A 144,179-nucleotide genomic window follows, 5' to 3' on the forward strand; every position below is an offset into this window, starting at 1 on the left:
CGCCTCAACAAGTGCTAGTATATTATAAAAGAACTTGAATTAGCAATTAAAAATACCTTTACCTTTTACAAACTACACTTACAAAAGCTATTAAAGAAGCTCATTTTTAATACAATTTTTAGCATATAAAATGTACGCCTTAGGTATATAGACTAGCATATTAAAACACTTAATGTAAATACACCTCTCTAAATGCTAACCTTAAAGAGCTAGCAAATGTAATGTATTTTAGTATCTCTCAAAGTAAATAGCATGACCCTATAAAATATAATCGTGTCCTTCTTAATATTTTATATGCTAGCAAAAAATACATTTCAGTACTTCTGTCCAAATACTTACACTAGAATGTCAGAAATACACTCATGTGCTTCTCTTCAAACTCTAGCACATAAAAACGGTACTTGGATTAGCATATCAAAAATACCCTAGTGTGCGCAGTACATCTCTGCAAAAGTACTTACAACTTGCGTATAAAAACACACTAGTTCTTTTTAAGTATTCTTACAAATGCTAGCATCCAAAGAAATATACAGATGACTGTCTTCCTAAGTGCTTAAACTAGCACGTAAAATGCTCTCTGTCTACTTATAAATGCTAGCAATTAAAAAGCAATGCTAGTAAACATGGTAGCATGATTTTAAATGAAATTGTAATCATTTTGGGCTGTTTTAAGAACAACACGAAATTTTATTGAGATCTGACCTTAAAACTCAAGAGGAGCTTGCTGTTTGAGAGATTACTGGTGTGTTTTAGTGAAGAAGAAAATTTTGAGAGTGAAGCGACTTTGAAAAAGAATTTTTTTTTAGGAAAAAATGTCTATTCTAAAAGATCAAAGCCACCTGGTCAGGTTAATTGAAATGATTTGTGACATACAGTAATTTGTTTCTACTGTATTCTACTGTATGCTGAGCTATATATATATATATATATATATATATATATACACACACACACACACACACACACACACACACAATAAGTGCCAGTAAACAGATGGTATCCATTCCACACAACTAGGTGTATCTGGAGGTGCTTGAGCCAACAGAGTAGAAAAGGGAGTGTGTTAATCGGTCTTTATATCCACCTGGAGTCAAGTAAAGAGTTATGGACTGGACCCAGGAGCAAGAGCTCCAGCCTGGATCTCTCTCTTTCTCTCTTCGTTCCACTGTGTGTGCAGGCTAAAAGACGAATGCTGGCTTTTACAGGTCAGAGCTTCAATACATTCTGTCTTAGTAATATAGTCCTGTCTATTTTTTTTGTCATTTATTTGCAACTGGCTCATTTTAGACTTGGGGATTTATTAACTTTCGCAGTTAATCAAGACCTTCAGTAGCATTTGGATATTACAGCCAGGTCTGGTGCACCAAAGCACAGCAAGGTGGGAGATCTCTCGTGTTATGCTGTTTTCACAACTTTATATTTCTATACTTCAACTTTTATACGTTTTCCCCTTAAAACACAGCAAAACAAGCATAAAACGTGGCACTCCATTAAATATTTCCAAATATGAAATTTTAAAGGCTAGATTCCATTTGGGTCAGCAGGTTTTGTGATCTAAAAAAGCGCTTGCAGATGTAACCCATATGGGCCAGGCCTTAGCCTCGAGCTCAAGCCAGTTGCACCATTCACTATTTGAATGACTGGAGCAGACGAGTTCAGAGTTTTTCCACTTCGTATTAGAAAGTTGTTAACTCATTTATGGACGGGTGTTGTGAAATCCCAATTGTAATGAAAGACCACAGACTGTGTAAGAACTGGTCCATTATGTGACATCACTGATAGGTTTTCTGAAGCTCACCTGTGCAAGCTCTGGCCATTATTATCTTGGCAGCATCTGACTCTGCCTAAACTTCCAGTTCATCCATAAATGGGCAAGTCGAACAGAGAACAGTTGTCATGAATGGGAAATATAACGATGGAGACCACATCGGGTTTTTTGTACCAGGCATTAAATATATTTATTTCAGTTATAAAGCTGGACATTGGGGTATGTTGGATCACTTTTGAAGCTCAGTAGCCATTCAAGGAACTGCACATTTTGCACTGAACCAAAGCCGGAGGCTGCCCATTGTGATGGGCAAAGCTTGATAAGAATGATGAGAAACTACACCAGAAACCTACTGTATGTGCTTTTACAATGAGCTGGTGGTGAAAAACCTTCTAAAACATGAACTCATTGAGTAAGAGGGGTCTTTTGCTCGTCCTGTTCTTCACACTTTGTAAATTCTGCATTACTATTAAAATCTTTTGAAACAACTTACATAGAAAATGTAAAGAATATTTAGCAAATAAAGCATAAACAGTGACTATGCAGACAAAATCAGCAATTATATGTGAAGACGTGTAATAGAGTAAATTGTTTAAAAACATTTTAACCTGCAAATTTTGTCAAAGCTAACTTACACCTCCCCCAGTGGTCTCCAGCTTCTGCCATTCACATTTCTCTATGGCAAACAGTTTAAAGTGCAATTAATATCCATGCATGCATTAGTTGATGACTCTGAATGGCCAGAAATTTTCCAATAACTTCTAAACCAACAAGCCTATTGGCACTTTTTTCTTAGAGGGACGGAAAATACATCAAAACAGGTATATTAACTTTCTGCTCATCCTCACCTGAATCCTATTCTCCGAGTTAGCAGCCTGCTTGTCATCATGCTAAATAAGCAACACGGCCATTCATTTGTTATTACCATTTTCTTTGAACTGTTTCCTTGAATTTAATTTTGTATAAAAAATACATACCGGGGCAATTTATAATTAAACGCTCCATTGCTTTTTAATATATACTTAAAAGAATTTTTCCCTTTTTTTCCAGACTCATTCCAGTGGTGCCAAAATGCTTCTCTGGAACGAAGAAGAAAAAGATTACAATGCCTTCCTGTAGGTCTCACATGTATTAGACAAAACGAAAGCACAACAAACTCATGACATGTGGACATCCTCCCTTAAATTTAATATAACGTCTTAACATTTACTCCTCCTCATTACTTTAGACAGGGCCACTTGTAATCTTTTGCCAGAACATTCCCTCCCTTAAAAGTAGTAGCTCCTGGGGAAGCTGTAAACCATCAAGCGTTATGACAAGGATAAAACTTGTCCACCTGATCTTTTGGATGGTAGGAATTTTCTGTTAGCTTGTGTTCCTTAAAAGTCACATATTACAGTAAACACTGTTTAAATAGAAATTGAAATTTTATGTGTCACATACACAGTCATACACAATACGATATGCTGTGAAATGCTTAAACGACCGCCAGTGACCTTAATTTTTTTTTTTAAACTTATACGTAAGAAATATATATGGATGAAGAGAAATACTACAGAAAATAAATTTAACTAGTAAAATAAACTGTACAAATAAGGGCATAATAAAAATATAGAAATATAGAAGAAAAAAAAAGGATATATATAAAATAATATATAAAATGGTTGTGCAAATATGCATAAAAAGTGACTTATTACGAGTGTCTTGTGCAATGGTCCAGAATGAAAATATAAATATCTATTATATAAGTGTCTATGAATGTGTCCATGATTGTCCATGATTGTCCAGTCATGTTGGTAGTTTAAAAAGATGTTATCAGTCCTGTGTGGTAGTGTGATTGAGAGACCTTATCGCCTGCGGGAAGAAGCTCCTCCTGAGTCTCTCTGCGTTGGCCTTCAGGGAGCGGAATTGCGGAGAACAGAGAGAACAGTCCATTGTTGGGATGGCTGAGGTCCTTCACGATCTTCTTGGCTTTGGTCCAGCACCGCTTGCTCTAGATCGAGTGCATGTCAGGGAACTCGGTGCGGATGATGCATTCAGCTGATCGCACCACCCTCTGTAGAGCTCGTCTGTCCTGCATGGTGCTTTTTCACCACGGTGTTGATGTGACAGGATCATGACAGGTCCTACTTGATGAGAACACCGAGGTATCGGAAGCTGTCCACTCTCTCCACTGGGCTCTCGTTGATGATGGGGGTCTGGTAGTTCCTCTCCTGCTTTGTACTAAAGTCCACTATTAGCTCCTTTGTCTTGCTGACGTTGAGGAGGAGATTGTTTCCTCTGGCACCAGTTCTCCAGATTTCCAATCTGCCTCCAGATTTCCAATCTGCCAGATCACTCATCATTGTTGGTGATCAGGCCCACCACGACAGTGTTGTCAGCAAACTTGATGGCGGTGGAGTTAGTAGTGGCCACGCAGTCATGGGTGTACAAAGAGTACAGCAGGGGACTCAGAACACAACCCTGGGGGGCTCCAGTGCTGAGAGTGAGTGAGACTGAGACATGTTCGCCCACCCTTACTGCCTGTGGTCTGCCAGTCAGAAATTTGGAGATCCACTGACACATTGATGAGCTGAGTCCCAGGTGCTCCAGCTTGGTGGTGAGTGTGGAGGGAATTATGGTATTAAATGCAGAGCTGTAGTCGATGAAGAGCATTTTAAAAAATAATTCCCTTTCCTAGGGTCCAGGTAAAGAAGTGATGTGTGGAGGAGATGTGAGATTGCATTGTCTGTGGAACGGTTCGGGCGGTATGCAAACTGTAGTGGGTCCAGTGTGTCCGCTAGTGAAGAAATGATGAAGTCTCTGACCAGGCGTTCAAAGCACTTCATCACTACTGAGGTGAGGGCTCTACAGGGCGATAATCATTGAGAGAAGCAGGATGAGGTTTCTTCAGGACAGGAACAATGATGGACTCATTCTGATGTGATTGTGCATTCTGGCATGTCTGGAAATCCCTTTGTTTTACTCTTGTTCAAGTTGTGCTATTTCAGTGTTTATAGCTGTATACACAAATGTGCTACTGCCCCCTATGTCCCTTTGTGAAAAGTGCATTTTTCTGGCCAGTCAGAACTCAGGAAACAGGACTTGCCTTGGGAACAAAATAAGGGTTTTCAGTAACAACTAATTTAAATGTTAAATTTAAATTTTATCACGTTCTAAACAATAATCTGTTTAGCAATATAAAAGTTAAAACACGACTGATATAGACAAATCTCTCAGCCTATCCTAGCATGCTAGCTTTGCTTAGCCTTTTAATGTTTAACATATAAGGGTGAGGCTACTAATGTACTGTACTATCTTTTAGCAAAGTTTTATTCAGTTTTTTGGTGTTAGATAGGCAATGAGAATAATACACTATAAAAGCTATCACTGTAGACCTTACCTAACTAGCTTGCTAATATGGTCGCCTGATCCTTCTTAAGCTTTTAAGAATCAAGTGAGCCAACAGATTTCCAGTCACATTTAAATTTTATATCAGGCTAATTTAAACTTTATAAATAAGAAGCAAAATAATTTCAAATTAGCAAGACTAATGTAAAAATATTTTTTTATTTTATAATGACTCGATTTATAATGATTATGCAAGTTGGTGATTATGTGAGTTTTTGTGGTGGTTTTATAAGCATGAGGCTGTTCAAAGCCTGAACAATTGCATCACATCTCTGTGACAACCCAGAGGCTATCGTCACCAAACATGAAGAAGGCTCATCACGGTTCTCAATACTTAGCTAGATCAGTAAGTTACTTTAAGTTTGTTTAGATTCAGTGGCAACGGGGTATACCTTGAGTGCAGTTGGCCATTGTACTTTAACACGCCTCCAATCTGACTTCCTGTTTAGAAAGGAAATATGCAAATGTGCACAGTCAGATCATGACTTGTGATCCATTAAATAAAGAGTGTGTTTACTCAAACTGAATTCTACTGTCTGTACAAAGTTCAACTCTGTGTCCCTAAACCCTGTTTATTCTCAATGGCTTTCTAATAAGTTTGTTTCTTTATTGTGTTTGTTAATTTTACACCTAGTTCATATGTAAATGCTTTCATTCTGTATCACGATATATAATTTTGAAGATGTTTAAAGTAACTTTCTTCTTGGAAGTAACTTGACCTTCAATCAAATACAGACTTGCAATAACAAGCCCTTACCAGACATACCATTTTAATGTCCTGTGACAAAATAGGAAAGCCAAGGACACAACAGTCTATCCTATTCTGGTCGCCATATAAACCCACAGTGCGTGTGTCTCTATTGGGAGTCTGTGCGTGTTGTTACGGCAAGATCAATCCTTTCCAACTGTCGCTGGGAAGATATCAAGTTCCTGACTTATAACTGATCTGTACTCCAATGTTTCAATACAAAAAAAAAAATGCTGTTTGATATAAATGATAAAAGTCCCTATAAAAACATTCCTCTATAAATGATCAATAATAATAACAGTACTAATAAAGATTCATATGCAACATTTAGTTTAACTATAGCAAGCTGTGGATTGACTGCCTTTCCAGAGTTAAAATGAAAACAGTCTGTAAACGGGACACCAATAAAAGTCCTGAAACTCCAAAACTACACTCATGCTACTGTATGGCTAACTTGTAGCTCTGAAATGTAGAAGTGTTAATATCAGTACACCATTTAATGACTTAAACTAAATTCTTACGTCATTAATTTTATGTGTATAAACTCACCAAACTCTCTATTTTGTAACCCAGCACATAACCCATGCAATTATCCAATCACCCAATCGTATGAATACCTCTGTAACATTATTTAGCTGTACAAGGCAAAATAAAAAAATATTTAAAAACTATCAAGGTCTGGACTTCTAGGACTAATGTCTTCAAATGTGGCTGTAGTCATGCATGCAGGCAAATGATTTGTGGTTTACTGAAGCCATTTTAAGTGTTTTTGTGTGCCTCTAATAGTTGCACATTAAACTGCATCTATTAGACAAAATTCACTTTTTAGACATGATGGTTCTGCAGTGTGAACAAACCAGGGCTTAAACAGGCCAATTAGATTTTCCACCTTATGTGACCTCATGTAAGAAGAGACACCCCCCCCTTGTTGTTTGACAGTTCTGCTCTCCTCTGAAGCGGTGGTGGTGGCTCAGCAGTAGCTCACTTATATAGGCAATGAAATGGCTCGTTTGGAAAGGGAAGTTTGAGGTATAAAAATGCATTAACTAGCAGTTCTTTCAGTTCAGGAATTAGAATATGGAACGTTTAAAGTTGCTGTTTACCTGGAAAAGCAGGAATACTATAAAGGAGATTAGCCAGAACCCTTCTGTTAAGCCCTATGTTTGGATACACAGGTTTCAGTTTTGGACTTTAGTTATGCATCCTTCATAAGACTTTTAGCATCGTGTAAGATAAATGAATAAAGTCTGGAGAACATATGGTGGGATGAGAGTTGGAGGTGTTGTGTGCCAAATGCCGAACAACCAACATCAGGTTTTTCACAAAACAATCATTTCATGATGTTTCTTTGGCTTGGAGTGAGCAGATATTTGGATCGTAAGCAAAATACACAATTTTTAAAAAGAATGCCAGGGATTAATTAGGCTCTGGTATGGGAAGCCATATTTTTTTATTTGATTTATGTTTGCAGAATCAGGGCAAAGTGGGGAATGAGGCAGGGTTGTAGTGATGCTGATGCACCAACAGGGTCAACATGGTTTCACGCTCGCAAATCCATCAACACTTAATGGAAGGAAAAGGAGTAGAGAAGTCATCATTGGGATTGAAAAGATAAATTACTGATTTCCACTATTTTCCATTTTATGCAGTATTTTTCTTCAATTAAATTCTCTCAAAATCAATTTACATCCAGTTGTAAATATACGTATATTCATGAAGTAGATACACTCACTCTAGAGAGTACAATTAATTTCCTGCATTTTCCATTGCTGGACAAAATATTGGCAACTGCAATGAACTGTTGTGAATTATTGTGAATGAAAGTAAATGAACAAATATTAATAATAATAATAATAATAATAATAGTAATAATAATAATATTATTTTATAAAGTGTTAGCATATTGTATACATAATAGTAAGTGTAAATGTAGATCGTTTAAACCCTTTTATCATTCCTTTACCTTCCTTTTTTTTCTTTCTTTTTTTTTACATAAGCTTCAGTATGCAGCTTCAGCATACATCACGTTCTAACTCGTGGACCTGGGACTAGAGCCAGCAACCTTTTCAGGTTCTGTTACTGATCCTCATCTGCCTGAGCCATAACCCAAAAGCTTGAGCAAAGTCCAAATCAAACACGCCTGTATTGTATCTAATTTAATCCTAAGTTTTATTCCACAGGATGCAACCTCTTCGATGCTGATCCTTGAAAAGCTGCAGGAGAAGTGTGGTGTACATGCTGAAGAAGCTCTCTCAGTGGCCACCAAAGACATGCAGTGGCTTGCAGACTGTAAATGTTCACCTCGTTGAACTTGCTATAACCTAGTGTACTGTATTTATCAGAGGAGTAACCAAGGGAGTAGGGAAAGGGTAAAGGAGCTCGGATGGGAGAAGCTCTGCATACATACACATTATAAAAAAACGGTGAAAATTTTCTATATGAAATCATATTTGCAGCTTGCACGAAAAAGGAAAATATGAGACTAAAATTTAACTTCTTGGCCTTGGTACAAAGACACTGAGATGGACTGAGAAGCACGGTGGTGGAAGCATCATGCTCAGAGTAACCCCTGGCCCCTTCTCCAGGGTTTGCTTTCTTGACTAATACTTTTATTAGACAGCCTCCTCTAGGCAGAGTTGCAGCTGTTTGAATGTAATATGAACACATTCTATATTAATATAACATACATTTTTTGTTGTCCAGATTCATTACATAAAATACAAGTTAAGTCCATTTTAGATTCCAGATATCATTTGAAAGGGTATGGGGCGGAGGTTTACCCAATCAAGCTGCTCTCTCCACAGGGCAGAGTTAACTTAAAAACAGGAAGAACAGATAAACACCACACTTTTTCAAAGAAGGTCTCCTGAGGGCAAAGATTTCTGCAGGTCTGGACTGCTAGACATAACTAAAAAAAAAAAAAAGACAAAGAAAAAGGGACAGATTCTTGTTTCTTTCAAGCTTCCAGTTCCAGACATCTGCTCTTTGACACTAATCCTAAAACTGTGCTCAATGAGGTTTCCTGTCAGCGCTGGGATCTCCTTCACATTACTCATTTTAGATCTGCAGGGAAAAGGCAAGAATCCGTAAGCTTTTGGGAGACGATCACCACACATGCATCAATACCCGTCATCCCCTTTAATGAGCAGATGCTCATTACGAATTTCTTTCTGTGAGGAAGCTGAGAAGAAATGAAACCCCAAAACAATTTAGTCGGTGGAGATGTAGTGTATGAGCCAATTATCACTTCAACAATTCATCAAGAGGTGAATAATGATAATCTAAATAAAAATGCGAAAAAATTATCTGAATAATAATCAAAAACCTGTCAAAAGGTTTTAACAAAAAGCTTCAACAGATATGTTAAGATTTCAAGCTAAAGGATTGGTGGGTAAAAATGGTCTTTAATTGATCACGTCTTCAACCTGCAAAGCTAGCCATCTTAAAGCTTCTTAGGCTTATCGGTGTGTTCTCTGTGTGCCTTTTTTAAACCACAGTTTTATTGGTGTTTGCTTTCTAATAGAAGTGGTCTGTAAGGTTTACACAAGGTAAACTCGTACAGTATTAACACAATGCTGTGGCTGCGTAGCTAGCCTCAAGCCGCTAACCGCTATCATAAAACATGGATTCCAACAAAAACAGGTTGCTGTTGAGGCAAAGATGCAGCATCCAGAGGAGGGATTCCGTATTTTCTCAGCTGTCGTTCTCTGAACCTTCGAGATTTTGGTGGTTTGTTTTTAGAGGGTGATTAATTGTTCTGGTGCTATATTACCTGTGCAAGTGAGCTAGTGCCAGTTCATAAAAGTGTATTACGCATGAATACGAGGGGTGTGTGTGTGTGTGTGTGTGTGTGTGTGTTTAGGGTTTCCAGATATTCGCATGGTGCACTCAGCTTAAAAGCACACACGACATAGTAAGATTCTGAATTATTCGCTTTTTAACAATTATTAAACTTTTGTGTTCTGTGCACTGCACTGTGATGTAAAAGCAAAAATTATACATACGATGTAAATATGGGCATAATAATTTGTCTAATTAAAAATTAACATGCAAAATTGGGTACATTTTTGTTTTTATGCTGAGCTTTTGCAAATCTACAGTATGCATTGTTTCACAACTCTACAAATGTCTAAACTAATACAATGGAGAATTGTCTGGGAACAAGTTTTTTATCTTGTGCAAACAAGTTGTTTATCATGTTTGTTCAAATTATTTTGTTCAAAACATTTTATTTTCTTGTGGCAACAAATTATTGATCTATTTGTCATTTATGGAAACAAGTTATTTATCTTGTGCAAACAATATTATATTGTGTTAACAGATGCTTACGTGTAAAGGCATATTTTTGGCTTTTGCATAAAAACAGCCAGATTATTTGCGTTTACACAGACACTGTTGATTTACACAGTGCACATATGAAACATGAAGGTCTTCATTGCTGTAATTGAACATTTCTGGAAGGAGTCTCCAGTGTCAGGGCTTTAATTTTTATGAGCGCTTCAGAATAAAAACTATCTGTAATGCTACACTTCTTCAAGAGAGAAAAAAAGAGGCTGGTGAAGGAATGACTTTCTCCAGCTGCTAGAACCTACAGTGAGAACCTGTTTCAAGCATGCACATCTCGCTATCATTCATTATTACCGTGTGACAGCACGCACCATTGTATTTTATTTCCTATGTGTTGGCTTAAAAACTGAATTTTTATTTAAAACTGGATTTTTTTTCACAAAAAGTGTGAAAATGCAAAAGGAGAAACATCAGTCCATTCTGTATTTATGGGAGTCTGATCTATACACATCTGTCTCCAAAGTGGATACACAAACAGTCTAGAATTTGGCAGCAATCAGGGCATAATGACCCTAGCAGAAAATCTCAACACCGTCATCCATCTCTCTTTCCCTCCCTGCCTTTTCCTCTCTCTTTCCTTTTTTCTCACTCATCTTTCATTCCTCCCTGACAGTCCAGGGCGCATGCAGCGCAGGCCAGTTTTTACAACCGGTTAAGCCTGTGCCGTTTATAGAGCCATCTGTAGGAACCATTATGGGCACGATAGTGCGTTTTGGTCCTTTATACAAAAAATATGGATTAAATTTTTCTGGTCCTACTGTTCAAACCTTAATTATTGCACATTAAACATTTTTGCTTTCCAATAAAGATCCTGGTTCCAAAGTGTCATAAAGGGACACTCAAGCCCTGGAAAGAAAACATAGAGACCTTGACAACCATGACTGGAGCTGCTTGGGCCTATGGTGAGATCACAGCTGAAGCACGCAGGGATACCGCAAAGAATCCCAGCCTTCCACACACACACACACACACACACACACAGTTTCATATATGATGCCACTTATGGAATCCCACCGAGAAAAAGACTAAAGAGTGAGAGATGATGAAGGAGAAATAGTGAGCAAAAAGCTTTATTCACTTTGGTCCCACCATGAGGTTTAGATTGAGTCAGAGGCGAATAATAATCTAGCACGTTAACTCCAAACAGTCAGAGAAAAAAAAATAAAATAAAAAACGTACAAAGGTCTGCGTTTCAATGGTAACGTTTCTCCAAACAATAGCATCACATTTCATCAGTGGAGAAAAAGAAGGGAAGGAATTTTTCATGATCCACTTATCACTCAGCTGGTCTTACTGTAACACATTTCGTAGAGAATACAGCTGCAGACTGAAGTTTACGTACACTCACAATTGTCAGGGCTACACTGGGCTTGTGATACTTTTTTTGAACTGGTCTTCATTTGAATTCTGGTGAAGAATGATGTTCAATATATATATTTTTTCATGGCATAATGTTTATTCAACATGGTGCTGGAAACATTCCTTAGAGAAATTTTGGTCCATAGTGATGCAGCATTACGCAGTCACTGGTAATTTGTTGCCTACACATCCGAGATCCAAGAATTTTCTTTTTACTGTATACCAAATCCCGTAGATGCTCTATTAGCTTGGGGTTCGGTGACTGTGAAGGCCATTTAAGCACAATGACCTGATTGTCATGTTAAAAAAGATGAGTTTGAGATGAATTTAGGTTTGTGACATGCTATTTTTTTTCACGCCAAAGTCTGACCCTACCATCGGAATGTCACAGCTGAAATCGAGATTTACCAGCCCCTTTCCAAACAGTCCCAAACTCCCCATCTTTACTCCTCCAAACACAGAATGCTACTTCTACGTGCATGTGGTCACCTGAACTTTGTTACACTTTTTTCATGAGGTCAACCTAGTGGTCATGTAGTCAACTTAGATTAGGAAGGGTAAAAGGAAAGATGTTGCAACTTTTCATGTAGGTACATTAAAAGTTCCAATTCCAAAAAAAAAAAGAAAAATTCCAATTTTTCAGCACCTTAAAAAAAAAACATCAGTAGATTTTCATCCGAACAAAATAACTTTTCTTTTACACTGGCACATGGAGTAACTTGTTTTTGAGCGAAAAGCAGCTATTATGTTATTATGAGTTCATCACGTTACAGACTACAGAGCTGGGGAAAGGGTGTGCAAGGGTGGAGATGAAGCAATGGAGATGCTGGGTGGGAAAAAGGGAATTTGTGTGTTTCCCAATTTTTCCCCCAGCAGAAGCTACTTACAAGGATAGCTGGCAAAACACTAAGTTGGAAAAAAGTTGATGTAAATGATGAGGTAGTAGAAAGTGATGATGCACAATGACGTTGTTGAGATGTACTGGAGTCTGGTTTCGATCTATCGCTACTTGTACTTGCGTTGTATGAGCAAAATTGGGAAGAAGAAAAAACTGACAAAACAAAAACAATACAGTGCATGTTGTGCAATGCAGTTGTTAAACTGGAAACTATTGTGGCATTGGTGTATCTGGTGTTTTTATTTATGCTACACTAATGCTTGACGTATTCTGACTTGCTTTTATGTTTTTTTTTCTTGGTTGCTTGGTAAATGTTGCATTAATCTAACACCGGGAACCAAAACAATTGAGATTTAAATAAGCATCTAGAATCATTCTCAAATAAAAATAAAATGTAAAAATTTTTCTCCTTCGACAAAAGTAAAGAATTAATTATTTTTCCAGAGAATTTATTTAAAGTACAGAATTTGCGGACTTTAACACCTCTATTTGAAAGAAACTTTTTTTTAAAAAATTGGACTAGCCTGAGCGAGGTAATTGCGAGTCTGGTTTAGAGCTTTCAACCCTCTGTTACACATGGAAGTGTTTGCTTCTCCATACTTGGCAGCACAATGCGTGGTTATGGTCCTGATCCCAGAAACTTAGTTTGTTAACACAAACACCGCTCCAATAATCTCACTGTCATTATTTGCATTCACAGGAGGCCAAGAATGAATGATCTTTGAGCGAATCGACAAGAGCAGCCAAAAATGGAAGTGGCGGTCGGCGAGTGAGAGAAAAGTGTTAATCTTGTGTTCAGGCTGGAAGGTTTCAGTGAAACCGCTGAAAAAAAAGGCCAAACAGAAATAGACTAAAATCACCAGACTCATGGTGGAAAACTAGCGCACATTGCAGGATGATTTTTTTTTTTTTCACACATTTTGAAACAAACCATTCAAGAAGCAAAAGCTCCAAAAACTTTCCACTGCTGCACAGAACTGCAACTGCCATGGAAATAAACATTAGGTCTGTGTAGGAGAAAAGCTGGCCAAGCTGCTGCCATGTAACAAGATTGGCACTGCCAGCTGCCTGAAGAACTTGCTTGTCCACACCATTTGCTACTGATTAGCTGTGCATTCGTGTACAAACCAACCTGGTATCACAAGCAACGTGCGGAGGGATGAAGGTTTAGATTTCAAATGTCAAACACTGGTGATGGCCCTCTTGAGAGCTCAGCAAAGCAAAATCCCACCTGCACCGGAGAACCGCACAAGGCGATAAAGCACTCTGGCCTCCAGTAATCTGACAGGATCTTATGATTGGGTTGGGAGAACTAACAAAACCAGTTCAGCTTAGAAGGACAAAGATTTATGAGGAAACATAATTACAGAACATTGGTACACTTTTTTTCACATAGAAGAAGTAGAAAAATCAAAACTTCCCATGCTTCTTTCTTCTCTGGCTTTTTTTCCTCAGCACATTCTTTCTCATTTCCAGTCTAGTTCCAGGTCAATTTATTCTTTTTTTCCCGTCAATACCTCAATCTCGGCTTCTTTTCCTAACCTTGTCACCTTAGCAATTTTATTTACCCATAAAAAAAGAGGAAAATTCCATCTTTCATGTCAGTTTACATCAAATTCACCTGCTCAACATTTGATGTTAAGGAGTAAGCGATTATTTTGTAGGAGGAGAGAATTTCACATTTTATGACTACATATGGTATTTAGCTATATATCTAAGTCTCTGATTGACTTCCATACATTGGTCTTAAGGACCTCTCTATGTCGAGCTACACATGTCGTTCCTGAGCTGCCAGTGATCCAGACTCCCTCTGCCCTTCGGACCTGTCTGACCCATCCTGGTGCCCCACTTCTGGTTGGAGATTTCGTCACAAGGACGCCCGGTATGTCTCTTTGGGATGCGTCTGGTGTCTGGGGATGGTTTCACTCCACCATAAAGACAGTTCTGGCCTTGACTGGTGTTGACAGCTGTTTCTCTGAGGACTTGATTTGGCTGCAGTTGCTCGATAGTTCAGGACTGAAATTGCCTACAAGTCTATCTGAGTCTCCAATAACTTCCTGGACTCCATATTAACATCAATTAACATCAACTGTCATAACTGAACTGGCTGCCACCTAACTCAAAGTATGAATGCAGATCAATTTTTGCTTTCTGCTTCACCCAAATGAGGATGGGTTCCCTGTTGAGTCTGGTTTCTCTCAAGGTTTCTTCCTATTACCATCTCAGGGAGATTTTCCTTGCCACTGTCGCCCTTGGCTTGCTTGCCAGAGACTATCTGACCATTTTGATTCATGCACACTCACACTCCATACAAACTTAAATAATTCTTTTGATTGTGTGAAGCTGCTTTGCGACAATGACATTAAAACGCTATACAAATAAAATTGAATTGAATTGAATTGAATTAAAAATATGCCACCTGCATTTCTGCAAGCACTCTTTGAAATGTTTAGGAAAAGTGATGCTCAGATTTACCTCCTGGTCTGTTCTTTATCTGTGCACTGTATCAACACTGCTTTTAAAATGCCCGAGGCCAGTACATGCTTACTTTTAGATTTTAACTGATGGAAAACAGATGGTGTGTAAAACTTCCTGTTTGGATGCCAGTTTCTGTCACTGGCATTTTTCTTTTCTTCTTTTAGCTCATTTATCTTGAATCCATGCTTCATGATATCCATAAATGTATGTTGAAATGATAGCATCTACACACCAGGAGTAGTTTTAGTTTTACTAGTGTTTTTGTTAGTTATAAACTAATGAGCATGTGAATTAGTGGTCTAGAACTTAAGTGGTCATCTGGATAAATTTGGTCTTGAACAACAACAGATTGTTTGTTTTCTGTCTTCTAGAAAGCAGCATAATCACTGGGAAAATGTATAAATAAGGCCAAGTACTGTTGTTAAAGAACTAGTTGAATTTGTTGCCTTTGACCTTGACCTTGATTCTTGCTTTCATTTGACCTTGGACAAATTAAGACTTGGTTCTGACTTGATCTCACTTAGTCCTGTTCTTGGACGTTGACAATGCTGGTCTTAAAAACAACTCTAATTTGAATATTGCATAACAATAAGAGGAGCTCAAGTGGCAGAAATTGTGCAGGTATACTTACATGCTCCCACTGTCCCAGATCAAAGGTGTTTCTTAAGGTGTGTTTTCCTAATACAGGCATTATAGTTCAAAGTATGGTTTCTAGTTTTGATCTTAAAACTCTATTGTAGTTTTTTTTTTTTTTATGTATGCAGGCTCTCTAGTGACCTCTAATGACCAGCAATGTAACAGTCCTCCTCCACTTGTACTCCTGTATACTTCCACAACACAAAAAGCCATTTAGGACATCTTTCTCATCACATGGCTATAGAAGGTTGGTGTCCTAGGGGATCAGGAGGCATTTAAAATTTTTTATTTTTTTTTAATGCTTTGATATGCTTTTACATTCTGATCCACCAGGAGGCATCTTTGTAAGCTTAGAAAATCTTCTAGAAGGCTCATTGATGAACAGAGGACGTTACTGTGGCTTAATGGTTAAGGCTTTGGGTTACTGAGTTATTGTACTTTTATATTTAAATCCTGACACTGGCGAGCTGCCAATGTTCGATCCTTAAGCAAGACTATCAAGGGCATTTTTAGAAGGAGCTAGGCATCCCCATCCTTCAAGCACTCAGAAGTTGTAGATCCTTAATTCCTGCTAAGCTTACCCCACACAAGTCCAGAGTGAGCTAGTGGACATAACCTGGCAGTTATCTGGAGCATTTTTTGTAAAAGGTCAAATCTACATAAATCTCCAAGAATTCAAGTGAGACCAGTGTGCTTTATCAAAAACCGCAACACAGCAGCTTTAAAGGTTTTACACATTGCTGTAATAACTGCAGAAAATGGATCCTGTTGTGAACATGTGTTTTTGTTTTTCAAACTCTGAGTTCTCTGAGTGGGTCTTGTTTGGCATGCACAACCCCCAAAGCATTTTGAAAGATCAGAGTACATATTTCTGAAAGATACTTTCAATTTTTTTTACAGTTTCCCTCAGCAGGAGGCAACCAAGGAAGTCCATCTATCTACGCATGGCGTCTTATGCAATTTCCTCAAACATCCATGCATCTCTGGCTCTCATGATGGAGTAAACTCATAGAGAAACCCTTATATTGGATGAAGAGACTCACGGTCAGTGATGTGGAGAGAAAGAAGACATCGACCACATCACACATCCGCACTCAACCACACATACTTATATACACACACTGGCTTAGTAACTAAATACAGCTTAAACCTAATGCAGATGGAAATTCTTCCAAAACAAAATGTAAAGTATTCTTTAATGCTTCACACACCCACACACATGTAGACCATGCCAGGTGATGTAGAGTGAAGTGGAGAATGTCATTAAAAGATTTGGGTGTCATATTGAGAGGCATGTGAGGGAAAATAGAGCGTTGTCCCAAATATATGTTATTCTTTCTTCGGCCATGAGATGGAATACACCCTGGACAGGGTGCCAATCCATCGTTGGGCGCACACACATACTTAGACGACCATTGACACACTACGAACAATTTGCGAATGCCTATTAACCTAACCTGCATGTCTTTGGACTGTGGGAGAAAACCAGAGTACCCGGAGGAAACCCACCATGCAAGGGCAAGGAAAAACTCTCTGTGATGTCAATAAGAAGAAACCTTGAGAGGAACCAGACTCAACAGGTAACCCACCTTCATTTGGGTGATAACGGATAACAGGAGTTATATAATGACATCATGTGTGTTAGGCTGCTGGAAATTTAGTATAACAGAAGTTGTCCAAGTTATTGTGGAGTCCAGTTTAGCACAGGGATCTCACAGGAGCAGAGGACAGGGGGGGGTCTGGATCACTCAGGAGCAGCATGTGTAGATTCAAACCATCATAAACCAGAATCCAGCTGGAGGTGGCCCTTCTCTGCATGCCTCAAGATCTTTGCAGGGTTGGCCTCTGCCTACTGAAGCTGGCACAATTTCCAGATGCCTCGGGATGGGTAGAGAAGGGAAGAACAGGTGGACAAGGATTAGTGAAGTTGCAGTTCAGGATTTTAGCAGCACTAAATAGGAGTGTGCATTTAGATATACTGCATCAATTGTTTCAATAAGAATCTTCTGGAACTATCCTAAACAAAAAATAAACAGAAACTTTCAGAGAGCAAAAACAACCAGCAAAAAACAGTTCCATGGTGGCACCAACACCTTGTTGAGCTAGAACAGGGGTGGCGAACCTGATTGCCATAATGAGCCAAAAAAAAAAAACTTTATCACTGCAAAGAGCCACACAACAGATGTGCAAACACCAGTATCACAACTTATACACCCAATTACATAACACAATAGTTTTCATGGATTTAAATCAGCCTACATCCTTTTATTTGACTCAGTGAGACACCTGACAGTCCTTGGTTTCCACAGTTGTGGCTACAAAGAAAAGCAACAGCATCACTGCTGAACTTTTTAACAAATTCCCCTTAAAGGTATGGCTTTTTTGCACAAGCAATGTTTCATGCTAGTTGATATGACGCTAATGTGAACCGCGGGTTAGCCACCTCTGACCTAGAACTAAAAAACACTTAAGTAAGGGGCTGGGGGATTGGATTACACTAACTAAAAGTTTTGTGACCGCCTTTTTAAAAACTGGACTCAAAATGCAATAGGCAGCTCAAATGCTTTCTATTAATTATGGTTTGATCTTAAAGTATACCAAGAGGACTGTTTGCAAAGCCATGTTAAAGTTCGGCATTGTTGTGGTTGGGCTTTTCCGCTTACACTGCTGGAAAAAACCCAGCCCATTGAAAAACAAAGTTGGCTCTGAACCAGCACTAGCACCAGACATGAACTAGTGCCTTAATTGTTTACCTTGGTGAAAAGGGTGTATCTGATGACGTCATGAGGTCCAGAATGATCAAAAACTGCACAGTTGCTGTACAGAAAACTAATTATTATGAAACTATTATGAACAACAAATTGGTACTCTATCCTGAAGTCCTCTGGAGAAATCAGGAACTTAAAAGGTTTGGAAATATCCTGAGCAAAGATGACAATTTTTGGGGAGTTTCAAGACCTACTGAAAAAATACAATTTGCTGGAACTGCTCTGACAAAGATTTCCTGTTCCTCAACTGCCTTAAAACATTTTAAGGAATAAAATAATAAAGAGTAAAAATGTGCAGGGCCAAAAAGTACACAGTTTCTGGACAGTCTGATCATTTTCTGAAGAACCAAACAGTTCCAGAACTATCCTAAATTAAACAAAATTACACAGTTCCTGGACAACTTGAAAGTTAAGGTCATGGTGAAAAAGTGTTGTCACCATTCATTCATGTTAGTTTCTTATCAACAAACTCTTGGTTTTCAAGTTTGAGTACAATGTTTTTGAGGCACGTCTCCAGTATCTCCAAAAATGTTGTTAAGGTAAACCATGAAAGGTAAGATAAGTGATTAGGTTCAGTTAGGTTCAGTTCAGTTCAGTAAGGTTCAGTGATAAGTTTTAGATTTAGATTAGGTTCAGTTAGGTTCAGTGATAAGGATCCTGCTGACCTCTGGATAACCTGAACTGGCAACGTTCTTGAAATTACTGCCGATTGCGGCATTGCCGCTTCATGATTCCAGGATCCTGAGTTTGACACTGTGCTTGGGTTTCTGTACGTGTGGGTTTCCTCCAGGTCCTAACCACTATCTGTATTATGTAAGCCCTGCCGTCGGGCTTGAGGGAATGCTCATCTACTCCTGCCAGCAGCTGGAAAGGGACAAAACCATGTGCTAGAAGTGCTGTAGAGTGACTGGAACAAAAAATAATATATATTTTCCAGTCAAAAAGATCATTTTCTACTGCCCGAGGAGAAGAATTATTCGTCATTTGTAATCTGCTTTTGTCATTTGCTTCCTTGTGGTCAGAAGTATGTTCCAGGAAACGTTAGTGTGTATGTGCATGTGTATGTTTTTTAAGGGTTAGACTCATTAAAAATGATGTCACTATCTTTTTACTGGACAGTAATGTTTCCTAATCCAGATCCTGAACAGAGGTCACATAGACAAGCAATCTATTCCATTCATTAATCACAACTGTGTAATGTCAACTAATCCATAGAGAGAGATAGCAAAGAAACGTCGACACCAGAAAATAAGCATTTCATCTGTTTGTGTTTTTATTCACTTTGTGATATCGTCTGACACGACTGTCACTAAAATGATAAACGATTCTACACTCTGGGCTAGATAGAACTCAGCCCCATTCTCACGTCATGTTTCTTCACACCATTCTGTGTTTTTTTTTAATTAACAACCATTGGTGGTGCTGTTGCACTCGCTCGAGAAAAAAAGTATTTTAGTTGATATACTGTAGAAATCCAGGAAGCATAATGTTTACCTAGTCACCTAAAAGGCAGAGTGTTTCCTTACAGAAACGAATGTGTGTTTGAGGTGCATTCAAGTGTAACCCAACCAAACCAGCATGGGAAATATCTCACCTGAGAGAAATCTCGTTTTGGCACTAAAGCAGTTTCAAAACCAGCAAACAACAGAAAACTGGACAGCACAGAAATGACTGCAAAACCACAGATGCTATTAAAAAGTGGCTTTATTGGACCTGCACGTTACCACATTACGCTACACTTAAATAAGATATAAATAAAGCCTAAGAGATGACAGATAAACATTTTTGGTGTTCAAGCAAAACACATCATATGAGCCAGAAGTGTGGAAGCGAATAGCCGCTTTTATAGTTTCGAAAATATTTCACAATTTGCCAACGACCGACCCAACACACTTTTATTGACATGTGGTGTAAGTGTCTTTCCCCGAAAATATTCCTTCAGTTTGCAGTTCTGCACTTTTCATGTATTATAGGATTATAAAAAACTCTACGATCGCTTACACTTACAGATTTTTCCTTATGTTATTTATTCCACACGTTGCTTCTTTAGGTTTTTCTTTTTTCTTTTTAAAAAATTTGATTTGCTTCCAAACCTCTGGCTTGCATTGTGAATGTTTTTTTTTTTTATATATATATATATGTTTAAAAACCACAATCTAAATTTAACTACACAATTTGAACACAGGATAATTTTGCATTAAATCAAAATATTCTCATGCGCATGCATCAATCCTGCTTGTTCGTTGTTACGCCTCATTTTAAAAACAGCCTTCAGATCCTGATCCATAAATTATTTTTAAATTGTCTGCACATGTTTATCATGCTACAATTATAATAAAAAAAAGGAAGGCACCAAAAAAAAAAAGTACCTGATCCTGAAAAATTGTCTACAGTCATTAATGAATACATAAATACACAATTAAACATGGAAACCATCAAATAAATAAAGGTTGAAATAAATATTTACAATCAAATGAGGTACATAAAGTCACAGAGCTGCTACTATGTACGGAAACAGTAACGTGTATAGAACATACGCATTCATAAGATACGGTATACTGTATAAACAGCATACTGACAACACCTTCTAACCAATCGCAATTCACATACAACTGATACTGTACTAAGAATGATACTTGACTCTTTTGGTATCTGTGGAAATGGATGTAAACAACGGCCTGGAAACGAATATTGCTAGAAAAGAAAAACTCCCGTAATCCTGGGAAATTCTTAAACTTGAGGCTGGTGTGCAAAATCAGCAAAGTGGTGGTTTTTGGCGGAGAGCTCGAGGATCCGAACACGATCTGGGATTTCCTGCAGGAAGAGAAAATGGGCAAGACAGAAAGAAGGAAAGAGGTCATGCGGTTATATAACCTCAAGCCTGGTTTTAGCCTCGAGTCGATTTTCTCTGTCTCTAAATCAAGCTGAAAGATTCCACTTCCACTAGAGCACATGCGTCGCATACGTCTTTGAATTACTGTACATACAAAAGGCAGTGGCACTTCATCCACTTTCAACTCCTCAAACATCCATACATTTAAAATCATATCTTTCGAGTAATTCGTTTACTGACAAGTTGTTATTTCATTGATTTCTAGCTGTTGTGCGATCGTAACTCAGAGTGCTCACTGGCCCCTTTAACTTCATGGAGTCATCATTGACCCTAGGCCTCAAGAATGGGAACTGGACCAAACACTAACAGAGACCCAATGGGGTAGGTATCATGCTGCCCCATGCTTGGAGGAAGAAGCAGTTAATGACAGAATTGGTATAATCACGTTTTATAGCCGAGAGTCAGAGTGAAATGTATTTTTATTTATTTTTTTTAAAACACAAAGGTAACATTCAAGTGGAGCCACAGTGTTGCCACTGTTATGATGTCCCAGACCATTTTTGATATTTTGCAAAAATTTGAAAAGGAAAAAGGAGATTATGTGCAGTGTTTATGCCTGATTTATACACAAAAAAACTACAAATCACATCCAATCACACACTGGAGGCAGATAAATTCTTATTGATTGTCTATTTTCATTTAAATCCAAACCATCCAACCACTACTTTGTCTAGGCTCTATATTGGCTTGTTTTGAGCTTTTCCAATCGCTGGAGTTTTTTGATTCTCTGGACTTGCTGTTTTTTGAGTTCTTCCAGTCACTGAATTGGCTGGTTTTATTCTCCCTCTATATGAATTTATTGGTTTTAAGTTCTTTCCTCCCCTGATTGGGCGTTTTTTTTTATTTTTGGAAATGGCTGGTTTTGACCTCTCCCACTCTCTGGATTGTCTGGCTTTGAGTTCTCCAAGTCTCTTAATTTTGGCTTGTTTTGAATTCCTGATCATCTGGGTTTTGTGGCACATTTGTGACCCTGGTTCAGTTATGGTTAAGACATTGAAAAAAAAATAATTCTTTTTGCAAAAAACAAATATAATGGCATAATTATGGAGTGGATAAGGTCTGTGAAATGTACAATATGCACACTACTTTATCTTGTTTTTCATGCAAAAGACTGACACTTTTCTTGTGTGTTTTTAAAAAAAAAGACATTTACTGTACATGTTTACTTTTCAGAATAAGCTTTTATTTTCGCACCTAAATCCTTTCTCCTTATAAAGTCAACCTTCGTCATAACCTCACAAATGCTAGCTTCACACACCACACACCTCTTGAGTAAGCTGGGGGTTCTTGTAGACATGCCGCATCTCATCGTCGTTGTTGAAGTACGTCAGCCGATAACGGCCACAGAGAGAGGACATGTCGCTCCCTAGCGGGGCGTCAAACCTGTTTCCTCTTTCCACAGATGGAACCATGTCTTCATAGCTGAGACAAGGAAAACAATTTGAAACATCACGAAATGATGCATGGAAATAATATATATATTATATATATTATAATATCTGTAATAAGTATTTTAAAACTATTTAAGAAAAAAAACATTGTTTACACAATTTATAGTAATTTAGTAATAACACAAAGGATTGTAAATCTGTGAATTCTGACACAGTAATGAGCCTCACATGTCCTCTAGGAACAATTATATTTTTCAGAAGAGGAAAACAGCGCCATTAAAACCAGCCAAGGAGAACGATTTAATAACTTAAAAAAAAAAAAAAGGTTGTAGGCTGGGGTCTTACAAATGAGTGCCTTATTGATGGTGTAACTTGAAACCAATAAAGTTGTATTGTTATCACAGCATGTCTAAAAATTTCAGACCCACAGACTGGGACTACCTGCTACAGGGTCACGCAAAAAATTACAGCTTTCCTTTCTAGTAAACATGTTATGGTGTCACGGCAGACACTTTGGCTCTAATGGACTAGGGAAGCAATGTGAATGCTTAACATTTCTTGATGCTTATTTCAGGTGTGTTTACACTCATTTATCCAAACAGTTTGCCAATTTGATGGCTTCAAAAATTTTGGGCACATTGCAAGTGGTTAATGATGTGCAATTTATATACCCTGAGTGTAGTTTGTAGTGTTTAGAGTAGATTTGTTCATGCTGAAGATTCGTTTTTTTTGGAAAATATTACACCCCCCCAAAAAAAACTGTGTTGCTGAATGACGATGCGAGACTTCCTGACGCTGCTTCTACAACTCCTGTTGCTGTATTTACCGCAGCGGATCCTCAGAGTCATCTTTGTCATATTGTTCTCGCAGTACTCTCGTCAGGAAGAAGATGACTCCTGAGGCGACGAGTAGGAAGCCAGCGATGGAGCTGATGGCGATGCCAACCACGAGAGGCTCGGAAACGTATTCCTCACAGTGTTCACCACGATACCACCAATTCTCCCCAACACGACACCTACAAACACACATGCACATACTGGCAAATATATATATAAAAACACACACTTCTACATCAACGTAAGCGAGAAAAAAGTGTTGCAAAATATATGCACGCACAGTTATGTACAATACACACAATCTGTACACACACATTTCCCAGCCTTTATAATTCAGATAATAAAAAATAGACTTAACCAATGTTTTCGCTACATTTTTGTCAAAATTTTAACATTCTAATTATTAAATCATGAAAAAAAGAATTATTACTGAGAAATAAGTTGTCATGAAAAAGATACATTGTTAAATGAAGTAAAAATTGCACATGTTAAACTAAAAAATATCATAAAACTTTTTTTTTATTCTGATTAATGTAAATACATTATAAAAATTGTGTTGTAGTTAATAATTATTTATTTACTGGTCAAAAATTAATCAATATTTTGTAATTATTATCTTCTGGAATAGTTTATTATCAAACATGAGGATGGTAGGTTTGAATTGGAATGATAACAATATATACTGTATACTGCGACAGACACAGATGCCTGGTTAAAATGATAGCATTAGAAGACCACTGGTGTGTTTAAATTTGGGGGCCATCTCTTTTGAAGAAGCCATTTGTCACATTTTGAAGGTGACAAAAAATGCGGGCGTCTTTCCCCTGAAAATGGCCCTACCTATCCAAGGATCCAGGACCAAGCATATATAAAATATGATAAATAAAAATAAAAAACATTTTTAAAAATAATACAAATCACAGGGATTTATGTGAAATCCTCTCAATGGGAGACAAGTTTTACATAAAACGTGTTGAGTGATATACAAAGTAATTAAAAGCAGTTTCGCTCAGTAGACCAGACCGTAGACGTGGTTTGAATTATATTAATTCTAAATCTTAATTATAATTTGAATAACTTTCCATAATTAATTGATTCTGTTTAAAGATCTGTACTTTCGGATAAAAAAAATGTCCATCTTGTACAAACCTTGTAATTTGCAGCTAAACTCATTGGAATGCTCATTTCAAAGGCCCCTCCTTTGCCCTCTCACCTGCATATGGCCCCTTCGCCAGGTATGATGTCACATTTGCCATCATTAAGGCAAAAGTCTTCCTGTATTTCACAGATACTTCGACACGGCAGGCCGTCCATGCTGAAGTAGCCAGCGTCGCACAGGCACTCCGCCTCACCTGTCCACTGGTTCACCGTACACTTTGAGAACTCGTTACACGCTTGGAACTTACACGGGTCTGCTCTGTCACCTGTACACACAGGACAGAGGAGTCTCAATGTCTTCACTCATCACCTTGTCGTCTAAAACATTTTATTTACATCAGAAACTTCCTTTATGTTCACAATAACATGTTTATAACTGATACAGTACTTACACAGAAACCACAAAGTGAAACTTCTCTTTCTTGACGATGTCATAAATATTACAAAAGGTTGACACAGGAGACTCCTTTCATTAATGTAAAAAAAACCTAAGGTCTTTATTATATCTGCTGTACAAGTCCCTGTAAATGAGCCTTTAATGATATACAGTAGAAGCGATACTGGAACAACCTTTAATACCTTCGGACCAATCAGAATTAGAACTTTTGAGATCTTCCAAGTCTCTTCGTCTTCAAGGGGTCAAATATACTGTACAGGATTCATTTGTTCGTGTTCGGTAAGCTCTTTATCCAGAGTCTAATTCAGAAATGCTGGGCATGTGGTAAAAATAAACTCTTGATAGAATCTAAGTCCATTGTAATTAAAAGGCATACTGATACTGATTGATGTATATCGGTTTAATCATAGGTCTATGCTGGTGAGAGCTTTGAGAGCTAAAAACAAGTATACAGTCAAGGGAGTTGGTAATCCAATGAAGGGAAGTGACTCACTGTTTGGTTGCTCAGGTGAAGTGTGTGTTAAGCACAGAGGGCTCAGACAGATTATAACATAGTCCTAGCTCAGCAAGAATGCACAAACAGTCAGTCCTGACTCCTATGCCAAGTGCATTTTGACCGGAGAGTGATGTAAACACAGGAATCTGATGCATACTGTATACTCCCTTGAACCAACTAATTTTCAATACAAAATTAAACATCTATTCATCAAATTAAACAGACATGCTAGTGTTTTAATATCAATAACAAATGCATCTGCTACCAATTACAAAGCGTCTGCAGCAGAGTGTAAAAACATCTCAGCCTTGCCTCGATTTATGTTAAGCAATTACACCACACAAGTTTTTCCAGAGTACTCCTGTTACATTCACACGTGGGTGCAAATTAGGACAAATGTGATTTTTTTTTTTTTAAACGCTGATCATTTCTACCCAGTGGGAATCACCTCCCAGGCAGTCCTGGAGACTGTAGACCACTTGAGCAGGACCAACCTTAAACTGTCTAACATGTGAAAATGTGTCATCTTGGGGACCACTTTACTCTTTTTACTAACGCTTGCTTTGCTTTTGAAAAGGTTCCTGTTGTGACAACTCACCTGATTCAACATCCAGAGAGTACTTGTCTATAGCAAGGTTCATCTTCTGGTAAGCTGTGTTGCAGAAGTTCTCTAAAATAAGGTAGACCGCGGATGTCACTTTTTGAGGAACAGGCTTTCCAAATTTCATTCTACTGTTCACCACAATGCTACCGTTCCTAAAGTTTAGAATCTCCAGCCGCTGGAAGTTGGAAAGATTGGACTGAAGGTATGGGACCAGCTGGAAAGACAAACAAAAAATTACATGTTAAACGTTTTGGAGCTATTTCTGTCAAAATTTGCCCCCAAATTCTCAGTTGACCTAGCTTAAAAAATACCCTCTAAAGGGACAATCAAGTGTACACACATTTTATCTATCAATCCATTATCTAAATCATGTATCATTTATAGGGTTGCAGTAGGCCTGGAGCCTATCCCAGGGAGCTCAGGGCACAAGGCAGGGTACAATATACTGTAGGTAATTGGGAAATGACAATCAACCACATGTCTTTGGACTGTGAGAGAAAACTAGAGTGCACAAAGGAAACCCACCAAGCATGGGAAGAACAAACAAACTCCACTCCACAGTATGGAGACTGTAGATAGATCCATACCTCCAACCCTGGAGGTCAGAGGCCACAGTGCTAACCACTAAGCCAGCATTTCGTAAGTATTGTATTTAGTATATATATATGATAACCTAGCTAATTAAAATACTTGCTTGAGATCATTTAACAGAAACTTGGTGATATCTTACCAAGTCCAAAAACTGTTGTTCCAGAGTTTTGTATTCAGAGGAGCTCTTGTTGAACAGATCCTGTGAAAACTGCATGTTGGTGACTCGAAGGCTAAAAAATACCATCAGAGCCCGACCAGGACTCATTGTCATGGCAACTTTAGCCATGTCATTTTCGTGAGTAAGTCTGCTGCCATTCTCATCATCATACTGGACAAAGTCAAAGGACACACTGAGGTTGGTTATGCTGGAGGTGTTTAGAATGTGTGTCTGTGCTATGCTGCTATGGTTGAGATCAGAAATGCTTGGGGTTGATATAAGATCTTTCCTGGGTAGATGACCATCTTTGGAGACATCGGTATCAATTATGGTGTCTGTCAGATTGGACGTTGTTTGAAAGATTGGGAGTAGGGTTGTAGATGAGTTGTCTTCTTCAGAGATATCAGTGCCTTTGGGAGTGATTAAAGTAGTGAAAAGGTGAGATAGCATGGATAATTTATCATCATTGGTGCTTATTTCATTTGGTCTGATAGCATCGCTTTGAGTGGTTACTTGAGTGGTTACAGGACTTGGTGTCTGTGAGGTAATCTCTTCTGGTGCTACCAGGTCACTTGCTAAAGACTTTACAGTTGAGTGTAGTAGGGATGTGTTCTTTACCAGGGTGGAATCGAATATTTTGGTGGAAGAAGTCTCGATTGAACGCAGAGTTGACACATTTACACTTGGTGCTTCAGTGACAAATGCTGCAGGTTGTGTGGGGATAACAATAATTTCATCTTTTGTGAGTTCTTCATCTAAGAATTTTGTTACTGGAGCTTGACTGACTTTATATGTGTTGTCTTCGATAATGTCCACTTTAGCATTTGATGTCTGAAACTCATTGATCACTGGCAACTGTGTCACAGTTTCATGTGCAAGGTGCTCATTATAACCAGGAGCATTAGTAGATTTTGTAAGTTCCTGTTGTAGTGTTTCTGTTGTAGTGTGCTCTGATTTAACAGCTGTAGATGCTTCTGTTACCAACATAGCTGCTGAGGTAGAGGGGCTAGTGGTATCATGGGAATTCTCGTTGGTACGATTGACTTCTGGGCCCTGGGCTGTTGATCCTTTTGTGCCAGGACTCTTAGTAGAAAGATAGAGATTACCTTGCCCTTCACCTGAGTAGTAATTAGAAATCTCAGAAGCCTCGTTGGTCTGCACTGAAAGCTCCACCATCTGGGTTGTAAAAGTAGACATTGTGGACTGTTCTTGATGGTGAGTGTTAATGCTTTGAGTTATAAGATCATTGTACAATGATGGCACTTTAGGTATTTTTTGCTGGACAGGAATATCAGCTTTTGGCTCTTCTACTCTTTGCTTTTCATGGTCTTCCTGGCCTTCTTCTTCAGCTTTCTCTAAGGTCACCAGGGTTCGTTCAGTAATCCATGGCCACTTGTAAAAGGTTTGATCATTACTGGAGAAGCCAGATCCAGATCCTGCATCTGTTAGGTCATCTTCTTCTGAAGCTTCTACTCCTAGAGATTTTACAGAAAAGTTTTCTGTTTCAGTATTTTTAGCCTCAAACCCGGTAGCATGGGCATCTCCATCCATAGTAAGAGGAACAGGGTTAGCAGGGGTTGTGGTTTTTAGGAAGCCCTTTTCCTCAGAGGTTATATAATCTAAAATAAAGGGAAATGAAATGTGGTACCAGTGACAAACCAGAACTGGGATCTTGCTAAACGTGAAATCATTTACAATCTAGGTTATATACACAGTATTACAAAATTGCACACATCAATATTCAGTCCACCACTGAATGACACATCATTTTGAAATATTTTTTATATAAATTACAATAGCAAAATAAAATGATGTATTAAAAAGTTTTTAAACACATAATACTTTCATGACCTTGATGTGAATGGTGCATAACTAACTATCCTTGCTGGATTAAGTGATAGTTTACAAGTTTTCCATGTCATAATAAAAAATAAGGACAATTCCAGCAATACGTTGGTGATAAACTAGATGATTGTATTGGGTTTATTTAAATGCTTGCTATTCATATAACACTATATTTATCTTTTTTGATTTATACGCATTTTAGGTAACATTGTATCATATTTAGTCCATATTCTCTGTTCCATGATTTTTCAGATTTAAAGAAAACTATTTGTGTTTAAAGGCATTGATCTATACGCTACAGAAATACCTTGTCTGCAAGTCAAGAAAAATCTGCCAGCATTGTAGACATGAACTTACGTACCTACACAACCTGACTCTGAATACCTCGAACACACAGTAACATTTGAATGCTATACAGTTATAAAATATAAAAGAAATGCTTACTCTCTGTGAAAAGTGTAGAATCTCTGCTGGTCTCCACAGATTGGAAGATCATTTCAACAGCCACTGTCTTATGTGGGATCTCTATAAATGGTGTAGTTAGACTGTCCCTAACAACGATGATGTCGTTTTCACTAGCGCTGTCAGTCTGATTGTCCGTATCCTTGTGGTTACTGGTGAATTCCAGTCCAGGAATATCAGGCGGCATTTCTGCAGCAAGCACGTTTTCCTAAAATGAGAAGGCAACAATTTTACTGTAGATCAGAAATGTTGATGCCTTATGTAAAGTTTATGTAAAGTTAATAATTTGGACAAAATCACAAAAAAATTAAAGCATTAAAACATTTCTTATGTTTCTTTTGATTGACACTGGTGCTTGCCAACATACAATCAGAAATAAATGTGTCGAATCATTTACAGAAGGTTCTGAATATATTACAGCACACATATACATAAGGTCACAAACCCCGGCACACACAGAGGAAAAACAGCGCTCTGGTTTAAGTGGAAGAAATTTTCCTTAATCTCCTTAGTGCACTGCGGTGGAAAGATATCTTTCATGGAGTAACTGTGGAAAATACACATTTAACCATAAAGGATTTTAAATCTGCAGCCAACATGAAACCTAAATCGAAACCATTAACAATATCTGCAGCAATGCTTCTTGAGCACTGATGCCAAACAGGACAAAACCTAAATCATACTGTAATGCTTTACTTGTTCCATTACTCAACATACTGTCATGTGTGTTAGAAAGGTGTCGGGCCACCAAGAACTGCCAGAGGCGCCCCGGTACTCATTGAAATTCCTTCCGCAACTTGGTGGAACTGTACTGGTGGTCTAAGCACCATTCTTTTGAAAGATTGTGACGATGACAATGTTGAGAGGAAGGAGCACTTTCTATATAAGCACTGTCTATCTGCAATGAAATCCAGACCAGTTTCCATAAGTCTTCAAGTGAGTTGAGATGTGTTCAGAGTGAAGGCCAAAGCTTGTGATTTAGAGTCAACCATTGCAGTGGAAAGTAGGGTCATAAGGTGATAATCCTGATTAACTTGCACAAGCAGACAAGTCAATCTGCTGGAATAAATAATTAAATAAATGTCCCCAAGTGCACAACAGAGACATCACTTTTTTTCCCTCTGAAATTTGTCACCCATCTGTAGTTCTTCTGGCAACCGCAGAATGTTTGACTTTTATTTATGAGCTGCAAGAACAACGAGGCAATAACTCGAATGTCAATGCAGCATGTGGGCTACGGGTGACACACAGCAGGCAATAAAAGCAAACCAAAAATGCCTTTACTGCCAGTGAGCCAGCATTTCATGATCTCCAATTTTGAAAGTTCTGCATACTATATCTCAGCAGATAATTAACAATGCTAACCTAAAAACCTTTTTTCACCACATGACCATGTGTCCATATAGGCAAGCATGTACGTACTGTATGTACTAAAGAGAGGCCAGAGACTAGTAAATCCATTAAATACACTGATCAGCCATAAGGGCACTGGTGGCTCAGTGATAGGTGTTTCGCCTGCCATGCGGAAGGCCTGGGTTTGATTCCCTGCCAATGCCCAAACCCCCCAGCCACTGGACGCATTGCCGGTCGCAGGCCCGGATAAATGGGAGGGTTGCGTCAGAAAAACCTGTGCCAAGTTCTTATGCGGACTGGATATTCCCCTTGCCAGCTCTGTGGGACCTCTGGGCGTGTGCTGTGGTGTCTGTCACTAGGACATTGGCAGCGGATCCTTTGGGTGCTGTGGGTTGTGGGGTAGGGCTTCTCGATCAGATTGGGATCTAGGGAGCTTGGAGGCAGGGTGGCAGCAGCCTTGGGTTCTTTGCCTGCTGGGCCCCATGCGCAGTGGGCTTTGGTGCACTGACTTTTCTGTGGGATTGGATGGAACCGGCTGACCTCTGGTCCCTTTAGGCATGGGTGAGACTCGGGCCATTAAAGTGTATCACCTGTCAATGAACATACAGTTTCTGAAGTGCCACAGAAAAAAAAGGTGTCCTCAGGAATTGTTTATACATCAAAGCATGGCCTGGGAGAGAGAAAGAGAGAGAGAAAGAGAGAGAGAGAGAGAGAGGAAGACATGGTTTTCTAATATCTAGGTGGTCTTAACTATGACCCCGAACTCACCATCATGTTATTGGAGACAAGTGGTCTGCTGGTCGGTTTGGCAGGCAGCAGTTTCTCCACTGAGAAAGTCAAAACAGAAAGTAAAAAAATCTTATTGTTATTATGTACTTGGAAAAAAGTTCATGGCTCCATTTTGAGCCAGGGGTCTGTGGGACTCTCCAGCCGATGATGAGAAACTCTGCAGATGCAACAAGGGTGGGAAAGGATCTTTACATTTCATATTGCAAATATATAGTTTAACAATTATGACAGCATCAACATTTGCACTGCTTACTGCAGGGTCATATCATGGTGCCATGATCAGTATCTGTTCAATGTTCCAAATACTCAGATCTAAATTTGTATTCACAATAAGTATTGGTGGAAACGTTTTTTAAAATGTTAAATATGTATAATGTATAATAATATTTCTATGGCTGCTCATGTGCATAATGACCAATATGCTCTCAGTTATTAGCACAGCCATAATTCTTTGGCTCACAGCCATAGATGTGTATGGGATCCACTAGCTGTGTTCTCATACCGTTTTGCAGCTGCAGAGAGTCAGGGTCCACTTCCAAACTGGAGTTTCCATTGTTCCCGTGGCTCTTTTTGTTTAAAGCCTGATTGATGTAATTGCGTAAGTCAGTGACAGTGTAGACAACTGTGGGCAGCTCCTCCTGATTGGTGTGGAAGTTCTCCACCTGGTTGGACTGTAGGGTGATATCGGTCATAGTCTCGTTGATAATGCCTGCTACGTCTCCTTCGAGGACAATGGCATAATGGACCACCACTGCAAGTCCTCTGCAGAACAGAAAGCCAAATTCTTGTAGGTCTAGCTAACAATTTTTAAGCTACCAAAAGATTTTTACTAGCATTTTGATTACCAAAGATATTTCCAAGAATCTGTCAATTTCCTTGGATGATCTAAAAATGGTTTTGACTGAATGTTCCCGATGTTCAAGATACAAAGTCAGTCCAGTTTAAACTTCTCCACACATACTAACACAGTAAATGGTTATTACCAAAATAGAAGTCCAGCCTCTGGCACATTCATTTAATCCAAATATTTACTGATTTACTTATTCAATAATTCATCCTTTTTTTCTTTTTTAAACCATAATTTTTCTTTCATTTTTGCAAGAAATCATGAGTAATTTTAATAATCACAACAAGCATTTTTTACAATTTTTTTTTTTTTTTTTTACAATTCCAACAATTAGTGACAATAAGTAATACTAAGCTGCTTGTAAATGATGTGATGGTGATTTTTTTCTTTTTTTATGGAAACCTAATAAAAGAAAATATGAACCTAAATACATTTGTGAACAATGTTCACTCATTTTAACTCCAGGTTGGACTTTGCTACACAAATAAAAGCCTGTTCAAAGCCTGTTTAAAGCTAAGCCTAATTCAGAGACATTATAAGGCTAGAGATCAGAGATGTGGACCATAAAACGATATAGGAAGTAAAAGAAAAATGCCACAGGATCCAACATCCTCCAGCGGCAAACACACACACACACATGAAATTCCCATTAGCTGTTTGGGAGGAGTCAAACGTTCCTGATTTCTGCAGCTGCTTGTGCGATATGGCAGCAGAGGGAAACATTTTGCTGCCAGGTTATAGATTTATCAGTCTTTTGGGTAATTTTGTGCAGGTATTATAAAACGATGACTTAGCAGTCTCGCAATTAGCATCTGAAAATCTGTTTTGTGTTCATCACATGTGAACCGTGAGTCATAAATGCCCATATAAAAAATATGGATATATAGCTTTTAGGTCAGAGTACGAGTTTGAATGGAAAATAGGAACTACTTACCCTTGGATGTCTTTTTGTGGCCTGTTTTTATTGTCAAGAAGAAAAGAAACAAAGAAGCAAAGTTCTTGAACATCATTTCCAATGATATTTTTCTTCTGGGCATTTTTGGAAACATGTAGACAGTGTAATTGGTTTATGCTACTGTGATTAAGCCTTACCTGAATTCATGAATAAACACCCTCTTGAAGCCTGGAAGATTTTTATAGGCATCTTCAACCTTTCAAAAATTAAAGGAAGAGAGGGATAATGTAAAATGGGATACCAGGGATTTTCCAGGAGACGTTACTTAATTTATGATGAAATTCTAATAAATGAGAATGCATCTGGGAACAATCTCATTTTTCCCAAGCAGGACTTCACAAATTTCCAAAGGTATCAACCCAGGGAGGTAAATTATGCTGAACATTTCCTATAAGGGCAATTTTGTTTATAGCAGAGTGTACATACATTATATACTTTACATTGGTGGAAAATTCAGCATAGAAGTCAATTATTAAAATTAAATTCAACCAATGGACTAAAAATACAACAGGGAACAAAGGAAAATCGTATTTTGAAAAATGGAGACAATTAAGAATGCAACAGAAAATGTGTTTGTCATCAGACATTTGTCTTAGGATCCCAAAATATCATGATGCTGTTTTTTGGACATATTTCAAGCCTATGTCTTCAAAACAAGAAAACAGAGCCAGAGGTATCCTCTGAGATCTGAAAATTCTATTTAGATTGCAGAAAAATCATATTGATATAGTACTGGCCTGTTTACTTAAATTTAACATTTCCATATGCTAATGTACTTATCTTTTTCAGGAAGCCTGTGACATACCTTTTTGATGAACTGTCCAGATAGATCCTGGTAGAGCAAGCTTGATTGATCTCTCAGAGCATCGTCGTACGTCTCTCCTCTGAGCTTAATGCTCAGCTCCACCACTCGCTCCATTACTGGTCCTTCAGAGTGTGCCAAAATATTGTCTACTTCATTGCCAATCTGGACAAACAGAGGAAACAGGTTACGATTTCTGGAATGCATTCTAAAAGCAATCTCGGAGACAGCAACTACGCACCATGTTCCCTTCATCTATGTTGTTATTGGAGATCTGTCTGGATGCTTGTACCGTGGATGAAACACTGTTTTGCTGCATGGTGGTTGTCAGTTCTTTTTGGCCAATTGTCGATTTCTCAACTTCAACTAATGGTGCATGTGTGTATTCTTCTTTTTCTAATTCTTCTTTTTCAGTTTTAGGTAAAGTTGTAATTTTGTAATCTGAAATTGTAATTTCAGGAACTTCAGCAGGTGATGCAGTTTTACGTACATCCAATGCTATGTCTTCAAGCACCTCTGTGTCGGTGGGCATGTCATTACTTACACCACCCAGCACAGTAATTTCAGGTACAGTTGACATAGTGGCCTTAAGAACCTCAGTCGGCTTCCATCCAATTGAAGATTCAAGCAAATTCTCTTCAGCTGTTTTTTCTTTTATGTCAGTTCTCATGGTATGGGTTGCAGATATGTAATCTTCAGTGACAACTGTAACCCTGGGTGGCTCCACCACACTGGCTGATTCAGTTTTGTCACCATCAGCAGCTGTAGAGTTGGGTGGCAACTCATAGGCTACAGTATCGACAGTCATTTCTGATTGTGCTTCTGTTGCATCTTCTGTTATACCCACAAGCATCTCATCACCTGAAATGTCTGGTTGATCATTTGCAGCCTCTTTAGGTAACTCAGGGGTAACCTGTACTGTATCTTTAAATGGAACTTCAGCTACAGATGTATTCTCCTTTAAGGACAGTTCATCTGTAGGGGCTTCAAGTAAGCCTGCCCCTGCAAAGGTTTCCTTTTCTTTAGAAACAATGATTTCAGTGACCTCACCATCCATCTTTGATCTGATATCTTCAAAATCATTACTAACCTGGTCAGTGGTTACAAGTGCTCCATTTTCTATCCTCTGTGATGAATCCTTATTACTGGCAATTTTAGAGGAATTTTTAGAAGTACCAGATACCTCTTCTATTATACCATACCCAGATGTAACTTCACCTGAAGCACCTTCATGACCAGGAGATGTTGGTTTACCAAGAGATGTATCTAGAGAGTATCCTGGTAGGTTGTTTTCTGATGCCTCCATTTCTGGTTGCTCATGTTTATTGTGTTCATAGGTGGTGTCTTGAGTAGGGCTGGTTGAAGACTGTAATACTGGTCCACCACTATGATCATCACTTTTTTCTGTGTGCACCAGGGTCCTCACTAAACCAGAATCAACAGAACCTTCTACAGTAATGCCATTCTTACCATCCTCTAAGACAGTTGCAGTAGTACTCAGTGGTACTTCAGGGGCATTATAAGCTGTCGCTAATTCAGTCTCTGGACTTATCTGCTCAGTTGCCTGACCTGTAGCTTCTGTCAGAGAAGAAGGTTTAGCACTGACCTCTACAGCGACCTCCAGCTCTGTGTCTGTACAACACTGTGCTGTTGAGACTGTAGTTTTGTTTGGAGTAACCATGAACTGTTTAACAGTTGCTATTACTTTTGTCGCAATATCTGTAGCCCTCTCTGCATCTGTTATGGTTTGTGTCGGTGTATCTATAAAATTTTCTGATGTTGCAATTGCTTCTTTTGGTGTAACCGTAGATTGTTGTGCAGTTATTATTTTTTCTGGTGCAAGAGTCATAGACTGATCTGAGGCTGCTATGTCTTCAGTTGGAGTTTTTATAGACTCTCCTTTGGTTATTGTAAACCTAGGTTGGTGTGTGGTTGCTATGACTCCTTCTGGAGACAGCGTAAACTGTTCTGTTGCTTCCGTTGGAAAATCCATAGACTGTTTTGTGGGTAAAAACTCTTTTGTTAGGGTGTCCATAGACAGTGGTTCTTTGATAACTAATGTTGGAGATGGTGCTGCAGTTGCTATTGCTTCGGTTGCAGTATTCATAGACTGTTGTGTGGTTAATATTGCTTCTTTTTTAGTATTCAAAGACTCAGCTGTGGTAACCATAGCTACATTTGAAGTATCTGTAGATATTTGTGTGGATGCTATAACTTTTATCAAAGAATCTGTAGAGTGTTTTGTTGTTGCTATCACTTCAGTCAGAGTCATCAAAGGTTCTTCTGAGGATATTCTAGCTTCAGGTGAAGTACGTGTAGTCCTTGCTGTTGTATCTGTTAATTCTATTAGTAGGGAAGGCTCACTGTGAACTGTAAAGAACAAAAAATGGATTATATTGAATAATCTTTGAATGAATACAAAAAACGATGGTTTATACTTTCAATGTAACCCATTGAATTAAATGTGACAAGCACTGCTCAATGTTAAGGCCTTAAATTCTATTAGCCAGCAATTGGATCATGACTTCTTTTAGTGTTTATAGTTTTGCCATTTAAATCATATGTAATGTTTATTCAAAGCCTCAGTATTTCAACACTGCTAGTGCCTTCATGTCAGATTTCTCTGAGTAAATAAGAGGGATAAGTTGCTATTCTGAGTGCAGGGCATGTACTGAGCTGCTGCACTGTTCTGTGCCTGTAACTCCTTTAGGGAACCTGATCAAAAGGATGAAAAAAAATCGCTTTAAGGCTAACATAACGTGGTACATTGCAAATGTGTGCAATTCACATTAAAGTACTTCTGATTATTTAGATCAAATGTATTAGTAATGTATATAAGTATACAAACTTTCATGAGTTGAGGTGCTATCCATGTTTGTAGGATCAGTTGTAGTCTGTTGGCTGTGAATAAAGAGATAAATCAATAAAACAGAATCCTTAAGCAAGTAAGATGAGATAATAAAAAATACAATACTGAAATCAACATATTTTTTTTCGTAGCATATTCAAACAGAATGCCAAAGGTTTCATTTCAAGTATGCATATACACTCACCTAAAGGATTATTAGGAACTCCTGTTCAATTTCTCATTAATGCAATTATCTAATCAACCAATCACATGGCAGTTGCTTTAATGCATTTAGGGGTGTGGTCCTGGTCTAGGCAATCTCCTGAACTCCAAACTGAATGTCAGAATGGGAAAGAAAGGTGATTTAAGCAATTTTAAGCGTGGCATAGTTGTTGGTGCCAGACGGGAGTATTTTACAATCTGCTCAGTTACTGGGATTTTCACACCCAACCATTTCTAGGGTTTAAAAAGAATGGTGTGAAAAGGGAAAAACATCCAGTATGCGGCAGTCCTGTGGGTGAAAATGCCTTGTTGACGCTAGAGGTCAGAGGAGAATGGGCCGCCTGATTCAAGCTGATAGAAGAGCAACTTTGACTAAAATAACCACTCGTTACAACCGAGGTATGCAGCAAAGCATTTGTGAAGCCACAACGCACAACCTTGAGGCAGATGGGCTACAACAGCAGAAGACCCCACCGGGTACCACTCATCTCCACTACAAATAGGAAAAAGGCTACAATTTGCACAAGCTAACCAAAATTGGACAGTTGAAGACTGGAAAAATGTTGCCTGGTCTGATAAGTCTCGATTTCTGTTGAGACATTCAAATGGTAGAGTCAGAATTCGGCGTAAACAGAATGAGAACATGGATCCATCATGCCTTGTTACCACTGTGCAGGCTGGTGGTGGTGGTGTAATGGTGTGGGGGATGTTTTCTTGGCACACTTTAGGCCCCTTAGTGCAAATTGGTTATCGTTTAATTGCCACGGGCTACCTGAGCATTGTTTCTGACCATGTCCTTCCCTTTATGACCACCATGTACAGTACCCATCCTCTGATGGCTACTTCCAGCAGGATAATGCACCATGTCACAAAGCTTGAATCATTTTAAATTGGTTTCTTGAACATGACAATGAGTTCACTGTACTAAAACAGCCCTCACAGTCACCAGATCTCAACCCAATAGAGCATCTTTGGGATGTGGTGGAATGGGAGCTTCGTGCCCTGGATGTGCATCCCACAAATCTCCATCAACTGCAAGATGCTATCCTATCAATATGGGCCAATATTTCTAAAGAATGCTTTCAGCACCTTGTTGAATCAATGAAACGTAGAATTAAGGCAGTTCTGAAGGCAAAAGAAGGCGAAAGGGGGTCAAACACCGTATTAGTATGGTGTTCCTAATAATCCTTTAGGTGAGTGTATATATATATATATATATATATATATATATATATATATATATAATTTTTTTTTTTTTTTATAAAATATGACTAGATATACTGTAGTCATGCAAAACACAGGGAAGGTTATACATGGTTGAGACATGATAACCACAAAGTTTGAAGCTTTACAAAGACAGTTCACCCACATGGAATCTATTGGAGATCTCTTGGGGAGCTTCACCAAATACCTGTACGATGCAATCTCAGGAACATAGAGAATCTAAAATGGCTAAATGCAGCCCCTGAAAACCCAGTACTACTAAATAGTGCACTAATGTTAAATCCATGGCTAAATTTGAGCCCTTTGCAAAACTACCAAACATTATGATCCTACATGTACTGTACTGCACTGCAGATGGTAAGGTTTATTACAGAAGAGTGCAGCAGGTTCAGAGCTTTTGTATTCTGTTCATCTCAGGGATCCAAAACACAGGAAACCAGATGGATGTTAATACTGTAGGTGAGAACTCAGAGCGGTTCTTGACTAGCAGGTAGTGAGATGGTAGGAACTTTATAGGTAATAGTGGATGTTTGTGGACACTTTGTGACAGTTTGACCTGAGGTTGGCAGGGTTTGTACATTGTAAACGTAAGTACATTGTACCATTTTGTAGCTATGCATAGCTATGTGACGGCACAGAATGGAGCAAGCAAATACCACTATACTTCACTGGAATATATATTTAATGACAAATAAATAAAAAAACTTTCCAATTCTGTAATTATTTTTGTTTTGTTGTATTATTATTACCATTTTTATTTTTTATTTTTTGCTCAATGATTTGGTTCTCCCTGTTGCATTACAATTTCTATAATAATTCTATGTTGAAGATTTTTTGATGGCAGTGGTCTCTTCTAGGATGACTCCTCCCCATTTACAGTACATGCGAGAAGGGCTGAATGGTTTGGTATACTGTATATTGCAGGCTACTGTGTGTCCTCACCAAATTTCAACTTAGTGGAGCACCCGAGTAATGTTTTAGACATATATCATTACGCTAATGTCATTATCATGACACTGACTTTGTAACAAATCTGTTCTAGATGGTTCTGGTGGTGACCCAGAAATTTTCAACTGTTTCCAACTAGAGATAAAAAAAAGTGCATCTGTAGCTTTTATAATAACTCACCCCATTGCTGAAGCCATTTGTACCCTCTGAAACGAGAACAAAAGTCAGGTTTGGAAACAATTAATAAGGTTTAATGCTAATTGGGATGTATTTTAAAAAATACATGTTAAAGATGTGGGAATTGCCTACATTGGTGATGATGGTGAGATGCTCTGGTGACTGACTGAAACTCAAACCAATATCGAAGACGCTAATACTGCCATTCTGGCATCTGTCAATCCACAGCTGGTACTCATCTCTTTTAGGAAGCCTGTCCCAGAAGATCTTAAATGCCTCCCAGACTGTCTCCTGACACACTGAATAACACACAATTAGAGGACAAAGTATTGGAAAGAAACTGAAAGCTGGGTGGGAAATTTCACACAGGGTTTGCAGGGTTTATGCATGATTCTCTCTCAATGACTTCAAAAGCTGGTACATTTAACCACATCCGTTGATACATCATAATTCCCAGCATTTAAGAATATGGGCCAGCTTTTTTTTTTTTTTACACAAGCACATCCTGTGATGGACAAAACTGAGTCATTATTCAAGCCGTGTAAGTGTCACACCAACACGTATAATAAATTGCTTTTTCGGGAGGAAAAAGACTAACGATGAAAACAAAACCCGGCATAATGGAAAGATTTCTGTTAATCTGCCCTCTCCCACACACATCAGTAGTTCCGCGACCTTTCACTAACCAGTTCTGTAAACTGGCTCATTATTTCGAAATCAAAAGTAAATGCGTACGCAAGCACGGCACCTGCATGTTTTTCCCGATGCTCTCCTTCTGAGGAAAATAAACAGGCCTCGTCATCCTGAATAACATCTCTGAACCTTTTACCCACTGAACTGGTTTACTGCTACAGAGAACACACACATTTTCCTGGCAGGCTGAAAGGACTGATTATTGGATGCGATGTCATAGCGGTAGCGGCAGTAAAAGAGAAAAAGAAACGAGGAAATATTACCAAGCAGCCATCACAGATTATATTTCTATCCATCTTTTGCAGATATTCCATAACCTCACACCTATACAAATTATATTATGTCATTCTTAAATTAATAAATAATTGTAATTATTAGAAACTCATGGTTGTGAAACGTCAATAAAATAAGCTAGTTCCTGTCATGTTATACCAGCTATAAAAAAGTCGTTCCCTCACCAGACCTCTTGAGGGTAATTTGAATTAAAAAACATGCATCGATATAAACCTTTGGTTTGCAGCTGCACCATCAATCAGGGCAAATCCTAATATGGAGTTCAATAGCACTACATATAAATTCTGCACCATTGAAACAATGTCTTAATGACCGATGTGTGCTTTAAGATTTAAAGATAGATCAGTTTCAGATTTATTAAGAAAGCTTCATATCACACCTCTCAGGTGAAAATAGTCCAGGTGGTTCTGTAGCGCTTGCTTTACTGTCTCTTGAGAGCACAGCTTGACTCCGCTTGGAAACAGGATGCCTCGTTTCATTCGAGACAGAGCACCTGTAAGCTCTCCAGATCTGGAAGGCGATACCGAGCTGTCTGCCATGTTATCACCTGGAGTGCTGGAATTTCCAGAATTGTCCAAGTGCCAGACTTCCAGCTCAGAGGCATCACTGGGAAGAACCGTGACAGAAACATCTAAAGAAGAGTGTAAAAAATGAATATATATATATAAACAATGAATTATTTAATAACATGATGAATGATCAGGAAAAGCCAGCGCAGGTTCAAAGCGATAGATTGTTAACTTGAAGCTGTGGACTTCACAAGAGTGTTAATTATGTCAAAATTAGGTGTTAGGAACAAACATCGGTTACTGTTCCAAAAGTGCCAATATTGCAAAAAAGAAAATCTTTACAGCCAGAGAATAAAAGCTGAGCTCTAACACAAACTCCTTAGCAGATGTAAAAAATGCTATGGCATAAATGCCAAATATCATACATATTTTACCAACCAAAGACCATAGCTCCACCCAGCCCTCTTGTTTTGATTGGTTTACAAATCCAAGGTTTGCCTAGACATAAGTTTGCACAAAACAATAATTAAAAAACAAATGTATATTTCACATTAAAAGTCCTTTCTATTTCAGTAAGTTGCCTTTTTTTTCTTTGCTGCAGGGCTAATTTTAAAACATAAAAAACATGATAATGTTTTTTTTTTTTATAGGAATATATTAGAAAAATCCAATTGGATTTTTGGGCATTATCATTTTCAATTCAGTTTGAACCTGTTTTGTGAAAAGCAGTTTATTACAGGTTTCGAGGTAATAAAAAGTACTAACAATAACTAATAAACATTACAATGCTATGGAACTTGTGTTGTTCATTGTTTAAACATTCAATCTTCTACTCCACACTCCAGATTCAGAAGAACAAGAAGCAGCGATACACTTGGATACAGCAGTTTGTATTTTATGGAAAAGCCGTTTTATAGTTTTTAAGCAGGTCATAGTTCACTATTTGGCAGTTTAATGTTTGTATGTATGTTTACCTAAAATAAAGTGTTCAACGATTCTAAATCGAAAACTGCTCCATCTATGCAAAACATTTTATTGACCCAGTAATGAGCCATTACATTGCACCGTTGCAGTTAGCAGCAGTATATCTTAGAAATAATGAGTTTGGTTACAGTAATGACATTTATAAATAACTATTTATATAGGTGCAATGTCATCATGTTTTTAAGTCAAAATAGCTAGATTAATTTTCTAATGTTTTCCTTTTTTTTAGCATATAAGTTGAAATTGAGTTCATTTGAAATTATAAATCAAAGATATTGCGCGGTAAGTGAAAATAATGATGTACTAAGGCCAAATAGAAATATTTAGATTTATTAAAATTTAACTATATAATAAAAAATAATTATAACATCCAGTTATTTAGTTAAAAGAAAAGTTAAAAGAAAAAAACAATGGTAAATAATATAATAATAATAATAATAATAATAATAATAATACAATTTGACATAGTTTTTTGTCCTTTATTAAATAAATTCAAATTTAATCACACATACGGTTTACAACAATGAAATACACACCTGTGTCCATGTAGATGTGTCCAGTTAAAAGTAGGCTAAACAGTAACCAACAAAAACGATTCCAGTCTGCCATTGTTGCTCCCTCTTTCACAAAAACGTTTTGTTAACAAATAGTAATTCACTACAAGCTTTTTTTTTACTACTACATTTACTGAAACTGCATGGCTCCAGGTCCCTCTGATCAGCACTCGAGTCTTTACACTGGTTTTTTTAGTGTTAATCCTATTTGTTAAGTCCTTTGAGTAAAGCAGATGCATGATCCACAAATGCTCCTGAACAGCTCACTGTCCAAAAACAAACAAGTTTTACGTAGAATCAGCAATAACATTTAGGTTCCTCAATGGTTTTTTGGGGTTGACAGTTGCAGTTTTCAAAAAAAAAAAAAAAAAAAAAAAAAAAAAAAATATATATATATATATATATATATATATATACTTTTGTTAGAAAATTATTAGCAAAGAACATCTTATATCTTAGTGCTACATGGGTCTTACATACATTAAAACTGAGGTTCTTTTTCATTTCAATGTTTCTACTTAACTAATAAAGGCATTTTAATAGAATCTAAGAGATCCTACCAAAAGAGAGAGACCTGGGTGCTACATCCATCGCAGGGCACACACATACAAACTCATTTACACACCACGGGCAATTTGGGAACGTCAATTAACCTAACCTACATGTCTTTAGAATGGGGGAGGAAATCAGAGAACCTGGAGGAAACCCACCAAGCATGGGGAGAACATGCAAACTTTATGCGGGAGTTTGCATGTTTAAACTCCGGTGAGAGTTTGAGAGAGACAGGAATCGAACCCAGACCCTGGAGATGCAAGGCGACAGTGCTAATCACTACACCAGGGTGCTGCCATTAGGGTTCTTAGATAACTAATAATTTTATCTCCTTAAATGGGTTCTATTTGGAAAGTTGTTGTTGGTCATTTGGCTGCTCCCATCGAGGGAGTGCCACAGTGGACCACCCGATCTGCACAACAACTTGGCACAGATTTTACATCAGATGCCCTTCCTGACTGTACTCTCCTATTTCATCTGGGCTTGGAACCGGTGGGAACTGAACCAAGACTTCCACATGGCAGACGAGAAACCTTCCACAGAGTCAACAATGCCCCAACGTACTTTGGAAAGTAAAAATGGTAAAAACATCAGATTGAAAACTTTATAAAGGACCATTAAAACTCCCCAACAATTGAGTTTACAACTTCTTTGAGAGGCCAAAATCTTTCCAAAGGAGGGCTGTGCTTTGGACCTTTTCAGAAATGAAGGAATAAACGCATTGGAGAGTTCTGTACAGACCCTTTTGAGATTGTACCAAGGAAACCCTTCACAGTGCTAAGTTATATATTTTTCTTTTTTGAACTAATTTTAATGGACTTTCCACAGAGTTCCTGGAAGTTTTTTTCTGAAAGCAAGCCTCTCTGGTGTGAGGGTATACATAGATTATTTAAGGTGCAAACTCTGAGGTTTGAAAAGACTGAAGACCCCTTAGAGTGCTTGATGGACACCACAAAGAAGTGGTGGGGTCTCCATGGAATGGCCTGTCTTTGCTCTCCATGCATGGCCTTGGATGCCCATGACTCTGTCACTGGGTCATCGTTTGTCCTTTTTTTGAGCACTTTTGGTAGGTACTCACCTCTTATTACCAGGAACACCCTACAAGACCTGCTGTTTTGAAGACATTACAATTTACCCCTTGTTAAAGTCATTCAGATCCTTAAGCTTGCCCAACACATCAACACATCACTGTATGCACATTTGATTTCATTGTCGTAAGAGTGGCAGCTTCTGTTATAATATCTTACCTCAAGAGGAGAAAACTAGAATAATTTTTCATGAGGATTACCCTGAATATTCAAGATTTACATTTAGGCATTTGGCAGACGCTCTTATACAGAGCGACTTACAAAAGTATTTATCTTTGCATGCTTTAGTCCTGTTCATATCCCTATTACCAGAAAACTCTCAGGACCATTATCAAAGTCTTCTTGCGGTAATTCTGGATTAGGGCAGAGACAGGAGGAAGGGTCGGATCCCATCTGTGTTAGAGGACCTAATTTGGTCATAATCTCACAGTCTAGCCCTGATTAGCAAATCCTGTGACCTCATTCACCTACGGTCTGGTGAGCAGCTCTGAGAGAAGACTGCAACGACGTCACATCTAATTATAGAGGAGACGTTCCAATCCCAAGTCAATCCCTCTACTACATTAGCTGATGGAAGAGTAGGAATACGCAAACACATATATAGGATGAGGCGCTGCTTTAGGTGGAGAGTGACGATCCACTCTTTGAGTGCTACAGGGTTCCTGGATTTGGGGTTTGAGCCTGAGTTCTCATAAACTGTTTATACCTTATGTTCTCATTGGTCGTCCTAAACTCATTCTAGTATTACTAGCACTACATCCCACTCTAACATCCAGGGTGTATTTCCAGGACATCCCCTGAAGTGCTGTGACCAGGATTAAGTGCTTACTGGAAATGAATCAATGGTTGTAACCTTGGGATTTGTTTTACAACTAAAGCTGTTACTTAAACTTTATACAACATAGCTTAACAGTCATGACCCAAAGGCATTCTTGAAGGACCCTGCATGTCAGGCAGCTTCATATGATTATCTGTAATTAGTCCAAGAGGCAACGTTCGGCATGGATGCAACTGGTTACATTTCACAGACGTACAACGTATCCATAATGTAGCAATTAGCATCACAATACGCTAGGACCCTTAATCTGCTTGTTAATTCTGAGCACTTACATGTGGTACCGCCGCTTACCTCGGCACATACATGAAAAGTGGAGCGCAGAGCGCAAACATGCCTCTGGCGGAGCATGTGTGGGGTTTCATTTTAAACAAGACAGACTCACTCCCAAACACAAACACACCAGGTTGCACAAGCCTTCAGAGATTCATTTGAACAACCACAGCATATGCACACTTCTGTGGCGGACAAAAAGCAGAGAGACATCGGCGTGGACTGAACACTGGCTGTTATTGTTTGCAGCTGCACAAGTAATCAGAAATAAGGCCAAAAGATTTTGAACACTGTATTAGGTTTATGATGCCTGGAAATATGTGGAAATGTGCATACACACACCATTGGTAATGATGTTAACACTAGCTGCACATCTTTAAAAACTTTTCATCTCTTGCTTTATTGTTGCCTTCATATATTAAAACACATACCATACAAATATAATAAATTAACAGGAAATACAAATATTCTTAGTAACTTGATAAAACAGTGTCTCTCATTCTTATACTTTTAGTTTCCTCCAAACTAAAACACATACACACACACACACCCACACACACTTTAAAACTTTGTACTTTCAGCTTATAGTGAAATTAATGAACCATGATCATAAACCACTGTTTGGGCATGTCAAAATAATATTAGGTCTGATAATGAGTCACGTGTTAGCGCAGCGTTAAAGCGTAGCCTTGAGGAAACCCTGGTACTGAACATCCAAACCCCAGCGCCTGTCCAATCACATTAGCTGCTGCTCTGCACGACTCCGCCCCCTTGCTTTTGGTACAGCTGAAGCACCAGCTCGCGGAGCTCGGCTCTCTTCCTGCGGACCTGTTGCCGTGGAAACCAGCGCTCGAGCCGGAGCGGGAGATCAAAGTGTACGACTGGATTCTGAAAAAGAGACAGAAATTAAAAGCCGACGGGAGAGATTTCAGCGTGTCTCAGACGAAGCACGAAGTGCGCACAGAAACACGTCAGCACAGCGCTTGATGTCTGATCTGTTTCCCAGATAGCAGGAGTACAAGCTGTCCAGGCTGGTCAGTGTGTGTGTGTGTGTGTGTGTGTGTGTGTGTGTGTACCTGCAGAAAACTCTCGACGTACTGCAGCAGGTAAAGGCCACAATCGCTGCTGTTGTCCTGCAGGGGCACTTTGCAGAGGCTCCCTTTAATGCTGTCGTTATTAAACACTCGAGGAGTTCCTCTCCGTACCTCCCACTCCACCTGTAGGTACCTAAGTGGGCGGAGTATATAGACAAACTCAAGTAGATCACATCACTTTACCTTCTTATAAGAAATGTCTTAATTTGTTATCCAGCATGTTTAAAGGAAAACTTTTTTTGCCATTGTATCAGTGTTATTCATTACACAGATTTAGAAAAGCGCATACACTTACATACACAACCACCCCCCCCCCCCCCCCGATACCTCCCACTCCCCGAGCATGTCTCTGTAGAGCTTATCTGCAGCCAGATCTCTTGTTTTTACAGCTGTTTGTTTTTTATTTGCCGTTTTATATTTGATGGATCTGAACTGCACCGTTACGCTTATCGACGTGTTCCACGTGTAGGGGAGGGAGGAACAGTCCTGAAAAATAAGTCGTTTTTGCGTCTGAAGGCATTTTTATTGTAGCAGACAACTTGTGCTGTTCTGGCTTTTATTGTCGCAGAAACAGTGTGCCATAAATTCTGATAGTGTGCTACAGAAAGAGAGAGAGAGAGAGAGAGAGAGAGAGAAAATGGTGCGTAGCGTGTGTCCAAAGCTTATAAATAAAATGTCAGGCTTCATATATTAAGGGATATTTTTAAAGAATAACCCAGAGCTGTAGTCATTTATTTTCCCAAAGGAAACCAACATTAAGAAACCTGTTGTGAAAAAATATCTACACCCAACCTTTAGGTGTTGCTAATAAAATGTCCAACATCAAGAACTGTGACTAGCTCTAGCTCTATACAAGCAGAACTTTGACAGTGTATTTGTAAAAGATTGATTTGTACTGTGACAAAAGAAAACTGACCCTACCCACTCCACTTACTATTCTATTCAATCCTGGTGTTCCTCAGGGTTGCATGCTAAGACAGATGTTGTTTTTGGTGTTTAAGAATAACTAAACCCTTGTGATTACTCTTTGCCTCCGAGTCAAGTCTGTTGTGCCTGTGATGTTGGTGTGTGTCCGACCACGTATTACACGTTGCAGAGAACATAAAGAGAACTCGAAATGTTCGGGGTCATAATAATTTCTGTATAATTATCTGTGATATATGGTTGTATGGCAAACTCACTCTTGTAACAGCGTGTAGATGCGATAGTGGTAGGAGAGCTTCAGAGAGTCCATGATCAGAATACAAGGCCTAGAGAGAGAGAGAGAGAGAGAGAGAGAGAGAGAGAGGGAGAGATTAATCAGTCCTTCGCTCACCCTACATGCCTCTTACTTCTGTACAAGGACTGGAATTGCTGTCTGCGTGCATGTATATATATATATATATATATATATATATATATATATATATATATATATATACACAGTGGTGTGAAAAACTATTTGCCCCTTCCTGATTTCTTATTCTTTTGCATGTTTGTCACACTTAAATGTTTCTGCTCATCAAAAACCGTTAACTATTAGTCAAAGATAACATAATTAAACACAAAATGCAGTTTTTAAATGAAGGTTTACGTTATTAAGGGAGAAAAAAAACTCCAAATCTACATGGCCCTGTGTGAAAAGGTGATTGCCCCCCTTGTTAAAAAATAACTTAACTGTGGTTTATCACACCTGAGTTCAATTTCTGTAGTCACCCCCAGGCCTGATTACTGCCACACCTGTTTCAATCAAGAAATCACTTAAATAGGAGCTACCTGACACAGAGAAGTAGACCAAAAGCACCTCAAAAGCTAGACATTATGCCAAGATCCAAAGAAATTCATGAACAAATGAGAACAAAAGTAATTGAGATCTATCAGTCTGGTAAAGGTTTTAAAGCCATTTCTAAAGCTTTGGGACTCCAGCGAACCACAGTGAGAGCCATTACCCACAAATGGCAAAAACATGGAACAGTGGTGAACCTTCCCAGGAGTGGCCGGCCGACCAAAATTACCCTAAGAGCGCAGAGACAACTCATCCGAGAGGCCACAAAAGACCCCAGGACAACATCTAAAGAACTGCAGGCCTCACTTGCCTCAATTAAGGTCAGTGTTCACGACTCCACCATAAAAAAGAGACTGGGCAAAAACGGTCTGCATGGCAGATTTCCAAGGCACAAACCACTTTTAAGCAAAAAGAAAGTTAAGGTTCGTCTCAATTTTGCTAAAAACATCTCAATGATTGCCAAGACTTTTGGGAAAATACCTTGTGGACCGACGAGACAAAAGTTGAACTTTTTGGAAGGTGCGTGCATTTCAGAAAAAGAACATCATACCAACAGTAAAATATGGTGGTGGTAGTGTGATGGTCTGGGGTTGTTTTGCTGCTTCAGGACATGGAAGGCTTGCTGTGATAGATGGAACCATGAATTCTACTGTCTACCAAAAAATCCTGAAGGAGAATGTCCGGCCATCTGTTCGTCAACTCAAGCTGAAGCGATCTTGGGTGCTGCAGCAGGACAATGACCCAAAACACACCAGCAAATCCACCTCTGAATGGCTGAAGAAAAACAAAATGAAGACTTTGGAGTGGCCTAGTCAAAGTCCTGACCTGAATCCTATTGAGATGTTGTGGCATGACCTTAAAAAGGCGGTTCATGCTAGAAAACTCTCAAATAAAGCTGAATTACAACAATTCTGCAAAGATAAGTGGGCCAAAATTCCTCCAGAGCGCTGTAAAAGACTCATTGCAAGTTATCGCAAACGCTTGATTGCAGTTATTGCTGCTAAGGGTGGCCCAACCAGTTATTAGGTTCAGGGGGCAATTACTTTTTCACACAGGGCCATGTAGGTTTGGATTTTTTTTCTCCCTAAATAATAAAAACCATCATTTAAAAACTGCATTTTGTGTTTACTTGTGTTATCTTTGACTAATAGTTAAATGTGTTTGATGATCAGAAACATTTTGTGTGACAAACATGCAAAAGAATAAGAAATCAGGAAGGGGGCAAATAGTTTTTCACACCACTGTATATATATAGATATAGATATACATACATACACTCAACAAAAATATATACACAACACCTTTGTTTCTGCTCTGATTTTTCATGCGATGGACTTAAAGATCTAAAATTCATTCCAGATACACAATATTACCATTTCTCTCAAACATTGTTTACAAATCAGTCTAAATGTGTGATAGTGAGCACTTCTGCTTTGCTGAAATAATCCATCCCACCTCACAGGTGTGCCACATCAAGATGCTGATCTGACATCATGAGTAGTGCACAGGTGTACCTGATTTATACTGCCCACAATAAAAGGCCACCCTGGAATGTGCAGTTTTGTCTCACAGCAAAATGCCACAGATGCCACAAGCATTGAGGGAGCGTGCAATTGGCATGCTGACAGCAGGAATGTCAACCAGATCTGTTGCTCGTCCATTGATTGTTCATTTCTCCACCATAAGCCGTCTCCAAAGGCGTTTCAGAGAATATGGCAGTACATCCAACCGGCCTCACAACCGCAGACCACGTGTAACCACACCAGCCCAGGACCTCCACATCTTCACCTCCAAGATCGTCTGAGACCAGCCACTCAGACAGCTGCTGAAACAATTGGTTTGCATAACCAAACAATTTCTGTACAAACTGTCAGAAACCGTCTCAGGGAAGCTCAACTGCATGCTCGTCGTCCTCATCGGGGTCTTGACCTGACTCCAGCTCGTCGCCGTAACAGACTTGAGTGGGCAAATGCTCACATTCGATGGCGTCTGGCACGTTGGAGAGGTGTTCTCTTTACGGATGAATCTCGGTTTACATTGTTCAGGGCAGATGGCAGACAGCGTGTGTGGCGTCGTGTGGGTGAGCGCTTTGCTGATGTCAATGTTGTGGATCGAGTGGCCCATGGTGGTGGTGGGGTTATGGTATGGGCAGGCATCTGTTATGGACGAAGAACAAAGGTACATTTTATTGATGGCATTTTGAATGCACAGAGATACCGTGATAAGATCCTGAGGCCCATTGTTGTGCCATACATCCATGAACATCACCTCATGTTTCAGCAAGATAATGCACGGCCCCATGTTGCAAGGATCTGTACACAGTTCTTGGAAGCTGAAAATGTTCCAGTTCTTGCATGGCCAGCATACTCACCGGACATGTCACCCGTTGAGCATGTTTGGGATGTGCTTGACCGGCGTATATGACAGCGTGTACCAGTTCCCACTAATATTCAACAACTTCGCACAGCGAAGCAAGTTGAAAAGGAGTGGACCAACATTCCACAGGCCACAATTGACAATCTGATAAACTCTATACGAAGAAGATGTGTTGCACTGCATGAGGCAAATGGTGGTCACACCAGATACTGACCGGTTCTGAGTCCCCAGACCCCCAATAAAGCAAAAAACTGCACATTCCAGGGTGACCTTTTATTGTGGGCAGTATAAGGTACACCTGTGCACTACTCATGATGTCAGATCAGCATCTTGATGTGGCACACCTGTGAGGTGGGATGGATTATCTCAGCAAAGCAGAAGTGCTCACTATCACACATTTAGACTGATTTGTGAACAATGTTTGAGAGGAATGGTAATACTGTGTATCTGGAATGAATTTTAGATCTTTAAGTCCATCTCATGAAAAATCGGAGCAGAAACAAAGGTGTTGCGTTTATATTTTTGTTGAGTGTATATATATATATATAGTGGAACCTCGGATTACGAGTAACGCGGTTTACGAGTGTTCCGCAAGATGAGCAACCATTTTTAATAGTTTTTGACTTGAAAAACGAGCATTGTCTTAGTTCACGAGCACCGAGTATCATGTTTCACGCATGCGCTTCTTGTTTTAACACCGAGCGTCACGTCATCACAAGTGAGCCAACGGTTTTTCTCTCTCTTGCAGTGGAATTGTAGATAATCGTCTCTCCTGCTGGGTGAATATACACACACACACACACACACTGTGTGTGTGTGTAATGTGCGTGTGCACACACACACACACACACACACACACATTAACGGAGAGACCGTTTTTTAAAACCGTTTAAAAAAATTTGCAAGGAACATCGCTAGTCACACTTGCGTGAGCGCATACTAACAGGATCACTACTGTAAAGTCAAACAACAAAAAAAAAACAAACAAATTAAACAGCTCCTCACCTTTGAAAACAGTCGCGACAGAGAAGAGTTTGTGTGTTTGTTTGGCAACCTGAGAGGAGGGGAGCTGTAAAGCCGAGATCTATCTTCTCCGCTGCTGGGCTTAGTGCCTGCAGTGTTTTTGAGTGTGCGTGTGTGTGTCTGTGTAAGGCAGAGAGTTTGTGTGTTTGTTTGGCAACCGGAGGAAGGGGGCTGTAAACGCCAGCGAGCCCCCCTTTAGCCCCCGCTTCTCTCAGGTTGCCAAACAAACACACAAACTCTTCTCTGTCGCGATTGTTTTCAAAGGTAAGTGGTGCTGTTTAATTTGTTTTTTGTTGTTGTTGTTTTACTTACAGCAGTGATCCTGTTAGTATGCGCTTACGTGAGTGTGACTAGGAATGTTCCTTGCTAATTTTTAAACGGTTTCAAAAACGGTCTATCCGTTAAAGTGTGTGTGTGTGTGTGTGTGTGTGCACGCACATTTTACACACACCCACCCTGCGTGCACAAACGGAAACACTTATCTGTCGGGATTTATTCTAACATTTTTTTAAGGTAAAGTACAGGTTAATTTGTTTTATTTTTACTTTATATTTTGTATTAATTATATTTATGTATTTATTTTTTTGGGCTGTAGAACGAATAATTTAAGTTTCCATTATTTCCTATGGAAAAATTACATTTGGTTTACAAGTGTTTTGGAATACGACCCGCTGCCGGAACGAATTAAGCTCGTAATCCGACATTCCACTGTATATATATATATATATATATATATATATATATATATATATATATATATGCGCGTGTGTGTGCAACTCCAGCAAGTGCAGGCAGTAACACTAAGACTGTTTGTCTACTGTGCCTGGTACCTTTTCCTATGAGAGAAAAAACAGTTCTTTTAAGCTCTCATACCTCCTGGTTATGATGTTCTTCTGGCAGGTGAGCACTGTGCAGTCCTGAAACACACACATACACAAACATGTCACAAATAGACATGCACCTAAACAAATTATCAGATCACATTGATTTTAAAATACTACTATTGACCTATAAAGCACTAAAAGGTCTTGCACCGCGGTACCTGGGTAAACTGCTAGTGTCTCATGATCAGCCACGCCTACTTCGGTTACAGGATGCAGGCTGCTTGTCAGTACCACATATTATGAAAACTACAGCAGAGGGCAGAGCTTTTTTTTTTTATTAATTAATTAATTATTTTTTAAAAAGGCCCACTGTTATGGAATAATCTTGACTTGGAATATACTTGACTTGACTTACTTAACTTAATGTTCGAGACTCAGACACAGTGTCAGTGTTTAAGTCTAAGCTGAAAACCTATTTATACAGCCAACCATTTTGTGAGCAGATTTGTCTTGGGGGACTCATGGACGTAGAGTGAACTGGTATGTTTAGATGCTGTCTTCCTCACTCTCATTAATCACTCAGGTTTGTTGACGGTGAAGTGATTAGTTGCTTTACATCCCAGTTCCCTCTCATGTCTGTGTTTCCTTCTCGCTCTCCCTTTTAGTTATGATGTCATAGTTAGTCCTGCCGGAGTCCCTGCTTACACACTGCACTAAATATACATTCACCTTATACATTATGAGACTGTGACCATAACTGGTCTTTCTCTATCTCGCTCTCTACACATGTCACTCCTGGGCTGCTCGTGATCCAACCCCCCTCTGCCGTCTGAACCTGTCTGACTCATCCTGGTGCCCCACTTTTGACTGGAGATCTCGACACACGGTGTCCTTGGGGTGCATGTGGTTACTGGTGACTATTCCATTTGACCATGAGGATAGTCTTGGCTTCGGCTGATGCAGACAGCTGTTCTCTTATGTCTTGTGACTGCAGTAGCTCAATAGTTCCAAAATGAAATTCCCACAAACAGTTTTGTACCTGAGCCTCCAATCACAGTAACAAAGACCTTTGCTGTTATACTAAACTTCCAGCCTCCTAACACACACTATGACTGCAGATCAATCTCTGATATCAGATATCAAACAAATAAGGATGGGTTTCCTGCTGAGACTGGGTTCTTTCAAGGTTTCTTCCTTTTGCCATCTCAGGGAGTTTTTCCCTCAGCACCGTCACCCTCGGCTTGTTCACCAGGGACGATCAGATCTAGGGCTGCAACAACTAATCGATAAAATCGATAATTATCGATAATGAAATTCGTTGTCAAAGAATGCCGTTATCGATTATTTGGGCTGCTCACGTCACTGAGGAGTGCGACCACAAGATGCACAAATACACAGCCGTTCGCGTGGGAGCAATTTACATTAAACGCCTCTAAGAAGACGGTAGCCTGCACGCTATGCAAGACCGAGCTTTCATGGCATGTCATGCACGAACACTTAAAAAAGAAAACATGTTGGTGTTACGGATGGCGAAACGTCAGCAGGCACAGTAAAAACTGTATCTCTTCATCGTGTAGAAGTTGTATAGTTTAATTGCTTTTGTTTAAACTGTTTGCTAAGTTCGGGACAGTCGCGCTAGATCTGTTCACGTGCTACTCGCTAGCATCACATTGTGCAATCACCTCATGAGCAATAGTGATTAGTTAAATGGCGCTACTTTAGATTAGCTTAATTTACACGGTGCGAATAACAGTAGAATATTACATTTAGTGATTGTTGTGGTTTTCAGCGAATGCAAATAACAGTACATTTGTGCCTATAAGCTTTTTGCATTTCTACAGTTTTTTTATAGTCCACTACAAAGTTAACTTGTAACAAATGTAATTTACTGTGGTTTTACTTATGCATACATCATTTTATTATACAAATTACATTATTTTAGCTGTTTATATCTTATCAACTGAATATATACACACACACTGTATGTATTATATACTACATTTTATTTAAGGTTTAAAATGTCAAAATTAAAGATTATTAAACTCTATATGTGGCTTTTGCATTTTTTAAAAGTTTATTTTTATACATAAATAATACCCTGATTTATGTTTTCTTTTTTAAAGTAATAAGCAAAATATCAAATTAAAGAAGCAAATAGTTTTATTCGATTAATCGGAAAAATAATCGCCCAACTAATCGATTATGAAAATAATCGTTAGTTGCAGCCCTAATCAGATCGTTTTAATTCGTACATATTTTTAATTCTCACACAACTGATACTCATTACCATATTTTTCTTTTGTATTCTGTCAAACTGCTTTGCAACAATGACCACTGTTAAAAGTTCTATTTAAATAAAACTGAATTGAAACGAATCAGTAAATTAATAAATTGTTTCTTCTATATACTAACATGTAAAAGATACCTATTTAACAACATATACATGACATACACACAAACATACAGCCAGGTCCGTACATTTTAGAGCAATACGTTTTTGGCATTTGGCTTCTGTACACCACCATATTGAATCAAAATAAAACACTCAAAAACTTTCAGCTGTAATTCGAGGGGTTAAACAAAAGTGTGTGTATATATCTGTATCCCTGATTGGGGAGCTTCTAACAAGAAAGTGTGTCGAGTCTTTAGCCAACAAGGCCATTTGGAAAAGTCCCAAACCTTATAAATATGTTTAGAGACAGCCGGCTTAATGTTGACATGCTCCTGTAAATATTGCCTAGTAAAGTGCTTGAGTCAGGGGGATGGGAAGAAGCAATCAAATAAACATACTTTGCTTTTATGCCTCTGACTAGAACATTAATATTTATTGCTTGTATTTGATTTGTGCTTTTATGTAAAGAACGGATTTCCAGAGATTTGGGAACAAGCCAAGGTTTTTAGAGGCAGTGTTTTAAAAAGTGTATATACTGTATATACTATACACACACACACACATAATAAATATACCGTATAGTATTGTATTGTCTGTGTTGTGTTACCGGAAGATGGATGGATTTAAGAGGGCTGCCTTTTGATTTGTCCTTTGGATCAGCCGAAGTTCCTGCAAAACACACACACACACACACACACACATGTTTAAAGTTATAACATAACCGTATGGAGACATTGAGTGAATTATTAATTTAGGAACATTGATCTTTGTGTCTTGGCAAGTCACGGTTAGCATGCCCTTTGAAATATTTCTACTACAAAATAACAAAACTGAAAAGCTAGTGCACGTCTATGACTCTAAAAAGGTTTGGTCAAATTCCCATAAATGGATTAAAAGGAGTTGGAGATAGAGGAAAACTGTAAGGATAGTGGATGCCGAGTGATGGATCCCTACGTGTTGCCTGTGCTTCATTCTGTATGACAGTGTAGCCATTATATTAGACGATATTTCATTTAAAAAATAACATTCATAAAAAAATGTTTAGCAACTAGTGGCTATGCTTCTTTAATACCGGTTCTGTGTGAAATTCGCTCAAAATTCCCATGAATGGTTTAAAAGAAGTTGTGGATAAAAGAAAAGCGCGACGATGACAGAACACCGACAATGAGAGGACGGATTGTGATCCTCATACGTCACTTAAGCTTTGATTAAAATAAATTTAATGCTAAGAACAAAGGATTCACTTTATTTACAAATAACGATGAGGTAAAAAGTAAAAAAGAGACGGATGAAGTGATAAATCTGTAAGAATTACCAGAACATCATAAAAGGTTCCTGAACCAATAAAAAGTGAAATGAAACACCTAAAGAGCTACAGGTGTTCCTAATGAACATTATTCCAATATTTAGACAGAAAAAAAAGAAAAGGCATTGAATGTGTTTATAGGTACATGATCATTGTTAAATGGTGAGAATTTGAACAATGTTTAAATCCTGGAGAGTGTAAAAGGGAAAATGTGCTGGATTGTTAAAAACCCCAACAAAACGAGACAAAACATTGTACAATAAATACCGCCAAAAAGGTGCCGTGTGAACAAACAGTAAGAGTGAGAAACCTGCGGTTTAGTGTGATGGAGACGGAATGAATGAGTGCATGAGGAAGCATGTGTTCCAGTCTCGCTGTGACTGTACGCCTTTACGTCATCTTGTCGTTCATTTCAGACCGAAACGAGATGTTCTTACACCTCCGGGAGACATCCAAACCACATCTGGGGAACGGGGCTGCTGAAAATAATTAGATTAGACGTACGAGAAAGAGTGTGTGTGTCTGTCTGTGTGTGTGTGTGTAAAGCACCTGTTTGGCTTTGCTTCCATGGCACGGACTCAGGTTGTAGCAGACCCGGGAAACAGATCACTACCAGGTACCAGTGGGCTCTGGGGGAAGAGAGAGAGAGAGAATGAGAAAGAGAGAGAGATGATCAGAAAGTCAGACATCTCTCTCTCTCTCTCTCACACACACACACAACAAAATAAAAACACATACTCCTGATTGACAGGTATAAAGAGGTAGTCCTTGCTAAAGATGTCAACATTTCTTGTCCATGTTCTCACTCTCCCATGACGCCTATACTGTGCTCTGTGAAACACAAGCCACACACACAAGCCACACACACACACACACACACACGCCACCCGACTGTTTACTTTTAGACTGGAACAGTTTATACATTTTAAACACTCCATACTGTGCGTATATATAATATTTATACATGTTTAAGATAACGCTATCATGTAGCTCACATGTATTATATACAGCATGTGTGTTTGAGTGTTTTAAGAAAAAAAGTGTAAGGGTGTGTTGCTTACGTTCCGCCGGCCTCCTCCTCGCTGCTATTGGGTTTGCGTGTCAGCTGCTTATAGAAGAAGCTGCTGAAGACGTGCGACCTTTCGGCCACATCCTGGTCCGCTCTCTCTAACTGAAGATACCTAGAGAGAGAACATTCATTTAAACCATCTTAAAAAAAAGAAGAAATAAAAAAAAAGTCAAATTTAAAAACGCATTAGAAATCAATCATGGTGTGTTTGTTGTACTGTATCTTACTTGAGGTAGAAATCGATGATGACGTCATTGAGGAACTCTTCGTCCTTAAGGCACTCCAGGTCTTCGGTCGTCACGGTGATCCCGCCTTTCGATGGTGGTGGCGGGTATTGAATTAACCTGATAAAAGAAAAAAAAAAAAACACATGCAGTTATAATAATAACATTAAGACATCACAAAACACCAACTTGTCATATTCTGGGCAGCACTTTTTCTTTTCTTTTTTGGAAACTGGAACTCCACTGCCATTCCCATGCATGGCAGGATCGGTTTACTAATCAGACCACGACTTCAAAGCTTTTAGGGGGAAAAAAAAACTTCATGGGAACGGTGACACGAAAAAGTTTCCAGTAGAGCCCAGACACTCAGCGCCAAGCAAAGCACAAAGCGCTAAATCAGCATAATCACTATTATCAAACAGAACAGGAGCTGGAGGACGGGACTCGGGTTCTGTTCCAGTCATCATCATTAAAGGCTACAGTTAGGCACATGTCACAACAACACGAGCAGACATCATGGGCAGAGCAGGAGCAAGATCAAACAGACCAAGTTAGGAAAAAAGCAGAAAACAAGCGAACAAAAGTACCAAGAGAAATTAAGGACAGGGGGACCGAGGAAAAGAAAGGCACGGAAAGGGGTCAGGGAAAACAAGTCACCCAGGAACCAAACAAACAGTAGGCAAAACAGAGAAAAGACAAGCAAGAAAGAAACAAAAGATCTCAGGAGGCTAAGGAAACTTGTCATGCACCGAACTGAGGACAGCAAGAAAACCAAGGAAGCCAATGCAGCAAGGGAAGCAAGAGACTTGAAGGGAAACCAAAGACGCGGGACTTTGGGGACCAAGACAACCAAGGAAGCAGGAGAAACAAAAGAACACAGGAGTGTGGAAAAAAAACGAGTCAGCCAATGAATCAAAGGTAACAAGACAATCTGCGGAAAAAGAGGCAGCCAGGGAACAGAGAGCAAGAGGACAACTGTGGACCATGGGGGAAATGATGGAACTGAGAAATGAGGAGAGATGCGGAAAGCAAATCAGAATCAATCAAGCAGAAGACATGACTGAACCAAGAAACAAAAGGAAATGAGGAACCCAAGGGAACAAAAGAAGTAGAAGAGAGAATAAAAGAAAGTGGAAAACAAATGACAATTAGTGAAAAAGGCAGCCAGGGAACTGCCTGAGGGGAAAAGAGAGTAAGTGAGGTACTGTAGTTCAGAGACCAAAAGAGATGAGCAAACCAAGAAACTAAGCAGGAAAAAACTTAAGAACGAACAAAAGGGAACTGATGAATCGACTAAATGACAATAGCAATCGACAAAGAGAACTTTTGTGAAAGAGAGTAATAAGTAGACCAAGCAAACCAAAAGGCTGAAGAATCAAGGAACCAAGGGGGATGAGGGGAAGCAAGAATCCAGAAAAAAAATATCAAAGCAAGGAATGGACTTTTGGAAATAATGGAACTGAGGAACCAAGGAAACACGTTATTAAAGAAAACAATAGAACCAAACAGAATAAGAAAATAAAGACTCCATGGAACAAGCCAGAGTCAAAGGAAGAAGAGAACCAAGTGCAAATAAAACGAAGGCAACTAAGATAAAAAAAAATATATCATCAGTGTTTCAATAAACACATAACCCAAAGTAACCTGGTGATGATGGTGTGTAAACTGAACACAGGGTTATTCCTAGCGTACCTTCTAGGCAAGCTCGGCTGTCTCGTATGGCTGCGCAGTGTGTGTCTGGTACCCGTGACCTGAGGTGCTTTAACGCTTCTGGTCCCGTTCGGACTCTCCTGTAAACAAGCAGACACGGATCACGCCACTTAATTCTGAAAAAAGGGATTCGATCGCGCTGTACGGAGGCGAGGGCATGGGCTTACCTTATTGCCTACTTTGTTGCCCAGCATGGTAAGGAATTGTGCACCGAGAGGGTGACAAAGTATCCGTTTCAACCCCTGCTCCCGGGATATTGGCGTCCGTAAGGACGAGTGTCCGCTTCTCAGCGCCATCATTTCCATCAGAGAAGCTAAGGTGGCTTGCTGGAGGTCATCCAACCGACCGATCAGGTGCACCAACACAAACGGGCAGGGCGGGGCTAAAGAAGGACAAACCATGTATGCTTGCGTCCGGTGTGCACGTCTCAGCAGAGGTGTATTTTGATCGTAACTCACCTGCGATGTGTTTGTGCAGCGCCGAGAGCTCGGTGTGGAGGAGTCGGGCCTGAGCCTCGCTCAGAGTGAGGAAGAGGAGGGAGGACGAAGAGTCACGCAGTTCAGACAATCCGCTTTCGGCGGCGTCCCAGACACCGTACGCTCGCAGCTCCGACGGAACCACACACACCGAGACATGCTCGGCATCACCACCGACTGCCTCCTCTCTCGACCCTGACAGACGGCGAAAAGAAAAAACTCATGATGTCACTTCCTGTTTGGCTCTAGATTTTAAATTCCCACCAACATGAAAACAGGCGAATGGTTTTAGTCCAATGTATATATGACTTTGTGCCTTTATATCACAGAAAACATTCTTCTATGTGGGTGTGTCAGTGCTTTACCTTTAAGTTGGATTGAGAGGGACTCTTCTGTGATCTACAGAAAGAGGGACAGAGAAAGATGACATGATGAGCAAGTAATTAACCGATGATGGATAAAAGTGTAACAATCTTTTTTACGCCCGATTTTTCGCCCCTGATTTAGTCGTGTCCAATTCTCACTCGTCATTAGCGCGAGAGCTTGTGATTTGTATTATTAGCGCTTTCTGAGTCGTGTTCACGCGCATTTTCTCCATCGGAGAATTATTGTTCACGCGCAGTAAAGGGGGTGATGTTGCTTCTTCCGTCCGTTTCGAAGAACCAGAGGAGAAATATAATAATCGATCACTCAGACATTTAAGTAGCACAGAAATCTGTGTTCTGATTTAGGTCTAGTACATACTGTACACAAACACTACACGCCACCTCTTAATCTTGTTTATTTATCTGTTTATTGGTTTGTTGTTTAGTTTGCACTCCAGACAAAAAGACAGAACATCCGGTGTGTGTTTTTAATGTCCTGTACCAGACTGTTAATTTTTTTTTGCAGTTAAGAAAAAAAAAATGAACAAATTAACCACACACACGTACACCTCGTGCTATGCCATGTGCCTTTTTTTACTTTTACCACGAGCCAGTTTCCCAACATGAACCTGTTGGCACGTGTCGATCTGACAGACACTATGGCACAGCTGGATTTATAACAGATTAAACACACCCACTCACACACACACACACACACACCTCACTTTGATGTGGGAACATCAAGCTTGCTTTTGTTGTCTCTCAACACAAAACGCTCATTCTTTGTGTTCAGGACGCCTGTTTGTATCGTTTCCTGACTATTAATTGAAAAGTTTTGGAAAACTAATACATTGGAATGTCCTCTAATGAAACATGCAGAGAACAGAGGAACACAAAAATAAGGAACGCACATGTCTGTCGGACCACAACCCCACGCAGCCAACCCCCCACACACACACATACACATACACACACACACACACACACACACCATGATGGGTCCATTGGCGTGACTCAGCGTTGGGCCGAAGTACAGAGTGGAGAAAGCGAGTTCCATCACAGCTGGAGATGAACTCTGACCTCCTGGGATGTTCTTTTGGCTCTTCTAAATGACAGAGAGAGAGAGAGAGAGAGAGAGAGAAAGAGAATGCAGGAAAATGGGGACACAGAGACAGACAGAAAGAAACAAAAAAAGACATTGAGAGAGAAAAAGACAGAAAGTGAGAGACATTGTGTGGGAAACAGAGAGAGAGAGAGAGACATGGTAAGAGACAGACAGAGAAACACAGTTCAGTGTTGTATTGAAGTTTATTAAGTACAGAGAGAGACTTTTATGAATTTTTAGAACACTAAAGCTCATGTAACACTCGTTGTAACACTGACCTGTAGCTCTGGATTGAGTCGAGCATCACCGCGTGCTTCATCCTCGTCCTCATCTTCATCACCACTGGACAGCACAACTGCAGCACGCACACACACACACACACACACGAAAAATCAGAATCAATTCAAGGGTCTGACGTCTCTAATCCTGGTCACATTCTCAACTGTCTGTCTACTAACGCTTATTCTTATAACTATTAATCACTTCATTAATGTTTAATAATAATAATGAACATAATAATAGTAATAATAATGACAACAATGAAACATGTGGGTGTTACAAATGTGAAAACAATCTTGCTAAATCCCGCGATCTAATTACAAATTAAATTTACTAATAAATGAATATATAAATGAATTTATATACAAATACATGAATAAATGGTAAATTAATAAGAAAAATATATACTTTCTACTATTTTTATATAACAATGCTTACATTAAATAAATGAAAAACAAAGAAACGTGAATTTGTAAATTAATAGATATACATACAGATAGATATAAAATTAATATAAACATGTTAATCAAACAAATCTGAAAATATCTGTAAATGAGATAAATAAATGTAATTTTCACAATAAATAAAAAAGTTTGTTATTAGCAATTAAATAATTATATGAATATAATTAAAAAATGAATAAATGAAAAACAATAGATAGAAAAAAAGATTTTCATATGGAAAAAGAACATTAAAAAACATTAATAAATAAAAAACTAAATAGATCCAATCTGAAATATATTTTTTTATAAATATAATTAAACAAAGCTAAATTACGTAGGAATTAATTAACTTTATAAATATGAAAATAAATGTAATAAAAAAAATGTTAACAAATGAGTAAAAAGTCAGAAAGCTACATGTAAGAGGCTGACCCTCTAGCTACACCCAACAGATTAGAAACGATGCTGATGTTTGTAAACGTTTGCAGCGGACGCGGTGGAGAAACGAGAGAGGGCTGCCGGTAAATAACAGCCGGATCGTGTTCCACAAAACCCAAACACACCCAGAAGCTAAATCGAGATGGTTTATGGCTGTAAACACGGTTTGGCGATTACAGTTAAGAGTTTTTATCACGCCGAGCTCCACCACTGCCACCAGTACAAAGGCGTGATTAATTACGCCTTTGGTTATCGAATTCTACTGGGAACTAGGGAAGAAAGTAGGATCTAGGAAAATCGACTCAGGTTCAGCGCGGCGTCAGATTCGAACCTCAGAGCTCACACCTACTCCTGTTCCCCGTGTGCTGAGAGTAATGAGTTGAAATGGAAAAAAAAAAAAGCACTTTGAAATAACAGGATTTAATCCCGAAAAACGAGGCTAAACACTTTTTCCAGTCACACTTCCAGGAAACACACTTAAAGTTATTAAAGTGAATCCACAGCACCGAACTCTGGGCCTGTGGGCCCGACAGAACCACAGAGATGAGCATAAAATAATCAGGATCTCGCTCTTGATGGAGCTCACACTTAGTGGAAATTTTATCATGCTGAGCCCCGCCCTTAAACTTTAGGCCACACCTCCTTCCAAAGAAGATTGCTGATTGTAATGATTTAGTCATGCAGAGAAAATTCACACCAAATTGATTTCTTTTAATTCTCCGGATGCTGCTGTGGATCTGGATGTAAAAAAAAATCTGTTAAATAAAATAAAAAACAACATACAGAAATGAAAGAATGTACGCACTGGTTTCTGCACAGCTTGCTTTGACTCTCGAGTAGGTTTTGAGTAAAGGTTTCAGCTGGAGCTTTGTCCTGGTGTTGGCGTTTCGGACAGGGACGGAGGGGACGTGCGTGTCCTTTGGTGTCTCCACTAGCTTCGGGGGCTTCACTCCGTCCTCGGCGTGTGTGCGAGAAGAGGAGTGTGCGCTCCGTCCGTTCTGCTTGTTCATCACAGGCGTGCTCTTTAGCACAGAGAAATAAGGAGTCAATTAAATTCTGGCCTTTTAAACGAAGTACCTGATGAACGCTTTACGTTAATGCATTTATACAAAATGACGCGATATCTAATAGATATTCTTTCCTAATCGAAACAATTCAGTTACGTATCACGATTTGTTTATGTGTCAATTTATGTAACGACACGTTCAGTCTAAAACTGATTTTTCACAATTTAATTACTAATTAATATATGTTTGCATTCTTAGTTGAAAAAATGCTGCAGTTCCTCCGTCAGAAACAACTGTTCACACATTAGAAAAAAATAATAAATCAAAATGGAATTCCCGTATTGTATTCCATAGCACGTTCATAAATCGGATTTGTTCGTAAGTCTGACAAAGTTTGTTGTTTTGGTTACGCATTACACACCCTGCGCCTCCAAATCACAAGGGGAATCCAAGTGACCCAGCAGGGTCAGCTGACCTCATTTAAAGGGAATCTAAAAAGACGTTGGGGGCAGGGGGGACAACACTACATGGTGCTTGAAGGAATGACATTTTGTCCCAGAGCTGTTTTCCTCTGTATTGAACTGTCAACTCTGTCTCATTGACGACATACTACAGTGCATCCGGAAAGTATTCACAGCTGCAGAAACATCACTGTGCTCATTGGGACCTTCAAAGCAGAAACTTTTCTGTAACCTTCCCCAGATTTGTGCTTCGAGACAATCCTGTCTCAGAGGTCTACAGACAATTCCTTTGACTTTATGCTTGGTTTGTGCTCTGACATGACCTGCCAACTGTGGGACCTTATATAGACAGGTGTGTGCCTTTCCAAATCATGTCCAATCAACTGAATTTACCACAGGTGGACTCCAATTAAGCTGCAGAAACATCTCAAGGATGGGGAAACAAGAATATTTAGGGGAAACAGGATGCGCCTGACCTCAATTTTGCAAATGCTGTGAATACTTTCACAATTTTTTTGTTTTTAATAAATTAGCAAAAATCTCAAGTAAACTTTTTTCATGTTTTCATTATGGGATGCTATGTGTAGAATTCTAAGGGGAAAAAAATGAATTTAATCAATTTTAGAATAAGGCTGTGACATAACAAAATGTGGAAAAAGTGGTACCCTGTGAATACTTTTTGAATGAACTGTATATACCGGACTTTAGACGTTTTATATACTTACTTACACACTAATAATATTGTATATAATTGTAAATATTGGTCGACTTTGTCTACTTTTTGTACAATACACGTGAGCTACTTCTGGTATTTCTTAGATGCGAGGTCCGTTTGTTTCTGCGGAAAATTTGTAACTCAATTTTCGTAATTTTCATGAGACACTTAGCGTACAGAAGCAGGATATTTTTAAAATCGTGATACTTACAGAACCACAATATAAACTCAATCAGCACCTGTGTATCGTGATAACATCGTATCGGGTTATCCCTGGACATTTCCATCTCTAACATCTAATATAATAACTGCATTAGTGAAATTTCTCACCTAATCATCGGTTATAATCACTATATTGTTTATTTTCTCTTTTCTCATTTTGTTGACAGTTATGTTTGTCACTGTTCGAAGTGTAATGACCATGTTAGCACGTAAAAGGACAGACTTTTAACTTTTTTTTAAAGTAAACTCTGACCACAGACTCCTGCCTGTTTCCTGCGCTCTTCTTCTCGCTCTCCTCCTCCTCACCGGGTGAAGACGTGCAGTTCTGACTGAGCCCGGGTCCTAAATGATGACAAAAACAATTATTTAAATTTATGTCACGACCACGCCGTGGAGATAACGCAGCACATTGACATACGTCTTATTCTAAATATTTTCGGTACAGCTGGCATTTTCTTTCTAGAACATTCCATAGATTAGATGACTAAGGCTGTTTTTTTTTGTTTTTTACACGTAGTTATCTCTTATTTTTTAAATAAAAGGAAGGATCAGCGTCAAGTAAGAAAACAGCAGGAGATTCATTTAAAGTTTTGTAAACAAGTTTCTTTATCAGTGACATGAGGCCAGGAAAATGCTGCAGCCTTCTAGCAAAATACAGGGCGTGGAGAAAAAAGGAGAGAAAATAAAGGAGAAAAAAAAACAGAAAAGATCGAGGGCAACTTTAAGAGCTTGTTAAAGTGCACATAAGCAAGTTTCCCTCGTTAGAATGGCGGTAATTTGTGCCAGATACTAAGCTCGGGCTTCATCGTGCGTCAAAAAGGGTCGGCGTCGATGCTAAATAACTTACGGAGCGTGAAACTATGCTTTGAGTACATGTGTGGAAAAAAAACAAAAAAACAATAATAAATCACATGCACTTTTAATGCACAGCAATAAATTTATATACGGCAAGTACATGGAAAATAAATAAACAGACAACCATGCGTCAGTGAGTGTGTGTGTGTGTGTGTGTGTGTGTGTATAATGTCTGGGTCGAACCCTGAATTGCATCCTGTTTTGAACTTTGACCTCTGGTGTGTGCGTGTGTGTGTGTGTGGTCCTCACCCCATTGCTTCTTAGCTGTAGGTGTGTCCTCACGCTGACACAGCTTGTCTGACGCTCTTTTGGGTCTCCATCTGAAACACACACACATGCACGCACACACAGACGCACAGCATGGAAACATCACAATGTGTCATATTGTCGCTTGCTTATAACACAAAGCTCAGTACCGGTTTCACAGCCGTCATATTTATTAAAATGTAAGTCAACAACTCCATCTGGTGGCTGATTTTGTATTCAAATTTTTCGATTCCGAACAAATCTATTTGCATTGTAATAAATATGTAGATGTAATGGGAGCACAGTGACTTAGTGTTTAGCACTGTCACCTTGCACCTCCAGGGTCCGTGTTCGATTCCCACCTTGCGTGGAGTTTGCATGTTCTCCCCGTGCTTGTTGGGTTTCCTCCGGGTACTCCGGTTTCCTCCCACAGTCCAAAGACATGTAGGCTAGGGTGATTGGCGTTCCCAAATTGCCAGTAGTGTGTGAATGAGTGTGTGAGTGTATGTGTGTGCACTGTAATGGATTGGCTCCGGGTGTACCCTGCCTCGTGCCACAAGTCTCCTGGGATAGGCTCCAGCCCCCTCCCCCCCCCCGAGACCCTGAATACAGGATGAAGCGGTATAGACGATGAGTGAGTGAGGTAGGTATAGACAGCGTCAGCCAAATGCCTAAATGTAAATATATAGATAGCATCAGGTCACATTTCTATCCAACACTGCCCTCTTGTGGCCTTCCACAGAAGTCTGACCACAGAAATCTTCACGTTGCATTGTTGGAAGTTTAAATAACCACACATTCGCAAAAGATTAAAAGTTTGCCGCCCCCCACAACTCAGTTTGGACAAATCGGAATGTTACATAAACATTTCTTTTTCATCGTTTGAACACGTGAGTCTCTCACCTGTCTGCTGCGGCAGAGCCAGGCTTCGTTTCTGTTCTCCCGTTGACACGTCCGCTCCCGTTTACCTTTGGCCCGGCTCGAGTCCAGGCTGGCTGTACAATGTAGGAAGATATCAAGATATTAATCAATAATTATGGGTCGTAATAAAGTGTTAGATTTGAGCTGCGTTCCATTTCGAATGTGCACTTCACAATTTTTGCTCCGTTTGCAGGGAATGTGAGTGAAGGGAAATTCCCTTAACAAGACTCTACCATTCGGAACACCCTGCAAAGTCACCGGCGCTGACGTCACTTCCTCTGTGCGTTACTATAGTAACATAAACACCTCAGATACATGTATTCAAGAATGTATGGGTGTTTTTGCAAGTGAGCTCCATTTCACCCTTAGCCGCTACAACACACTATGTAGGATGTACAGGTGCGACCAAACGTTTTGAGAATGACACAAATATTCATTTCATACAAACTTAAATAATTCTTTTGATTGTGTAAAGCTGCTTTGCGGCAATGAAAATTGCTAAAAGCGCTATACAAATAAAATTGAATTGAATTTTTGCTACTTTGTCAGATCTTCAGATCACTGGGCCGATAGAAGCGCTCACCTTCTCCTCTGCAGACAAGCTTGCCCCAAACAATCGGACAGAGGGATTCATCTGAGAAAACGACTCAGCACTCCATTCACCGTAATGTTTGCAGAAACCCTGATGTTTTTTTTTTTCTGGAGAGAAGCTTCTTTGTAGCCCTTCTCGAGATGAATGAAAGTAAGTGCTACCATCAGTCCTGTGTCATGCCGACAGTTAAGCCTCCAGAGACCCGTCCTGTGTGATGTCGCTTCTCAACAACACAGTCATGAATAAATTCAATTCAATTCAATTTTATTTATATAGCGCTTTTAACAGTGGTCATTGTCTCAAAGCAGCTTCACAAAAATTAAAGAATTTTTTTTTTTTAGCAAAGAAAATATTTGGAAGTGTGTATGTGTGAGAAAAATGTGTCTAGATAATAATGAGATGAATGAATGATGAATGAAATGTCTCTGATGAGCAAGCCAAGGGTGACGGCGACGGTGGCAAGGAAAAACTCCCTGAGATGGTAATAGGAAGAAACCTTGAGAGGAACCAGACTCAACTCAGACTCCTCATCTGGGTGATAACAGATAGAAATAACATCATGTGTGATAAGAAAATAAAGAACGGTACTGACACATCCTCCGACAGAAACTTCTCCCAACCTTCCAAGAACAGTCCGGTGATGAACAATGCCTTCTCCAGCATGATGGAGCTAAAACCCGTGACTCTTATGAAATGATTGAACTTATACTCCAGTATTCCAGAGGAACATCTGATAAGAAGATCTAAAAGCGCTGAAGCCGCAGACCATCTCAGAGCAGCAGAACATTTGTGTCATTCTCAAAACGTTTAGACTCAAACACATCATACACACTTTCAGACACAGAGAGCCCTAAAGGTGACGCCATGAAACAATATAAGGACGTCAAAAGTGGCGTACCGACGTTGTGACGTCATTCTGGAGCCGGGAGAGCGGTGACGTCATGTGAACGACGGAGAGATCTGAAGGTTGTTTCTTCTTCGGGATCTTAAACGGAGTTCCCATCTTAATAAAAAAAAAAACAGACAAATTAATCCTTTTTTTTTAACTTGGTTTAACTTATAAGTGTGAAGCCCAGCTCTGTACTGAACACAAACTTTACTCAGTGTTTTTACAAATAATTATATATATATATATATATATATATATATATATATATATATATATTTTAAGATTTATAAGATTCCAGAAAGAAACAAACGGTCACCTTTGTTTCGACACTAGAGACTGTCTCTTCCTCTTTTAATTTCAGTCATTTATCCGGAATTTAACTCGAACAACTCCAAGGAAACCACATCATTAGCACGTATTAGCTAAATGGCTAACTTTCCCTGCGCAGGTTCACACCTCACACAACCGCCTAAACTCAGATTAACACTAAAGCCATTACAGTCTCCGAGCAAATAAAACCCACTCAGCTCACTTTCTGAATGAAAATGTGTTCAGACACAGAGATTAAGTAATGCTACGCTAAACCAAGGCTAATGCTAATTTTGGGGTTGTTGTTCCTTCTTTTTCTTCTTCTTCTGCTTCACACCGAACCGTGTAGTCTCATACTGCCACCTTCTGGACGCGAGGAAAAACACAGCACCGCAAAATGTCGGGGGGAAAGTGTATACACAGTTTAGAAAAATAAAGAAAAAATTATAAATATTTTAATACTACATGCATTTAGGATTTTTACGAGTTTGCCCATTATTTTATGTCTTTTTAAAAACGTCTTGAATTGAACAAATACTCAGGTGTATTTGTATTATATTATAATTAATGACATCAGATGATTCACTACATTAATAAATCTGACTTAGCTTGATCAGAAAGCTAAAAAGGGGAAATTTGTGAGAAATATGACCATTTTTAAAATTCCATTTCGTGTCAGACGCAGAGCCAGGACCCAGTTGTATCAGAGACTGATGCTCTCAATTGTGGAAAACACAGGTAAGCTGTGGTACCACAGTCTGTGAATAAGCAAACATGATGACGTTAGTTAAAATATAACAACATCGTATGCTCAAGTGTTCCTAGTGACCTATTATGTTTTTATTAAAAGTTAGTAAATATGAAAAGCCTACGATTAAAAGGGAATAAAAAAATGAATATGAAAGCCTGCATGTTTTGCCATTTGAAATATTTAATTCGCTTTGTTTTAATTAAATTTAAAGATGCTTTCGACATATGTTAAAGCTTAGAGATAGAGATACAGAAGGAAGTGTGAAAGGGAGAGTAGAGTCTACTCAGGGACAGATAACCGAGGCAGCAACTCAGCAGCAGAACCCAGAACCACAGGCTAGGAACAAGGCAGATGAAGATGATTCTGTTGATAGTTTTGATTACTTTGCTCGAGCTCAGTCACAGGATATAGATTATAGATAATTTTTTTTCTTATCATCCTTAACAAACCCCAAATGTTCCTATAGCAAAGGTTTTCAATTTTATACACATAGCTAAATATATATTTGCATTTATTTGATAGTTTGGATATTTATGAGCACTAATTCTTACAGAAAATAGATTCTGATACTTTTAAACATTACATTGTGTTGGTCGTGAACCAAATTGGGCCGGTTTAAGGCTTGAAACTCCAGGGCTAAAAAGGTGTCCCACTCCGGCCCTGGACAGTATAATGCTAAAAAATAACCATTTTTGGGGATAATTTAAATTTATCTCCAAAACGGCTAAAGTTAGCAGCTTGTAATTTTTAGACAAAGAAGATCCCTTTTTTGTGGAATAAACTTCAGAAGTAGCTTCTTTGACATACATATTTTCTGTGTTATATGTATCTCATAAAAAATGAAATCAGATTTGGCCCTGTGCTGTGGTGTGAGTAAAAAGTCTTGCTTATAAGTGAGGATAATGGACAAGAGACCAGACGATGAATCTGGGAGTTGCAAAAAAGCTTCCATAAACTAGGTAGAAAACTGGGGACCCCTGTCCGAGACGATGTCGACGGGGAGTCTGTGAAGTCGGAAGACGTGATTGATTATGAGTTTGGCCATTTCTTTGACAGATGGGAGCTTCGGCAAGTAGGATGAAAAGTGCAGACTTAGAAAAATGGTCCATAATGGTTAAGATGCATGTATTGTTTTGAGATGGTGGTGGGCCAGTGATGAAGTCGATGGAGATGTGAGACCAAGGGCGATGGGAAATGGGAAGAGGTCTTGGGAGACCCTCGGGAGAGCAATTAGTAGTCTTGTTCCTGGCACAGGTGTCGCAGAAGGCTACAAAGTTCTTGACGTCCTCCTTCATGGTGGACCACCAGAAGCGTTGTTGTAGGAGAAAGAGAGTACGTGCTGCCCCAGGGTGGCATGCCAATCTGGAACTGTGGGCCCATTATAACACCTGTGGTCTCACAGAGGCTGGGATAAAAAACTTGTTGGGGAAACAACGCTTGGGTCTGGTTCCCGTTTGAGGATCTGCTGGACCAGGTGCTCCACGTTAAGTCTCATGAATAATTTGCATCCTAAATGATTATTGTTTAAAGGGGTCATTCAGCCCCATTTTTAAATGTTAATATGATTCTTTAGGGTCCTAATGAAAAATTTGTTATATACAGTACTTTAATTAAAAATTCTCAATGGTTGTGTAAAAAAATCACTACTTTTACCTGGTAAAAACTAGCTCTGTTCTTATCAACCTGTTTCAAATTCAAAATTCAAATTCAAATTTTATTTGTCACATACACAATCATACAGAGTACAATATGCAGTGAAATGATTTTGTGCGACCACAGAGTCGCGACGGCAGCCTCCTAACCGGCGCCATCATAGAAAATAAGGAATAAGATACAATAGGATAACAAGGGTAAAAAAGCCCCTCCCAGACTGTCCTTCGAAAAGGGCAGTGTGCGATCAGGGGTAAAAAATACCTCAGCAACGAGCACATAAAAACATGTAATCACAAGACATAAACATTGCAACGATGAGGGTACAGGGGATAGGAAATGTCCAATGTAGGCAAACAGCTCCAGTCCCTGCAGCTAGAGAGCGCTGGTCCCGATTCCGCCTACCCACACTGAAGGGAATAAGCACACGAAGGCGTTGGATAAGGGTAAGGTAGAGTGTCTATCTGTAGCTGTTATGTGTGTGCGAGTCAGTTCGTGTCCTTGAAGGGGGGGGGGATTAGGATTCCAGAGCGTCTCGTTATCTTGCTCTTCGGAGAGTTAGTTATGTCTCCAGCGACGGCCTTGAATGCAGTAGCTGGAAAGAAAAAGGGCAGCCGAAAAGAAAATCATATTTTCCAGGTTTCAGTCAATATCTGCCAATTTTTCAGATATTTAATGTCCATCACTGGTCTCCAGGTCTGTCCAAATCACGTTGCATAGCTGCTAGTCTCACCAAGATGTTATCCAATTTGCGGTCCAGAACCACAGTCTGATTACTGACAGCTCTCGTCACCACTATTTCCCAGCCAGCCAGTCTCTTGGGGTTGAGACTGACTGCTTTTAAAATTTTTCGATATCCAAGTATCCCACCTAATACAATCAGCAGAATCCCTGTTATCAGAGTTCCGAATAGGTAAATATCTTCAACATCCTCCAGAGACAGTGCGGCCAGACACACAATGCGCCACTTCTCCCAACCATCCATCGCGTATCCAGCAGCAAACGTCCCAGCAGGACAAGCAGGTTCCCCAGAACCCACATTTCTCGTCGAGAAGATCGTGTCATTTGCATTCAGAGACCACTTGATCAAATCCATATTCCTTTTTATTTTCAAGAGCAAGGCAAAGAGAGTCTCTGAATAGTACTCACAAGACAGACAAGAGAAGCAAGCGGGGAGAGATAAGGGAGGGAGAGCAGATGCGACCGCCTTCGTCAAGAGCCAAAGAAGGAAAAAGGAAACCAGTGCATGGTCCTTTAAATGCTTATGATCTCTGCAAAGCCTGCCCCCCAGTTCTGTGGGGCGTGTCTTCACAACACACGTGGGGTATAGCCACAGGAGTGTAGTCCAGTGCGGGCAATGCTTTGTGGGTAATGCAGTCCAAACTGGAAAACGCTGGAATATAGAGTCTGAGCCTGTTTTCTTAAGTAGTTTTTGGTTTGATTTAAGTACGGAACCCACCCAGAAGTTTGTAATATCGCCTGACAACGCAGAAATTAAAAGAATGGACATGCATCGACCCGATTTACCTTTCTCAACACTGCATGGGCATAAATTAACGGGCTGTTAACTCGGAGGCCCAAAGCTTACAGGATCAGGTGGTCTCCCATCCAAGCACTAACCAGGGTCAAGCCTGCTTAGCTTTCTAAATCAGGCTTGATTTGCCACTCTCATACCAGTACAACTGGAAGTCGAGTGTCCGATCTTTATTGTCAATAAAGAAAAGCATGAATTAGAATAGGTACTTTCTATTATTTTCCACTAATCCCCTCCCGTTCATTACTTCCCCACTAGTGGGGCGCGCCCCACACTTTGAGAACCACGTGTCATGCTACGTCTTCTGGTCACCTCAGGTTAGTTCTTGACAGAATGACTGAGTCTTCCGCGGAGAACCCAGCGGATCATGCGCGCCTCTGTGACGTGGTAGATCAGCATGCTGACCTTATCAACAAGCTTATCGGAGAGATCGCTAATCTGTGCCTGGGCCTCTAAGACATTGCGGCCTTGTGCCGCGAGGTCGCGGAGCTCCAGCGGGAGAACACGGATCTCCGTGCGACTGTGGATAGCGCAGCGACCACCTACAGCCTTCACCACCACCACTACCGGATCTGTCGGATCTCCATCTGGTGGTTGACACCGGAGCCGGGGAAACCCATGCAACTAGGACGTGCCTCCCTGACCGTGGCAGAACGCAAACAACGGTATCGAGGGGGTTTGTGTGCCTACTGTGGGTCGGCGGCACACCACCAGGCGATCTGCCCAATTCGCCCGGGAAACGCGCAGCCCCGGTGAATGTGAAGAGAGACTCACCGGGCCCCCTCCACCACGACCAGCGCCACCATCTCACGCCTCACAGTCCAGGTAACCCTCCAATTTGGCCACAAATGGGTTTGAAGTACCGCGTTCATCGATTCTGGTGCTGCTGGTAACTTCATTGACCTATGCCAAAGAATTGGAGGTAAAAAATCGAGGCATTATCCCAGCCAGTTAAAATCACTTCTGTTGATGGACGGCCCCTTTCATCCAGCCCTATCACCCACCAGACCCAACCCATCATGCTCACCATAGACCAACACCAGGAACAGATTCAACTCCACCTCACATCCATCTCATCTCCTCCCATCATCCTCGGATACCCCTGGTTGCTGCAGCACGACCCCCTCATTTCATGGAACCAAAACCGAATCCTCCAGTGCCAGCCGACCTGCACTGAACTTTGCCTACGGGCCCAGGCTGGGATGTGTTCCACGAAGTCCAAGGCCCACGATGTCGACATCAACGCCATCCCTCCTGCCTATCGTGACCTGGCTGGAGTCTTTTGTATAAGAAGAGCCACCCACCTTCCACCCCATCGCCCTTACGACCTGGCGATAGAGCTCCAGCCGAATTCCGTTCCTACCCGCGGCCACCTCTACTCGCTGTCAGCTACCGAGACGCAGGCGATGGAAGAATACGTCACCAATGCCCTTCGTCATGGAACCATCCGGCCCTTCACGTCGCCAGCGGTCGCGGGATTTTTCTTTGTGAAGAAGAAAGGGAGCGAACTTCTTCCATGTGTCGACTAACGGGGACTAAATAAAATCACCATTAACAACCGACACCCATTGCCGCTCACCAACTCAGACCTGGATGCCCTCTCTGGTGCCACCGTGATCACTAAGTTGGACCTCCGGAGCCTACAACTTGGTGCATATCAGAGAGGGTGATGAGTGAAAGATGGCCTTCATCACTCCCACCGGACATTATGAGAGCCCGGTCATCCCATTTGGACTCTGTAACGCACCTTCGGCCTTTCAACAATTCATCAACAACCTCCTGAGAGACATGCTAGGCCGATGGGTGTTCGTCTACTCAGACGATATTCTCATATACTTCCGCACCATCGAGGAATATATCCAGCACGTCCGGGCTGTTCTCAAGAGATTGCTTGCTCACCAACTGTACTGTAAGTTGGAAAAATGTGCTTTTTACAAGTGCTCCACCACGTTCCTGCGAACTTCTATCGTCGCTTTATCCAGGGCTACAGTACAGTTGCAGCACCACTGACCAGTCTGACCAGGCCCTCATCTCATCCCTTCCAACTCACACTTGCTGCCATCTCTGCATTTCAAGAACTTTGTCACTGCTTCACCACCGTCCCTATTCTTCTTCATCCAGATGCCAACCAACCATTCATTGTGGAGGTGGTAGCGTCGGATGCCGGTGCTGTTCTCTCCCAACGAGGTCCAGACCAGAAGCTAAACCCATGTGGCTTCTTCTCCAAGAAATTTGACCCCACTCAGCAGCGATACGGGGTAGGGGACTGCGAGCTGTTGGGCATAAAGTGGGCCTTGATGGAATGGCGTCACTGGCTCCAGGGCGCCAGTGAGCCATTCATTGTCTGGACGGATCATCAGAACCTCATCAGCATCAGGAACCTCCAATAACTTGATTCACGACAGGCACGGTGGGCATTATTTTTTAAACAGTTCAGCTTCCATCTGTCATACCGACTTCACGCATCATTGCAATAGGATTTAGAAACGAGGGTTCACCAGGCTCAGGCTGCGGAGGCCGGGCTGGCATGTGCCCCAACCTTTAAAATCTGAGGTCCTCCAGTGGGGCCACTCCTCGCCCGTCGCCGGACACCCCGGAAACCGAAGTACTTTGCTGTTCGTGAAACGGGCGTTCTGGTGGCCCTCCATGAAGAAGGGCATCGAGTTTGTTCAGGCGTGCCCGGTGTGCACCAGGGCTAAGGACACAAATCGACCCGGAGAGCTCCAACCTCTTCCCATGCCTCGACGACCCTGGACGCACATCGCCTTGGACTTCATCACGGGCTTGCCGGTTTCCGAAGGGAAAAATACCATTCTCATGATCGTCAACTGGTTTTCCAAAGCAGCTCACCTGGTGGCCCTCACCGGACTCCCATCAGCCAAGGACACTGCCGAGCTGATATTGGAACACGTAGTCCGCCTGCATGGGTTCCCCAAAGACATCGTATCGGACAGAGGGCCCCAGTTCACCGCCCGGTTCTGGAAGGCTTTAGCCATCTGATCAATTCCACCACTAGTCTATCCTCCGGTTACCCCCCCCAGACTAATGGTCAGACGAAACGGACCAACCAACAGCTGGAGCGCTACCTGAGATGTTTTGTTTCTGATCACCAGCACTCCTGTGCCCTCTACCTCACATGGGCAGAACTGTCTCACAACCTCCATGTCTCCTCGGGTACCAACTTAAGCCCATTTGAGGTATGCTATGGTTTCCAATCTCCGATGTTCGCTCATCAACAACCGGAGGTTGACGTACCATCGGCCCAACAGTTGGTCAGTACAGTAGGTGTCGACGTCTATGGAGTCAAGCCAACCGTGCCATCCAACGAACCAACACCAGCTACATCACCCAACACCGCCATCGACACCCTCCGGGACGGTGGTATAAAGTAGGTGACAAGGTATGGCTCTCAACAAAAAACCTCCATCTACACACAGAATCCCGGAAACTTTTACCAAGGTTCATCGGTCCATACCGCATCAATCTACAGATCAACCCTGTCACCTACTGGCTCCAGCTGCCTGCAGCGTATCGGATCCACCCAGTGTTCCATATTTCTCAACTAAAACCCTTCATCACTTCACCCATGATAAAACCCACCCCCCCTGCTCCTCCTCCCCGAATCATTGACGGCGGTCCCGCCTACACCGTCCGATCCTCGACTCGCGCCCTCAGGGCAGAGGTACCCAGTACCTGGTCAAATGGGGGGGCTACGGCCCTAAAGAGCAATCTTGGATCCCAGCGCGGTTCATCCTTGACCCTGAGCTCATTCCCCCAGGGCCGTCTGGAGCCGGTCCTGGACAGGGGGGTACTGTCATGCACACTCCGCGACTGGCACTAGGACCCAGAAGTTAAGTGGTTGAAACCAGGAAGCATAAAAGGAGTAAACAAACCATAGCACATCGCTCAGTCATTGAGTTTGCCCATGACATTTCGGAATCGTTCGTCTAATCATGAGTACTCACTTTCTTGGCTTTGCTTTCTGATTGGGTGTGGGTTCATAGGACGCGGGTTGGATTGTGTCTTTCCCTTGCTCCCCATTTGTGAGAGTCCTTAGATTAAATAGCGTGATTATCCTGCCTACTCATGTTCTTCCGTGTTTGGGTTTACCATTCACGCAACAAAGGGCTAACCGCTAAAGCTACGTCTTCTGGTCACCTCGGGTTAGTTCTTGACAGAATGGGAGTAAACAGTGAAGACAGGAGAAAAACAGCGACTCACATGGCTGGCGTGAGTTGAGTCTCATTGCCATCTTTAGATACTGCAGGATCTTGTGGTCAGTCCATACAAGAAAGGGATGGTCGGCCCCTTCGAGCCACTGCCTCCATTCTTCAAGTGCCAATATGACCGGCCAACAGTTCACGGTCCCCAATGTCGTAGTTGCGTTCAGGGGGTGTAGGTCTGCGGGAGGAGAAGGAGCAAGGGTGAAGTTTATTGTCTTCCATGGACCTCTGAGACAGGACGGCCCCTACTCCGGTCTCAGATGCGTCTACTTCCACAACAAACTGGCAGGAAGGGTCTGGGAAGATAAGAATGGGTGCACTGGTAAAATGGTGCTTAAGATGGTCGAAGGCTCTATTTGCCAGGTGGTTTTATTCGAATGGAATCTTGGATGATGTGAGGTTTGCAAGTGGGGCCACCACCATGCTGTAGCATTGAATGAAGCGACGATAAAAATTGGCAAAGCCCAAGAAGCTTTGAAGTTCGCATCTTGATGACGGTACTGGCCAGTCAGTGACCGCTTTTACCTTGGTGGGGTCCATCTGGATGCCTGCAGGGGAAATGCAATATCCCAAGAGGGATGTGGAAGTACAATGAAATTCATATTTCTCCGCCTTGATGTAGAGTTTATTCTACAGTAGCCATTGCAAGACTTGGCATACATGAGACTTGTGTTCCTTTACTGAGCATGAGAATATCAAGATGTCGTCCAGGTAAGCAAAGATGAAAACATTGAGAAAGTCCCTGAAGACATTATTGATGAAGCCGGGAATACCGCCGGTGCATTGGTTAAGCCGAATGAAACCACTAGGTACTCATAATGGCCGATGGGTGTGTTAAAGACGGTCCTTTCACTCCCTAACAAGGTGGTAGGCGTTTCTCAGGTCTAACTTGGTGAAGACACAGGCGTCTTGGAGAAGTTCGAAGGCAGATGACATCAAGGGAAGGGGATAGCGTTTTTTAATCGTGATTTTACCCCTCTATAATCAATTCAAGGTTTCAGGGATCTGATCTTTTTTCTCTACAAAGAAAAATCCTGCCCAAAGAAGATGGATGGATGATCCCTGCGGCAAGTGGCCCTTTTATGTACCATTCCATGGCCTTTCTCTCAGGGTGAGAGGGGGAGTAAAGTCGCCTCTTAAGTGGAGAGGTGCCTGGGAGGAGGTCTATCGCATAGTCATGGGACGATGTGGGGGTAAGGAGCTGGCCCGTGACTTGCTGAACACCTGTCGTAGGTCATGATACACTGCAGGTACCTTGGTTAGTTCGGGAATTTCCTCTCGTGGTGTAAGTAAAATTCGGCCGATGGGGCAGAGCATGAACATAATGAGAGGCAGGTGTGGCTCCAATCCAGGACTCTTCTTTTAACATAATTAATGTGTGGGTTATACAGTCTTTACCAAGGGAGACCCAGAACAATGGGTGCATGGGCATTTTGAACAGTTAGGAGGGTAATGGTTTCAGTAAGGTTACCTGAAAACTCCAGGGTGATGGGGGTAGTGTGATGAGTAATAAGGGCTAGTTTGCAGCCATCAGCAATATTACCCCTGTGCAATTTGTTGAAACTAGTGTAATTTGTTTCTTTGAAAGTGCAAATATTGGTTTGTCTTTACTTTTTCTCTTGTATTTATACACTGTACTGTCCCTATTTTTTTATTTGCACATTTTCTTCCTCACTGCTGTAAGAAATTTCCTTGCTGTGGGAAAAAGAAAGGGATATCTTATCTCATCTTATCCTATCAAGAGCCTGAACCGTAAAGGGTTGATGCAAGGGCGTAAGGGGAATTTTGAATTTGGAATCAGTGGAAGGAGATATTAAATTCTGATCTGCCGCAGAGTCCACTAACGCATGAGTGACGTAGGATTGGTCGCCATGGTTAAGGGTCACGGAGAAGCATGATCATGAGCTGGTCTGGGGTAGAAACAGATGCGGGGCCCCCCTGCATCCTTAGAACTACGGCGGGGCCTGTTCTTTTAGTGGACAGGATCAGGACGGGGGGGTGACTCGGGGGTGGTCAAGGTCGATGCCAAAGTGTGTTGTTTGCGGCAAGGCTGACGCTTATTTTGTCATGCCCGTTTGCGGCCATCAATGTGGGTGGCTAGGTCAGTGAGCCCCTGCAGATCCGAGAGAAGCTTCCGGGTCGCAAGCTCATCCTTAACTGGGTCTGAGAGCCCATGAAGAAAACAGTCAAACAGAGCCTTCTCATCCCAGCCACAAGAGAAAGCCAGGGTCCAAAAATCTATGGCATAGTTAGAAATAGAATGAATTCCCTGACATAGCTGAAGCATTTGACTTGCCGTCTGATGCCCCAAAGAGGTTAAGTTTTGCAGTTCTGGGACAAGGGAACACTGAGATAAAAAGGAACGGCAAGTTGCTGAATCTCCGTCATAGATGGGTGGGGCAGGGACGTGGGGTTCTGGGCCAGGAGAGAACATCGGAGGGGATTGGTTGAGGAGTGGGCGTAGGAGGTGGTTGGTTCTAAATCTGGGTGGACAGAGAATGCAGAGTTTCCATGATGGTTTGGTGGATTTTTGTAATCGGTCTTATTTCCTGCTGTTGGGTGCCTAGGAGGGCTCCTTGGCTCTCCAATGAGAGAGCTGCCTCTGCTGGATTTATTAAGGCCAGATTATTCTCTCAGGCTTGTTAGAGGGCGTGATGGATCCAAGTGCAGATGGTGTGGTGGTTTTCAATACAAGACGTGGATTTGGCTTCACGCTGTGATGTGAGTAAAAACTCTCGCTGGAATGCGGGAGCGCGCAGCGACGGCATGAGTGAAGTGCAACTTGAGATATATGCCAGCGTGTGAAATGTGAGCTTTTAGCCTTATGGGAATGCGGTAGAATTGGCGCGAGCGAGGTGCAGCCTGAGATGAATGCCAGCGTATGCAGCGTGACACTTGTGGTGAGGTGGCAGCGCGCAGAGCCGGTGCAAGAAGAGAGAACTCTGTGATAAATGCCAGCGTAGACTGAAGGAGCTCGAGCCGGTCTGTGGCGAGGCTTGAGGGTTAATCGTGGTCGTGGAACAAGCGGGGGTCGAAGTTGGTAGCAGATAAGAGGTCAGCAACGTGAAGTATCCAAAAGGCTAAAGTCCAAAACAAGTGGCAAAATCGTAGTCAGAGAAACAAAATGTAGGCAGACGAAGATGAGACAAGACGCTGGAATAAATTCAAAATTCAAATCAAATTCTAATTTTATTTGTCACATACACAGTCATGGTATGCGTTGAAATGCTTAAACAACCGCCCGTGACCTTAAAATGTAAAAACAGTTTATACAGAAATAAATAAAACAAAATATAAAAACATATATAGAAATATAAAAAGACTTATCTATACAATGAGAAGAAAATATAAATATGAATTTAAATGGAAATAAGTGGAAATGACCAGAAAGTGTGCAAATGTGCATGTGTGTAGATGTCCACGGTCCATAAATGTCCATAATCTGCAATGTGCAAAAGTGCAAACGTGCATGAATGTGCAATGTGCAATGTCCATGAATGTCCAAGGTATGTCCAACTGGGCATGATTGTCCATTACTGTAAAGCAAAGATGTTTAGTCCTGTATAATGTCTATAACTGTAAATTGTGCAATGTGCAAAGACGCAGAAATTGTAGTCCTGAGTAGTGATCTGGTTGAGAGACCGTATCGCCTGCAGAAAGAAGCTCCTCCTCAGTCTCTCTATGTTGGCCTTCAGGGAGCATAATTGCTTTCCTGATCGCAACAGAGAGAACAGTCCATTGCTGGAGTGGCTGAGGTCCTTGGGCTTGGTAAGGCACTCAGTCTGACGACGTGGTTGTGTTAGAGCGTGGTTAAAAAATATACGAGATAATTGGTGACAGCGTCCAGGAGTGCGGAGAGCTGATGTGGTGAGAAGTAAGGAGCGGTTGGGAACATGGAACAGGATTGCTCAAGGTGATCATGGTGGGGCTGTGGCTTGATGTGTCGTAACAAATTCAACTTCTACAATTAAAATGGTTTTGATGAATGTGCAAGATGTTCACTGTTGTGTCAACTGTTGCCATTGGTTACTAGGTTCAGATAATTCATCTGTTTTTTTTTTGTTTTTTTTTAAGTAAATGCACTAAAGGATTTAAGAACTAAGAATAAAATGCCGAAACAGGCCAATTTATGGTTTATTTAATGTTTATTATTATTATTATATTATTCACTATTATTCACTGGTTTGGGAATTGTGCTATCTCGGACTGTAGGACCCTAGGGTTAAAGGAAATCTTCTTCAAAGATGGTCTCCACCAGCTCATCCATCATTTGGAGAAGTGTGTCACCTTAGGTGGAGAATATGTAGAAAAAGACTAAGTTCACAACCAACATTTGTTTTCATTATATTATTTTTTCTTAAGGACACTGGTTACTCTTTAGGGTCATCCCATTCCTTTACACTGAAGGTATGAGTTATGTTTGGTTTCTTTGCAGCAAGTCTGTTTTAAGTGGGTTTTGGCCTCCACCAGGGCTGTGCTCTGTCAGAGTTGGCTAAGGTGGCCAGGGAAAAGAAGGTGGGGTTTCCCTGCTGGAACTGTACCCCACAACCCGATTTAGGATCAGCAGGTTAAAATAGATAGATCACGCTTTTTAAAATCTCTGTCCTGAAATATGGCCATGTCAACAGGCAAGAAAACTCCAAAAATGTGATAACCTGGTGATTCAGTACATTCAGGTTATCAGCTGACTTCACTTTATTGTCACATAACGTTGCTGAGCCTAGACTTTTGCAAAAGAAGCAACCACAGATCACTACACTGCCTTCAGAGGTTGTTCTGTGACCACGATGAATTATTGGTGCATTGCGACATGCACATCCTTTCTTACCCTTACGCACCCATCTCTGGAATAGACTCAATCGGGACTCATCAGACCACATGAACTTTATTCATAGGTCCAAAGTCTAATTTTTATGCTTTATGCACTTCTGCCCTCTGCACCCATCTGACACATCCATACACCTTCACCAAGCATTTAAGTTATAACAATTTTCTTTTATTATATGTTGGCCCGGACCTAACCTAAATCTAGGGTTTTCAGCAATCTTGTTAGTGGTTTTCTTTACGTGATGAAGGCAAATAATACTTTCAGATTTTGATCTTACAGTGACTTTTTTAAAATACATAATACATAAAATTATTTATGTTCTTGGATTATTGGACTGATTGGATTTAGCACTGTTTTTATAAATACTTTTACCAAGAAACATTTAATATGCATACAACTAATATGAACATATAACCTTTTCTAAAAAAAAAATTCCACAATCAATATTACAATTAAGTTTATCCAGACTGCATTATGATGTTTTAGTCTTGATTGTAGGCCTGCTGTAGGAAAAAACAATAAATCTCCAAACTGTGATGTAAAACTTCAAGAAGTCGGTGGATAGACACATACACAGACACACACACACACACACACACACTTAACACTTTAGATTTTAATTACTACACAGCTTTGCAGAATACAGTGCGTTTGGTGTGTTATATGCTAATAAGTGCCCTGCAGTATGTTTGTTAGTGTTTCGTATATATTATATTATATTATATTATATTATATTATATTATATTATATGTATAATGTGCTTTTGGTATTATATTAAGTATTTTACACTTAAAATGTATGTAACACACACAGTCCTCATGACTTTTGTCATACAGCAGCTATACTGTGGTGGAGTTTGTTGTGTTTCAGCCTGTGGTGTAACACACACACACACACACACACACAGTGGTCACACAGACTGTTATTTTTTTCCATGAGCTGTGCTACATGATTGCGGTTATAGTCTGCACACCAACAGGTCTCACACACGTCTAAGGTAACTGGCTCCATCTTCCGCTTCTTGTTCTCAGAGTGTGACCTTGTGCAGTAACGTTCTCACATGAGTTTTTCTACACATACTGGAGCTTTACTGCACATCTTCTTTTGCTGTCTTTGGAACTGTGTGTTCTTTCACACGGAGGCCTGATTTCAGACCTGTTTTCGTCTGTGTTTTATTATATTCATATACTCATATTCATACATACTCAGCAAAAAAAGAAACGTCCTCTGACTTTCAACAGTTTTTACTTTCAGTAAACTTAATGTGTGAATATTTGTATAAACACTAAAAGAGTCAACACCATAGGACATAAACTAAAAATGTTTCCCAATGTGTCCCTGAATGAAGGGAGGCTCAAAATCAAAAGTACCAGTCAGTATCTGGTGTGGCCACCAGCTGCTTGAAGTACTGCAGTGCATCTCCTCCTCATGGACTGCCTATTGCGGACAGTCTGAGCACTGATGGAGGGATTGTGTGTTCCTGGTGTGACTCGGGCAGTTGTTGTGGCCATCCTGTACCTGTCACGCGGGTGTGATATTCGGATGTATCCATCCTGTGCGGACATGGCGGTTTATCGCCCTAGCCACATCAGCGGTCCTCATGCCTCCCTGCAGCATGCCTAATGCCTGTTCACGCAGATGAGCAGGGACCCTGGGCATCTTTCTTTGGGTGTTTTTCACAGTCGGTAGACAAGTCTCTTTAGTGTCCTGCGTTTTTAGAACTGTGACCTTAAATGCCTACTTTTTTGTAAGCTGTTAAGGTCTTAACGACCATTCCACAGGTGCATGTTAATTAATTGATTATGGTTAATTGAACATGCATGGAAAACATTGTTTAAACCCTTTACAATGAAGATCTGTAAAGTTATTTGGATTTTTACAACATTATTGTTGAAATACACAGTCCTAAAAAGGGACGTTTCTTTTTTTGCTGAGTATATGTATAGATAAATAATCAATGAAGGGCTGCTGTGATGGAGCTTAACATTATATGCTAAACATATAATTCTGTATCTGTCTCTTAGTGTGTACACATAGTGTGTTGAATTCAGTTTGTGCAGTCAGAATGTGTATCTCAGATGAGTGCAGAAAAGTGAAAACATTTAAGATGAGTTGTTGATGCATTGTTACACATTTATACTGATTTTCTTGTGCCAGGCCCACTCAACATTAGAATAAGTGGAATGTGAGGTGTTACCTGAAATGATTCTAACCAAGAAGACTAAGGCTAGTCTCAGAAAAGGCCTAGTTAATCGGTGACAATCCAGAGCCCAGGCCAGGAAGCAGACAGACAGGCTAAACCAACCGTCTGCTAGCTGCAAAGAGTCGTCACCCAGGGTTCATTGTATTGAGACTGTGTCTGTTCCCCGAGCTAAAAACAAATTTAGAAAGACTCAGAAAGTCTGTTTTAATAATTTAATTAACATAGTTATTACAAACTCACATCATACTGAATGCGCAGCCGGCACCTCTGATCTGAAGCTAGGACTGTTAAATATTAGATCTCTCGCATCTAAAGCAGTTATTATTAACGAAACTATCACAGACCAGGAGTTTGATATATTATGTTTAACTGAAACCTGGATTAAACAGGACGAGTATGTAGCTCTAAATGAAGCTAGTCCTCCTGGATACAGCTACATACACCAGCCTCGGTTAAGTGGTAGAGGAGGAGGAGGCGTCGCAGTTATTTACAACGATAATCTGGCTATCGTACAAAAACACAGATTTTAATTTAATGCATTTGAAATTCTCTTTAGTAACATAAAGTCAGCTCAGACGATTCCGCTAATCATCATTTACAGACCTCCAGGGCCGTACTCTGAATTTCTCTGTGAATTTGCAGATTTCCTTTCAAACCTTGTCGTTTCCGTAGACAAAGCGTTAATTGCTGGAGATTTTAATATTTATTTTGAGAATCCAAAAGACCCTCTGAGAGCAGCATTTATGTCCATACTGGACTCAGTAGGAGTAAATCAGTGTGTAGTAGGACCCACTCATAAAGCAGGTCACACTTTGGACTTAATATTATCCTTCGGAGTAAGTATAAGAAACATAATTACAATTCCACAGTCTGAAGTTATATCAGATCACTGTCTTGTCTCGATTAAAGTATCTCATAGTAATAATGTACGCACAGCGCCGCGCTACCGCCTTAAACGTACATTCACATCAAATACCACACAGAGCTTTATCGATAATCTTCCAGAGTTATCAACTTTGATTGGATCGCCATCTGATTTCACAGAACTCGATCAAGTGACCGAATATCTAGAGTCAACACTTCGTCATAGCTTAGATAATGTAGCTCCAGTTAAAAGAAAAATGATTAGAGATAAGAAACTTGCTCCTTGGTATAACGATCACACACGCACTCTAAAACAAACCGCTCGGAAATTAGAACGCAAATGGCGTCAAACTAAATTGTTAGTTTTCCAAATAGCATGGAAGGAGAGCATCCTGAACTATAGAAGAGCTCTCAGTGCTGCTAGGTCAATGTATCTCTCCACTCTTATAGAAAATAACAAAAATAATCCTAGATTTTTATTTAATACCATAGCTAAATTAACTAAAAACAAGACCACTGCAGAAATCTCCACAACAACAACATACAGTAGTGAGGATTTCATGAACTTTTTCAATAACAAAATCATAAATATTAGGCATAAAATTCAGGCTTTAAAACCAGACAATTTAAGTGATACAGATGATAAATTAATCACATCACATCAGAACCTAGAATACTTTACTCCCCTTGAAGCGAGTGAACTAATTTCACTCATCTCCTCGTTAAAATCGTCAACCTGTGAATTAGATCCGATACCGACACATTTTCTCAAGCAGATAGTTCCAGCAATAACAGAACCCCTGTTAAATGTAATTAACTGTTCACTCAGCAGTGGGTATGTTCCTAAATCCCTTAAATTAGCAGTTATTAAACCACTAATCAAAAAACCGGACCTTGACCCCTGTCAGCTTTCCAATTACAGGCCGATATCAAACCTCCCGTTTATCTCTAAAATTCTGGAAAAGGTAGTATCACAACAGCTATGTTCATATCTACATAGGAATAGCATACATGAATTGTATCAGTCAGGATTTAGGCCTCATCACAGCACAGAGACAGCACTCGTTAAAGTAGTAAATGACCTCCTAGTGGCCTCTGATCAGGGTTGTGTCACTATACTTGTGTTACTCGACCTCAGTGCAGCTTTTGACACTATTGATCATAATATTCTCCTTTACAGATTAGAAAATGTAGTAGGCCTCTTGTGGCTCAGATCCTATTTGACTGATCGTTATCAGTTTGTAGATTTAGATGGTGACCATTCCTCATGTTCTCAAGTTGAGTTTGGTGTTCCACAGGGTTCTGTTTTAGGCCCACTGCTTTTTTCCCTTTACATGCTTCCTCTAGGCAACATAATTCGTAAACATGGTATTAGTTTTCATTGTTATGCTGATGACACACAAGTATACGTTTCAGCAAAACCAGATGAGAAAAACCAGCTTACTAAAGTTGAGCAATGTGTGCAGGACATAAGAGATTGGATGCTAATTAATTTCCTTCTGCTTAATCCTGATAAGACAGAAGTTCTAGTCATAGGACCACAAGCAGCTAGAAGTAAGCTTTCTGATCACAATGTGATTTTAAATGGCCTTTCTGTTCCATCAAGTGCAACAGTAAAAGACCTCGGTGTGATTATAGATTCAAGCCTTTCATTTGAAGCACATGTAGATAATATTACCAGGATAGCATTCTTTCACCTCAGAAATATTGCCAAGATAGGAAATATATTGTCACTAAACGATGCAGAAAAACTAGTTCATGCTTTTATCACGTCTAGGTTGGATTATTGTAACGCCTTACTGTCTGGTTGTTCAACTAGGTGCTTAAACAAGCTTCAATTAGTCCAGAATGCAGCAGCGAGAGTCCTCATTCGAACCAGAAGATATGAGCACATAACCCCTATCTTATCTACATTGCATTGGCTTCCTGTGAAATTTGCTAGTGTCTTACAATCCGCCACGCCTACTTCGATCAAAGGATGCAGGCTGCTTGTCAGTACCGCGTATTATTAAAACTACAGCAGGGGGCAGAGCTTTTTCTTACAAAGCCCCAAAGTTATGGAATAGTCTTCCAAATAGTGTTCGGGACTCAGACAAAGTCTCAGTGTTTAAGTCCAGGCTAAAAACCTATTTATTTAGCCAAGCATTTTTATAAATAGATTATCCTTAGGTAAAGGAGCAGATCTGGGGGACTCATGGACGTAGAGTATTAGGTGAACTGGTATGTTTGGATGCTGTCTTCCCCACTCTCATTGATCACTCAGGTTTGTTGACGGTGAGGTGATTGGTTGCCTTACATCTCTGGAAGCCCTCATGTTTGTGTTTCCTTCTGGCTCTCCCTTTTTAGTTATGCTGTCATAGCTAGTCCTGCCGGAGTCTCTGCTTGCACTCTGCACTAAATATACATTCACTTTTTACATTGTTCGACTATGACCATACCTAACTGGTATTTCTCCATCTCTTTGCTCTCTCCTTTTCTGCTCTCTCCTCTCTCTCTCTCTCTCCCTCTCTCCTATTTCCTCTACCTATCTCTCTGTCGAGCTATACATGTCGCTCCTGAGCTGCCAGTGATCCAGACCCCCTCTGCCCGCTGGACCTCTCTAACTCATCCTGGAGTCCTGCTTCTGGTTGGAGATCTTATCACATGGATGCCCCCGTGTGGTCTGCCTGGAATGCGTGTGGTGACTGGGGTTGGTTCCACTTTTCCATGAAGGTGGTCCTGTTCTCGACTGATGCAGACTGCTGTTCTCTGAGGACCTGTGACTTCAGTCGCTCAATAGTTCAGGACTGAAATTTTTCACAGTCTACCTGAGCCTCCAGGAACAAACTGGACTTTCATCTTACACATCTCCTCTTATATTGAACTTCCAGTCTCGCATATTATTATGCACATCAATCCCTGCTATCTGTTTTCACCCAGATGAGGATGGGTTCCCTGTTGAGTCTGGTTCCTCTCAAGGTTTCTTCCTATTACCATCTCAGGGAGTTTTTCCTTGCCACTGTCGCCGTCGTCCTAGGCTTGCTCATCAGGGACAATCAGGGACAATCATATCATTTTGATTCATACACATTCACATTTCATACAAACTTAGTTCTTTTGATTGTGTAAAGCTGCTTTGTGATGATGTAAATCGTTAAAAGCGCTATACAAATAAAATTGAATTGAATTGAATTAAGGCTAAGGAATGTATGATTATTTATCACTAAATAAATTCATTGTTTTTCATAGAATCAAATGTTCTGGGAGGTTTTTTTTCTGCATATAGAGCGATTTCTGATCATTTCATCAGGAAGAGAAGAAAACATTGCGGTCAGAGTGAGTTGAACTGCCACTTCCCCCTCAGTCCTGTAGCTCTAAACGTGTTCATGTCTGAAGTTTCCTCACTGACAATTTACAATTTGTGACCAGAGATCAAGTTTCATCATGAAGATCCTCCACATCTACTTCTGTAAGTTTATTTCCTTTAAATCACTGATCATATTTAATGTGTACGTTCCTCATTCTTAATAAACAGCGAATTACAGTCAGTGCTTTTTATTGTTGTTTTGTTGTTAGATCTCCTTGTGTGCTGTGGAGCTGCAGAGAGTTTCACAGAGAAGTCGGTAGATTTGGGACAGAATGTGACTCTAAAGTGTGAGGTGTCTGTAAAACTTGTGTACTGGTTCCTGATGAAGCCGTCAGAACCTCCAGTGTTTATATTACGCTCTTTCTCAAGTAATACTTTAGTCCCACAATACAGCGACCCGGCCTTCAGCAAGAGATTCTCAGTGCAATACAACAGCAGTTTATTTATACACAATATCAGTATGAATGAATTAGGAGTGTATTATTGTAGTCAAACTCAAACTGGTTCACCTCCCGACATCAGCAGAGGAATCAGACTTTACATCCAGAATCCCTCAACTGGTGAGTTTATTTATTATAGTTACATTAAATGTGTGTGATAAATCAATACTTCATTATAATTAAACTGAGGGGTTTAAGTTCAAACTATCTGATCTTTGTCGTGTTTGCAGATAATCAGACATGTAGGATTGAAGAGCGTCAGAATCAGACAGTAGATATAGATGAGATCAGACTCTGGAGAAATCTCTTCATCACATCAGGAATAATAAACTGTGTTGTGATTGTTGGAGTCACAGGTGAGTTATATGAGGAATAATAACCAAACCTCACAGACCTTCAGTCTTCAGTGTGTAAATATGTTGGATTAATGACATCAGTTTATTCAGACTGCATTCTGATGTTTTAGTCTCGATCGTAAGCTGCTGTGGAAAAAACAACAAATCACCAAACTGTGATGTGAAGCTTCAAGAAGTCAGTGGATCACAGGTAAAGTTACTGGATACACACACACACACACACACACACACACACACTCACACACACACTCTCACACACACACACACACACACACACACACACACACACACACACACACACATACACACTTTACGGGTATTAATTAATACACAAGTTCAGTTAACAGTATACAGTGTGTTATGTGCTAATTAATGCAATGTGTTTTATGTGTTATATAAAGTATTTTACACTTTAAACGTATTTAACAGATAAATCTACACACAGTCCTCATGACGTTTGTGCTCTTTTACAGAGCTGGTGGCCAAAAGCACAAAACAAAAACAGCTACACTGTGGTGGAGTTTATTCTGTTTCAGAATACATAATGTCATTGCAAATCTAATACACAATTATTCTTGAATGTTCTTTGAAATAAAGTCTCACTTTCAAACCTGTACCTGTCCCACTGTATCTGATTATATTTATCTGTAAGGAATAAAACAGTGTGTTGTGCTGTTATAGGGGAATAATCAGTGATGTGCTGGTGTGAAGAAGTGTGTACCCATCACATCTAGGCCCAGTGTATCTCAGCCAGTTCACCTACAGACATGTTTCTCCCAGATCCTCCTCTAGTCTGTGAACAGAGGCAGGAAAAGTAAAAGAACACTGGAGTGTGTGTATAAAACACAGTGTAACACTGACTTCCTGGTGTTTGTGCACTAGAATAATAAGGGGTTTATAAAGATAGTGTAATTCTGTGTTATTCCACTAGGGGATAACGAAGGGGGCATTACAGAGGGCATAACAGATAAACAGTTAACTCTGTAATTGTGTCTCTGTATAAATTAACTAAATTAGTGCTTTTACATCAACCAGACTACATAAAGGATAATTTAGTAACTCTGTGAGTGTGTGTGTGTGTGTGTGTGTGTGTTTGTGTGTGTGTGTGTGTGTGTGTGTGTGTTTGTGAGCTAAAAGATATATGGTATGTTTAATAACCTCACCCTACTCCATCTCCTACACCAGGAAAATGAATGGATTCATAATTGTTTATCATTAAAGAAATTCACTATTTTTATGTAATCTCACCTAAATGGTCTGGGAAGTTAAAAGGTTGTTTTTTGCATCTATGTGATGATTTCCGATCTTTTCATCAGACAGATATGAAAAAACAAAACATTGCGGTCAGAGTGAGTTGAACTGCCACTTCCCCCTCAGTCCTGTAGCTCTAAACGTGTTCATGTCTGAAGTTTCCTCACTGACAATTTACAATTTATGACCAGAGATCAAGTTTCATCATGAAGATCCTCCACATCTACTTCTGTAAGTTTATTTCCTTTAAATCACTGATCATATTTAATGTGTACGTTCCTCTTTATTAATAAACAGCAAATTACATTTTTTTTCAAATAAACATATATAGGGCTCAGGATTGTGCAGTATATAGTAACATATCTTTTTTTCAGCACAACCAGGCAATATGATGAACTGAATTTTGGTTTATTTTAACTAAATACCAAACAACTTAGCGAAATATTGGAAAATGGGTCACATAAGCAAAGAAATAGCACAGATACACATGATCACATGTTTTCCTGTAAAAATAACAATAATAATAATAATAATAATAATAATAACAATAATCTCATTTTGAGAGTTCTACATTTTTGCAATGTCATTCCCATATTCCAGTAGTGGTAAAATTTACACTTTATAACAGTAATGATTTTGTTCCTTTTGTTATATAGTAATTATTATTATATAGTATAATATTTTGTTGTATATTTTCTCTGATCTCTGCTGTGTTGCAGTACAACACTAACTTGTGCCGCTGCAGTTTTAAGGGGTTAATTAATAACTTAATTTTTGTTTTAATTTTTGTTAGATCTCCTTGTGTGCTGTGGAGCTGCAGAGAGTTTCAGGGAGAAGTTGGTAGATTTGGGACAGAATGTGACTCTAAAGTGTGAGGTGTCTGTAAAAAATGTGCTCTGGTTCCTGCTGAAGCCGTCAGAACCTCCAGTGTTTATATTACGCTCTTTCTCAAGTAGTATCCTGGAACCAGTATACAGTAATACAACCTTCAGCAAGAGATTCTCAGTGCAATACAACAGCAGTTTATTTATACACAATATCAGTACTAATGAATTAGGAGTGTATTATTGTATTCAAACTGCTTCACCTCCCGACATGAGCAGAGGAATCAGACTTTACATCCAGAATCACACAACTGGTGAGTTTATTTATTATAGTTACAGGAAATGTGTGTGATGAATCAATACTTCATTATAATTAAACTGAGGATTTTTAAATTAACAAGATGAAAATAATTTATTTTTATGCTTCCAGAGAATCAGACAGCTGATAAAGATGAAAAGATTCGACTCTACACGAATCTCTTTATCATACTGGGAGCAATGAACTGTGCTGTGATCGTTGTAGTCACAGGTGAGTTATACAGTAATTTTCTTTTTTAATTTAACTTAAAAATTTAAGCTGTTGTATGAACAAGATTTATTTGTATCTGCCATCTTGGTTTAATATTAATTTTTTTGTTATTTTACAATTAAAACTGAGATTCTCTATGGGGTTCAGGTCAGATGAGTTTTCTGGCCAATCAAGCACAGTAACTTTAGGGTCAGCAAATCAGTTAGTGGTAGTTTAGGCAGTGGGCAGGTGCTACGGTCTGCTGGAAAAGGAAATCAACATTTCTGTCAGCAGACAAAAGCCTTAAGTGCTATAAGATCAACTGGCAGAAGTTTGCGTTGACGTTGGACTTGATAAGACACAGTAGACCACCACCAGCAGATGACTTGGCACCAAATAATCACTGTGGAAACTTCACTTTGGACCTTAATCAACTCCCTCCAGTCTCTGAGTGCTTAAATTCCAAATGAAATGCAAAACTTGGGAAAAAAAAGGATTTTGGACCACTGAGCAATGGTCCATTTTTTTCTCTTAGGTCCAGGCAAGACACTTGTCTTGACATTATCTCTGAGTTTGGAGTGGTTGATACTATGAATATAACAGTCGTAGCTGCGTAGAAGAGAAGGTATGACCAGTTTTGTGCCAGATTATGTCACAGCAGCCATCAGGTGCAAAATGGGCATGGCCATCCACTTCACTCTACAGAGCCAATCAATTTAGCGCTTTTCCCTTGAGGTGGATGTATCTATACGCTCAGCAGAGCCAATCAATGTGGCAGTTTACCGTATGCAGAACACACAGAAATGCAACGAACTGTGCACCTAGGCAACGCACCTAGAAACTGCAACAATCGTCCAAACACAAACAAAAGCGTGATACAGTATGGCTGTTTAAAATGTTGAGTAGAAGGGAATTTATAAGTGTATTTATAAGAATTTATAACTTTATAAGTGTCATATGCTTATTATCTCATTTTTAGCTTTACCCTACTAAAAAGAAAATTGCTGCATGTTTTTAAAAAGAGCACATTGACACTCCACAGTGGTATTGGCAAAATATTCTGTGTACTGATGAAAGTAAAAACTATTTGGAAAGAACACGCAACACTACATACAGTATGGTGTAAACAGGGCACTGAGACACTCATGAAAATATCGTCCCATAAAAGTATGGTGGAGGGAAACATCAGGATTTGGGGCGTGGCCAGCTTGCAGCGATAAAGGGAAAGATGAATTCTCAAGTGTATCAAAAAATTCTTCTGAGGGGGTGTGATTAGTGTATTTAACCCTGACTGGATTGGACCCTGACTCAGTACAGGTTTATTCATTCTGATGAAACATTTTAACAAAAAACATTTCTGCATTTGTAATAATTATTTAAACCTTTTATTATTTAGATGGATCAATTATTTTTTTGTACAAATAATAAACTTTAAAAAGAATTAAGGTAGTCAGTATTACAATGAATGTTATTCAGACTGCATTGTGATTTTTTTAGTCTCAATCACAAGCTCTTGTGAAAACAACAAATCTTTAAACTGTGATGTGAAGCTTCAAGAAGTCGGTGGATCACAGGTAAAGTCACTGGATACACACACACACTTAACACTTCAGTTATTAATTAATACACAGCTTTAGTTTACAGTAAACAGTGTGTTACGTTTTGAGTTCAGTGTTGGGGGACGATGCTTTTTAAAGTAACTAATTGTGTTACAAAATTACTGTCATTAAAAAGTAATCAGTTACATTACAGCGTTACTTTCTGATAAAAGTAACTAGTTTGAGTACTTTTTCATTGCAGAAAATAAAAACTCCTTTGTGATTCCTCATGCATGTTGTTTTAGTCAAGACCTTTATAATTATTCTACCATCATCACTCAGTGAAGTTTGACCCATAATCTGTTAACTACTAATACCCCTATCTCACCTACTAATACCCCTATCTCACCTACTAATACCCCTATCTCACCTACTAATACCCCTATTTCACCTACTAATACCCCCATCTCACCTACTAATACCCCTATCTCACCTACTAATACCCCTATCTCACCTACTAATACCCCTATCCCACCTACCCGGTTTCCTGCGGTGGCCGTAAGTACGGATCATCATGATTCAGCGAGAGTTTTGGCTGTGATAAGGTTTCCATCCCGTGCCTCGGTCGTGGCGTAGCCAAACCGCATATGTGAGATAGGGGTATAACAGCAGGAATAACAGAGGGGGACTGGTTATCGGGGGCGGGGCTTGTAGGACGACTTTCACACACATACACCAATGGATTTAGAATCACTGCTGGCTCACGGATTACATAAGTTGTCTGAATATTGGATTAGATTTAAAAAAAAAACTGAATAACTGAGAACTTAAATGGCGAATCTAGCGCGTTAAATTACTCGTTACATTAAAAAAGTAATTCAAGTACTCTAACGCGTTACTTTGTAATGTGTAACACCCAACACTGGTTATGTGCTAATTAGTGCAGTGTGTTTATGTGTTATACAAAATATTTTCCACTTTAAATGTATATACAGTAACAGATAAATCTACACACAGTCCTCATGACTTTTGTGCTCTTTTACAGGGCTGGTGGCCAAAAGCACAGAATGAAACTGTGGTGGAGTTTATTCTGTTTCAGCGAGTGGTGTAACACACACACACACACACACACACACATAGAGATCATTGTTTTTTTTTTTTGGGGTGGTTGGCATAAGCTGTGCTACTCAATTGCGGTTATAGTCTGAGCACCAGTGACCTTCTGCAGTAACATTCTTACAGGAGGTTTTGTCCACATTATCAAGATTTACAGATTTCTTTCGGCAAATCTGCGTAATAGTCACATCTGTTCCGTTAATTTCGCCCAGCTCCATCGCAGATTCGGTTCATAAATCTACTCTGACCCGAAGCCACACCTAAGAAGTAAAAAGGCTCCAACTTTTATCAAGATTTAACAAAAAAGTCGGAGCCTTTTTACTTCTTAGGTGTGGCTTCGAGACAGAGTAGATTTGCAGACAGCAGACGAAACCGACCTGGATTCACTTTTGTTCCAGCCATACAAGTTTTTGCTGCTGCGAACAACAATGTGCAAACCTAAAGTAATGGTAAAACAGTGTATCAATACAAAAAAAAAAGGAAGAATAAACATTATACACAGTGCAGTTTACAAATACAAATGAAAGTGAAAAAAAGTAATAAAAATTAAATTGTGGATATGTAAACATATGTGTGTTTTCTTTCATTGACTGACCACATCATCCCTGATTATTAATTTAGCCCAGATGTTTCCTACGATCTGTAACGAATCTGGTAACAAGATTTGTCCAGGATTATTTTTGCACAATGGGCCAGATACGATACAGTTCTGTCTTGCACATCTGATGTGAATCCAGTGTTTCAGGTACGCGGCTTAACAGGGTCTACGCAAAACCTACTGTACACTGTAGATCTGACGCAGAAACACAGCTTAAGCTTTACCGATCCGCCTGTGTGAAATTAGCTGCAGGTCTCATACTGCCACCTCTAATCATCTATTTATGCACATGTAGATTCAGCTTACAGCCACATATTAATTATAGACATCAATACATATATGATAAGGAGAGCCAATGAGCCGAATCATTCTGTAGGGACAGGGGATGAGCACATACACAGTTTATCAGCCTGCACACTAAATGTCCTGATCCTCCTGCCTTAACATTATGCCTCTGCTTAAATATAGTCTAAAATATATATTTATGTAAATATTTTACTATAACAGATGTCCATATTCTATATCCAGATTGTATAGTGTACATTTTATACTGTTAGTATTCTACTTTGTTTTCTATTTTATTCTACTTTATTCTGTTGTTTCTTAATTTTTAACTTCGTACTGTCCACTTTCCGCCATGGCAAAACTAATTTCCCACTTGTGGGACTAATAAAGGTTTATCTGATCTTATCTTAAAATATAGTCGGTGCTTTTCATTTTGGATATTAAATGTAAGGGACTGTAACTAGAATCAATGACTACTGTATGTGTTACTATTCCACTTGGTATCACCTTATAAAAATACGCAGCCCTAGTTATGTGTTTATAGCTTTAAGTGTTTTTGGGTAGGATGCCATGTTCTTTTTTTTTTTTTTATATTTGCTTTGCATCATGTTGGAAGGTAAGCATAGTTCTTGGCATTTTTCAAAATCTGTAAAATTTTGTCATGTTATTGTTTGTTGAAATGTTGAGCTGTTTAGATATGGGTTTGAGCTGTAGGTTTCTAAATTCTACAGTGAAATATTGTTTAACTATTAGCTAGCGTGGCGAGGCGCTGCGTACGGGCCTCCATTATCCTGTTCTGTACAAAAAGCCTCTGCCAACAGAATGATACCTGGGATCCCAGGTAATTGAACTGCAGTCTTTATATAACATATACTAAGCTCTGACAGGTTAACATTCTAAATCATGGGCGGGAGCTTACCCACTCGACCACACTAGCATAATGTGCAGTGGCAAAACATTGCTCAGTACAAAGAGTTCTAGGTAAAGGGGTAAAGTTGACCTTGTTTATGTTGCAATTCATATTATGAATGTTGTGTTTGTCTTAAATGTTATTATCTTCTGTTGGATTGTGCATTAGTTTAACATAATGTGCAACATGTTGCATGTAGTTAATTGAATTAATTAGCATGTCACATGTTTTTTTAAATGTTTGTTTTGTTACTTGTGTTCTCTTGAAATCTCTTTTTGCCCTTTATACCATTTAGATTTAAACTATCAAATTAAATAAATATTTCATTGTGTGTATGAACTGTTTATTTGTGTTATTTTTGGTTTATACACATGATATAGGCAAGATAATGTGTGTTACTTAAAATAGTATTTTAGTATTTGGATGATAAAACAAACTGGTACAAAACAAAATGGTAACAAGTGGGGCATCATAAAAAGCAGGGGTTTAATGTTAAGAGCTGGGCAACTCTACATGTTCTGTGTCACATTTGGACCAGATGTAATAATGATCCTTGGGTTTGAGCTGGACTATATTTACATACGCTCTACAGAACATATCCGTTCCAGTTTTGGCCCAGAGTGCAAACATAAGCTGATCCAAATCAGTTTGCCGAGGTTTGTTGGAGATGTTGGAGAGAAGTCTTGGCCATATCATGCTGCAGAGATCCACCATGGACAGATCTGTGGTGTACTGTATTTGACCTATTGTGCAAAAATAAGCCAGGCCAAATCTTGTGTAACGTCTGAGCCAGTAGTTTTGCTACTGTATCTGATTTAGGGCAAATGTAATAAAATTGAAGGTTTAGCTGGCCAAGATCTGTCAAAGATTCACATCAGATGTGGAGGACAGATCTGTGCCGTATTTGGCCTTTTGTGCAAAAAATAGGCTGGGTCAAATCTTGTTCCCAGATCTGTTACAGATCTTGGGAAACGTCTGGGCCAGATATGGGCCACAGTAGTTTTGCTTTCAGGGTTGTGGGTGATTTGGGATATGAAATTCTGCCTTATCCCCTTACTCCCACATCCCTGCTCCCAGTGACGTGTTCCTCTTTAATCTCTTGAAGAAACCACTTGATTACCGAGGAGGAACTTTTTCTCAAGAGCCAAAAAGAAGGCTTGTACAAAGATGGTCTCCACCAGCTCATTCATCCTTTGTAGGAGTGTGTTGCTTTGGGTGGGGGATATGTAGACAAGGACTAAGCTCACAACGTTTGTTTTCCTTGTATTATTTTTTCTTAGCAATAATAATTTTATGACCGCCAGGACATGTACAAACACATACATGTGTTTTATAGACTTAGAGTAGGTGTATGATCGGGTCCCCAGGATTTTCTGTAGGTGGTATTAAGAGTGTAATATAAGTGGGTGCAACAGGTTTGACCCTTGTGGACCGGGTGCACCACACACAGACACAAGATGAGGTCTTATGGGAAAAGAGGCGCTCCTGCACGCTCCCTTGGATGACCTGTCCTGAAAATGCCGTAGTTCTCTCTGCGGCCTTTTCCTTTTCGGCAGCAGGGATGCGAAGATGGGCTCGAGCAGTCCTTTCCCATGCTGTCCTCTCGCGGAGATCAAAAGGCGACATTCTAGTCTCTTCTTTATAGTCCCTGGGGCGTGTAACATCTTGCAGAATAGGCTCATGTCGGGACTCATAAGACCAGATTATCTTTTTAATGCTCTAAAGTCCAATTTTTGTCACTAACGTGGTTTTCTTATACACAGCTGTTTAGTCCCAATCTTTTGAGTTCTTGTTAAATTGTGTATAATGCTCTTACTGTCACTATCAAATATTTCACCATGTACCTTCAGCGAGCATTTAAGTTTTCTAAAAAAAATTTTAATATGCTGTTCTTAAACTAGTTCTTGGGTTTTCAGCAATCTCATTAGTGGTTTTCTTTGCATGATGAAGGTCAAAAATTAGATCTTTCAAAGACAGTGACTTTGTGCTCTTTTACAAAGCTGGTGTTTAATAATATTAATAATATATTTTATTTATAATGCACTTTATATTTAAGGCAAATGTGAAACTGTTACAAATTAATTCAAGTTTTAAGACCAGATTTAAAAGCATCAACAGTCTGTGGCATTCTCAGATACTCAGGGAAAGCATTCCACAGTCTAGGTGCAGCTGAGCAAAAAGTCAGATCTCCCATGAAGCTTAGTCTAAGGAGGTTTCAAAAGATGTACATATTAGTAGTGTTAGTCGGTTTCAGCCTGTGATGTAACACACGCATATACACCATGGCCACAAATGCTGTTATTTGTTTCCATAAGCTGTTCTACATGATTGTGGTTATAGTCTGCACACTACACTTCCGTCTTTAGCTTCTCATTCTCAGAGTGTGACCTTCTACAGTAACATATTCGCAGAAGTTTTCTCCACATGATGGGGCTTTACTGCACATCTTCTCTTGCTGTCTGTGCATTTTCTTCAAACGATGGCCTGATTTCAAACCTGTACCTGTCCCACCGTGTCATATTATATTCATATGTAGAAAATAAAACACTCTGTCATGGAGATAAATACTGTATCAATCACTGATGATCTGGAGTGATGAAGCTTAACATTTTACTCTGTGTCTGTGTCTCTCTGTGCACACATAGTATGTTCAGTTCAGAATGTGTCTCTCAGATGAATGCGGATAAATAAACACTTTTGAGACGAGTTGTTGATGTATTGTTACACATTATGCTGATTTTCTTGTACCAGGCCCCCTAGACATTAGAATAAGTGTAAAATGTGGTGTTACACAAACTACATACACATATTTTGGCTCTAGTTCCAGTAATGAAAATATTACAATGCAGTTAAGGACATATCATAATAAACAGAATGAGCAGTTTATCTCTCATATCTTCTGGTCCTAATCTTTCGGACCAAGACTCGAGAGGTAACTGCATGTCTGTTTCCTGTACATAACCTATAGAGGTTTTTGAGAATAAAACATTTTGACACTTTGTTCATGCGCGCCCAGTAGAAAATAAACAATCACTCTCTGGGACTACTCGTTTTTCTAAATCACATTGAAGACTCATTCAAAAAGAACGAATCTTTAATGAACGACCCGTCACTACTAAAATAAGTTCCACACCCAACCCTAACCAACCCTACACATAAATAAAAAAGAATAAACCTAAGGAATCTATTATTATTTAGCACTGAATGACTTCATTTCGTAGAATCAAATAGTTTGGGGGTTTAAGACAATTTTTTATTTGCATATAGTCATTTCTGATCATTTCATCAGGAAGAGATGAAAAAACATTGCGCTCAAAGTGAGTTAAACTGCCACTTCCCCCTCAGTCCTGTAGCTCTAAAGGTGTTCATGTCTAAAGTTTCCTCACTGACAATTTACAATTTGTGACCAGAGATCAAGTTTCATCATGAAGATCCTCCACATCTACTTCTGTAAGTTTATTTCCTTTAACTAAATCACTGATCATATTTAATGTGTACGTTTCTCATTCTTAACGAGCAGAAAATTACAGTCAGTGCTTTTTATTGTTATCTTTTTGTTAGATCTCCTTGTGTGCTGTGGAGCTGCAGAGAGTTTCACAGAGAAGTCGGTAGATTTGAGACAGAATGTGACTCTAAAGTGTGAGGTGTCTGTAAGAGATGTGTACTGGTTCCTGATGAAGCCGTCAGAACCTCCAGTGTTTATATTACGCTCTTTCGAAAGTAGCATCCACGAGCCAGAATACAGCAATTCAGCCTTCAGCAAGAGATTCTCACTGCAATACAACAGCAGTTTATTTATACACAATATCAGTAATAATGAATTAGGAGTGTATTATTGTATTAAAACTCAAACTGGTTCACCTCCCGACATCAGCAGAGGAATCAGACTTTACATTCATCACTCAGCTGGTGAGTTTATTTATTATAGTTACATTAAATTACATTAATTGAACTGAGGGGTTTAAGCTCAAACTCTCTGATCTTTGTCGTGTTTGTAGACAACCAGACATGTAAGATTGAAGAGCGTCAGAATCAGACAGTAGATATAGATGAGATCAGACTCTGGAGAAATCTCTTCATCACATCAGGAATAATAAACTGTGTTGTGATTGTTGGAGTCACAGGTGAGTTATATGAGGAATAATAACCAAACCTCACAGACCTTCAGTCTTCAGTGTGTAAATATGTTGGATTAATGACATCAGTTTATTCAGACTGCATTCTGATGTTTTAGTCTCGATCGTAAGCTGCTGTGGAAAAAACAACAAATCACCAAACTGTGATGTGAAGCTTCAAGAAGTCAGTGGATCACAGGTAAAGTTACTGGATACACACACACACACACACACACACACACACACACTTAACACTTCAGTTATTAATTAATACACAGCTTGATTTTACAGTATATACAGTGTATGTGTTGAGTGTGTTATGTGCCGTGTTGGGGGACGTTACTTTTTAAAGTAACTAATTACATTACAATGAATTACTAGAAGTGTGACGAGAAACGGCGAAAAAATGACAGACAAGACAAAGACAATTTGCAAACACTGTAAGAAATAAATATCGTACACCTCTGCTAACACAAGCACTATGCAAAAGCATTTAGAAAACAACCACAGCTCGTTACTAAAAGCTGAGCCTGTGAAGAAAACGGAAAGCAATTCAGTTCGCAAAAAAGGGCAAACAACCATAACAAATGCCTTTGCAGCTAAACTTCCACAGAGCCACGGCAATAACAAGAGACGTCGACGTTTTCATTGCAGCCGATATGAGGCTTTTTTTGTGGTGGAAAATATAGGATTTCGGCGACTCAGCCACACACTGGAAACAAAGTACGCCATCCCTTATTCTTAAAAAAGTACATAACCATATCTTAGGCTGTTCTGTATCGGTCATTACCTCATTACCTACTGTAGGTCTTAGCTCTTTTTCCAAATTTGAAAAAGAAAATTTTGTTCATTGTTTTGCACTCTGAGTTTTAAGACAGCACTACATTGATAGTTACAATAATTATGATTAATTGCACGTAAAGGGATATTTGTGTTGTTTATTATTTATTTTTATTTAAACTATTTAATTTTATTGTGAAATTAATTGCCTGTCAGTTTGTGTGTGTTTACATGTTATTACTGCATATCATTCATCAAAATAGAAGTTTTATTTCATAAAGTTGATTTCAAAATGGACATGCATTTTTTGCATTTTGTGTTTTTTAGTTAAATAAAATGCAATATTTGCTATATATTTAAACATTGAGGATTTCTTTAAAAAAAGTCTAAAAGTCTCGTCTCATTCTCGTGAGCTCAGTCTCGTGTCTCGTCTCGTGGGAAAAGCGTCTCGTCACACCCCTATTAATTACCAATTACAATTTTTACAATTCAAATTATGGTTTATTATGGTTCTTTAAAAAGTAATCAGTCATATTACAGCTTTACTTTCTGATAAAAGTAACTAGTTCGAGTACTTTTCCATTGCAGAAAATTAAAACTCCTTTGTGATTCCTCATGCATGTTGTTTTAGTCAAGACCTTTATAACCTATCTCACCTACGCGGTTTCGTGTGGTGGCCATAAGTACGGTTCATCATGATTCACCTCAAGTTTTGGCTGTGATTAGGTTTCCATCTTTTCGCACGTCAGTCCTCGCATAGTCAAACCGCATATGTGAGATAGGGGTATAACAGCAGGAATAACAGAGGGGGAGGGGTTATCGGGGGCGGGGCTTGTAGGATAACTTTCACACACATACACTAATGGATTTGGAATGACTGCTGTCTGGCTCACGGATTACATAAATTGTCTGAATAACAGATTACATTTAAAAAAAAATAACTTAATAACTGAGAACTTAATTGGCGAACCTAACGTGTTAGATTACTCGATTAGATTACTATGCGTTACAAAGTGACGCGTGAGACCCAACACTTTATTTGCTAATTAGTGCAGTGTGTTTATGTGCTATAAACAAAGTATTTTACACTTTAAATGTATATAACAGATAAATCTACACACAGTCCTTATGACTTTTGTGCTCTTTTACAGAGCGGGTGGCCAAAAGCACAGAACGAAAGCAGCTACACTGTGGTGGAGTTTATTCTGTTTCAGCCCATGATGTAACACACACACACACACACACACACACACACACCTACACACACACACACATAGTGGTCACTGTTTTATTTTGGCTATAAGCTGTGCTAGTTAATTGTGGTTATGGTCTAAGCACGAACCAGTGACCTTCTGCAGTAAGGTTCTTACAGGAGGTTTTGTCCACATGATCAAACAAAACCTTTCTCCATGTTTCTGATACCCTGATAGCCGACGACTCTGAACCGGATCTAAGCATTTGACTGCATATCGTACTGTGTATGGCTACATTTACACTGCAGGTCTCGATGCCCAATTCTAATTTGTTGCCTATATTTGATTTTTACGACCGTCTGTTTACACGTTCTTTCAACTATGACTCATATTTGGGGGAAGGGGGGGTGGGTGCGTTTCCTTTTCCATGTCACCTGCGATGTTATAATTCCACACGCGCTTCCACCAGAGAATAACATTACGTCATTAAACCGCAAAGAAGTCGCAGTTTTGATGACGTACAGAACACAATGACTCAGGAAATCCGATCTGTCTGTTTACACACGACAATCACATTAGCACATATATGATTTATATCTGATTTATTTCCACATATAAAGAAGGTCTGAAACCGATCTCGAAATATCGGAATGCATGCATTTTTTTCCTGTTTACACGGACATAGAACAGATCCAATATGTGTCACGTATGAGCAAAAAAACAGAATCGGGTCACATTTACCTGACAGTATAAACGTAGCCTATGACTGTGTATTTGACAAATAAAATTAGAATTTGTTTCCTCCGGCAAATCTGCGTAATAGTCACATCTGTTCCGTTAATTTCGCCCAGCTCCATCTCAGATTCGGTTCATGGATCTAGACTTTGTTGTCAAGTCTAGATAAAAGTTGGAGCCTTTTTACTTCTTAGGTGTGGCTTCGGGACAGAGTCAGATTTGACAGAGCAGCCGAAATCGATCCGGATTCACTTTTGTTCCAGCCATACAAGTTTTTGCTACTGCGCTACTGCAAACAACAATGTGCAAACATAAAGTAATGGTAGTACAGTGTATAAATACAAAAGAAAGAAATAAACATCATAAACAGTGCAGTTTACAAATACAAAAATAAGTGGCAAAAAAATGTAATTGTACATATGTAAAAGTATGTGAATTTTCTTTCATTGACTGACCACATCGTTCCCTGATTGCAAAATTACTTTGGCCCAGATGTTTCCCAAGTTCTGTAACAAATCTGATAACAAGATAACAGGAATTATTTTTGCACAATGGGACAGATTCGCCAAAGTTCTGTCTTGCACATTTGATGTGAATCCAGTGTTTCAGGTACGCGGCTTAACAGGGTCTACGCAAAACCTACAGTGTAGATCAGACGCAGAAACACAGCTCTGGCTTTTCCGATCTGCCTGTGTGAAATAAGCTGCAGGTCTCTAATCTATTTATGCACATCTGGGTTCAGCTTACAGCCACATATTAATTATAAACATTAATATATATATGATAAGGAGAGCCAATGAGCCGAATCATTCTGTAGGGACAGGGGATGAACACATGCACAGTTTATCAGCCTGCACACTACATGTCCTGATCCTCCTGCCTAAAATATGGTCAATGCGAAAAAGGTACAGAATAAAGCTTTTATTCCTCAAATGGTTAATATGGCAACTGTATATTCATTTATGTTTTCATGTTCATTACCATAGAGGGCAGCGAAACACAACTCAGGCTAAGCAAACAAAAACAATAATCAAAGAAACCAGACAATAACAAAAAATAAACAAAGTCTAAATACACAAGCAATAAAACCGCAGACAGGGTAGCTAGACAGAGTGGAAACAAACAAACAAACAAACAAAAAACACCTTTTTGTACAGAACGGGATGACGGGCCTTTAATTAATTAGCATGTCACATGTTCTTTTTTTAAATCTTTGCTTTGCACTACAGTATGTTTAATAAAACAAATCCATTGATGGGATACCCTGTACAGTGGCCACTATACATGATGGGTGCATACGTTTCCTTCTTACCCTGACGTGCCTTCGCTCTGGAATAGACTCAATCTGGAATCATCAGACCACATGGCCTTTTTCCATCGTTCTCTATGTAATACCCTGCTACACTGATGCATTTATCCCTGTACTTTCTATATTCTATTGCTTGAATATCATCAATTTAGAAAGAATCTCAGTACATCAGAGCTATCGGATTGGCCTCCCAAGGACTCCTTTAACAGCTCAAACATGTGGACGTGTCTTTGAGGTCAGGACTGTACGCAGAATGTGGCAATAACTTCCAGCCGAGTTCCTGTAACGTGCAAGTGGTGTTGATGAATGTTGTATGTGTACAACTGACTGATGTGTTTCTTTCGAAAGTTATCCTTTAAGTTATCCATCGATTTTCAAGGAACAGCGTTCTACTTGCTGAGTGTTCATGGGAACAACTGCAGCGAGCTCTCGGCTACATACAGCTGAACAGTTTTTAATTCCTGGCTGTCCTTGGTAGGCCAGTAATTTGACCCTTTTTAAACAGCAACCTTTTTTGGGCCAGACAGAGGATTTATTAGTTCAGTTTGTATTTACTTTTTGCTGTTTTGTTAATTTTGTTCCCTTGAAATCTCTCTTTGCCTTTGATACCCTTTAGGTTTAAACTTGTCAAGTAAAATTAATATTTCTTTGTGTGTATGAACTGTTTTTTTTTTTTTTTTGTGTGTGTGTGTGTGTGTTTTTTTGGTTCATACACATGATATAGGCAAGATAATGTATGTTACTTAAAATAGTATTTTAGTATTTGGATGATAAAACAAACTACAAAATGGCAACAAATGGGGCATCATAAAAAGCAGGGGTTAAATTCTCAACTCAACTCATCTTTATTTGTATAGCACTTTAACAACAAGAATGGCCCAAAGTGCTTCACATAAATAATAAAATAATATAGTAATCTACAAAAATAACATGATAATAAAAATATAATATAATAATGATAATAAAAATAATGATAATAAAAATAAATAAAATTTTATCAAATAATATAAAAAGGAACATAATTAAAATCACATCACACACATATTTAATCAAAACAATATGTAATATTAACATCTCATGTTGGTTTAAATGCCAGAGAAAACATGTGAGTTTTAAGATTGGACTTAAACACCCTCAGTGATGTGGCCTCACAAATGGTCAATGGTACTGTAGGTCATTCCACAATTTGGGTCCCCCCACAGAGAACACCCGATCACCCCTAAGCTTGCATTCGGTCTTGGGTAACATCAGCAAAAATTTATCTGTGTCAGGGAATTGAAACGGACACAAGTGCAGGTCTCCTCCAATCCTTTATTATTTCTCTTCGTTTTAAATAATAAAGCAAAACAAAACAAAATTATAAAAATAGAGATAAAAACTGTGACCAGCTGCAAGGTTCTTTTTCTTAAGTAAGGAAAACCCGGAGCGCCGACGTCCCAAAAGGGGGAAAACAAAAAACAAACAAAAACCACTCCGAAGAGAAAAAAGGCCGTGTCCGGGAGACGTGGCTGTAGTTCCGTCGGTGGCCAGCAGGGGGCGATAGGGCCGAAGCCCGCTGAACTGCACGGCCGCGAAGAAGGGCGAGAGCAGGCCGGCTTCGGGACGGAAAACCGCAGCGCAGGGCACACTAAAGAAGGGGGAAAAAAACAGGACCCAGCCTTGATGCAAAGAAGATAAAAAAACACCCAGAGAGAGGGAGAAGGGGGAAAAAAAGTGAAAAAGCAGTCCCGGATGATACTGGCTTGGAGCCAAAACAAACTACACAGACAAAAACTAGACAGGACATGAAATTGGCAAGCGATATGGTTAGCGACACGGAACAACGGTCTGACACAGGATGACGGAAAAAGAGGGAATAAATAGGGCGAGTGATTACAACGAACACGAGGGAAACAGGTGAGTGCAATCATCTTAATAGAGTGATAGAGAGGAAGTGGGAGGGAAGGTGGTGATGTCAGTGACGCGGACACATGGCGAAGTATCAAAAACAAACGCCATGTGCTTGAATAGACATGTAAACAACACGGGGGGAAGAGGAAGGGAGAAAAAAGAAAGGAAAATGAAAAACTTAATGATCAGACCACGGGTTTGACAGTACCCCCCCCCTTGGGCGCCACTAGGCGCCCCCAGGGAGGGGCTCACCTCGTCGTCGACGGAGGTCCTCGACCAGCGCCTGATCCAGAACATCCCGAGACGGAATCCAACTCCTCTCCTCTGGGCCATAACCCTCCCAGTCCACCAAGTACTGAAAACCCCGACCTCTGCGACGGACGTCCAGCAACCTCCTAACAGTGTATACTGGGGAGCCATCCACTAGACGGGGGGGAGGGGGGATCGGAGCAGAAGGGGCAAGAGGTGAGGAAAACACAGGTTTGACCCTAGAAACATGAAATACTGGGTGTACCCGACCAAGCGTGAAAGGAAGCTTGAGCCGAATCGCCACTGGGTTCAAGACCTTTGTGATCCGGTATGGACCAATGAACTTGGGAGCCAACTTGCGTGAGGCTACCCTGAGAGGCAAGTCCTTGGTAGAAAGCCATACTCTTTGACCACAAACATAGTTAGGGGCCGGAGTCTGGTGGCGATCGGCCGCGGCTTTGGTCCGTCTACTAGCCCGGGCCAAGACCTCCTTAGCTTTTCTCCACGTGCGCCGGCAACGTTGAACAAAAGCCAAGGCAGACGGAACTGCCGCTTCGGGTTCCTGTCAAGGGAACAGAGGGGGTTGATAGCCAACAGAACACTGAAATGGTGACATACCTGTGGCAGAAACCGGTAGAGTATTTTGGGCATACTCTACCCAGGACAGCTGTTGACACCAGGAGGCCGGATTGTGGGATGCCAGGCAGCGGAGAGCACGTTCCAAATCCTGGTTAGCCCGCTCAGACTGCCCATTGGTCTGGGGATGAAATCCAGATGACAGACTCGTTGAGGCCCCGATCTGTCTGGAAAACTCCTTCCAAAACCTAGAGACGAACTGTGGGCCCCTATCGGAGACCACGTCTACCGGAAGACCATGAATCCAGAATACTTGGTCAACCACCACCTGAGCAGTCTCTTTGGCGGAGGGCAGCTTGGGAAGAGGGATGAAGTGGGCAGCTTTGGAAAAGCGGTCCACCACCGTGAGAATGACCGTGTTGCCCCTTGACTCGGGGAGGCCAGTGACAAAATCAAGAGCTATATGTGACCACGGGCGGGCGGGGATGGGTAATGGGCGAAGCAGACCAACGGGAGGCGAAGGTGAACTCTTGTTCTGGGCGCAAACTGAGCAAGCTGCCACGAACTGCCTGACATCCTTGGTCATGAAGGGCCACCAAAATCGCTGACGGATGGAGGCCAGCGATCTCCGAACTCCTGGGTGACAGACTAGTTTGGATGAGTGACACCACTGGATGACTTTGGGACGCAGTCTCAAAGGGACATACAACTTGCCCGCTGGAACCCCTCTGGGTACACGGCACTTACGCAGGGCCTCCTGCATCTCCCTCTCGACATCCCATGAGAGTGAGGCCACCACCACACCCTTGGGCAGGATGGTGTCGATGGAGGCCTCCTTCTCGGGGGTCTCAAACAGGCGAGAAAGGGAGTCTGATTTGGTGTTTTTGGACCCAGGCCTGTAGGAGAGTGTAAAATTAAAACGGCTAAAGAAAAGGGACCAGCGGGCCTGTCTAGAATTTAATCTCCTGGCTGAACTGATATATTCTAGATTTTTGTGGTTGGTCCAGACCATGAATGGTTGGACTGCGCCCTCTAGCCAGTGACGCCACTCACCCAAAGCCAGTCTGACTGCCAACAACTCCCGATTACCTATGTCATAATTCCGCTCAGTGGGGCTCAGGCGGTGGGAGAGGAAGGCGCACGGATGCACTTTCCCGTCCCGAAGAGAGCGTTGTGACAAGACCGCACCAACTCCAACATCTGAAGCGTCCACCTCAACAATAAACTGTTGCTCAGGATCTGGAGTAGACAAGACAGGAGCAGAGACAAACCGGGACTTTAATTTATCAAAGGCCTCCTGGGCCTCATTACTCCATTTAAACAGTACCTTTGGAGAAGTGAGCGCTGTTAAGGGTGCAGCCATCTGACTGAAGTTCCGGATGAAACGCCGATAAAAGTTGGCGAACCCCAGGAACCGCTGCAGAGCCTTCCGAGAGTCAGGAGTTGGCCACTCAGCTACCGCCCTTATCTTAGCAGGGTCAGCTCTGATCTCACCCGCCGAAATTATGAACCCCAAGAACGTAACCGACCTTGCATGCAAAACGCACTTCTCCGCTTTAACGAATAGTTGGTTCTCCAAAAGCCGTTGCAACACCTGGCGGACATGCCGAGTGTGTACCTGCAAAGAGGGAGAAAATATCAGGAAATCATCTAGGTACACAAAGACAAATTGATTTACCATGTCTCTCAGCACATCATTGACCAGGGCCTGGAAGACAGCAGGAGCATTGGTCAGACCAAAAGGAAGGACCCGGTATTCAAAGTGTCCCGTGGGTGTGTTGAAAGCTGTCTTCCACTCATCTCCCTCCCGAATACGGATAAGGTGGTAGGCGTTGCGCAGGTCAAGCTTGGTGAAGACCTTGGCTCCCTGCAAAAGCTCGAAAGCTGAAGACATAAGAGGGAGGGGGTACCTGTTCTTAATGGTGATGTCATTCAGCCCACGATAATCAATACAGGGACGCAGGGAACCATCTCTCTTCTTGACAAAGAAGAACCCCGCACCCGCAGGAGAGGAGGAGGGACGGATGAGGCCGGCTTTGAGGGACTCGTTAATGTATGTGTCCATGGCCTCTCTTTCCGGACCTGAAAGGGAATATAAATGACCCTTGGGCATAGAAGTGCCTGGGAAGAGCTCAATGGCACAGTCATAAGGGTGATGAGGAGGCAAGGACATGGCCCGGGACTTGCTGAACACCAGCCGCAGGTCGTGGTACTCCGCCGGGACCCCAGACAGATCAGCAACCTCCACCTGCAACACAGGACAAACAGGACCAGAAAAAGGGGCAGGACCAAGACAAGAAGCTAGACAATTTTGGCTCCAAGACAGGACAGAGTTTCCAGACCAATCAATGTGAGGGCCATGTTGTACCAACCAGGGGTGCCCCAGCACAATAGGAGCACTAGGGGAGTCCAGAAGGTACAACGTGATCTCCTCACGGTGATTACCTGAGACCACTAAGCTAACCTTGGGTGTCTGGTGAGAGACAGCAGTAATTAAGGTTCCATTTAGGGATCGGGCAGGAATAGGTTCAGGCAAGGAAATAGCCGGAATACCCAAACGTGCAGCTATTGAGCTGTCCATGAAATTACCCTCAGCCCCTGAATCGACCAAGGCCGAGCATGACTGTGAAGTCTCCCCATACTGAACTAAGACAGATAAAACAGTGCGAGAGGAGGGGGATTGTGAAAAAGGAATAGCGCTCACCAGGATCCCCCGCTTCACTGGTGAGCCTTGGCTTTTGCTGGGCATGCGACGGCAAAGTGGCCTGGCTTGCCACAATAGAGGCACAGACCTTTGACCAGGCGCAGTTGTTTCTCCTGGGGCGTTAGGTGGAGGCGTCCCAGCTGCATGGGTTCAGGTTCTGGCAGGTCAACGGTCGCCGCGGGAGGGTGAGGGCCCTCCACCCTGCTAGAGGGACGGATCATCCGGCGCTGGTGCCGACGACAGAGACGAGCCTCGATGCGGAGTGCCAGGTCGATGAGGTCCTCAAGGTCGCGGGGCAGGTCATGCGTGGCCAGTTCGTCCTGTATCTCCTCCTCGAGTCCTGCCCGGAACATTGCCCGACAGGCTGCCTCATTCCAGTCACAGGAGGCTGCTAAGGTCTTAAACTGAATGGCAAACTCTGTGACTGAGTGGCCTGCCTGACGAAGCCGTGCAAGCTTCTCTGCTGCCTCCTGTCCTCTGACGGACCGGTCAAAAAGTCTCAACATCTCCTGTCGAAGCTCGTCAAATGAGTCACAACACGGGGCTCTGGACTCCCAGACAGACGTTCCCCATTCACGAGCTTTGCCCGTAAGAAGAGTCAAGATAAATGCTACCCTCGTCTCCTCTGCCGCGAATGTACGTGGCTGCAGGGCGAACACTACAGAGCATTGTGTCAGGAAGGCTCGGCAGGAGTTAGGGTCCCCGTCATAGGGAGGTGGGTTGTTACAGCGGGGTTCAGGATCGTGATGTGAGGAGAGGTGGGCGGTACCAGCTTGAGTTCCTGGATGCGTGCGGTGAGGTCTGCCACCTGGTTGGCGAGGAACTCGACCTCTCTCGTGGTGCTTGTCAGCCGGGTCTCATGCTGGCCTAGGAGCACCCCCTGTTGGGCCACTGCTGATCTGATGGGATCTGGACCTGCTGCGTCCATGCTGGTCAGACCGTTCTGTCAGGGAATTGAAACGGACACAAGTGCAGGTCTCCTCCAATCCTTTATTATTTCTCTTCGTTTTAAATAATAAAGCAAAACAAAACAAAATTATAAAAATAGAGATAAAAACTGTGACCAGCTGCAAGGTTCTTTTTCTTAAGTAAGGAAAACCCGGAGCGCCGACGTCCCAAAAGGGGGAAAACAAAAAACAAACAAAAACCACTTCGAAGAGGAAAAAGGCCGTGTCCGGGAGATGTGGCTGTAGTTCCGTCGGTGGCCAGCAGGGGGCGATAGGGCCGAAGCCCGCTGAACTGCACGGCCGCGAAGAAGGGCGAGAGCAGGCCGGCTTCGGGACGGAAAACCGCAGCGCAGGGCACACTAAAGAAGGGGGGAAGAAACAGGACCCAGCCTTGATGCAAAGAAGATAAAAAAACACCCAGAGAGAGGGAGAAGGGGGAAAAATAGTGAAAAAGCAGTCCCGGATGATACTGGCTTGGAGCCAAAACAAACTACACAGACAAAAACTAGACAGGACATGAAATTGGCAAGCGATATGGTTAGCGACACGGAACAACGGTCTGACACAGGACGACGGAAAAAGAGGGAATAAATAGGGCGAGTGATTACAACGAACACGAGGGGAACAGGTGAGTGCAATCATCTTAATAGAGTGATAGAGAGGAAGTGGGAGGGAAGGTGGTGATGTCAGTGACGCGGACACATGGCGAAGTATCAAAAACAAACGCCATGTGCTTGAATAGACATGTAAACAACACGGGGGGAAGAGGAAGGGAGAAAAAAGAAAGGAAAATGAAAAACTTAATGATCAGACCACGGGTTTGACAATCTGATGATCTGAGAGACTGGGATAGAGCATAGGGCTTAAGCTGATCCGAGAGGCAGGGCGGGGCAAGGCCATGTAAACATTTAAACGTGACCAAGAGAATTAAAAATTAATTCGGTACTGTCCCAATGAAAAGAAGCCAGAACTGGAGAGATATGTTCTCTTTTATGTGTAGAAGTTGATAGTCGAGCAGCAGAGTTTTGTATCAGCTGTAGCCGATGTAATGCTGCCTGAGAAACCCCAAAGTACAGAGCATTGCAGTAATCAATCCGAGTGGTGATAATGGCGTAGATGGCTATTTCGAAAAGCCTAAAGGGCAAAACAGGTTTAAGTTTAGCTTAAGTTTAAGGTTAAACTTAAGATTAAGTTTTTAATTGCCTTAATTGGAAGAAACTGGACCCAACCACAGCACTAATCTGTTTCAAATTTAAGGCCATGGTAAAAAATAAATCCTAAATTTGACGCTGTGGGTTTAACATACTGCTCCATATCTCCTAAATCCAGAGGTGGAACTCAACCCTTGGCACCACGACCAAATACCAAAACCTCTGTCTTTTTATCATTAAAATTTAAAAGATTTTGGGCTAACCATGCCTTTATGTCATCTAGACATGTTAACAGCGCCTTGACAGAGTAGCCTTCCCTCTGTTATAGGAGGGAATAATAGGAGATAAATTTGACTGTCATCTGCATAGCAGTGAAAGGAGATGCCATGATTTCTCAGGATATAATCGAGCGGCAACAAATACAACGAGAAAAGAGGGGGTCCAAGGATAGACCCCTGTGGGACCCCATATGTAAAAGAAGCTGATGATGACTCAAGATCTCCAAGGCTAACAGAAAAAGTTATATCAGTAAGACAGAACCTAAACAGTCTAGAGCTGTCCTGCTAATTCCCACCCAGTGTTCTAAGCATGACAGAAGAATGTCTGCTGTATCAAAGGCAGCTGTTAAATCAAGCAGCAGAAGAATCGCAGAGTCACTAGAATCGGTAATTCGATAAATGTCATTTTAGACTCTTAAAGTGCCCCAATTATGCCACTTTAAAGGTTGCTAATATTGCTTAATTAGTCTCTTTAAAACAGGTTTACATGTATGCAAGGTCAAAAAACACTTTAGTTTTTTCCAAAAATAGGTTTAATTTTACCCCATTTCTAAATTATTCGTGAACGACTTGTGTGAAGCAGTTTGAAGATTCAGTCTGTCTAAACCCCTTCTTTCCGTAAGACCTTACTGCTGTGATTGGTCAAATGGCGCGGTGATTTATGACTGGTCCACTGCTACTGCGTGTGTCGGAAAAAGAAAAGCCCATGACCATAACTGAACGACGGCTCTGGAGACCCGTCAATACATAGAAAAGATGCCGCCAGTTTTACCGTGTTACGACCAGCTAATTTTATATTAAATGTGGCCACAAAAATCAAGAGGTCTTTTATCTTTGTGTCGGTGTTGTGTTCAAAGGCCGGTGAGCAAAAAGGACAAACACAAACAAGTAGATAAAGCAAACGTGTATTATACGAAACTAAATAAAGTAAATAAAAAAGGTGCACAACAACTAAACAAAGATATAAACAATATTTACAAACAACATATAATAAACTGTATGTGTATGTGAACGCGAGTAAGTGGAAAATGTCAGAAGTCTGTGTTTATTGTAAGTGTGTATATACCAAAAAAAGCAAAAAGGACAAACACAAACAAGTAGATAAAGCAAACGTGTATTATACAAAACTAAATAAAGTAAACAAAAAAGGTGCAGAACAACCAAACAAAGATATAAACAATATTTACAAACTATATATAATAAACGGTATGTGTATGTGTGCAAATGAGTAGAAAATGTCCGAAGTCTGTGTTTATTGTATGTGTGTTAGGAGAGTATGTTTCGGTCTCACCAGGGTTAATAAAGTCCGAGAGGCCAGAGGGTGAGAAGTCTGGGGGAATATTTCCAGTCAAAGATAATCCGGTTAAAAAATCTTCGAAAGAAAATGATCCACAACAATCTGTTCTTCTCTCGTCCAAACAAATAACGGCAGCGCTGGTCCACCATTACTATTCATGCATTTTCCCGTGACGTAGAACGTGGGCGGGCTAGTTGTTTGCGACGTAGATTGTGGGCGGACATTATGCAAATATGTTACGGAGTGACGTGGATCCGTAACAGAGTAAAAATAGATTTGCTAACGACTCGTTAAGGCGAATGTGAGCCAATTCTTTTTTTTTAATGGACAAAAACTTCATTTATCATGCACTGTCAGCGTCACAGATAGTGCAGATAGTTTATGTTCACATACAGCTACATGACACACTGCATGAAAGAAAATATTTGAAAGTGGCACTTGAACAGAGCTGTAACTGTAAAGAGCCTTGAAACCAGACTGAAAGACCATAAGAATTCCATGCTTATCAAAATAACTTATTAGTTGTGTATAAACTACCTTCTCCAGAATCTTAGACAGAAATGGTAGCTAGGTTTTTTAACAAAGGCTGCACGACTGCATGTTTAAAATTTCTGGGTACCACATAAGATCCCAAGCTGCAATTTATAATATTTAAAACTATAGGACCTAGAATGGGGCCCAACTCTTTAAAAGGAATTTGGAGGAATGGGATCAGCAGGAGAACCTGCAGGCTTCATAATATTAAGAACTTTTAACAGAAAGGAAAGAGAGATGGGCTTAAACTGGTTAAAAATAGCAGAGCTAGAGACAGAAATGAAGATAGATGGGTTACATGCAGGAGATGTAATAAGAGTCCTTGTATAAGAAAGCTTATCAATAAAAAACTGGAGAAAGTTTTCACACACTGCATAAGAGCTTTCGAAACTGACAATTTGGAGATCATTAAGAATTGCATTAAAAGACTAAAACAAATCTTATGACAGTTAGCTAAAATTAAATCCAATTAATGTTTGGTTTTTGCAGCTTTTACATTTTTTTGATAAAGACGCCAACTATCTCTCAACAAAATAAAGATACTTGCACTTACTAATGTTTGGAGCTGGGCAACTATAAATGTTTTGTGTTACATTTGGACCTGATGTGATAATAATCTTTGGGTTTGAGCTGGACCAATTCTGGCCTATATTTACATACCCTCTACAGAACCTATCTGTTCCAGGTTTGGCCCATAAGCTGATCCAAATCCTTATGCCAGGTTGAAATTCTGGGCCATATCATGCTGCACAGATCCACCATGGACAGATCTGTGGTGAACTGTATTTGGCAAACCCATTGTGCAAAAATAACCTAATTGTTATTTGTGGAACGTTTGGGCCAGTAGTTTTGATACTGTATCTGATTTTGGGCAAATGTAATAAAATTGAAGGTGTAGCTGGCCCAGATCTGTCACAGATTCACATCAGATTGTGCAGGACCGGTCTGTGCTGTATTTGGCCTGTTGTGTAAAAAATTGGCTGGGTCAAATCTTGTTACCAGATCCGTTTGGGCCAGATATGGGCCACAGTAGTTTTGCTTTCAGGGTTGAGGGTGACTTGGGATATGAAATTCTGCCTTATCCTCTTACTCCCACGACCTTGCTTCCAGTGACTTATGTCTTCTACATCACTTGAAGAAACCACTTCTTGGTAGGTGTTTAATGACGAGTTGATTACCGAGAAGGTACTTTTTCTCAAGAACCAAAAAGAAGGCTTCTACAAAGATGGTCTCCACTAGCTCATTTATACTTTGTAGGAGTGTGTTGCTTTAGGTGGAGTATATGCACTGTAGACAAGTACTAAGCTTACAATGTTTGTTTACTTTGAATAATTTTTTCTTAGCAAAAAAGTTTATGACCGCAAGTACATGTACAAACACAGTACTGTACACAGCACACAGCAATGTCATTAGTGGGTTTCTTTGCTTAATGAAGGCCAAAAATTATCTTTCAAAAACAGTGACTTTGTGCTCTTTTACAGAGCTGGTGTTATTCGGTTTCAGTCTGTGATGTAACATATGCATATACAACGTGGTCACACATGCTGTTATTTTTTTTTCCATAAGCTGTGGTACATGATTGTGGTTATAGTCTGCACACTAACACTTCCGTCTTCAGCTTCTCGTTCTCAGAGTGTGACCTTATGCAGTAACATACTTACAGATTTTTTTCTCCAAATAATGGGGCTTTACTGCACATCGTCTCTTGCTGTCTTGGCATTTTTTTTTTTTTTTTTACAAATAATGGCCTGATTTTAAACCTGTACCTGTCTGACTGTGTCATATGTAGAGAATAAAACACTCTGTCATGGAGATAAATACTGTATCAATCACTGACGATCTGGTGTGATGAAGCTTAACATTAATATGCTTAACATTTTACTATGTATCTGTGTCTCTCTGTGCACACAGAGTGTGTTCAGTTCAGAATGGTGTCTTAGATGAATGCAGATAATTGAACACTTTTGAAACAAATTGTTACACATTATGCTGATTTTCCTGTACCAGGCCCACTCGACATTAGAATAAGTGTAAAGTGAGGTGTGACCGAGGTGACAGAATCAGCAGCTCACCTCTCATATCTTCTAGTCCTAATCATTCAGAACAATACTTGTGAGGTAACTACATTTCTCTTTCCTGTACATAACCTATGGTGGTTTTGTGATGCTTTGTGCATGCGCCCAGTAGAAAATGAACGAATTACTCCTTGAGACTACTCGTTCCGCTGAGTCCTGTTAAAGACTTATTTAAAAAGAACTAATTTTTCATGAACGACCCCTCTCTACTAAAATGAGTTCCACAACCAACCCTAATCAACCTTACACATAAACAAGAAGAATAAACCTAAGAAATTCATAATTATTTAGCATTAAATATCCTCATTTCGTAGAATCAAATAGTCTGGGTGTTTGAGACAAAGAAGACATTTCTGATCATTTCATCCGGAAGAGATGAAAAAACATTGCGGTCAGAGTGAGTTGAACTGCCACTTCCCCCTCAGTCCTGTAGCTCTAAACGTGTTTAAGTCTGAAGTTTCCTCACTGACAATTTACAATTTGTGACCAGAGATCAAGTTTCATCATGAAGATCCTCCACATCTACTTCTGTAAGTTTATTTCCTTTAACTGAATCACTGATTATATTTAATGAGAACATTCCTCATTTTTAACGAACAACAAATTATAGTCAGTGCTTTTTATTGTTATCTTTTTGTTAGATCTCCTGATCATATTCGATGAGAATGTTCCTGATTGAACCATTTGTGTATTATTCCTAGTAAAGCAGTAAAACATCAGTCAGGTATATTTTATTGTTGTTTTGTTGTTAGATCTCCTTGTGTGCTGTGGAGCTGCAGAGAGTTTCACAGAGAAGTCGGTAGATTTGGGACAGAATGTGACTCTAAAGTGTGAGGTGTCTGTTAGAAACGTGTACTGGTTCCTGATGAAGCCGTCAGAACCTCCAGTGTTTATATTACGCTCTTTCTCTAGTGAAGCCAAGACGCCGGAATACAGCGACCCGGCCTTCAGCAAGAGATTCTCAGTGCAATACAACAGCAGTTTATTTATACACAATATCAGTACTAATGAATTAGGAGTGTATTATTGTAGTCAAACTCAAACTGGTTCACCTCCCGACATCAGCAGAGGAATCAGACTTTACATCCAGAATCACTCAGCTGGTGAGTTTATTTATTATAGTTACATTAAATGTGTGTGATAAATCAATACTTCATTATAATTAAACTGAGGGGTTTAAGTTCAAACTCTCTGATCTTTGTCGTGTTTGTAGAGAATCAGACATGTAAGATTGAAGAGCGTCAGAATCAGACAGTAGATATAGATGAGATCAGACTCTGGAGAAATCTCTTCATCACATCAGGAATAATAAACTGTGTTGTGATTGTTGGAGTCACAGGTGAGTTATATGAGGAATAATAACCAAACCTCACAGACCTTCAGTCTTCAGTGTGTAAATATGTTGGATTAATGACTTCAGTTTATTCAGACTGCATTCTGATGTTTTAGTCTCGATCGTAAGCTGCTGTGGAAAAAACAACAAAACACCAAACGGTGATGTGAAGCTTCAAGAAGTCGGTGGATCACAGGTAAAGTCACTGGATACACACACACACACACACACACACACACACACACAATTAACACTGCAGTTATTAATAATACACATTAGTTCAGAGTATAGAGTTTGTTATGTATAGAGTGTTGTGTGGTAATTAATGCAATGTGTTTTATGTATTATACAAAATATTTTACACTTTAAATGTATTTAATATAAATAAATAAATCTACACACAGTCCTCATGACTTTTGTGCTCTTTTACAGAGCTGGTGGCCAAAAGCACAGAATGAAAGCAGTTACACTGTGGTGAAGTTTAATCTGTTCCAGCCTGTGATGTAACACACACACACACACACACACACACACCACTTCTTTTCTGCTATAATCTGTGCTACACCATTGACATTACAGTCTGCACACTAACATATCTCTCAGACATCTTTGTCTTCAGCGTCTCGTTCTCAGAGTGTGTTCTTCTGCAGTAACGTTCTCACAGGAGTTTTTCTCCACATAATCAAATGAAACCTTTCTCCACCTTTCTGATATTTAGTTGCTGATAGTGTAACGCTTCAGAAGGGACGATGGCTGGAGCTTTACTGTCTGTATAACTGTTTAACACCAGAACATAATGTCATTGCAAATCTAATACACAATTATTCTTGAATGTTCTTTGAAATAAAGTCTCACTTTCAAACCTGTACCTGTCCCACTGTATCTGATTATATTTATCTGTAAGGAATAAAACAGTGTGTTGTGCTGTTATAGGGGAATAATCAGTGATGTGCTGGTGTGAAGAAGTGTGTACCCATCACATCTAGGCCCAGTGTATCTCAGCCAGTTCACCTACAGACATGTTTCTCCCAGATCCTCCTCTAGTCTGTGAACAGAGGCAGGAAAAGTAAAAGAACACTGGAGTGTGTGTATAAAACACAGTGTAATACTGATTTCCTTGTGTTTGTGCACTAGAATAAGTGATTTTAAAAAGAATATCTGTGTAAAAGGAGTCTGTGTCCTTCCACTAGGGGGCGTAACTGAGCATTAATCTTAGGATTGTAAACTCAGCTACTGACAAAACGTACTAATGATGGAATTCTTCATTATTAAGCTAAACTTTTAACTTTGTAACTGTGTCTCTTCATAAAAGAACTAAAGCAGGGCTTTTACTAAACGTGTTCATGTCTGAAGTTTCCTCAATGACAATTAACAGAGAACAGAAATTTAGTTTCCACATCTATTTCTGTAAGTTAATTTCCTTTACCCTTAATCACTGATTACATTTAATGAATACATTCCTTTTTCTTAATGAGCAGTAAATTACAGGTTAGGCACCCATTCCACTGAGCCGAATGTACTACCGAATCTAGACTGATGCAAATTTCTAAGCATTTCACTGCATATTGTACTGTGTATGACTATGTATGTGACAAATAAAATTTGAATTTGAAATTTGTTATGACCACTGGAGAGCTCGGTTCAGGACGGTAACAGCTGCTTACAGCCTTTTTTTGGGCTCTGAATTTTGACATGTGTTCCTGTTGGGAGAAAAATTGGAGGATTTTAAAAAATTTCAGCTGCCCTTTGTCTTTCGGCTGTTCCCTTTCAGGGGTCGCCACAGCGAATCATCTGACTCTACAGTATATGACCCTATTCTCTGCCTTCTTTTCTCTCACACCAACTAACTTCATGTCCTTTCACTGCATCCATAAATCTCCTCTTTGGTCTTCCTCCAGACCTCCTGCCTGGCAGTTCAAACCTCAGCATCCTTCCACCGATATATTCACCATGTCTCCTCTGTCCAAACCACCTCAATCTGGCCTCTCTGACTTTATCTCCAAAACATCTAACATGGGTTGTCCCTCTGATGAACTCATTCTTGATCCTATCCATCCTTTTCTGAGCAGAAAAACGCTCGATTTTCAAGCCTGTGTGAACAAGGCCTAATACTTTACATCCATGATTCCCCCTGATCTGTTTCTTTAGCTAAGGCAAATCTATTAAAAAAATACTTGAATAAATTTATTATATTTTAGCCTAGACTTAAACACTAAAACTGTGTGTAAGTCCCGAACATTAATTGGGAGGCTATTCCAGAATTCCAGGAAGCTCTGCCTCTAAGGATTTCATAATAAGCTGTACTGACAGACAGCCTGCATCCTTTGATCGAAGTAGACGTGGCGGGTCGTTAGACACTTACAGTTTACTCAGGTACTGTGGCATGAGCCAATAGAAGTATTTAACAATCAATACGAAATTTTACTGGAAGCTGAGGTTATGGTAGGAATGATGTGTTCATATCTTCTGGTTCTACTGAGGACACTTGCTGCATTTTGGACTACTAACTACTGTAGAGGTAATAAAAGCATAAAATATTTTTTCTGCATTGCTTAGTGACAATATATTTCTTATCTTGGCAATGTTTCTGAAAGAATACTATCCTAATTATATTATCTACATGAACTTCAAATGAAAGATTGGAATTTATAATCATACCAAGGTTTTTTACTGTTGTACATGATGAAACAGAAAGGTTACTCTGTAATCAGAAAGCTTACCACTAGCGTCTAACCAGAAGTGCATTTGTCGCAGTGCAAAATAATTTGCGTATGTAAACAGTGCACAGTGAAGGAGTTACAGTATATACAATGAGTGCAAATAATTATAGCATGAGGTCCTAGTACCAGTACATTTGTCTTGTCAGGATGAAGCAGAAGGAAGTTAATTAGCATCCAGTCTCTTATGTCCATCACACACTTCTCAACTTTATTAAGATGGCTAAGGTGAGACATACAACTGTGTGTATCAGTATAACAGTGAAATTAAATACAAGCTTACAATGTACAGTATGTTGCCCAGAGGATGTATTTTAAAAGAAAATAGCAGTGGATCTAAACCAAACCCTGTGGAATGCTAAATGTCACTTAAAAATATGCTAAATTCTTACCAGCTAAATCTACAATCTGATGACAATCAGTCAAATAAAATCTAGGCCAGGAGAGGGCCATTCCCTTAATTTCTATTACATTTTCTAATGTATGAAGGAGAATACTATGATCAATGGTGTCAAAAGCTGCACTAAGGTAAAATAACACAAGCAAAGAGATATAACTCTGATCAAAGACCAGTAGAAGGTCATTCACTACTTTAACAAGTGCTCTCTCTGTGCTTCATATCCCCTTGGTATCCTCACAGCCAGGCAGTGGTAGCAGCATGGTGTCCCCTAAGCCAGGCAATGGCAATGGAAGCACGCTATTTTCAAATTTAGCCAATGGGGCTAGCAGAGCGTCCTCAGTGCCAGAGAACACAGCAGGGTTCAGCTAGAAAGGTGCATGATTGTTGCAGAATATAGCTCGGACAGTACAGGGTCTTGAGCGAAACAGAGCAGGAGTCAGGCCAGCAAGGCATGGAAAAGAACATGATTCATCCATATCATTGCCTGGAATATCATTGACCCTCTGCCTTCTCCTGGGGCTCTGTGCTCTCGGGCTCTCCTTGAAGCACAGTGCCCGAAGCTAACCTTTCAGCTCCACTGTGAGTAGATGCTCTCTGTTGCTCCTGCTTGCTCAATGGCTTTTGCTCCAGGTACAGCCCCTTCCCAAAAATATATTTGAAGAAACATATGCCTTTCTACAAGAAACCCTTTTCGTTCTCATTAGTCCACCAAATCATACAGACTGGAATGCTGCTGAGAGATGAGAAGTTGTGCCCATAAGCGTGCTGGTCTGGTGAACCAAATCCACTGGCGTTCCCCTGGCTTAGGACCTGCTAATCTGTCCTTATAGAACCTGCACTGGTGAAACCCAGCAGGGTCAAAGTCTCCCCTATAATTGACACTTGGTAAGTTTATTGATCTCGGGAGCTCTAGGTAGGAGAAAGAAATAGAGTCAAATGGCAGCATGCCCAGGCTTGTGTCATGGCCCTTTAGGTATGGAGGGGAGGCAGGATGCAGCTGCGGACTGTTGCTTATTATAGTGAAGTTTAAACATAATTAATTAAAACATACGTTATACAAACAATACTCATGGAACTTATGCTTATGCTAATGTCAATAAGACAAGATGAAAACTATAAAGAAATGGGAAAGAACAGAACAGATCAGAACACAAAACACAAAGAAACCAACTCAACAGGGACTATATAGTATTGTATATATACAACAGACTAATCAATTAAACAAGGTACAGGTGAATACAAAACTTCTTCAAGGCTTTTTTTTTGCACAACAGGCCAAATATGGCACAGATCTGGCCTGCACATCTGATGCTCAATAGTTATTTATTTTTTTGTACTTTGTGCCCAAGTAGGCACAGTAGCAAAATTACTCTGGCCCAGACTTTTCCCAATATCTGTAACAGATATGGTAAGACGATTTGTCCCTAATTTGGCCAAATACACATCTGATATTAATCTAGGCCAGAGCTGGGCAGATAAACTTTTTATTTTATTATATTTGGTCCAAATCAGACGCAAAAGCAAAACTACATTGGCCTTGATCTGGCCCAGACATTTCTAAAAATTTCCAACAAACCTGGCAAGTAGATTTGGCCAAGCTTATTTTCAGCTACAGTATGAGTTATTGCCACATTGTACAGTCCTAACCTCGCTCCAAGACGCCAAGACACATTTTTAAGAGTATTTGGCCCCCACATTCCTGTGGGAACCAAAATTTCAGGCATGAAGCAGGCAGTTCAATAATGGCTCTGGCGTACTGAGATTTTCTACAGTACCTTGATGGTATCCAAGCACTAGTGAAATGCATTGATTGCTTTTCCATATAATTTTTAATCATAAAATAGTCAAAGTTTTTAAAGATATTTGTTAAAATTATGTAATTGTTCTCTATTATTTGCCAAAAAATGTGTCCCCACATTCTTCAGTTGTTTACTATAACAAATTTCCATATATTGTTCATTACATGAAGAACAAGCAGGAATGGTCTTGCTATGAAAAGCAACTCAAAAAGTACTATATATAAATAGACTAATTAACTAAACAATTCAATTAAAAATAATGATTTAATTATGTGAAATGTGGCAAGTAGACTGTAGAAGTATGACACTTGCTTGCTGGATATAGAAGGACAATGTTTACGTAACTAGTCACTGTCCGGATAAGATGAATACGTCTGTTCTGAGGCACACTAGGCAAAAGACCTCCATTTATGATAAGAGAGAACATGATGTACGGTGTGTAGATTAATAGAAGAGAAGTGTGTGTATAAATATAACAGCCATTCTGCAACGGTGTCCTGACTAAGACCTGTCTTTCTGCACAATAAAGTAAATGAAATACTTTTATTTATAATTTTCCAGGATTTCCAGCACAACTCACTGACAATTTACAATTTGTGACCAGAGATCAAGTTTCATCATGAAGATCCTCCACATCTACTTCTGTAAGTTTATTTCCTTTTAATCACTGATCATATTTAATGTGTATGTTCCTCATTCTTAATAAACAGCGAATTACAATCAGTGCTTTTTATTGTTGTTTTGTTGTTAGATCTCCTTGTGTGCTGTGGAGCTGCAGAGAGTTTCACAGAGAAGTCAGTAGATTTGGGACAGAATGTGACTCTAAAGTGTGAGGTGTCTGTAAGAGATGTGTACTGGTTCCTGATGAAACCGTCAGAACCTCCAGTGTTTATATTACGCTCTTTCTCAGGCCGATCCAAGACAGCAAATTACAATAACATGACCTTCAGCATGACATTCTCACTGCAATGCAACAGCAGTTTATTTATACACAATATCAGTACGAATGAATTAGGAGTGTATTATTGCATCAGGACCCATACTGCTTCACCTCCAAACATCAGCAGAGGAATCAGACTTTACATCCAGAATCACTCAACTGGTGAGTTTATTTATTATAGTTACATTAAATGTGTGTGATAAATCAATACTTCATTATAATTGAACTGAGGGGTTTAAGTTCAAACTCTCTGATCTTTTTCGTGTTTGTAGATAATCAGACATGTAAGATTGAAGAGAGTCAGAATCAGACAGTAGATATAGATGAGATCAGACTCTGGAGAAATCTCTTCATCACATCAGGAATAATAAACTGTGTTGTGATTGTTGGAGTCACAGGTGAGTTATATGAGGAATAATAACCAAACCTCACAGACCTTCAGTCTTCAGTGTGTAAATATGTTGGATTAACGACATTAGTTTAATCAGACTGCATTCTGATGTTTAAGTCTTGATCATAAGCTGCTGTAGAAAAAGAAAAATCTCCAAATTGTGATGTGAAGCTTCAAGAAGTCGGTGGATCACAGGTAAAGTCACTGAATACACACACACACTTAAAATCTTATTAATAAAAATAAACTTTAATAAAACATCTTTAGGTCACAGTAAACAGTGTGTTATGTATGTTATGTGTTAATTAGTGCAGTGAGTTTAAGTGTTATATAAAGTATTTTACACTTTAAATGTATATAACATAAATCTACACATAGTCGTCAAGGCCTTTGTGCTCTTTTACAGAGCTGGTGGTCAAAAAGCACAGAAAGAAAGCACACTGCCCCCCCTGGTGTCTTTGCAATACAATAATAAAATATATATTTTTTAAAGAGTGTGAATCTGTAACATTCTTTTGGGATGGGGCTTCCCTGGTGTTTCTGGACAGTAGTAATTAAATAATTCAGTAAATCTGTGTTGTTCCACTAGGGGCATAACAGAGCATTAATCGCAGGGCTTTAAACTGAGCTACTGACAGAATGTATCAATGGTGGAATTCTTTATTAACAAGCTAAACATTTAACTCTGTAATTGTGTCTCTTTCTAAAAGAACTAAATTAGACCAAGCATCATTTAGTAATGAACTGCAGCATATATGTGTGTGTGTTGTGTAGGAGATATATAATTCAGAATGATTCTCTTAGATGAATTCAGGTAAATAAACACTTTTGAGACGAGTTGTTGATGCATCATTACACATTATACTGATTTCTTGTGCTAGGCCAACTCAACATTAGATCCAGTATAATATGAGATGATCCTCACCATGACCCTAACCAATCACATAGAAAAAGAATCACACCCTTTAAAATAATTGTTGCTTTGCAGCATAAAATGAAGACAGACAGTTTTTATTTTATCCAGTTGCATTTACTCAGTGCAACTTTTAACATCTAAGTGAAAGATTTAACAGCAACATATGAGAAAAAACTAGAAAAAAATTTAAAACAGAATCCCTGATTTAAAAAAGCATCACTTCCCTCCTAAAAATGACTTGTAGACTAAATCAGGTGAAGCTAATCACATTCTCAATGGTACACAAAGCGTTGCACATCTAGTCTCGCTGATATTTACCCACTGCATAAGTTACGTTAAACTTAATGATGAGGGTGCGAGTGGTAAAGTGCTCGCCCTATTATCCGGAGATTGCTGGTTTGATTCCCGGCTGATGCTGTAGCCTCTCGCAGCCGGAGGTCTAGAGACCGTCACGTTGGCTGGCGTCACCTGGTTCGGAGGAAACATGTAATAGTCTTTGGCAAGGCCGGTTCTACGGGGGGAGAGGTGGGGTTTGGGGGGGGGGGGGGTGTAAGAGGGGGCAGCGCCCCCTCAAATAAATGCCTTGCCCCCTCAAATTAAAATGTTAAAATGTTTAGAAAGCACATGTTAATATACTCACAAAATTAATATAATACAAGTTGATAAAATGATCTGCGGCAGCGGAAAAATAAGCAGAAAAAGGGACACTACACAACACGGTATTAGATTTCCCTCATATCTCTGTCCCTCTGCTGTGTGTATTCATTCACAGGCTGCACGCACACACACACACACACACACACACTCTCTTTCCCTGAGCCCTCAGTAAACATCTAATCACCGTCCGTATGCAAATGAGTCAAGACGTAGCCTAACGTAGTGATTTCAGATATCAGATTTTAGCGGTCACAGAGTGGAAAGACTGAAGAAGAAGCTGCAGCGTTTTTCAGTTACAACAAGCACAGCGATGAGTCCACGTCCGCTGAATTCGACAGACTGAAGACAAATTACCGTTGTCTGACAGACCCCTACGTAAAGCCCCGCCCACACTGTAGTTCATGGATGAATTAGTGGAAGTTTTTCCAAAGGGAAATAGGAGACTGTTGTTGTAGAGTGGAAAAAATAAAATATATAAAAAAACATAATATGATCTGTTCTATATTATATATATATATATATATATATATATATATATATATATATATATATATTCTATTGTATATATTCTAGTCTATATATCTGCTTTAACTTAGTTTTTTTATTAGTTATAAGACAACCTTTCAGTTTTGTAAATATTCTAGTTATAGTGTGTTAAGTCTTACTTTAGGTTAAACGTTTTTGAGAATTAGACCATCCAGCTAAGATAAATGTTATGTCGTTGATTGGATTAGGGATATTTTATTTTGTTTTATTTATTTAATTTTAATTTTTCAGTTTCCCCCCTGAGGGATTGCCACCTTATTGTGGTCAGGGGGTTTGCGTGCCTCAGTGACCTTAAGATCTATACCAGCAGGAGCTTAGTCTTCAAGTGGGACACCCAAGTTGGACAGGTCTAAAGGTAGAGGCCTGACAAAGTGCAATCCACTTCTCCAGGCTTCTGATGCAGCTAATAACACAATTCAGCAAAGACAATACTGTTACTATAAGCACAGGGGAAAAAACAGTGCTCGAACATGATGTGTTCACATGATGCCCCCCTCACATTTTTGACTGCCCCCCCATATGGTCTGGTCTAGAACCGGCCGTGGTCTTCGGCCCTCCCGACTGAGTGGTACAGTAGTAGAAGCCTTAATGTGGGAGCCCCCTAGTGACAGGGAGGAATTGGACAAGACTAAATTAGGGAGAAAATCGGAAAAAAAAAATTTTTTGACCATTTTCCATTCTGTCTTGCCAAATCCCTGTTGAACAATATGAAAACAGGATATTACGACCTCCATGTTTACTTCATGAACACTGTTATTTGGATGGTGAGCTTTATTGGATTTCTGCCAGGCATATTGTATGGTGTTAAATTATTTACTTTTAGTTTCATGTGACCACCTACATTTTTGAAATGCAAGTCGTGACTACATGTGGCCCCTTTTAAGGAATGACTTTTTTCTTGTAACACTCCCATACAAGACACATTTGTGGAATTCTTTTTGTTACAGGACATGCACACAATGACCACTCTCTGTCATAAATTCTGAAAAACTGCTTCAGAGATGCTGTAGGCCTATTGGTAGACTCTCTGACCAGTTTCTTCCTGGCAATTTCATCTAGTTTGGAGTGATGTCCTGATCTAGGTAGGGTCTGTGTTGTACGAGGTATATTTTACTTTTTAATAATAAACTTTACTGTCCTTTTAGGAAGTGACAAAGCCTTTTTTGGTATCCATCTTCGGACTTAGGCCTGCACAACTTTATTCTGGGGATCTTCTGGCAGTGCTTTGTCACCCATAATTGATTGTTTGCCTTAGTTGCTCTACCAGGGACTGAAATGCTGAATTAAAATGATCAAAATTACAATTGAGAAGGTAATTAGTTTCACATGATTTAGTTAACAAGTTATTTTTTAGGAGAGAGTGATCCTCTTTTTCTCCCTATTTTCCCCTGGCATGTTGGTGTTATATCTTTCCCATGGATGTTTCAGGCTGCAAAACAAACAATGAAACAACTAAATCAGTAAAACATAGATTATTATTTTCTATACGCAATGAACCAAAGAGTTTAATTCTATTAAATTATAAATGTTTATTAGTAAAGAAACTAAAGACTAAAGAGTCTCTCCCAAATAGTCTGGGGGTTTGAGACAATGTTTGTCTGCAGTTACAGTGCCTTGCAAAAGTATTCATACCCCTTTAACAGTTTGTCACATTACAACCACAGTTGTTAATACAGTGGAACCTCGTATTGCGAGTAACACTGTTTGCGAGTGTTGCGCAAGAGGAAGCAAACATTTTAACTAAATTTTGACTTGAAAAACGAGCAAGTCTTGGCTTTCGACTACCGAGTATCATGCAGCATGCATGCGCTTCTTATCTTACATGATTCGCGCGCACACACGTGTAATAATAAACAGTACACTCATGCGTGTAAGGTAAAAGCAAGTATCATTAGAGAGGTTAAAGACTCATTTTCTCTCTCTCTGTGTCAGCCTGCGTGTCATTGGACACCGTGCTCCTTCCCCCCTCCTCTCACCTTCACACACACACCCGTCCTCTTTTCACCTTCACACAAACACACACACACTGTTAGGCTACGTTTACACTGCAGGTCTCAGTGCCCAATTCTAATTTGTTGCCTATATCTGATTTTTTTGACCGTCTGTTTACACGTTCTTTTAACTATGACTCATATCCGATACACGTGTTTACACTTGCCATACCATCTGAAACATCGCGCATACTTAAAGGGAGGTTCTTACGCTACACACTAGCCAAGATAGACGAAGGTAAAGTATGCTTGGCGCTCTGCAATATATGCAAAGTTCGCGAAACGTCACCATGGTTTTAAAACGGAGGAGGAGAAAAAAACGGTAATTGTTATTTAGCCCAACTAAGCATTAAAAAAGTGGGGGGGGGGTGGGGGTGGGTGGACTGGGAGCTTTTCCTCTATCAAGTCACCTGCGATGTTATCATTTCACACGCGCTTCCACCGGAGAATAACATTACGTCATTAAACCGCGAAGAAGTCGCAGTTTTAATGACGTACAGAACACAATGACTCAGAAAATACAATCTGTCTGTTTACTCGACAATCACATTAGCACATATCTGATTTATATCTGATTTATTTCCACATATGAAGGAGGCCTGAAACCGATCTCGAAATATCAGAATGCACACGTTTTTTTCCTGTTTACACGGACATAGAACATATCTGATATGTGTCACATATGAGCAAAAAATCGGAATTGGTTCACATTTACCTGACAGTGTAAACGTAGCCTTAGATGGCCGGCCAGCTTTAGGACGAGTCCTGGTGGTTTCGAACTTCTTCCACTTACAGATGATGGAGGCCACTGTGCTCATTGGGACCTTCAAAGGAGCAGAAATTTTTCTGTAAACTTCCCCAGATTTGTGCCTGGAGACAATCCTGTCTCTGGGTTCTACAGACAATTCCTTTGACTTCATGCTTGGTTTGTGCTCTGACATGACCTGTCAACTGTGGGACCTTATATAGACAGGTGTGTGTCTCTCTAAATCATGTCCAATCAACTGAATTTACCACAAGTGGACTCCAATTAAGCTGCAGAAACATCTTAAGGATGATTATGGGAAACAGGATGATCAGGGGAAACAGGATGTGCCTAAGCTCAATTTTGAAAGCGTTGTGAATACTTATGTACATGTGCTTTCTCAATTTTTTTTAATTTTTTTTTTTATAAATTTGCAAAAATCTCAGGTGAACTTTTTTACTTTGTCATTATGGGGTGTTGTGTGTAAAATTCTAAGGGAAAAAATAAATGTAATCCATTTTAGAATAAGGCTGTGACATAAAATGCACTGTACATAAGTGTTTCATATGTGTTAGTGGGTGGGTGGGTGGGGTGTGTTGTATGTGCTAATTTGTGGTGTTTTATACGTTAACAGATAAATCTACACACAGTCCTCCTGACTTTTGTGCTCTTTTACAGAGCTGGTGGATAAAAAGCACAGAATGAAAGCAGTTACACTGTGGTGGAGTTTATTCTGTTTCACCCAGTGTTGTTTCACACAAACACAAACACACATAGTAACCGCTATTTGTTTCCATAAGCTGTGCTACATGATTGCGGTTATAGTCTGCACACGAAAACATCTCACACACGTCTAAGGTGAACAGCTTCATCTTCAGCTTCTTGCTCTCAGAGTTTGACCTTCTGCAGTAACGTTCACACAGGAGTTTTTCTCCACACGATCAAATTAAACCTTTCTTCATGTTTCCGAAAGGGAAGATGGCCGGAGTTTTACTGTCTGTGTAACTGTAAATTAAATGAATGAAGCATGTGCTCCATAAAACATCATTTAGTAATGAACTGCAGTGTGTGTGTGTGTGTGTGTGTGTGTGTGTGTGTGTGTGTTTGAGATAGAGAGAGAGATAAAAGGTATGCAGTACTGTATGTTCAATACCCTGACCATAACTCATCATTTATACCAAGGAAACTGAATAAGTTTATAATTGCTTATGCTAAAATTAAATTTGTGTTTGTCTGAAATGTCACATAAATGGAAATTGTTTTTCTATACATATAAGATGATTTCTTGATGTTTTTAATCAGAAACAGAAGAAAACTCTGCGGTCAGAATGAGCTGCACTGCCACTTCCCCCTCAGTCCTGTAGCTCTAAACGTGTTCATGTCTGAAGTTTTCTCACTGACAATTTACAATTTGTGACCAGAGATCAAGTTTCATCATGAAGATCCTCCACATCTACTTCTGTAAGTTTATTTCCTTTAAATCACTGGTTACTAACTGGTAACTTATTACCATTAACTGGTTATATTTAATACGTACATTCATCATTCTTAAGTAACAGCGAATTACAGTCAGTGCTTTTTATTGTTGTTTTGTTGTTAGATCTCCTTGTGTGCTGTGGAGCTGCAGAGAGTTTCAGGGAGAAGTCGGTAGATTTGGGACAGAATGTGACTCTAAAGTGTGAGGTGTCTGTAAGAGATGTGTACTGGTTCCTGATGAAGCCGTCAGAACCTCCTCTGTTTATATTACGCTCTTTCTCAAGTAGTATCCTTGAGGCAGAATACAGTACCATGACCTTCAGCAAGACTTTCTCACTGCAATACAACAGCAGTTTATTTATACACAATATTAGTACGAATGAATTAGGAGTGTATTATTGCATTAAAACTCAAACTACTTCACCTCCCGACATCAGCAGAGGAATCAGACTTTACATCCAGAATCACTCAGCTGGTGAGTTTATTTATTATAGTTAAAGGAAATGTGTGTGATAAATCAATACTTCATTATAATTCAACTGAGGCTTTTTAATTTATTAAGATCAAACTAAATGATCGTTATGTCTTCAGAGAATCAGACAGCTGATAAAGAGATCAGACTCCAAAGGAATCTCTTCATCACACTGGGAGTTATGAACTGTGCTGTGGTTGTTGCAGTCACAGGTGAGTTATTGATAAATTCCTCTTCCTAGTGTGTATGAATGCACTGTGCAGCCCAGGATAAGTCACACACTGAATATTAACTTAAAGCGCCTTTAGCTTTCAGGCACATTTACCAAGGTATTGTTTAGACATAATTTATGCAGCGTCACATTTACCTTTGTCCAGATTTGTATTAATTTTAGCCATCTTCTGTCAAGTCCTGTCTTTTTAAAAAGGGTTAACATGTGGTGTCCAGTTCAAGTGTGAAAATGATTCCAGAACTCCACTTTTTCACTCTCAGCCCTGGAATATAGCCGTGCTATCAGGGAAGAAAAACTCTATTCAGTTCAAGTCATCAGCCAACTTTATTTTAATGGCCCATAATGTTGCTGAGAAACTGAAGCAACCCCATATCACAACAAGAGGCTTGTACAGTGGACAATATGCATGATGGGTGCATCGCTTTGTGCTCCCCTTCTTATCCTGACACGCCCATCGCTCTGGAATAGGCCAAATATAGACTCATCAGATCACATTACCTTTTTCCATTACTCCATCCTCCTTTAGTTTTTTTCTTAGCTTAATGAATAATTTGTTCCTTCTGTTTTTTTACAGTACACTGTCTGGATTAAGGTTTAATCACTTCCGTTGAAGAGTTTTAGCAATAAAAATTCCTGCATTTTAGTAATTATTTAAGCCTTGTAACAGGTTCGATCCTTGTGCACGGGTGACACCACAGACACATGGCGAGATCATACAGGAAAAAGGCGAATTTTGAAAAGAAAAATGGGGAACGAAAGGGTTACAGGAGGGAGAAAGGATAAAATGGGAAGGAAAGAAGTGGAGGTGTGCACGTGCAGCTCCACTGGCAGTGGCCAGTTGGCATGCAGGCATACAGCTAGAAAGGCGGCGGTGGCAGACTGGAGCACGCGGAGGTAGCGCTCCTGCACGCTCCCATAATGGTGACCTTTCCCGCTGACACGAGCCAAGACCGGCTCCCTCTGGGGCGGCCACAAGCAGGAGGGGGGGAGGGGGGTCGCCTACGTAGGGAGCGTACGAGTGAGCTAAAAGCAATAACACATTTTATCATTCATATGGATTTATGTAGTACAAATAATAAGAAAATGTATGATGAGATGTGATGTTTTAGTCTCGATCGTAACCTGCTGTGGAAAAAAACACAAATCTCCAAACTGTGATGTGAAGCTTCAAGAAGTCAGTGGATCACAGGTAAAGTCACTGGATACACACACACACTTAACACTTCAGTTATTAATTACAGTGTGTTATGTGCTAACTAGTACAGTGTCTTTATATGTTATACAAAGTATTTTACACTTTAAATGTATTTAACAGAAACACAAACCCAAACACAGTTCTCATGACTTTTGTGCTCTTTTACAGACCTGGTGGCCAAAAGCACAGAATGAAAGCAGCTACACTGTGGTGGAGTTTATTCTGTTTCAGCCCATGATGTAACACCCACACACACACACACCCACACACACACCCACCCACCCACCCACACACACACACACACACACACACACACACAGTGGTCACTGTTTTTTCCATAAGCTGTGGTAAATTATTGCGGTTATAGCCTGCACAATAACACGTCTCACACACATCCTCATCTTCTCGTTCTCAGAGTGTGACCTTTAGCAGTAACTTTCTCACAGGTGTTTTTCTTTACATGATCAAACTAAACCTTTCTCCATTTTTCTAATATTTAGCTGCTGATTGTGTAATGTTTCAGAACGGAAGATGGCTGGAGCTTCATTATCTGTGTAACTGTTTACCACCAGAACATAATGTCTTTTCAAATCAAAACACTGTCCGGCCAAAAAAACACGATCTAATATTCCATTGAACCACCTTTTGCTTTGATTACTGACGTCACATCATTTTGATAAGCTTATGCAATGTGACAACATTTATTTTAGAATCACATACATGCTTCTCCAAGATCTTGTATTGATGATGAGAGGGCTGGACTGCTGAGTAAGGCCTTCTTCAGCACATCCCAAAGATTCTCAATGGGGTTAAGGTCTGGACTCTGTGATGGCCAAGCCATGTGTAAACACAATGTCTCATGCTCCCTGAACCACGTTTTTGATCATTTGAGCCAAGTGAATCCTGGCATCATCATCTGGAACAGGCTCAGTCTGGACTCATCAAATCACTTGACCTTATTCCATTTCTTCAAAGTTCATTCTATATTCTTCCTAGCAAACTGAAGCCATTTTTAGGTTAACCTCATTTACTAGTGATTTTCTTAAGGCTAAACAGCTGTTTCATCCCATCCCCTTTTTTTTCATGATTTGATTTCACCAAACCTTTAAGTGAGCTCTGATCCCGCTTATAAAAAAAAAAATCTGACCACATTTCCTCGAAGGTGATGGGTCACCACTGTCCTTCCAGGTTTTAATAATGAGTGTTATAGTTCTTCACCCAGATGTAGTACTTTCAGTCCCCTTTGTTGTTTTTTCTTTGCTTGATACAGAACAATAATTTGATCTTTCTGAAACAGAGTAACAACTTTGTTGCAACCACAGGATGTGTCTTCTGACATGGTGTAAAAAATAAGAAGCTCATCACTGCATCAATTAACCTCATTGCCAGATGAAACATATTAATCACTGCAATAATTATCCAATGGAAGCCTCTTAACTATCAGGTTATATACCAGTGGTGACTTATGTATGAATGAAGCATGTGTTCTTTCAAAAATAAAAGCTCATTTTCAAACCTGTACCTATCTCACTATGTCTTATTATATTTATCTGTAAGGATTAAAACATGGAGTTGTGGAAGTTTGCATGTTCTCCCTCTACTTGGTATGTTTCCTACAGGTGCTCTGGTTTTTAGTCCAAAGACAAGGATGGTAGGCTAATTGGCATTTCCAACCTGTATAAACTGTTTGAGTAAGTGTGCGTGCTTGTGCCCCATCCAGGGTGTGCTCCGCCTTGTGCCCAGAATGCTCGTTTTTTCCACTATGAGGCACTATGGAGTATTAATGTCAGGTCTGTAAACTTAGCTACTGAAAGAATGTACTAATGATGGAATTTTTCATTAACAAGCTAAACATTTATCTCTGTAATTGTGTCTCCTTCTAAGAGAAATAAATTAGGGCTTTCACAGCAATCAGTCTCTATAACGCATAATTTAATAATAATCTGCAGTGTGTGTTTGTGTGTGTGTTTGAGAGAGAGAGAGAGAGAGAGAGAAAACATTCTCTATACCAGGGAAACTAAACTTAATTACTTATGTATTTTTGTGTAACCTCACCTGAAATGCTCGAAGATGTAAAACATTGTGTTTTTTACATGTATAGGATGATTTCTGATCTTTTTATCAGGAAGAGAAGAAAACATTGCAGTCAGAGAGAGTTGAACTGCCACTTCCCCCTCAGTCCCACACGAAAAAAACCTATATAAACATATATGTTTTAATATAGGTTTGATATAGGTTTTTAATATGTGAAATATATAAAAATTGGCCGTTTTCCTATATTATATGTACATATATATGTACATATATACATGCATATATGTACCTATGTGCATATTTGCACCTATATTTTTACCTAGATATTAGAAAAATTGTTAAAATTCATAGCTGCTAGTCAATATAAATAAAAGCCCAAAATTTAGATTTTCTTTTTATTTTTTAAGAACAATTAAAAGAACAAAAATATAGTACAAGAACAAAAATAAGATCTCAACAGGAAGAAAACATATATATATTTTGAGGACCTTCTCAGCTTCGTGAGCTTTGAATTGATAGATGTGCCTGTCTGCCCTCGGGTGGCTGCCGGCCACTTCTTCAATGTAGAATCTAGAAAAGACAAAAATAATAAGACAGTATAATAATAATAAATGATTATTTATTAAAACTTCAGACGACAACAATTAATGCCACGAGGTTATTTGCTACACTATATGTTCTAGAAAATAGAGGACTACACACCTTATTGCGCAATACCCCAGAAATGTGGCTTTAAAGGAAAGGTAGGATTAAGAAGTGAGCAAGCGATGAATTAGTATATAGGTCCCAAGCAGATACAGTAACAATAATGGGTGCCCTACCTTATGCTGTCTCCAATGCCTAATAAACGCGACCAGCTGCTCCCCATCCCCTCTGGTTGGCTTTCCACCTTAAAGTAATATTTCAAAATTATTATTAAAGGGGGGTAAAATGAAGGTGGAGAAAGCAAAAGTTTTTTTATATACACATCACGTTTTCTTGAGGTTCAAAAAAATACAAAAATGGCAAGTAAAAAAGCGATGGCCCGCACACAAACATAATTTATTCCACAGAACATGACTGACTTTTTTTTTTTTTTCAAGGACAGAAAAGATTAGGAACATGTTTTGTACCATTCAGGTTGCAGCAAAGTCTCAGAGTCTAAGGTGCCCAGCAGCAGATTCCGCACCATGGCAGTAGCAGAGGTGGCAAGGCGGGCTGCTCTCCACGCTTCTGCCTGGCAAAACACCCCAGAGCCCTTTCAATCTGAAAAATAATTTCACATCACAATATTAAGTTATTGGCAACTTTTAAAAACTTTTTCATGTTTCATACTGATTCTTGCTTAGCTTCCCAATAGTTAATAGGATATTATGTATAAATGCAGATTAATGATAAAGATATGAAACAGAGCCAAATACATATTAGCAACCATAATCTAAAGCTATCCAAAACAAGGGGAAATACATTAGAACATTTATAAACATCTGTAAACTCCATAAGGCATTAGCTTAGCCACCGGGAAATATCATGTTTGTGCTAAGCTACATAAGGCAGCATGTTAGCATGATTTACCTAAACTATGTAAATGGCATTGAAAGCCAATGTGTCACACAAGCTGACAAGAGCTAGCTGAAGTGAGGAAAATATTTACTAATATTAGTTTAATATTATCAGAATAAGAGTTATATAAGACTTAATAACTTACCCAGTGTGTCCTCCTGGATTCTCTCTTCAAAATGCTCCCGTTCGTCGTCAGGGCCACACAGTCTTCTTCTGAGGTAAATATAAACTCCTCCCACTTTCCAGAACATTCTGAAGAGTTTCCTTCTCATCTTCCAAACGTGCAGAAAACTGAATCTGTGTGTAAACTCAAGCCTGTCTTTGTGTGTGTGTTTTTCATGCCGGTGTCCGGGGGCGTGGCCTAGTATGTAAATTAGCCGGACTGATTTCCGTGTGATTGGCGTGTGGGCGTGTCCTGCCTCGGGTCATTAGCAGATAAGGAAGTGCGACAGAAATTCTAAAATGTGTATAACTATAGTTAAATTCCATAACATGCCAATTACATGTGATACCAATTTCACGTGTTCGCACATAAGTTTTTTTTTTTTTTTTTTTAGTCATGGCCTTGATAATAGAAAATATGAGTGCATCATGTATGACAGTTGCCAAAGTGAGATATGAGCTAAAATGACCAGATCCTACCATGAGCTATATAGGAGACATATCTTGTATGTACATATAGGGCTTATATGTGGATATAAAGAAGCAATACAGGAGACCTATATGGCCTGTGTATGCACATATATGCACCTCAATTATGCCTATATGCAGCATATATATTATCATATATATGCATATATACTGCATATAGGCTTCATATACAGTATGCGCATATATCCTCATATAGGTTCTTTCCATGTGGGGTCCTATAGCAAGGTGTTCATGTCTGAAGTTTCCTCTCTGACAATTTACAATTTGTGACCAGAGATCAAGTTTCATCATGAAGATCCTCCACATCTACTTCTGTAAGTTTATTTCCTTTAAATCACTGAACATATTTAATGTGTATGTTCCTCATTCTTAATGAACAGCAAATTACAGTCAGTGATTTTTATTGTTGTTTTGTTGTTAGATCTCCTTGTGTGCTGTGGAGCTGCAGAGAGTTTCAGGGAGAAGTCGGTAGATTTGGGACAGAATTTGACTCTAAAGTGTGAGGTGTCTGTAACAGATGTGTACTGGTTCCTGATGAAGCCGTCAGAACCTCCAGTGTTTATATTACGCTCTTTCGAAAGTAGCATCCACGAGCCAGAATACAGCGACCCGGCCTTTAGCAAGAGATTTCCAGTGCAATACAACAGCAGTTTATTTATACACAATATCAGTACTAATGATTTAGGAGTGTATTATTGTATTAAAACTCAAACTGCTTTACCTCCCGACATCAGCAGAGGAATCAGACTTTACATCCAAAATCACTCAGCTGGTGAGTTTATTTATTATAGTTACATTAAATGTGTGTGATAAATCAATACTTCATTATAATTACACTGAGGGGTTTAAGTTTAAACTCTCTGATCTTTGTCGTGTTTGTAGATAATCAGACATGTAGGATTGAAGAGCGTCAGAATCAGACAGTAGATATAGATGAGATCAGACTCTGGAGAAATCTCTTCATCACATCAGGAATAATAAACTGTGTTGTGATTGTTGGAGTCACAGGTGAGTTATATGAGGAATAATAACCAAACCTCACAGACCTTCAGTCTTCAGTGTGTAAATATGTTGGATTAATGACATTCAGACTTTATTCAGACTGCATTCTGATGTTTTAGTCTCAATCGTAAGCTGCTGTGGAAAAAACAACAAATCACCAAACTGTGATGTGAAGCTTCAAGAAGTCAGTGGATCACAGGTAAAGTCACTGGATACACACACAATTAACACTTCAGTTATTAATTAGTGCACAGCTTTCATTCACAGTTTGGTGTGTTTGGTGAGTTACAGTATGTGCTAATTAATGCAATGTGTTTTATGTGGTATATAAAGTATTTTACACTTTAAATCTATTTAACAGATAAATCTACACACAGTCCTCATGATGTTTGTGCTATTTTACAGAGCTGGTGGCCAAAAGTACAGAGCGAAAGCAGCTACACTGTGGTGAAGTTTATTCAGTTTCAGCTTGTGATGTAACACACACACACACACAACACACACACACACACACACACACACATTGTGACCACTATTTGTTTCCATAAGCTGTGTATGATTGCGGTGCCTGAACACGAATACAACTGGCACATGCGCGTAAGATAAAAGCTCATTATCCAGACCCTAAATCTACCTTAACACCTATTCCAGGGACACTGAATGAAACTGATTTATTATTGTTTATCACAAAATAAATTTAATGTTTTTGTGACATCTTATCTAAAGGGGAGATAAAAAAAATGTTTTCTACAAATATAACATGATTTCTGTTAGAATAAAAAAAAATTATGTCTTCAGAATAAAAAAGAACATGAGGGTCAGAATGAGTGTTTGCAAACAACCCAAAATGACTAACCTCCTGTAGAGCCCATGATATGCTGAATAAAAGTTGTTAACCTCAATAGGATCTAAATGTTTACGGAGTTTTACATGTGTATGTGCAAGTATCTATGACCTTTGCAGTAAAATCTCCTGTGAAGGCACCCAGGGCCCAGCCACTCAGGTGTCCTAATGACAGCAGATTACAACCTGTATGGTAATGTTCATGACTTTTTAAGCATGTTAAGACCCTCAAAAAGCCCCAGGCAGTAATAAAGCCTTTGAAAAATGTTTTGTATTCATTTCCTGACTTGTGCCTGTGCAGAGTGTTATCCAGGGAGATCTTTTGGCAGTGCTTTGCCACTCATAGTTGATTGTTTGCTTTATTTACACTCATGCTGCAGCTTTACCTGCTGAGCTAATCACAATGTTAACAGCTGATCTCAGTTGAAGGTCAAATGGCTTTTTGTGACATTGAGAAGTTGATTAGCTTTACCTGATTAAGTCTATAAGTTATCATAAGAGGGTAATGCTTTTCATATTATTGATTCCGTTTTTTTCCCCTATTTTTCTGACATGTTGGTGTTATATTGTTCACTTGGATGTTAAAAGTTGCACTGAGTAAAGTCAGGTGTATAAAAAAGTGTGTCTGTCTTCATCTCAGGCTGCAAAGCAATGAAATGTGATTATTTTAATGATATTAATAGTCATTATAGTGGTTGAATAAAACTAACACTGTGAGGGTTCACCACTAGAGGGCACTGTTTTTGGTTTGTAGTTTTTGTTGGTAGACACAGTTTCCCAGAAGGCACCTCGGTCAGGTGATGCAGGTGCTCACCTGAACGAGGTAGCTAATTAGTTACATTATAAATAGCTGGATGTTCTGGGAGACTGGGTCGAGCATTAATGTGGGTCCTGTTAAGTTGGTCTTTGTTTTGTTTGGTTCTGTTCTGTTTTAGTTTGTTTAATTCTAGTTGGGCTTTTGGTTTCTGGAGCTTTAAGTTTATATTTGTCTTAAGTATGTCTCTTTGTCTCTGTGTCTCCTAGCAGGATTAACCTCTAGGAAAATTAGCCTTGTGTGTTTACCCTTATGTGTTAGTAACCTCCTTTGCATGTGTAGTTCTTAGTCTGTATAAATACTAACCAGTGCACTACTAACCTGCTTAGATCTTATTCTGTTTAGTCTTCGAGTCTGTCTAATCTCCTCGTCTATTTAGATCATAGTCTGTTTAGCTACTAACCTGTTTAGCCACTAACCTTTATAGTTCTTAGCCTGTTTCATACCTAGTCTGCTGTGTATCTAGTTTGTTTGCGCCTTGGGTCTCTGGCTACTAGCCTGTTTGGCTACTAGCTAGCTTAGCAGCCAATGTGCAGAACAGCTAGTAGGCCTAGCCAAGCCTGTCTTGTGTGTGCCTCTGGCATGTATAGTCCACTGTGTTTAGTCCTCTAGTCTGTTTAGTGGCTTGTCTCATTTGGTTTGTATCCCCTGTCTGTACTGTATATTTTGTGTAATCCCTTGTCTGTGTATTAGTTGATTATTGGTTTTGTTTATAGTATGCTCCCAATTACAGCAAACTTCCTTTGTTCATGTTTTGTTTGTTGATTATTAAAAGACTTTGTTACACGTCATCCCCCTCTGCGTCTATGCCACACCTCAGCCCACAGTCCTACATCAGCAGTACGTGACACACACAGTATGAATGCAGAGCAATTCCTGCTCTGTTACACCCAAATGAAGATGGGTTCCCTGTTAAGTCTGGTTTCTTCCTACTACCATCTCAGGGAGTTTTTCCCTTGCCACTCTCGCCCTTGGCTTGCTCACCAGGGACTCTGACCATTTTGATTCATTCACATTCCATACAAACTTAAATAATTCTTTTGATTGTGTAAAGCTGCTTTGTGACAATGACAATTGTTTAAATCACTATACAGATAAAATTTTATAATTGAGTGGTTTATTTAATAGAAGTTCAGACTATCTTGTCTTTATCATGCTTGCAGAGAATCAAACAGCTGATAAAGATGAAGAGAGCAGACTCTGGAGGAATCTCTTCATTGTAACAGGGTTGATGAACTGGGCTATGGCCACTGATATCAGTTATATGACTGACAGCACATCCTATAGTTCTTATAACACAGCAGTATAATAACAATTACAACTGTTACAGTGTTAATTACAGCAATTAACACGTCACATTCATTACTGATGTGAATTTTCCTGTATGAAGCCCAGTGTTTTCTTGTTTGTCTTTTGGCTGTTCCCTTTCAGGGGTCGTCATAGCAAATCAGCTGCCTCCATCTAATCCTATCCTCTGCATCCTTTTCTCTCACACCAACTTAATGTCCTCTCTCACTTTCTTTAGACCTCCTGCCTGGCAGTTCCAACCTAAGCATCCATCTACCAATATATTTACAAAGACTGAACATGTCCAAACCACCTCAATCTGGCCTCTCTGACTTTATCTTCAAAACATCTTACATGGGTTGTCCCTCTAATGGACACGTTCTTGATCCTGTTAATCCTTGTCACTCCTGAAGAGAACCTCAACATATTCAAATTACTCTACCTCCAGCTCTGCCTTCTGTCTTTTCTTCAGTGCCACTGTCTCTAAACCGTAGAGCATCGCTGGTCTCACCACTGCTTCTACCAACAGCTTTTTATTTTTGCTGATACTTCAGAACGTGCCTGCACCTCTCTAGATTTAGCTCCACCTGTTCCCTGCTCTTGCTACAATGCTCAATGTCATCTGCAAACATCAAGGTCCATGGAGACTCCTGTCTAACCTCATCTGTCATCCTGTCCATCACCAGAACAAACAAGAAGGGGCTCAGAGCAGATCCTTGATGCAGACCCACCTCCACCTTGAACGCTTTCTTTAAATATACGAAAAACACAATGTGACTGGCAGCACCCCCTGACCACCCAGAGCCTGTCTCAACTCCCCGCTGAAAACTACACAACATTCTTTCTTTTTCAACTTCCACCACGTTGTACTCTGCTCTGCCTTTGTCACCTTTGTCACCAACAGGGCCCTATACTGGGAGACTAAACTGAATAGATCTATAATTGTGTATCAAGAAATCAGTTGACTGTATTTTTTTTTCTCGGGATTTTTTTCAAATCTTAGAAGATTTTCTGTGAAATCTTTTCATCAGAAAGAGAAAAAAAACATTGCGGTCAGAGTAAGTTGAACTGCCACTTCCCCCTCAGTCCTGTAGCTCTAAACGTGTTCATGTCTGAAGTTTCCTCACTGACAATTTACAATTTGTGACCAGAGATCAAGTTTCATCATGAAGATCCTCCACATCTACTTCTGTAAGTTTATTTCCTTTAACTAAATCACTGATCATATTTCATAAGTACATTCCTCATTCTTAATCAGCAGTAAATTACAGTCAGTGCTTTTTACAGTCACTGCTTGTTTTTTTTTTTTGTTAGATCTCCTTGTGTGCTGTGGAGCTGCAGAGAGTTTCACAGAGAAGTCGGTAGATTTGGGACAGAATGTGACTCTAAAGTGTGAGGTCTCTGTAAAAAATGTGTACTGGTTCCTGATGAAGCCGTTAGAACCTCCAGTGTTTATATTACGCTCTTACTCAAGTAAATCGCTGACTGCAGAATACAGTAACACATCATTCAGCAAAAGATTCTCACTGCAATACAACAGCACTTTATTAGTACACAATATCAGTACTAATGAATTAGGAGTGTATTATTGTAGTCAAACTCAAAATGCTTCACTTCACAACAGCAGTAGAGGAATCAGACTTTACATCCAGAATCACGGTGAGTTTATTTATTATAGTTAAAGGAAATGTGTGTGTTAAATCAATACTTTATTATAATTTAACTGAGGGTTTAAATTCAAACTCTTTGATCTTTGTCATGTTTGTAGAGAATCAGACAGCTGATAAAGATGATGAGATCAGATTTTGGAGGAAACTATACATTGTATCAGGAATAATAAACTGTGTTGTGATCATTGCAGTCACAGGTGAGTTATATGAGGACTTAAACACTGTAGATATCCTACAGGAAGATAATCAGTGATAGTGTAAAGCAGAGTTACTATTGATCACACTAAAAGTGATTGTTTTCTTTATACCAACATGTCAGAATGTGTTTCGTTCTTCATATAAAGAAGGAATTTATTGACAGTTACTGCTGTTATTAACAGAAAAGTGACACTTTATCCACATCACTGATATTAAGTTTCCTGTACGAAGCCTACAGTAGTGTTGGTACTTTTTCAAAAAATCAGTGCCTGACTGCGGTGTTCTTCACTACAGATAGGGGTTGTAGTATGAATTCATTAAAGTGCATAAGAGAAACAGAACTTTTTAGATAAATTTCACTATTTACAGAAGCATTGTGCACTTTTTATTTTCTCTAATGAGTCTGCAAAAGGCCATCCAAAACTGCAAGGTGAACTGGGTCCCACGGTCAGAGACAATGTCTTTGGGGAGGCCGTTAAGCCTGAATAGTGGATTATCATGAGGTCGGTGGTCTCCTTGGCAGATGGGAGTTTGAGTAGCAGAATGAAAAGCGCGGCTTTAAAGAACCGATCCACCATGTCATGATGCAAGCATAGACATTTGAGGAGGGTAATCCCGTGACACAGTCCAGTGCAATGTCGGACCATGGACGGAATGGGATTGGTAACGATCTGAGGAGGCCCGTCAGAGGTGTGTTGTTTGTTATGCGGTAGAGCAGATCGAAATGCACCCAAGTGCAAATGAATGATCGCAACGTTAGACGGGAGTGCGGTCAGAATGTGGAAGCTTGCTGGACCTTGGTTTCAATATCAAGCTCGGCCACTACAAGCAAACAGGATGTGGGGATGATGGTCTCATTGGCGGTGGAGTTATGAGTGGGCGAAAACTGCCTGAAGAGTGTGCCTGGCTTGAAGTTCTTTAACCCTGGATGATAGGAGAGGATGAAGTTGGACCTGGCAAAGAAAAGTGACACAGAGAGTTTAGCCCATTGGCGCTCTGTAGGTATTACAGGTACTTGTGGTTGGTCCAGCTGTGGCAGAGTCTTTGCAGCACCTGCCAAACATGATGTTGATGATCCTCTAGGTTTTGAGAGAAGATCAAAATATTGTCCAAATAGACAAACATGGATGAATTCAGGAAATCTTTATAGTGTCCCATTGGGGTGTTAAAGGCAGGAGTTAAAAGGTGGTTGCCATTAATGGAAGGGGGTATTGGTTCTTTACTGACTTTCTCGTTCGGGCCCCTATAATCAATGCAAGGATGAAGGGACACATTTTTCTTGCCCACAAAGAAGAAGCCGACTCCACCGGGAAGAGAGAAGGGCGAATGATCCCTGCTGCAAGGGACTCTGAGACGTACTAGTTCATAGCCTCGCATTTCCTGGGTGACAGTGAGTTTAGGTGGCCCTTGGAAGGCATGGTGCCCGGAAGCAGGTCGATGGCACAGTCGTATGGTCAGTGGGGGGGCAGAGAGACGGCACAAGATTTACTGAAAACCTCCATGAGATTGTAGTACTCTGAAGGGACGTGGGTGAGATCCGGTGGTTTCTCCGCAGAGGCAGGACTAAGGCAAGACGTGGAAGCAGGTCATCGAACATTACGGGTTAAAAGCTGTGATCATATTCCTGATCCAGTCAAATTGCGAGTTGTGACGGGTTAACCAGAGCAGGCCTAGGACCTGGATCTCCTTTAGAGGAGATCCTTCATGCCTGGTTGTGGAACATATACAAGACAAGTTAAGCTCTTTGACTTTTAGTTCTCACTGTGTTTCTATATTTCATTAATGATAAAGGCTTATTCAGACTTCATTGTGATGTTTTAGTCTCGATCATAAGCTGCTGTGGGAAAAACAACAAATCTTCAATCTGTGATGTGAAGCTTCAACAAGTCAGTGGATCACTGGTAAAGTCACTGTATAGACACACACACTTTACACTGTGTTAGAGCTTACAGTGTGTCATATGTGTTAGTGTGTACGTTATGTTTTATGTGCTAATTAGTGTGCTTTATGTGTTATACAGTGCAAAGTGTTTTACACTTTAAATATATTTAACAGATAAATCTACACACAGTTCTCATGACTTTTGTGCTCTTTTACAGAGCTGGTGGCCAAAAACACAGAATGAAAGCAGCTACACTGTGGTGGATTTTCACCCTGTGATGTAACAAAAAAAAAATCACACACACACAAATAAGCTGTGCCACACGATTGCGGTCACAGTCTGCACACTAACATGTCTAGCAGATGTCTAAGGTGAACAGTTCCATCTTCAGCTTCACATTCTCAGAGTTTGACCTTCTGCAGTAACGTTCTCACAGTAGTTTTTCACCACATGATCAAACTAAACCTTTCTGTATGTTTCTGATATTTAGCTGCTAATGGTGTAATGTTTCAAAAGGCAAGATGGCTGGAGCTTTAATATCTCTGTAACTGTTTAACACCAGAACATAATGTCATTGTAAATTAAATACATGATACTGTATGAAGTGTGTTTTTTTTTCATACAAAGGTTTAGTTTTAAACCTGTACCTGTCTGTACCAGCAAATCACTGAATATTTATCTATAACAACATAACACAGAGTTTTAGGCTACAGTGAAGTGACTCTTCTAGTTTTTTGGATTGCAGTAATAAAAGATGTTTTAAAAAGAGTGTAAGTCTGTGTTGGTTCACTGGGGGGGGGGATGAAATGTTCATCTCAGGGCTTTAAACTCATCTACTGACATAATGTGCTAACAATGGAAATCTTTATTAACAATTACTAATTATTAACCTTTACACACTTTACTGATTTTTTTGTGCCTGAACCACTTGACATTAGACTAAATGTATTTTGAGTTGATGCTTAAATTGGGTTCAAAACAATCCCTACACTAGGGGGCTAAACTGATTAGATCTTTATTTGTGCATCAAAAAAAAAAAAAATCAGTTTCCCCTTTTTTTTTTTATTATCACACCTAAATGGTCTGGTGGATTGAGGGTTTTTTCAACACATA

The 144,179-nt window shown here is 39.9% G+C and overlaps 3 protein-coding genes and 2 long non-coding RNA genes across 7 annotated transcripts; 2 read left to right on the plus strand and 3 right to left on the minus strand.

Moving 5' to 3' along the window:
- Nucleotides 1–20,089: 20,089 nt before the first annotated feature.
- Nucleotides 20,090–42,569, minus strand: impg2b (interphotoreceptor matrix proteoglycan 2b). The gene is made up of 18 exons (XM_053493455.1): nucleotides 42,404–42,569; nucleotides 40,754–41,005; nucleotides 39,520–39,686; nucleotides 39,391–39,416; nucleotides 36,817–36,869; nucleotides 34,210–36,338; nucleotides 33,972–34,133; nucleotides 33,304–33,362; nucleotides 33,146–33,166; nucleotides 31,867–32,126; nucleotides 31,344–31,402; nucleotides 29,205–29,430; nucleotides 26,898–28,534; nucleotides 26,162–26,381; nucleotides 24,726–24,936; nucleotides 23,503–23,691; nucleotides 22,551–22,707; nucleotides 20,090–21,206 (listed from the first exon to the last, which is right to left on the minus strand). Exons 1-18 carry the CDS (start codon nucleotides 42,411–42,413, stop codon nucleotides 21,123–21,125), a joined length of 5,922 nt encoding a protein of 1,973 aa, XP_053349430.1. The 5' UTR covers nucleotides 42,414–42,569; the 3' UTR covers nucleotides 20,090–21,122.
- Nucleotides 42,570–45,550: 2,981 nt separating this feature from the next.
- senp7b (SUMO specific peptidase 7b) lies at nucleotides 45,551–68,588 on the minus strand. Of its 3 annotated transcripts, XM_053493059.1 has the most exons (21): nucleotides 68,283–68,588; nucleotides 67,976–68,080; nucleotides 66,468–66,559; nucleotides 65,568–65,638; nucleotides 64,717–64,805; nucleotides 62,864–63,080; nucleotides 61,177–61,253; nucleotides 60,785–60,898; nucleotides 59,794–59,827; nucleotides 59,411–59,623; nucleotides 59,120–59,334; nucleotides 58,935–59,032; nucleotides 57,246–57,362; nucleotides 57,011–57,130; nucleotides 56,688–56,780; nucleotides 56,499–56,578; nucleotides 55,251–55,312; nucleotides 52,301–52,344; nucleotides 47,445–47,513; nucleotides 46,246–46,396; nucleotides 45,551–46,057 (listed from the first exon to the last, which is right to left on the minus strand). In XM_053493059.1, the coding sequence occupies exons 2-21, from the start codon at nucleotides 68,078–68,080 to the stop codon at nucleotides 45,911–45,913; spliced, it is 2,208 nt and encodes a 735-aa protein (XP_053349034.1). In that variant the 5' UTR covers nucleotides 68,283–68,588; the 3' UTR covers nucleotides 45,551–45,910. The 3 variants fall into 3 exon arrangements, with proteins under 3 accessions (XP_053349034.1, XP_053349036.1, XP_053349035.1); XM_053493060.1 differs by lacking the exons at nucleotides 45,551–46,057; nucleotides 46,246–46,396 and having other exon boundaries at nucleotides 47,477–47,513; nucleotides 52,258–52,344; XM_053493061.1 differs by lacking the exons at nucleotides 65,568–65,638; nucleotides 66,468–66,559; nucleotides 67,976–68,080; nucleotides 68,283–68,588 and having other exon boundaries at nucleotides 64,724–64,795.
- A 19,761-nt stretch (nucleotides 68,589–88,349) lies between these two features.
- Nucleotides 88,350–89,009, plus strand: LOC128518666 (uncharacterized). The gene is made up of 3 exons (XR_008357764.1): nucleotides 88,350–88,470; nucleotides 88,581–88,660; nucleotides 88,944–89,009. It is a non-coding gene; the product is annotated as an uncharacterized LOC128518666 (long non-coding RNA).
- Nucleotides 89,010–133,887: 44,878 nt separating this feature from the next.
- On the minus strand, nucleotides 133,888–134,918 carry LOC128519581 (uncharacterized). Its single transcript, XR_008357862.1, has 3 exons — nucleotides 134,865–134,918; nucleotides 134,290–134,422; nucleotides 133,888–134,066 (listed from the first exon to the last, which is right to left on the minus strand). It is a non-coding gene; the product is annotated as an uncharacterized LOC128519581 (long non-coding RNA).
- Nucleotides 134,919–140,482: 5,564 nt separating this feature from the next.
- LOC128518723 (uncharacterized) lies at nucleotides 140,483–143,591 on the plus strand. The gene is made up of 5 exons (XM_053491963.1): nucleotides 140,483–140,507; nucleotides 140,631–140,975; nucleotides 141,085–141,183; nucleotides 143,006–143,085; nucleotides 143,284–143,591. Exons 1-5 carry the CDS (start codon nucleotides 140,483–140,485, stop codon nucleotides 143,347–143,349), a joined length of 615 nt encoding a protein of 204 aa, XP_053347938.1. The 3' UTR covers nucleotides 143,350–143,591.
- Nucleotides 143,592–144,179: the final 588 nt, after the last annotated feature.

Source organism: Clarias gariepinus, chromosome 3 (genome assembly GCF_024256425.1).
Source record: "Clarias gariepinus isolate MV-2021 ecotype Netherlands chromosome 3, CGAR_prim_01v2, whole genome shotgun sequence".
Classification (NCBI taxonomy): Eukaryota; Metazoa; Chordata; class Actinopteri; order Siluriformes; family Clariidae; genus Clarias; species Clarias gariepinus.

Excerpts from the sequence above, each read along its gene's own strand:
- LOC128518723 (XM_053491963.1), top strand. The coding sequence starts at position 140,483 with ATGAAGATCCTCCACATCTACTTCT. Across the intron at positions 140,508-140,630 it reads GATCCTCCACATCTACTTCT|ATCTCCTTGTGTGCTGTGGA; the intron begins GTAAGTTTATTT and ends TTTTTTTGTTAG. Across the intron at positions 140,976-141,084 it reads ACTTTACATCCAGAATCACG|AGAATCAGACAGCTGATAAA; the intron begins GTGAGTTTATTT and ends TCATGTTTGTAG.
- senp7b (XM_053493059.1), bottom strand. The coding sequence starts at position 68,080 with ATGGGAACTCCGTTTAAGATCCCGAAGAAGAAACAACCTTCAGATCTC. Across the intron at positions 63,081-64,716 it reads GAAACAGGCAGGAGTCTGTG|AGCACGCCTGTGATGAACAA; the intron begins GTCAGAGTTTAC and ends TCTGTGCTAAAG. Across the intron at positions 56,781-57,010 it reads GAGGAGGAGGCCGGCGGAAC|AGCACAGTATAGGCGTCATG; the intron begins GTAAGCAACACA and ends TGTGTTTCACAG.
- impg2b (XM_053493455.1), bottom strand. Across the intron at positions 39,687-40,753 it reads GGACTATTTTCACCTGAGAG|TGTGTCAGGAGACAGTCTGG; the intron begins GTGTGATATGAA and ends TGTGTTATTCAG. Across the intron at positions 23,692-24,725 it reads GGCGAAGGGGCCATATGCAG|GTGTCGTGTTGGGGAGAATT; the intron begins GTGAGAGGGCAA and ends GTGTGTTTGTAG.